This window comes from Haliotis rufescens, unplaced genomic scaffold (assembly GCF_023055435.1).
Source record: "Haliotis rufescens isolate VD_foot unplaced genomic scaffold, xgHalRufe1.0.p SCAF_11, whole genome shotgun sequence".
NCBI lineage: Eukaryota > Metazoa > Mollusca > Gastropoda > Lepetellida > Haliotidae > Haliotis > Haliotis rufescens.
The window spans coordinates 24,864,021-25,008,199 of NW_025963791.1; the positions used below are offsets into that span (position 1 = coordinate 24,864,021).

At 39.6% G+C, this 144,179-nt stretch overlaps 1 protein-coding gene across 1 annotated transcript; it reads right to left on the bottom strand.

The window, feature by feature from the left end:
- Positions 1-34,308: 34,308 nt before the first annotated feature.
- On the bottom strand, positions 34,309-112,175 carry LOC124132778 (neuropeptide SIFamide receptor-like). Its single transcript, XM_046496900.2, has 3 exons — positions 111,524-112,175; positions 38,794-38,893; positions 34,309-35,625 (listed from the first exon to the last, which is right to left on the bottom strand). Exons 1-3 carry the CDS (start codon positions 111,828-111,830, stop codon positions 34,839-34,841), a joined length of 1,194 nt encoding a protein of 397 aa, XP_046352856.1. The 5' UTR covers positions 111,831-112,175; the 3' UTR covers positions 34,309-34,838.
- Positions 112,176-144,179: the final 32,004 nt, after the last annotated feature.

Here is a 144,179-nt window from a genome sequence, read left to right on the forward strand (position 1 = left end):
GGTACGCTCATTAACGAGTATGATCACCGTGAGGCACAATTGCACTCGCCGTCTCATTGATGTTGTCAGCCGCCTGATGACGTAATCGGGAATCCGATTTCGTTTCATTCAATTCTTAAAGCGTCGGCAAGCTTTTGCTGGGTAGCTTGTGGGTGTTGGCGTCTTTGGATCTGACGCTTAAGATGATCACTTACGTGTTCACTTGGGTTCAAGTCAGATGAGAGTGATGGTTGGTTCCCATCTGCTCCATACCTATGGCTCTCTCGTTTTGTTTCGCAGTTAACCGTGGCATATCTTTGGTGTTTTTTATTATTATTACATGTGATGTCTTAGCAACGGTTCATCGCCTTTTTGTACAAATTCTGCATGTTCAATTTTACGAATACCTGGAAAAGATGTTTGGTGACCTTTGGGGACTGCACGTGCATCTTTTCGGCCAAAACGTTGCGTCTTGATTGACGAGATTGATTTTGCAGTTCTTGGGCAGCCTCAGTGATACTTTCCAATAACATTAAAACCTACTGAACTGACAATGCTCACCTTCTATTTTTTAAAACACTTTTTTTGTCAATCTCAGAAATATTACACTGTTTTACGAATACTAAATGTTCAATTTCTGCATGGCGATCAGAATAGGTCTACAATAGGTCTGACTAAAACAGAAATCAGGTGATCATGCGCTGTGAGTTGGCTGATTGCATGTCATCGCCCTCCACTGACATGGCTTGTTTCTCAATCACTGGTTTGTTCGCTCCAGGCTCGATTGTTTACAGGGCGCCGTGATACAGATGGAAGATCGCACACCGTGGCGTAAATCATAAACCGTGGCCTGTTGAACCTGCCTCTTGTCAAGGGCATTCGGGGATCTTTAATTATCAACAATTGCTTCTTAATCATTTGTTATTATTGACAAAGTGACTTCGTAATTATATATCTGCCAGCTCGACATTGTAATGAGAAATCTCGTGTTCCACTTGCGTAATTGGTTAAATTTCGGTTCAGCACGTTCAAATCAGGGCGATATCGTTGACATTGAGGTTGTTTTAAAGAACGTCACACAACTCTTGTCAAATTTGTTTGATCACGGTTACAACAATCAAGGCCTCAGTAAAGTTTTCAAAAATGTTTTATGGTGGACATGTGAGGCACATTCCTAAATTTGAAGCATAAGTGACCAAGCTGATGTCCGATGCAGATCCCATTTTAGACTTGTACCATATGTTCCTGTGGGTTTTTTTCAGGTGAGCAATTGACTTTGCATGTAGTGACGGGTGCCACCAATGGGGCAGGTTGCGCCTACCTTTTCGCGTACACCTGGTATCATCACTATTTGATTGTGATTCAAGCGCTTGAATCTGCGTGTTATACTTTACAAAATTACCATCGTTTATTTTAATTTGCCCAACCTTAATCCACTTAATGCTCACATAAAAACACACATCGTGTGTGTGTGTGTGTGTGTGTGTGTGTGTGTGTGTGTGTGTGTGTGTGTGTGTGTGTGTGTGTGTGTGTGTGTGTGTGTGTGTGTGTGTGTGTGTGTGTGTGTGTTTTATCTAAAAAGGGACCCACCATTTGATTTTCTGTGGGGGCGCCTATGATTTTGTCGACAAAATAAATATGCTTCATAATTGTGGAAAAACTAACAAATTGCCTGCCACGAAAATGACATTGATGCAAGGTGTTGTTGTTGTTTTTAAAAATTCAGGCTCATAAAAAAATATCTGATTTTGCAGCTGTAGCTTTGAAAAAATATCTAATTTCGATACAAAATCCCAGCATATCAAATCGTAAGCACATAAGGAGAACAGTGAGTGCGTGTACTTCAAATGTTAATGCCAAATGAGTATGAAGTTATGACTTCTTTGAGAATCTGACACATAATCCATTACCCCAAACATGCCATCCTATGCTCTGTCACAAGTGACTTATGCAAGTGTCTCTCGTGATTGGCAATGTAAATCAAAGTTAGATCATGACTAAATCAGTCGGAAAAATGCAGTTTAGGTTAAGAAAATGCGACGAAAATTTACTCTGAATGTGTCTTTTCATACTATGTACTTGCAGAAGCTTTTTACTTTGTTAGCGAGAGTCCCCCTGTAGTTTGTGGCGCAGCCGCTCGATGTGCCGATTTGCGTCCCTTTGGCACGCATTGCTTTAACGTTCCAATAGTCAAGTGTCCCTTTATGTCGATCAATAATCCAGCCGCTCCAGCCTTTGGTGTCTATATTTCACAATTTTTCAGGAACAGTCGAACTTTGCTTCATAATTACTAAGGCCTTGTATAATGTAACTCAACAACTTTTGATAAATAATCATATTACGCTCTTTTAATCACCGTGCACACGCGATAATCATAATCAGTAGAAAACCTCTGCTAAAACCAGAGTCCGTTGTTCGATTCCGACTATATCATCAACATGTGTTAAAAGACCATTTCAATTTTGTGTTGACACTATATGTTCGCAAAAGAAGTCGAGCGTATCCTGCCACATCGGACGGTTCAACGCACTGACACGTTATTTCACAGATTCATTCATGGATAGATTTCACATCAAATAAAATTCGTTTAAAATGTGATACATTACATTTTGCTGAAGTGAAAGGACAATTGCAACTCTTAGCTAAAATTGAAATTGTAGAAATCGTTGATTATCATACTCTCCTAAACATCTAGGACATCTTTGTGACTAAAACAAAACATATAGGTTCGTAAAGCTTTTGTAAGGACCATACTTTTTTATTAAAAGACCAAAGTGCTATACGGATTTGCAAAGTTCACACTTACCTTAAGGGGATTAACCTATGCATAAGGGGCAACTGAATGAAGCGGGTGGTAAGCCTCGGTGATGATGACTTGGTTTATAGCATGTCTGACGGCGTAAGACGTTGCTCATAATAACATTTACCAGTTTGTATGTCAAGACTCGATTGTATGATACAGCTGGCATATTGCTCAGTGCGGTGTTACACAGCACACAAACAAATAGCTGAACACATGTTAGCAGCAAGCCCTGTCTTTATATCGATGTGGATGACATTATCTCAATGACTCATTATACCTATAACATGGCCTTTGATCTTTAAGATGCGGTGGACACTTGGTTAATCAAAAGGAAAATAACTCCTTTAGTTTTTTTGAAGATCGATACGTCGGGGCCATCATTTCAGGCAAGGCATGCAATATCATATTTAATCTAAAATAATCCTTTACATATCGCCGGGTTTCAGTCAGAATATTCTCAGTCGCTGTAATCAGTTCCAAAGTTCAAACAGACGGTATCATATCTATCAGTAGACAGCGTTGAAAGATGTCTGAAGGTTTCTTCAGTAGGAGGTGGTGGTTTGCGATTACCTTGACTTGACATGGCGGAGAGATCCGTATGAATGCAGCTGCAGACACAGACAGTCGGAATCCTATTGATGTTTGGTATCAGCCATGTCTGTTTCTCAGGTAGATCTTACGCTTGTAGACTTCTAAGGTTCACCATTGTCAGCTTTGTGTGACCTTATCATAAGTTTATGAGATTATGAATTACAAAAAGAACGTGTTGAATACTTGGTCATAAAAAAGTTATGTTCATATACATATATTATATTTTGTCCCAGATGAAAAAAGTTGTTGTCCGTGAAGATCCGGGTAAAAATAGATATTGAGCAATCCATGCTTGTCCTAAGAGACGACTAACGGGATCGGGTGGTTGATGCATGTCATCTTATCCCAATTGCGTAGATCGATGCTCATAATGTCAATTACCGGAGTGTCTGGTCCAGACTCGATTATTCACAGACGGCCGTCATAGCTGAGTGTGGCGTAAAACAACAGACAAACAAAACGAAAATTATATTTTTCAGTTTTCTGATTCAAACAGAAGATGCTTAGTACCCTGTATATCTCACACTCTGTGATGCACCGTTCCAGACTATGTAACTTTACAGTCCAGGACCCATTGCCACAAAGCAATCTTAGCGCTACGACTCTCGTAAGTCTTTGTTAAACTTTGAGAGTTACGATAGTGAGTGAGTGAGTGAGTTAATGCTTTACGTCACATCGGCAATATTTCAGCCATATCGTGACGAAGTTACGATAGTGATAGCGGTAATATTCCTCTGTGGAACGGAGCCCAGGGCCTTCTTTCACAAAACAAAGTAACGTTATAATTAGCGAAGTTAAGAATTTGTTACCTGGTTCATATTATGACGACAAAACCATTTCAGTAATCATAACCATGTAATTATAATCCCTAGTAGTGATGATACCAGGTGTTTACGAAATGGTGAGTGTATCCTGCCACACACGCAAAGACAATTGTTCACCTGAAAACATACAGAAACATATTGTACAACGTTTCTACCATTAACCTTTTTGAAAGATTCACTGAGGCATGGTTTGTTCTAAGCCTGGTCAACTTTTGAGCAAGAGCTATGAAATCTGCGTGGAAGAGCATGACGGATTGCACCTCAAAAGTTATGAAATGTAGACACCAAAGCCGAGAGCTGATAGAATATTGTTTGATATAAAGGGAAAGTTGAAGTCATTCCTCGTGTCATTAATATTGTCTAGTGGAGAGTTCATTGTCACTCTGAACCTCTACGCACAGACCTACACAGACTACTCGAAGTAAATAATGATTGAAATATCCCAGTACATATAAAGTGCTTAACCCCTATATGACCTCAGTTTCATCGTAAATAGACAGAGGCATGCTATCGTTGCAGAATCACTGTACATCACTATCAGAGAGCACAAAAGCAGATGCATAGGCATGCTTGAAACTGGGTCAATACAACGTCACGTTACAAACGTGTATGATGTCAGTAAAAGTGTGATCTGAAGCCCATGGAATCGATGCAAGACGTTTGAATCAGCTACCAGGGGACATGTATGTGGTCGACAGCGTTCCACCACACAGCGGGAAGACAGGTTTCCTATGATTGAAGCAAGACGATTATCAAACGCCACAAGATAGCAAATCGGTATGCATAACGCAGGAATGTCTTGTAATGCCACTGGTCAGAATTTGGGTTATCATCACACTGTCATAAGCCGTTTAGTCAAGAAACATGCCCAGACCGCGGATGTACAGTGCCGTCCCGGATCCGGAAGACCTTCTGTGACGGCACATCACGACGACAGGGACCTTCTTCGTCTCATACGCCGAGAACCCTTTTTAACATGTACTCTTTGAAACAGCTGTGGTTGCCCAATCGTTGTTTCAGCACCAGAACCGTCAGGAACCAGCTGAAAGCAGCAGGACGCTAGCATGGTGTATTGCACGATAGAACAGGAATCTGAGAACTTGGAGACGGATCCATTGGTCAGACGAAAGTCGGTTTCTGCTCCACATCACTGATGGAAGAACGAGAGTTTGGAGGCACATGAACATGGCCCAAACCCCCAGGAACATTAAACCGACTGCGGCATACGGCGGGGGCTCAGTGATGGTTTGGGGTTGTATCTCACATGATAGCAGGTTGGATTTGGTAACCATAAGGGGCAACTTAACAGGGGCTCAGTACATCTGGGACGTCCAGTCATTATTCCTCATTTTGACAACCACCCTCTTGCCACTCGACCTCAGTACATGGATGACAATGCAAGGCTTCATCGTTCGCATTCAGTCGTGGATTACTTGAAGGCCAATGCAATAACGACTCTACCCTTGCCAGCAATGAGCCCAGTTTGAACCCCTTTGAACATGTTTGGGATATTCTGGGGCGGCGCATGCAGGCACGTGACCCTCCTGTACAAGGTTTACGGCAATTGGAAGCAACATTGCATCAGGAGCGGTGTTGTTGACTCATCAACAGATCCAACGTCTGACTGGAGGCATGAGACGTAGGGTGGAATGCGTCATCCGGGCACGTGGCGCTTATACCCACTACTGATCTGTTTCACGAGACTTAAAGGAATATTTTCACATGAAACATCAAACGTAACTCGTTTACTTAATCCTGCAGCTCTATTTTTTTAGGTATTGTCTCAGGTCAAAAACGGTACCTGTGTTACCATGATATTTTTGACAGTAACTTTCAATCACAACTCACCAATATCTTCCTTATTTGTTGTCAAATGTTTGTTCTATCCGATGACATTCGTATCGCTCAGCTCCTGTGGTCAGTCATCCCATGCCATTTGTCATGGTTCAGAAATAGGGTTGTGCTTAACTTTTTTCTTTGTGTATTTTGTTTAGTTTTTATTAACATTGTGTGGCACATGACAACGGACTTTTGTTTCATTAAACATGTCCTCGCGCAATATTGTTTTTGGATATTTTAACAGACGCACACGATTTGACGCATTATCTTTAAAGAGGTGATGCTTGGCAACCTTTATGTAGTATATGATCTATGTATTATGAAACAGTTGATGCAGTTTCATTGGTCTCTTTTACATCTAGTTCTGGTGGTAAATCAGTGGAAGGGAATTGGCTCTTTGACCATTTTTGAACGATATCAGATCATTGATATACCTGAAACTGAAGTTAAACTTCTTGGCCAAATTAACCAATACAGAGAATGCATAAAAACAGATTAGAAAGAAGAGGAGGACAAATTGTGCTCATAAAAAGAATGCCTTCTTCTTGTCTTATGTCTTAACCCCGAATTTCAGATAGATGTTATCAGAGAGGAAGTCCAGCACTTCACATGGTTTTCTCAGTAAACTTCAGAAGGCTTTTCTTTGATGTTTGACAGATTGACCTTAACATCTGAAGGTAGAGATGTAACTATATCTATTGCTACCAAGTTTAGTAAATATATATCGTCAATGCAAGCGAATAACCAGCCTGGATTAAACAAATGCCCTATTTATCAAAAGAATGAAGTTTGTCGTAAAGTGTGTCGTGTGGGATAGTAGTGTACAAGGTTGAAAAATCAAATGTTTTGCCAGAATTGAACTTGGTTCTTTTTTGAGATTGCAAAATATTTAAGCAAATCCTTTGAGTTTTTAGAGAATCCACATGGTATTAATTTACTTGTCTTAAATACTTTATGTGAATATAATGGCAGCTCTCCCTTCATGGCATTAAGGATTATGATTAATCTTTGAGATATGGATTTGTTTGTATATTTTCTGAAACCAGCAAAAGATCTCTCTCTTTGTACGGACGCTTTGTCAAGTCAAACGTTGATAGTACCGATGCGTGGTTTTGGCAGATTTCTTCTTCAGTTAACACTGGTTTCACAAAGCAACCTTAGCTCGATCTTAACTAATATGTGTCAGCCTTAGAATTAAGATTGCGATCGTCTGGCTACATTAAATCTACTGAAACAATTACTGTGTAATGTCATAACACAACAGTTTGTAATCCAGTACCTATTTTTAGCACAATTTGCGTGTTCTGATTTTTAGTCATTGTTGTATGGCAGAGTAGTGTAGTTGTATTATGTGGCAAACTTGTAACATTTACTGTATTATGTGGCAAAACAGTAACAGTTACTGTGGCAGAACTGTAACATGACCAGCAAATTGAATTAATTAACTTGGATTGAGATCTCAATGTGCGTAGGCATAGTAACGACCACTCCAATTATCCTAACGTCTGTTTAATCACTTCCAAACTCATTATTATATAAACCAATTACCAATGAAGCGAACGGAACTATTTATTTCTGAATTCAATGACATTAACAAGCAAAACAAGTCCCTTCCCAAACCAACGTCATGTCCTGATGCAATTAGAAGTAACCTTAAACGAGGTTGGTCCGGATATATCCATATCATAATGTTAAAGCGGTGACATGGCAATGACATTTGCACAATTGGTCACTTTGACGATCCCTACTGATAGTTGTCAATAGAAATCGGTTGCAGTTCGGGACTGTTCAACAGCAAATTCTCTTCTGTTTCACTAAAGTTCAAAGGGAACATGTGGAAGTGACAAGCACGATGAGCAACATGATATGCGGTTTCTGTGTCTACAAAATGTAACATGTATGTCGTTGCGGCTGTACATTATATATTTTCTTAAACATATTTAAACGAAACATAAGGCATCCATGCTTAACTCTTCTCAAATATCATTTATACGTATTTAGTTATATTGTAACCATGTTACTGACTTAGAATATACCTGGCACTGTTCATTGTGTAAACAATAAATAACTAAATAACATGTAATCTTATGAATGTACCACGTTACAAAACAATATGTGAAAAGCTGGATCCCTGATCATTGATAATATTCAAGTGTATTACTTAATATTAAGCTTCAGGTATATCGATGATCTGATTGGTATATGACCGGCTATCCTTCCATACTAGTTTAATATCAAATTCCCGTACACTGATCTACCCACGTGGGCTAGAAATTAAAGAGATCACTGAAATGGCATCATCTGTTTCATAATTCACAGTGTGACACTTAAGTTGGGTTTTTTTCAAATAGTCCCAACGTTGGGGTTTGTATCACTATCATTTACTGTTATTTAGGTTGGTATCAACTGTAAGTTCTGTCCCTCCCGGCGTAGAGAATCGTTTCCTCGTGTATTGACTAAAAAGGCTTACATTAGAGCATTTAACAGATACTAGTTATGTAATACATGCACGTAATGTTCTGTGATCATGGATCAATATATCGGTTAGATGCAGACGGAACCAAAACAAGGTGATCACATCCAATAATAGAAACCATTATGAAGTATTTCCGGCATGTGGGTGGGATTCGGAGTGGAGCTTTAAACAACGTACATGTACCAATCAATAAACATATGGCTTCTCACTCATTGAATGGAATACGCAAATGGAGTTACACATCCGTCGTGATTATAGACCATCTCATTTAGTTTATGAAATAAATAGTAGTTTCTGTAGTTGTGTGTTTTAAACGTAGTCGGAAAACAAATAAAGAGGGTGAGTAGATATTGCTTGAAGCCGCATCCGCACTTCTTCATGCCATGAATCAAACGGTGGACTTGACGTTGAGGTATTCCAGTCCATTCCGCATGCAAAACAGCAGCAAGTTGTACATTGTGTACAGGTGGGTATCTGTCAAACTTGACGGCCTAAAATATCCCATAGATGTTCTCTTGGATAAAGATCGGGAATTCATGCTGGCCAAGGAAGTGTCTCGATGACATTCTGACGTAAGCATTCCAGAACAGCAAATGAAGCCAAGTCTAGTGGCCAAAGCATGATTTTCAAAAGGGGTTATCATCCGGGATATCATCCTGATATCGAGGTACGATCACATTATCCTGCACAATGATCAAGTCATGATCAAGTTTACAATTGCATCAAACACTTCCTAAAACCATTACCGATCCCCCAACAAATGGATGGGTCTCTAGAATGTTGTTTGCGGCCATGTCTTATTTAACTGTCTCCAGTGTACCACCATGTGCAACAGAAACCCACTTTCATCAGAAAAATGGACACTCTGCCATGATGGAATACTCCTGCGTAGACGTTGATTAGACGCTACCAGACGAGCCGCATTATGGGCCTGTTTTGAACAAGGGACGTTTGATTGGACTTCTGGCTCGTAGCCAGACCATTTTCCCTTGGTTCTGGTTGAAATCGCTCTTCCTGGTAGCCACTGTGCCTTTAAAACATTATTGTTGTCAAATGGAGGTCGTCTCACGAGCCTTCATAATGCTACAGCTTCTCTCTTCGATGTCTGGCGAGGTTGACCTAGGCGTGTCTGTCCTTGTCTTCTTTTGTTGTTCGGTAATGCTTCAGACAACCTACGACGTGCCATGATAATGCTTTGTCATTAGCATGCAGCCTGTGTTGCAGCAATGTTCACGACCAAAATGTGTTTTCAGACATTTCATGGGTATTGTGCTTCACGTGCAGTGTTCGTAACACCAAGCTCGTGGACAATGGTATTGGCAATGGTATTGCGTGGAAAAGGGCCATAATATCTAATATACGGATACATGTTTAATTAATTTCAAGGTGTATATTTGCGACAGAACGAACCAATTCGGCATCTCTTCGCGAACGGCATATCTAAATGTGACAGTTTGAAAAACGAACCCTTACATGTCAAGGCTGTCAGCTAAGTACATGGATCTTTGCATGCGAATTAAGCACATGGTGTGATTTGTGTTTTACGCCGCTTTAAACAGTATTGGAGTTTCATGGCATGTCGGACATTTCTTTAATTGAGCATAGGAATCGGGATTTCTGCTCGGATTGGCACAATCAAAATAAGGGAATTTGGCCATACAGTTAAACTTAAGATCCATGTACTAAGATATTGATGATCTATGTCACGAGTGGTGCAATGATGTTGCCCCGATAGCATGTTCGGGATCGGGTGGTCAGGCTCGCTGACTTGGTTGATGCATGTCATCGATCCCAATTGCGTTGATCGATGTTCATGATGTAAATCACTGGATTGCCTGGTCCAGACTCGATCATTTACAGACCGCCGTCATATAGCTGGAATATTGCTGAGTGCGGCGTAAAACAACAAACAAAGAAAGAAACAAAACGATAGCATTTTTTACTCTGTCATGGACAATATACGGTTATGGTCGACTTTTCAAAATAGCATTGACCAAACCTTTGGATGTTTTTGTGACGGGTGCCACCGGTGGGAGAGGAAACGGTCGCCATTTCCAGAACATCTGTTATCATCACTATTTTATAGTGGTTCATGAACACATGCTAAATACCATGACAGTGAGCAATGCTTGATTCTGATTGGCTACAAAGAGGTTTCCAGTTTGCAACGGAAACCTCTTTTAAACATATTTAGCCTTTTAACACAAACACATTCGTATGAATATATCTGTTTTAAACAAAATTACATGCAAAACATGCAATACATGCAACATTGCTTTCATTGAATTGTCATAAATTGTTATTGTTTAAAACTGACCAATGAAATATTATAATAACATTACGCAGAGAAAGTGGGTTTTATCTCAACATTTTATGTACTCTTTCTTCCCAAACCTTTTATTTTATCCTGAAACAAAGACAATTTATATTACACACCACCCGCTTGTCCCCTATTTACATACATATTTGCATTAGCATGTATTTTGTATTATTGTGTACTTAGAATATATTATCTTTTCGTTTTTATGGCTATAATTTATGTACATTATTTCATAAATAGTGTCCCATAACTCAGTAGCTCATTACAATTCTAAACAAACTGTAATTTTCAGCATGATTCTTAATAGTTTTAATAAGGTAAGACATTAATGAAAATACATGTCTTTCTGTAACGCCTGACAACACATATCCAATCTCATACATTATCTTATCTTTTACACCCAATCATTTCACTGACTACCACGTCCGCACCGACAACGTGTATTATTTGTGAGACGCAATTCCTCACGTCGGCCTGGACAACACGGACACATATTATGTATCGTTATGTCAGACAACGCCGATCTATTACACCTTCCGACCAGAAATAGCATGTCCCCTCTTCTTCATCGGCCAGCCCGACAACAGCTCCCCACTTACTGCCTTACACCGTTCTATGTTATTGTTGACCGTGACCCATGGCATGACTCAACCGTATCCAATATCCACATTCACCTCGATAACGCAGATCCACGACGTTAGTCTACCCATATACATCGTCCGTCCCGACAACGCAAATCCAATCTTCAACACCGTTCGTCCCCATATGGAGTTACGAGAATTCATTTCCCATGCCACACTTCAAGAGCATATCTAAATATAATTCTGTAAATATGAAATGACGATAAAATGTGCAGTTTTTAGTGGCACCTGGTCTTACAAATAGTTTTAATCTCACTACGGTTTCAACATTTACACCTTATGATATTAAAAGGTAATAAATTCGAAGACAACATGTAATTTCGCAAGTTCAGACTAAATGTTACACGAAGAAGTTGAACTTAAAACGTTTAAAGCGGAAGACATAAATGTTTACCCCTCAAGACTGATTTCGAAAATGTTCACTTTAGCAGTTGTATTGGGATATTTGTTTTATCTCAAATATATGCGCTTGATACGAGTATGCCTACCTGTACATTCAGTGTATGTTCTGACAACTTGCTTCTAAAATGTACACTCAGTGGTAATATGTGGTCTAGACAAAATCAAACATGGCAACTTACCAATCATTGTAAATTGCAGTACCATTATTGTTGACGGGTGAGAGAAAAGGTTGTGTTCTCTTGAGTAATTTAGCAAAGACGGCATTAAATCTCTTCAAGGCCACATTAACTGAAAGGTTTATATACAATGTTGGACCGAAATTGCTGGTACCACTGAAGAGTTGGCAACACTGATTAATGTCTTAATTGAAGTGTTTATTCTAGAATGTGTTCTTGATGTAACGTAAATAAACGTTTCTGTTAACTGTTACTTGTCTGTTGTTACGCCCGACTGTGTAAAAAAGGCGACTTACGGATCGGGTGATCAGGCTCGCTGACTTGGTTGATGCATGTCATCGATCCCAATTGCGTGGATCGATGCTCATGATATCCATCACTTGATTGTCTGGTCCAGACTCGAATATTTACAGACCGTCGTCATATAGCTGGAATATTCCCGAGTGCGGCGTTAAACCACGAAACAAACAAACCTACACATGTACACAACATATACCATATATTCACTACCTACACATACACACAGAATAAACCTTACACACACTACCCACACATACACACAGAATTGTCTAAAACAAATACCTTCACGACCCACACATACACCCAACATAAATCATACCCACGCATACATACATCATTGCCGTACATTCACTACCCACATATACACATGCACAGATCATACATTCACTAGCATAGGTCATCCACACAGCGTTGATCAAATATAAACTACCCAAACATACCGGTCTACCGGTATACAGCCACAACCACCAATAACCACAGTCTCTTCTCCACACATCACCAACAGACCTATCATAACCACACGTACATTTCCTCTATAAACTTTCACTGCACACATATTAACCTAAGAACCTATTGCCATAACCTACCATACAATGTCATGCCATTTACAGCACAGACTGTTCATACACACTATCATAATTCATAAACACACACACACACACACACACACACACACACACACAAACACACACAAAGATAATATACACGCACATATAAAGCACAGACTGTTCATACACACTATCATAATTCATAAACACACACACACACACACACACACACACACAGACAAAAAAAAAGATAATATACCCGCACATATACAACACAGGCTGTTCATATACACTATCATAATTCATAAGAGCACACACACACACACACACACACACACACACACACACACACACACACACAGATAATATACACGCACAAACAAATATGTATAAATAGTGCACAAATAGAACAAATACTAAGACATATCGTGCAGCGGGGCGCCCTAGCTGGCGCAAGGCATTAAGGGACTCGGAGTCAGTATACTGTGTCAGAGTGGGCTATTTTAATTAAACTTGTATCTCAGTGTGCTAGCACTATAAAACCGGCATTAGTTAGGGCTAGAAGAAGCAGCCACGCACTGCCACACACACACACACACACACACACACACACACACACACACACACGTCGCACGTCGCTATATAAGTACAACAGTCTTGAAGGCGAACATTTCACCTCACCTTATCTCATGGCCCAACGAAAGGAAACGTCACAACCCTCTTTACGCTACAGTTACATCTAACACGTTGCAATACGATCATTTACAGTGATCAGACGCGAGTACACATAGAACTAGTGCATTACAGTCCATTAGTGCATTGTTTGATCTTAATCACACGTTTAGAGAGGCTTATTGCAGCTGCTGGTAACATTTAGAATGGATCAACCCTTCCTCAGGGTTATTATGTTGCGCATTTATTTTCAATTACTCAGCCATCATATCAAACTGTGTGGGTTTCGAAAAACGTTTAGGTGTGTTGTAATACCTCAGCTCAGGTCACGGGATCAAACACAATCTTTGCAGAATGTTAATGAATTCGATAATCTTTGTGGATGTTCTTTAGACATATTGATAGTTTTGTCTACAGTGTGCTGTAGGTGGTAATGAATTTAAATCTCGAGTAATATTAAAGTCGGTAGACTTATACGAAATGCAAAATGAACAGCTCTTGAGAGAGTGGGTGAGATAGTTGGGTAAAACGCCGCTTTAAAAACCGCATTTCAGTTAAATCAGGTGCATTAGCGCAATATGTGATGACAACCCATACACGTCGCAGACCATTGTGAAACAATTTATTTTACTGGACGTCCATTTCGTCTCCATATACTACTAAAAATTGTTAAGGGCTCCCCGATTCTTTCATATCACTGTAGTTAATCTCTCATGCCAAGATCCTTCACGCTTTTTTTGGAATACATGTCAATTTACCCATGTCTCTCTCTCTCTCTCTCTCCCTCTCTCTGCTTGTGTGTGAGATAGAGAGTGCATGAGTGTGTGTGTGTGTGTGTTTGTGTTAGGTAACTGCCGTATCAGTACCACATGTTTGTCAACAATGTTATAAATATTTATTGAGATAATTCGTCCTTTATTAATGATATCAACTTGCATTATCTTCACTTATGAAGGACTCCGTCAAAACTCGGTAACAGACGGCAAGAAGAGAGGCATTATAAGGCAGCTTCCGTGGCATCAGTGTACTTTCAATAACATCAAAGAGACGACAATCCGGTTTGGTTACGTAAATAGCGTCGCATGGCAAACCAACGGAATATCTATAAACAGAAACATACTTTACACGTTCAAATTAGCCATGTCCCTAATATAACTGTGGGCGTTCTGGCTAAGTGCAACTTTTCAGATGCAAGTTATGGCATAATTGGTCAATTACTACAGTAATTTCAGGCATCGCCTTGACATGAGGAACACAGGCCTCATTTGGGGAACTCTGGTTGAACCAGAGCTCGTGTGGATGATGTTACTAAGCCATAATGAAATCACGTTAAGAATGTACATGTTCACCTGTTCTTGAGCATTAGCGGAATAATCATTTGTGACATATCTTGTTTAGGAAACCTGTGATACTTAGTCCATTGAGTTGGTTTGTCGCATTTTCAAAGCAGTCCGTTCCGGTTTGTGCCTCCTCTATTAACAGGTTTCGTTCTCACGATTGACTATATGGAATAGACATGAAAGTAATATATACCGCCATCAGACAAAATACTGTTATATACATCTATTTCACTTGCGGGATGTGCATACACGACGGATTCCTTTACTAAATATCCGTGCAAGTGAAATTTTCATTTCAAGTTATGTTATTTAAAGTGCAAGAGTGAGTGACACTTTGAACACTATTCCAGTTATATGACGGTCCGTCAGATTAATGTTGGAAAGCACGGAGTGATGTGGGCTTTAGACGTTTCGGCTCATGAACCGTAAATCCTTGGCTCTGAAAACACGTAACGACCTCTCCGATGTCTTCACCAGTTGGTCATATGGAGATTCCCTGTCGCTGTTCATTTTACACATGAACCTCCCAGACAATGCTCAGACATGGGCAGGCATGACAAACTGCTAATATACCTTCTGTCTACACCTGACCCGCTTTTGGGTAATTACATTTTCCTATCTCTCCACATGACGGTCGTTGATATGCCTCGATCAGTGGAACTAAGGCCTTGTGAAATAGATCAAAACCAAGATATAACAAGTAACTGGTCATTGTATCCGCAGACAGGAACCGAATGGAGGAACGGCTATACGGCTATTTCGCCAGAGGTCATTAATCCATAATCCATTGACATTAATACAAGAATTACCACATCTCAGATGATGTATTGTTTGGGTTTCCTTTTGGTTTGGGTATTTGGTTACTTGTTTGGGAAGTATGAGGTGTTTGTTCCAGGTTTCAATTACAAAAAAAATGCTTTCTATAAACTCCTGCCCATGAAAACGGGTAACATGTGAGAAAGGTGGTAGCAACTATATTGAAATATTTCTGTTGTTCCGAAATTAAATCAAAATATTTTAATGCGCTTAAATAAAATATTTGGATTGCTGAATGATGCTTGTTAAATACCATTTCAATCAGCGATAGAGGTTTGAAGTATGCCAAATTTTGTGCAAGTTCACTAAAACGTTAACACCCCACCTTTGAAATTAGCTTAAAGTAACGCGTTATCATACCGTTATAAGGCCAGTGACGTTACTGACACTATCAAAGTCCAACAATACATACATACATACATGCATACATACATACATACATACATACATACATACATACATACATACATACATACATACATACATACATACATACATACATACATACATACATACATACGAGGGGCGTTCAATAAGTTCCAGACACAACAATAAGTTAGATGTGATGCTTCATTCACCTAAGGGCGGTCTCAATCATGTCTCAAACATGAACACCGCGCTGTAATAAAGTTCCTTACCAAGGAGAGATGCAAAGCAAATCCATGATCGCATGTGTAAAGTGATGGGTAAGAATACTCCTGACTACTTCACAGTTTGCCGTTGGTCTTTACATGTCCAAGGTCAGGCAGGCCTTCAGGTGCCAAACAGCCGGAAACCATATTGCTGCTATAGAAAGAAGAATTTTGTCTGACCGACGAGTGAAAGTATCTGAACTTTCCAGGCAATTCCAAATATCAGTTGGAACTGTTGGAACCATTATTCATGAGCATCTTGATATGTCCAAGGTATCTGCAAGATGGGTACCGAGAAACCTCAGAGCTCAAGATCGCCATCAGAGAACTGAAAGTTGTCGAGACCTCTTACATCTATACATCGACCTCCTTCATCTATACTGCTGATGAAACCGGATTTCTTTCTTGTCTAGTGACAAGTGGTAAACATGGATCCACCACAGGGACCCAGAAACTAAATTTGAATCTATGCAATGGAAGCACCCCAACTCTCCGCCTCTGAGGAAGTTTCGCACTTAACCATCGGCTGGCAAGGTAATGGCCACCATATGTTGGGATGCAAGAGGCATATTACTGATTGATTACATGCCACCAAAAACTACAATCAATGGACAGAATTATGCTAATGTAATGAAAGAATTGCGTAAATCTATTCGCCGGGAACGCCGTGGGATGTTAACACGTAGTATTCTACTTTTGCATGACAACGCTCCGGTTCACAAGTCGAGAATTGCACAGGCCGCCATATGTGAATTTGGATTCGAACAGTTAAATCACACACCCTACAGCCCAGACTTAGCTCCCATGGACTATTTCCTGTTCCGGCAAATGAAATCTGCCCTTCGTGGAAGAGACTTCCAGGATGACGAGGATATAAAGGCTGCCTCGGAGGCGTGGTTAGAGGGCCAATCTACGGATTTCTATAAAAGTGGTATTAAAAGCATGAAGGAAAAATGGAATAAGTGTTTTGAGGTGAATGGAGATTATATTGAAAAATAAAAGTGCAAAAGATATTTTGAAGTTGCAAAACTTATTGAACGCCCCTCGTTCATACATACATACATACATACATACATACATACATACATACATACATACATACATTGCTGTAGCATAGTGTTCGTTGGGGGGAACTTAACATGCCAGATGTCAATGTGAATTAATCCACATATTACAACAGCGATAACAGTCCTACTAAAAAACGTCCAAATCATCGACTTGGATGTGACAAGGAACTGTTTTTACAACAGAAGAAATGTCCACACTGTCCACTGAGAACATGTATATGTCAGACCACTATATGGTTGTCACTGAGCTATCCCTTAACGTTACCAATCTAGACAAAGTCAATGTTATTTATCGGAACACAAAGAATAGAGACGCCTTTATTTTTCTCCGCAGCCTGCAGTTATTTGGAGGAACTATGACAGTTGTACAACTATACTCTTACCCATCTGCTTGATTAGCATGAGGTGGGTGTACAAAAACAAATACAAAACAGAACAGACTAAAATTTGTATCATGCTAAGTTTGCCTGAGCAATGATTCATGGACATAGGGTTGCGACAGACAGCATCCGAAGAGGAAATCAGAACATCCACGCATTTGCCTGCAGAAAAATCAAGGATCCCAAATGTGATCTAAATTAATCATTTGTTTCCTTGATTGGAAAAATTACCGAAAGATACTGCCAAATTCTGCAAATGATTTCTACACTTATTATTTCCTTAAGTTGCATTCAACAAAGCCTTGATGAAATACCTTCCTTCTTTAGCCCCAGATTGTTTCAGTGGCATGCGTTTGAACGCCAATCCTATGTCATTCCTTTTCGGATGAACTGGTGTTATAATACCAACCATGTCACGTCATCATTTCTGAAAATGAAAATGAATTCCGAATGTAGTCGTTTTGACATTGATAATTCCAGTACTGTGGATCTTCACCGAGGAACCACCACCAGAATATATATACCTTTCCTTTTATCATTCAAATCTGAACAGAAGACTCATCTCTTCAAAGTGTTCAATCACTTATAACAATATACTCTACTCTCCCAAAACATAAGTGCATGTTCGAAAATAACAGATGATTACAGAAATACTAAGGGATATCGAGTGATGCTAATTGATGGATAAGAAAAGGGAAGAAATATATGAAACATGACAATCAATAGATCAATGTAAGGGTGTAAACAAACAAGGAAAACGACAGGGGGTGTAGTAAAAAATTGAACGTTCAATGTGACTTGATCAATAATAGGTCATGTCCCTACGACTGGTCAAACATTTGTTTATATGGCTTGGCATCTCCAATTGATAATTTGAGAGAACCTTGTTGACTCCCCTGCTGCGCATTGCCCAGTCAAGGGTTCCGTAGAATAGACCTTCGACGTCTCAAGATCAAGGCGCGGGGGGGGTAGGTATTAGTCTAAGGTAGTCAGTACTTGCCATTGCATTCTGATGATGTTTGGCTGCTTGAGGTAGTCAGTGGGAACGGTGCGTACGAGCGTTTTTCGTTTTGAAAACAAAAAAAGTGACCAGCATGGCGCGCAAAACGAATAGCTATTGGCGTCAGTATGTTGTCTCTGTAGTACTCTCCAGTGACCTTTCAATTAACAACATGCAGTGGCGATCTGGCCATAGTTGTCCGGACCTATATCTTAACAGGGGTGTCTGACATGATTCTTCGTGTGAGGGTGTCAAGACCTTGAATTTCTTGTTTCGTCCAATCAACAACACCAAAAGAACATGAAAAGAAGGGTACATCATAAGAATGTGAGGCTTTGACTTTCTTAAGTCCACATTTGTTGTCTGCCCGAAGTTTTTTTCTTTATATGCTCATTCTGGAGTTTGTCCCTAACCTACATCACTAAGTACGTATAGGCTTAACCTTCCACGAGATGCTCAATAATTCCTCCCCCAAGTAAACTGACTGATACCTTGCCACGTTGCAGATGAAGAATGTTGCATTTGTCGAGTCCAAAAGACATACCAATATCATTAGAAAAGGATTCGAAAATGGCAATCTGTTTTTAGAGTAGATTCGAATTTGGTAAGAAGATGAAGGTCATCCATGTAAGGGATAATCATTATTACAATTAAAAAAACGCCAAAGGCAGAGACCAACTAGTTTCGAACACCCGCCGAAAGAGATTCCATTAGGCGTACAAGGCAAAATAGTGGTTAAAAACATACGAATCCATGTATGAAATCATGGCCAATGCTTTCGTCGAACAACATTGGACACACATGGTTTTTAATTTAAGGCATGTGGACTAGGAAAGCCTTGGTCATATTCCTATGATTAAGAAGGATGTGATGTCAACATATCGTCCTATTCTACTTCGCAGTTTGTTATTTTCAAAGAATAATCGATATCATGTAATCAGTCATTATCATTATCCTCATACTCTTTCTTCCTAAAATACAATGCAGGGTATGCTTTAGTATAAAGAGTTACAAGGTTATTAACTCCCAAGCCTAAGTGGGGCAGGTTAAATTCTTGAATCATGATATTGAGATGAAAACAGTGCCAAGACACAATGTCATTCTGTTTACCGACAGTGCACATTGTACTTCATACTATGTACAATGCACAATATGACCAACGTTTCACGGAAGCTGTTTAGGTTACACGTGTGTTGTCATTGTGCATGGCACCTTTGCAGTTTACAACCTTGATTGATAATTATAGAGCACTGATGTTGAAACAAGTATAAACACCAGGCGAATTAGTTTAAGTGGTTTATGTAGGAGTTTGGTCTGATTGCATAATTCCGAATTGTATTGACAATACACTGGGTCAGTGTCAAAACTTTAGAACATGAAGAACATTTATATTTATACAAGAACCTCATGATTACCAAAATTAATACTGAAAGTAATTGCACGGCTGCAACATAATTTATATTTAGCACATTCAGCTTACGATGATATGTCGGATTTATATTAACTGTAACAGTTACCTCTCTTGACAATGGCTGTTTCACTACATGGTTCAAATTCACTTACGGTTTAATTATAAATAGCAATCAAAGTTTATCTTAAGAACTTCATACATCATTGTACTGTTTTAATTGTTATTGTGTGTTATTAACAACATGCCTGCAATGGACAGAGGACACATACACTATTTTACAAAGCCCATGCAGAGCAGTACTGTCTGTTACTGATAAAGTGCATCCCTACACATGTTCATCAAAGTAATAAAAAAATCAACAAGATAAGTGTATTGAGCATAAAGACTTCAGTATGTTTAGAGATGATAAATTAATAATAATTGGAGTAAAACATATGTTAATGAGGTAAACAGTGATAAGAAAGAGATATGAAAGAATATAGGCGATATGACAGATCGTGTTCGAAGTTGTACCAAAGGATAATGACTATTTACTATTAATAGTCATTACTAGACAGAGTTTAAAGAAGAGCTGGACCATCTAAAGTGAACCTGTTTCATCATGGACTGTGTGGGTGAAAGAGAGCATGTTACGCGCTAGAGCAATAATCTTGCAAATTCACCACGGGGTATAGCAGGAGTGGTCTTCAAATATTATGCCCTTGTGATGAGTCGAACCCGGAGCTTAGCATTTAAATCATGATCAGTAGACTACCTAAGTCAAGACATTAAGGACAGCGAGGCGGGAAAACGATCATTGTTCTTTAAATATGTGTCACAGATTGACACCAGTGTGCACTCAAATACACTTAGTCCATAGCATCAAACAATTTTCTCGGCATCGGCTTGCTCAGGATAGATTTTATCATGCCATAGATGCAAACACTTAGATGAACATATTTCTTCTTCTTTGAAGTGCGTGTTATTGTATAAGACAAGGATCAAAACTCCCAGGAGAAAGATGAAATGTTCTTATTCGAACTTTTGTATTAACACAAAGCTGTTATTACGTTATATTTGAAGAAATTGATACTTTTGTTTTCTGACATGCTTGAAAATACCATGATTATATGAGATGCAAGAACAGGTGACAGGTGATACTCTTCAATGTCTACGTACATTACATGTACTGCTCAAAATATCACGCAACCTCGTGTCATTAAGCTATCTACGTAATAATATCCATGTTGCAAATGGTAACATGAACCTGCGCATTAGCGCAATCATACATCAGAGAACTTTAATGTGGTCTGTACATTCCAGAATTTGATGTTCATAAGTCACTACAGAGACCTGTGTGTATATCAATGTTCTGATAACATGGCGATTAACACAGCTTTAGAACAAGGGGATCACAGTGTCTTATCATTATAAATAATATTATTGACATCCAGGTTGGACTGGTTATAATAATGCCACGAACAGATCAATTTAACTGCAGGTGAAACAAACAGCATATCCATTGACACAAGACTGTTTTTACAAGTTTAACCTTATGTGCAAGAATTATCGACTAGCAGCACATATATTAGGAAATAAACCACATGATGTGAGATAAAATTTTAAAAAGATAAATGCAAAGTGTTCAGTGTTTACATAGAGATAAATCGAAAAGGAAATTTGATTATGTGGAAATATGTGACAGTTTCGCGTTCACTCAGGAAACTGTGGCACTCAACGGAAAATGGAAACGGACCCATCATCGAAAGGCTTTAATGCACGTTATAAACCATGACATGATTGTAGCCAGGATGGTCAAATGTGTGATAAGGTACTAGCAGCAACAGCAACAGAAGGTAAGGTCACTTAACAAAAGTTGTCTCAGGAAGACCACTTGTGAGGAATGTATGCATAATCTTACGTTCACGAAGCAACATTAATGATACTAATATTAATTGGTATATGGAACATACACCTTTACAATGACTTAATATATTAATGTTTTATCTCTGTAAATTGCTAAAAACCTAGGATTTGTCCTAAGATTGTTTTGCACGTCTTTCAGGCTGGTTTCCTTAGTACGCCAGACCACATTGGTGCATTTTAGACTTTGAGTCTTTTTCTTACAAAATCATTGCATATAAGCACATATACATGAAATGTTGACATGGGCTGGCACTAAATACACATTCTTTCTGACACTGACTAACATTCCTTAATTAAAGCTTTTTTTCTTAGCAAGCTTAAGTTCGATACACCCTTTCTTTGCCGGTCGCTCTGCCATTGCGATAGATAATGACAAGCTGGGTTTACCGTTATTTATTGACACGCTCGTGACACGTACAATGTAGTTATTCTAATTAACCTGAGTTCCTCATGAACAGGTGAGTGAATTCTAATTAACTAACCAGACAACAAAGTGTTAAGATCAATGGAATTTTCATGCAGGATTACCATTGTTGTTTTAGCTGACAATGACTGAGCTTACTTCAAAGTGTGAGAACATCCGGTCTGGTCCAGTCCGAGAGAGAGGGAGAGACATATTACTACGGGCCTTGTGGCCCAAATTCCAATTTGTTGTATCAATCTTTGAACGAGACATTCTTGTCCACCGAAAGTCTTACTTTCCTGCAGCAGAAGATCAATGTGCCTATTTAAAGTATCTTGTAATTGATATCATTCGACCACACACTCTTAGTGAGCTATAAGGACGTTAGTTGCAAGCAAAATCAGTGGCAGCACAGAGAGGTTCTAAATTAATAGTTTCAATGAATGTTTGTAATCTACCATCTGGGATCTTGTTACTGATCAGACACCTGGTCCCAACAATACCTATAGCTTCATTATGCGGTTAATCTGTAGGTATCAAAGAAGGTGAATCCTTGTTAACTCGAAGCCATGGGTAACAGAAAATATAGCAATAATCCACAGTTCGATACAAGCAAATTGAACTCAAGCGGAAGAAATTGTGTAATAGTAAAATCGTTTCTTTGACATTACGTGATTTCAAAGACGTATATCCACAAAATCATGAGTCAATTGAGCAAATTGTTTTGCTGTGTCAAGTCTGTAAAATAAGACTTTGGATAATATACTTTAAGATAATGGGTTAATTCCAAAGCCATCCATGAGTACAATAGTAGGGAAGCATTCACCTTCCCAGCAATCGAAAAGAGGTAAGAAGTAGCGGGCCTTGAAACAACAATGTCTTGAACCTTCTGTGACGTCATCAACTCTAGAAATTATCAAGAGAACAGGATATGGCGATGACAGACAGGCGAATGATTAAGCGTCATATTGCTAGATTAAGTTGGCATTTCCCAGGAGACAGTAACTCTATTTTCAGAGAAACTTGAGAAACTATGAGGAGAGTATCAGCTTAAATGTATCAAAAGCGTCTGACATCTGACATGATGCACAAGGCAAAATATGTCTCGAGATAATCTATGCCTGTTTGAAATGTATTCAGAAAAAAATCCTCCAACGATTTGTATCACATGTTTCATCACTTCCAAACAACACATCACCACCAATAAAGGCAAGAGTGTCCAATCAGCTGGACATGTTATGGCCTCCGTTGTCTGGGATGCCGAGGGTATCATGGTTGACAATCTTTCAAATGACCTGACAATACACGGATCATATTATGCTGCACCTTTGAGGCAATTGCGTGATGAAGATAAGACTACGACTCCAGGGAAGCTGATAAAAGTGTGCTGTTCCACCAGAACAATGCGCCAGTGCACAAATCAGTCATTGTCATGTCCACAAGCCACAATTTTTAGACAGCCAAGAGAAACACTTTTACTAACCTGAGATAACATCCCTCCAACATCGTTGGCAAAAATGTATCAGTGTGGAAGGGGATTATGTTGAAAAATATTGTCTTTAGATCAAAGTTTTCTATGTTAGGCTCAGAACGTATCAATTTCCCCTGATTTGTTTCAAGTGAATAAGTACAGTGCTCACAGTGCATTACAAACACTCATCCTTTGATGACAGATCTCCTGCGTTTAGAAGATAACATATCTTCAATGGTATGTTAAAATGCTTGTTAAAATTAATGGAGAAGCCATCGACGAAGATTAAAAAGAAGGGCGTCATACGACTCTTGCTGACGTGATGTTCCTGCGGTAACGTGCACAGTATGTGTGAACCAAGCTGGCACTTGCTGATATCTACTCCATTGGTAGTTTGTGATAATAAAAGCGACAAAAAAGAACGCAGAATGCGTTGTATTAATCGAACCACATCATAAGCATCTGTCCAATAATTATCATCAATTAGTGATGATACCAGGTGTGCACGAAAATGTGAGCGTATCTTGCCACACCAGTGACACATCATAAATACATGCAAAGGCAAGTCAAGGATTCACCTAAACAATCATGGGGAGATATGGTAGAAGTAAAAAAAAAGGTAAAAAAGTATCATTTTGCTAGGCGATGCGTCAGGTTAGGAAAAGAACTCCAGATGTCTACCATAAAAAGTTTTGAAAACCTTTACGAAGACATTGAATGGTGTAACCCTGATGAAACAACTTTTTTAGCAAGAGTTGCATGACGCTCTTGAAATCTTCGAAGAAAGAGCATGCTCGATTGTAAACACCAAAGGCTGGAGCTGCTAGCATATTGCTCGACATGAGTGAAAGTTGACTAATTGAAAGTGAAAGTCATCCCTTCTGTCATACTGTTAAGGGGAGAATTTTAATTTGCTTTGACATCTTTGAAGACAGAGCATGTGCGGTTGCATGTTGTGACGTGTAATAGCTGCTGGAATATTACTCGATATAAAGGGAAAGTTGACTTTTCGAAATTTGAGTGGCGATCAATTTCATACCATTTAGTTAACATTCAGTGTAATACTGATGGGATAATGATTCATAACCCTGGTATACGAATGTAATAATGTTACTGTGCATCATATAAAGTGGTGTAAATGTTTTGTCTTTGAAAGTAGCGACGTTCCATCTCATCCCAGACATGTTCAGTGGCGGAGAGATCCGGAGAAACAACCGGCCTTGGCAGTACAGCAATGATATGCTGCCTAAAAAAGTCTGATATAACACGTGCAACATGTCGGCGGGCAGCATGATGTAACCTTATGCAGGTCTCAGACGTTTACCACTTTGGTGAAACCCTAGAGCACGGGTATGGTGCTGACAAACCTAGAAACATATCGGGGCGAACCGGGATTCACACCCACAATCATAGGTTTCTGGCGTGCCCAAGGGACGCAACTCTGCACAGCGAATCGCAGCGCCTAAGACGCCTTGGCCACCCGTGCCCCCTTGTTCACACTGAGCTAAGCGTACTAAAACTTGGAAGCAAAAGGGGCGTATTGTTAGACGTCGAGGCCGGACGAAGTGCTCCCCCAACCCGTTGCGTACGTTTTTCTCTTACTTCGTGTCTACCAAGGAATTATTCGATCTGTTGTAGCAGTTTGGTATCCATTCCGTAAACGCACCATCAGAATATGGTTGCCTTGTTGACGTGACGTCACACGTGGACGACCAGTTTGTGGCTTGTCGTGAGTGTTGCCCTGCTGTAGATAACGTTTCCAAAGAGAATAAAATGTCTGGCAACTTCGTTTTGCTCCATTCCTGTTTGCAGCATTCCCTAGGCACGTGGTCGTTAGTTTTCATTGTGTGCTGTTCGCACTACAAAAACACGAGTGTAAGTACCATGCTCCCAACAAACACGCAAACATCAAAATAGAGCGTCGTGAATGAACATGACCTTAAAGTCAGAATGTCTTCATGAATATGTGTTAAAACATGCATTATTTTATTTCAGAATAAATTTATTCTTATTGAACTTTTACTACTTTCTCTTACTATACATTTTTTTAATTAATTGTTCGATTTATTATGGGAGCCCTGACTTATACTAATCAGCGTTTAGTTATATACTTATCAACATGAATTTTCCGTGTACTCTTCACATCACCATAATGAGAGTTGAAAGAAATGCGTGCCTAGGCTGAGTTAAATAGAGCTTTTTTCAGATTGATTGTGAAGTTTAAAATGTTTCATTGTCAGTGCTGGTTGTTATTTAGAAGGTAATGGACGAGTAACTCTACATTCCTTAAGACAATGGCGCCGATCGCGAGGAACATAATTTGTAAGGAATTGAGAGTTACGAGGATATTCCCCAACTTGAAACACATCCCTACTTGTAGACTTTCACAAAACACTCTCATTTGAAAAGATTTGAAAAACAAACCAGAACTGTTAGTAGCCTGTTTTTATACAGTGGAAGTCGCCATTGCGTGATGCCACTTGAATACGTTCTCTGCCACAGTGGCACGTGTGCCAAGCTCCCGCTGACCATTACCATGCATGTGCATACATGTCTCTTTACAATTTCATGAGGTCCTAAACGAATATTTATCAATCGCCTGTGCTTTTTAACAAAGCGGATGGAGATTACAGGGAATATAGAGCCCTCAACAGGGATGTTCACCTGATTTTTTGGTTGCCAAAGGTTTATCTAATTGCTTTGAAGATGACATCGTTATATATGTAGGTAACATGCTGTTACACAACATTAAATATATTATTCTTTTTAGCATTTTCGGATTTTACAGATAATTGAACATACTTAATAGTTAATTTCACACGGTACTGCCATGTGTCATACTTCATACTTCACTTAATTTCAGCACTTGTTGGCCACGGGCCTTTTTGTACAGACGAAATACAATTAATGTGCCATGTGTCGTCGTAGCAGAGTGTCCTCAAGTCATATAATGCGGAATCGAACAGCTCTGGCGGAATTTGAAATCATTCACTTATCAAAATTGAACAAATAGTTTCCAAATACTCCAAATCTAAATTAATTGACAGTTAATGTTGGTTTAAAATAATGAATATCGTAAACAACACAATGACGTCACGAATGTGTTTTTAAGCAAAAATAGTCGTGTAAGATGCGGAGTAATGGGTCTCCCTTGTCGACAGTGAGGTCTGCCCAATTTCCTGCATAATATCTCAAGGATGTTCTAAGCACGTTCCGCTGTGCCGACGTCTGAAGCTTGGCTGAGTAATGATAACCAAAGACGCCTCGTCAATGGAAATTGTTTCAGAAGAATCGCTGCGATGGCATTGCTGTAGTGGTAGTGGCGCCTGTCCTACAGGGTAACTTTTTATGAATGATCTTATTAATGATCACTGGTTTCACACTGGATGACGTAATCATTTTTAACAGCAACCGCAACGCACCTGATCTTGAACGTCCATCGATCACATGAATTGAAATTATGGGATAATCGTCTGGGAAGACATTCGGACAGTTCAAGGTGGCCCAGTCGTGCAGAGTTGCGTCCCTTAGACTTAACAGAATCCAAAGATCCGGAGTCCGAATAACAGTTTTTCTGTGATTGTGAGTGTTGCTTCTTGACCCCAAAACTCGAGCCCCTTGGTTCAATCTGACAATGGTGATGTGATATAACTACAAAAATGTTCGACGTGACTCACTCACCCAGGTGCCTTCAAATATACACCGATATTGACACCGTGTGGTGTTTCAAATGTGTACATTATAACGTAGTAAATAGTGCCGAACAACTAAAGCAAAATTTGGTGTTCTCGTATTAACTCGTAATAACACGATACCAATACACGTAACTTCGTTTGTGTCAACAAAGACAGTGGCCGACGAGGCTCTTGTTTATAGATTTGTCTTCAGTCCTCTACGTTGCATTTAGATGAGCAAATTGAAAATGCTCGTCTGTAAACATACCGTAAATATATAAACAGACGCCTGCCTTGAATACACGCAGGGTCAGGAAGACTCGCCAAATGAAAGAAACCCCTCCAAGTACAGAGATATTTCCTTCTCGTTCTCAGCTAAGTGTTTTTGGAACGAAAGCCGTTATCATTCAAAATGCAAACCACACACGTTTTATTCAATGAAATTAAAGTAGTTATCGTAATTAATAGACGTGTGCCTTGAATAGACATCTCTGAAATAGATTCCTGCGTGTCTGTTGAAGAATTTACGTATGTCACTGAATATACTCAAACAATGGATGGCAATTAGCATACTTTAATCGCATAGATTGAGGCACTCACAATTATAATAATATCATTTCATATCATGTGGTTACAGTCACACGTAAATCAACACCAAAAGAGTCAGAACCAAGCCATGCAAGGCGTCGTTCTGAATAAACATCCCAACTAAATATGGGCGTCATATGATTGTGAGACGATAAACGTATTTGACATTGGAGCGCAGCATATATCAAGCTGGCTTCCTTCAAATAAACTCGCGTGTCGTCATGTTTTCTGTCCCTGTTAAATGGTCAATTGCTTAAGATATCCCACGTCGGAATATTGCAGACTGTGGCGTTAAACATCACGAAATAACATATTTTCGTCGCCTAGAGTGCTAACTTACATTAAAACATTAAACTGCCTTCCGCTCAGCATTGAGAAATAAATAAATGACGCGGTTGCCCGCAGGACAGGCTGGGCCAGAACTAAATACTTCTCGGCACATGTGCTTTGATGATGTCGGATAGAGGCTTATAACAATTACTGATACAGGACTTAAATACAAAAATATTTTTATTTTGATTAAATCTTTATCTTGTACTTACCAAGCAAATTGTAGCATTATCCGTCACGATGGAAGATATGAAAATAGATCTGTATTCACATTATGGACCGTCGAACCTATTTGATTACAATTCATGTAATGATCAGTAATTCTCTAGCCACCCGATACGAGATGGGATTATAGTGTCTGCAAAATGTATTAGATCTGAGTGATTCTTGTTAAAAAGAATTTTTGGTTTGGTGATTTATTTCGTTAACCTATTCCCTTATATCCTAGCTCGTGGTTTGAACAAAAGTGGTAAACGTCTATAACGTCATCGCTTCAGGCTTTTCCCAAATATAAAGCTGACGCGCAGTCATAAAGACTTCATGGAGTTTGATCAATGTGTTTTCATCATCCGGTGGATGCCAAGACAGGCAGTCATTATATTAATTAAAAAGAAATCCTTCAAATGTGGCTATAGAACTTATACACCCCGAGGCAAACCTTTGAAACTTTTAACAGAGCAATCCTTTGGACATGTAATATGAGATGAAGATATTTTAAATCAACTGACAAAAACGTTTGGATAATAGATGACATAAATCAGATAAACATAATACATTTTACAAAGATAGATCGTCTTTCAGTTTAAATACTGGCTCGATTTATGACTAACAATCGTTATATGTTATAGTTTCAAGAACAATTAACAAAACGTAATTCACAGATTCACGACACGTAGCTGATAGTTGTCTGACTCTCTTTGCGTCAATCTTTGTGCAAAGGAAGCGCTCAGCATCATCAAAGAGGACTGCATTTTGAATCTGGAGTGTATATGTTTGATGATGGCTGTTCACGAGCATGTTACACTGAAACCACGAAAGCCAAGTGAAACATCCATACATGTATTTACCCATGACCACTCACTTCACATCTTAAGGCCATTAAAGCAGCAAATACAATGCAGGATGATCTGTCCGTATAAACATTCTTGGCTCCAGAAAGGTCGGGGTGATGGGGATGGAGCTAGGAAATTGAGCATATATAGGGAAAGATTTTGTCTCGAGCATATATATTTGTGTCAACTCATTCGACCTCTTGACAGTGTGAAACCTCTACCGGTGTGTTAGTATATGTGCATGAAGTGCATTTGAACATAGGAGAGGATGCTTAGTCTGAACGTCCATATATACTGAACAACAAAAGTTACTGTGACATTGAATAAGATTCAATACAAAGTTATGTTTTTTACCAAATCTGAAACAATTTCGGTTTGCAACAGTGGTCAAATGGTTTAATTTGCCATACTGACATCAGAAAATGTCTGATTCCATTAAAAAAACATGAACATGCCAAAATGTCAATTTACAAATTAATAGCGTGTGTGTCCTCTGGTTGCGTTGCAAGCAACACATCTTCGTCTCATGGAATGGACCAGGCGTCGCACAAAGTCCTGTGGATATCTGTCCATATCTGCTGCAACATGTTTCTAAGTTCAAGAAGTGTCTGTGGAACACATGTGCTCTATTGGTGAGAGATCTGGGGAGCGAGCCGGCCAGGGGATGACATTCACGTTGTTTTGTTGAAGAGAATCCTGAACAAGTCGAGCAATATGAGGCCGGGTGTTGTCATGTTGAAAGGTAATGCCATGGCCATGACGACGCAAAAACGGTAGAACAACAGGGTCGATAATCTCGTCGCGGTGGCACTGTCCATTGAGATTTCACTCTACCACTATCAAACGGGTCCTCTGTATTGCTGTAATCCCACCCCATACCATAACGCTGCCGCCCCCGAACCGATCTTCTTCCATGACACAATGATTGACGTAACGTTCACCTCGACGTCGGTACACTCGAATCCGTCCATCGCTGTGGCTGAGGTGAAACGAGACTCGTCAGTGAATAGAACTTGTCCCCACTGCATGGCCGTCCAGCGTAGACGCTGTCTGCACCACTGTAGACTTGCTTGACAGTGGTTTCCTGTCAAAATGGGACGTCTGGCGGGGCCTCTGGCGACAATCCCTGCACATCTGAGGCGACGACGTACGGTGGGTGAAGCTATTCGTCGAAGGACAGAGATGCTTCTTGCAGTCACTGTTGCTGGCTGGAATCGATTTCGTAAGTGTGTTGTTCGAATCCAGTTGTCTTGTCGATTATTGGTTACGCGTGGCCTGCCACTCCGAGGATGGTTTCTGACTGCATTCGTCTGTTGCCAACGTTGCCATAAACACCAAATGGTGTTTCTGTGGACGTTAAATTGCCTTGCAACATCACGTTTACTCGATCCAGCTTCAAGCCTATCAATGGCTCGCAGACGCTCATTTTCAGACAGGCGTGGCATTTCGTAATGTTGAATAATTGCGTAATTTTGTTGTTTTTCTGAGTGGTTGTTGTCAGCACGATGCTAAACGATGCATATGGAATCCCGTTAACGCACATGTTTTTATACCCATTCTTGGGTAGTGAAATGCATAGGGCTTGCATAAAAGTCAACATGGAATGCATGCTTTTCTGTAGCATTTGCGTTTTTGGTGACTTGATTCCATACATGCACTACAATATTGAAAACCAGTTGAAGGAACTTTTGTTGCTGAGTATATGTTAATCAAAACGACATACATGATGTCTTTTTGGGCTTATATATAAATTAAGAAGGAAGATGAGGATTTTTTTTACACACTGGAAAATGTCAAATTAAAAACTAGCAGAAGCTCTCAAATGAAAATATTGCCATGAAATATATTGGACCTGTCCATATACCTGAGCAATAGAACCGTTTTCCTTCGTACGTTTGCAACTTGATTGACATGCTATTATGAAGAATGAATAAAATGAAAGAAAAAATCATTTTACAAATAGTTAAAAAAAGCAAGTCCTATTGGGGCATTTTTACCATATGTTTTTTTCTGTTTAATCAACATCACCTTACTAAGTCAACTTGGATGAAAGAAATAAAACGCACCTCGAAAACTTCCAACTCAGCCTTTGTGACCACAATGTGGCCTTACTGCTACACTTTGTGTTCTGATGTGCTGTAAGTTGAAAGCATGCACGTGTTGAAAAGTCTCATTGTCAATATCCTATGTATCCTAGTTCAGGGCTCGCATATTGGTAAACCTGTACTAACTTCTGTCTTAATTCACTTAAATTACCAGCCTTTGATTTCCTTTAGCCGATTCGATTGGCTACGCTCCTAGGTCTAACGTACCAATGCGAGTTTCAAACCAGCGTTGGCGGTATCAACAACAAAGCGGCCAGTCCTATTGATTAAGATAGAGTTTGACAGAAATTTAACGTTGAAAAACTGACTGACACGCAAAAGAAAGACCTCAAACAAAGATTTGATAAAAAGGATGTCTTCATGTCAATAAATACTGGCGATGGTTTTGATTTCTAGGCATTACGAGTTACCTCCCTTTCCCATTTTCTTTTTCCTTATCTCGACGTTCAATTGGTCGATAAAATCAAGTGCCGGTAATTTGAAATCACGGAAACCTTGTGGATCGTTTCACGTGTCTGTGAAGGTTTACCGAAATGCGAGCAGTGGAGATATAGAAAATGAATTCTCATTCATATGTAAGCGGCCGATTACGTTTTTCTCGATTCTCAAACTTTGCAGATCTTGTGGCCCCAAATGAGCCCTTATCAGATCATTATTGTCGTAACATTTGGAAAAACAATCTGTAAAGAGAGTCCACCTTACAATGTAGAGTCCTGTAAACTTTTTCTCATGATATACCTGGAATATATACACCAGGAAAATAATTCAGCACAAATTTCTATTACTATAGATTATCAAAAAAAACATGTTTTAGAAGCATACCACAGCACTAGTCATTTGACTACTGACGTTTCGGTGGGTATCAGTGGTATACATCGCATTTTATAATAATGAGCGAGTATGGTTTTACAACGCCTTTAGCAATATTCCAGCAATATCACGGCGGGAGACACCAGAAATGGGCTTCACACATTGTACCCATGTCAGGAATCGAACCCAGGTCTTCGACGCGACGAGCAACGCTTTAATCACTAGGCTACCCGACTGGCCCACTGGTATAATAAATACAGAATGGGTGGTAAATGTAGATTAGCAAATTGATTGCTTAAACGTACAGTACGTTTAGTCCTTCAGACGAACTCGTCTGGTTGCCTGGCTAATTTGTCACCGATTTTGTCCAGGTACCTGACTACGTTGACTCATTTGTGCTCTTTTATTAATGGCATATGTTTTTTCACTCCAGATGTTTTCCCTTGATGTTGCGAGATACCAACATTTGAAATTGTCAGTAGTGACTGTAGTTTGATAAGACCGTAGCGTGTACATTGTATGGAAGTGTACACAATTACAGTTTTCTTTCCCACATGTGACACCGTGTAAAGACAAATTTTCTTTCGCACAGATAATGGCGCCAAACCTTTGGCAGCTGGAACTGTTTTGTAAGCTCCGAAATCCCATCTTGTTTATTTATCATTTAAGGCCTGAAGTGTACGGAATCGTAGTGGAGCCACGGTGAAATTTGTTTGTCCAAGTATCTCCTACGTAGGACTTACTATGTCCTACGTAGAACTTAGTATGGTCTAGAATCACTATCTCCTACGTAGGACTTAATATCTCCTACGTAGGACTTATTATCTCCTATTTAGGACTTAATATCTCCTACGTAGGACTTACTATGTCCCACGTAGGACTTATTATCTCCTACTTAGGACTTACTATCTCCTTCGTAGGACTTATTATCTCCTACTTAGGACTTACTATCTCCTACGTAGGACTTAATATCTCCTACGTAGGACTTAGTATGGACTAGAATAACTATCTCCTACGTAGGATTTACTATCTAGGAAGTCCTACGTAGGAGATAATAAGTCCTACATAGGAGATAGTAAGTCCTACGTATGAGATAGTAAGTCCTACGTTGGAGATACTAAGTCCTACGTAGGAGATAATAAGTCCTACATAGGAGATATTAAGTCCTACGTATGAGATACTAAGTCGTACATAGGAGATAGTGATTCCAGGCCATACTAAGTACTACGTAAGAGATAGTAAGTCCTACGTAGGAGATAGTAAGTTAGTAAGTCCTACGTTGGAGATACTAAGTCCTACGTAGGAGATACTAAGTCCTACGTAAGAGATAATAAGTTCTACGTAGGAGATACTTAGACAAAAGAAAATTCACCGTGGCCCTACTACGCTTCCGTAGAAGTGTGTAATACGAAGCCAGTGAAACAAAATAATTGCAGATACATTCATTTGTATGTTATGAGAGTTTGGTATGTCAGTAGGTAGATCTCATTTTTAAATGACATGTAGAAGCTATAATAGTGTAAATAAAGACTAAGATTTCAAGTTTTATGCATTCAATGCTACATTTCGGTACCTGAACACATAACCTTTATCGAACAAATGATTCTTTTGAATATAACATTTCCACTTCTCTGAAGTCCTGTTGTCACATTTGTCAAGCATTCCGATCCAAACAAACACAGAAGAGGTCGTTTAGGACGTGATCTAACATTACTCCTTTACAGATGTAACGGGAGACGTTTTTGGAGTAAGGTTTAATAGAGTAACTTGTGCACCAATTTGACAGACGCAATGACATTACTTCATATTCATAAGCGAGATATTGTTGTAACACAAATTGAATCAGCATAATACTACCGACCAATATATTATTTTTCACTTGTCAATGTAAAATCCCTTTATGAGGTAAAACAATTCTGCACGTACTCAAATTTGTTTCCTTTATTAAAATTCAGTACAAGGCCAAATGTGTATATATAGGAGTTATCATTTTGAAATTACTTAAACCGTTTTCCGACGGAAGAAATGTCACAAACACTATGAAAGTAACATACAAGTTCAGTACCAATGGCAATTCAGCGTATATCCATAACAGAATAACAATATGATATATACCACTTAAAAGGGAAACATTATACAAAAACATGTTAAAATATCTTACCAGCGGCATATTCTTCATGCTACATATATAAGACGACAATAACGGACACGGTATGAAAAGTATGGACGATACTTAAATGATTACCACCTTCAAGCAGTTTACATCACATAAGATCTCACTTCCTACAAATTGTACATACAATGTCTTTCAACAACTTTTGGAGTATCACTACTGAGCTTACTGAATCGATCATCTGAACCATTTAACTGCGTTCTTTTGAAAGCCAGTTTGATCTGTCCATTTGAGTAATCCACTGTCATGTGCTTTGTGCTTGAATAGTATCTTTTAAGAAGCTTCCGACGAGTCCTGATCAAGGACGAGCAGGTCAACATTATTCTGATCCTTGCTCTCATCCGCTTGCTGAAGAGGCAATATACAAGTGGGTTCATGCAACAGTTTGACGTCCCCAGCCACTGAGCCATGGGGATTATGAGATCTTGTATGATTCTCATTTCTTCGCTGTGCATATCTGGACTGTTAAAGGACAGCTTTATATTTATGGCGTACAAGGGCATCCAGGACAGAGCAAACAACAGCACAACAATACCCAACATTTTGGCAACTCGAACTTTAGATCTATGTATCACGACGTTTTCAGAAAATATTCCTCCAAGATCTCTGTTCCATACTTTGAGTCCAATCAAAGAGTAGCATATGACGATGAGTAGGAGGGGGAAAATGTAGCAAAACAGAAAGATGGCAAGGAAGAACTCTTGAGCTTGTTCAGGTCTAGGCCAATCCAGAAAGCAGATGTAGAGAACCTGTAGCGCTGTCTTGAACTCTATTTGCTGGTAATAGATAATCCATGGAATCATAATGGAAGCAGCCAATGTCCACACGACACCCACTGTAAACCGGACAGACCTCATCGTCAGCTTAAACTCAAGGACGTGGCAGATTGCAATGTATCTGAAATGAAATTAGAACATTATTTTACGTATGCAAAGATTTCTCCACATCGTACATTATAGAAATAGTGTTTACTTGAACAAACCCGACCTGGATAACTCTCTCTTTGAAATAACAAATGTAAGTCTTCTTCACGACTATGCCATACAACAGCAAATGTATATTTTCAAAATGAAATGATATATTTATCTTTTCAGTTACATTGTAGAAGTGTTTGTTTTGATAGTAGTCCTTATCATGTTTCAGATAGTTCGTATACTCACAGACTAATTATGATTCCCATGTTGACGTTGTGAATAATAATAACGTCAACGCCATAGCATACCCAGTCTCGATTATCCGTCGAAACAGATGACATTGCGCGTCAAAGGTAAACTAGAGGTGAAAATTGCATGAATCGATCACTTAAAATCAGTGACGACACCAGGTGTTAACGAAAAGGTTAAGCATGTCATGTCTTACCGGTAAGACATTTTCAATTATTCCAGTCTATTTACAGATATATGTGGGTGGGCGTTTTCATGTGTGAACTTGATTAACATAGGGTCTTCATCATTCTAGATAAGGACAACAATACTCTATCTATATGTTCAATGTAATATTTGCTATATTAAGGCAACACCAATTTAATAATTCAAGTCAACTGCAATGTAGCACTTCTTCATATTGAAATGGAGTTGGCTGCCATAGAAATTATTCCTGGAAAAGTATGCGGATAAAATAAACACAAATTGAGCCATGATATTTTGATAGAAGGATAGAAGATATCGACAGAAGGAAATGCTTACTTTTAAGTCGTAAAATCATTAAACAAAGTGGAGTTTGCACCTATGTGACAGCTAGTTGGCAACTTCCCAGCAAATATCGACTTTATTGCAAAAGTTATTCCACCTATGTTGTCATATATATATATATCATAACATTCTGAGCCGACCTGCTTCCACTTCGAATTAAATACAAATTTGCCTATACTAAGCTAAACCTTTTAAGGAAAACACCTCACATAAACATACTTTCTTTAAGTCGGTGAATTATAATAATTGATGGTTGGGGTTTAAAAGTAAATTATGTATAACACCTGAATCGTATTTCTCCTTATACCTGAAACACCCGTCAGTTAAAGAAACACTGGGCGACGCACAAATGGCGGTCTCGCCAAATTTGCTTCAAACTATTCAGAAACCCTTAGTTTGTCTACAAAACTAGAATACTGTATTTCAAATGAGTATATCAAGACTTCACTACTTATATAGAGATAATGACTCAGCTACAACCATGGAACTAATAACGATGTCTGGACGAAAACTTTTAATGAACATCCGCTCACAAACCATAGTGGCCCATCTTAATGAATATTCCCGACATGTCGTGACTTGACTTCATAGACGACGATAGGAGACGATGTATCTAGACTGGCAATCCGCTTTGCAATGGCATCGAAAATTTCTTTGATGTCGGAGGTAACTCTTGTAACAAACTGATACAGTATACATAGATTTCCGCTGTATTTCTGTCTAAAGAAGACATTGATGTTTCCCTAACACTAAATACTCATTTCTTTGTTCGTTCGTTCGTGCGATCGGTCGGTCGGTTCGGTCGGACGTTCATTGATTCACATGAAGTTGACATCGCCTCGAAATATTGTCGCACACTTGTCGATCGATTCTTTTCAACCAATATCGCACACTAATACTGATGAAGGCATATAAGTTCGTCCCTGAGTTCCAATTAGGCCGATCACGTACGAAGTCAGCAAAAGGTTTCATACTAACACCATCCTTATTAGATTCGGGTATTCTCCAATTTATTAAGAGCAGATCAAAGGTTTTAGGTCAAGTAACAAACTGTGAGACCCACAGAAAGAAAAACAAACAAATCATAGAACCGTTGCATGGACACTTATGAAGTTGTGGGCCAACATACTATTTTTAGCAAACATAACGTGCATAACCCTCTCACACTCCAATGGAACGCTTGATGCAACTGCTCACTTATGGTGGCATATCAAAAATGAAACTCTCACAAGAATTAGACATGTGAGATTCGTATAAATTTCAATATGGTGATGCACCCTTATTTGAAAAGGATATAACAGCGTAAGTGTGATTGAAGTGTTTACGCAAGACAATTAAATTGGCACCAATTACGTCATGATCTAAGGGGGTTAACTCTGACCTGTTAAGATCGGAAAACGAGGGCCTCATAACGGCATAACATTTTCACACTTATTTTGAGCTTCCTACTTTCAAAGTGAGGCAACATATCTGTGAAAGATATAAATGGATCCCTAATGGCACCAGGTGTTAGTTTAATAGGTAAGCATTTCACCAGCCACTCACACAATCTTCAAAAAGCAAGTGTCTGTCTGTTACCCGAAGCCGCAAAAGAAGGTGATGTTCGGAATTAAATGTTTGTCATTTTTTAGTTAGATGATTTAAAATAGATTATACCGTAAACCAATGTCATATTTCAGCATATTCTATAAGTGCTTTTGCTTTTGATAGTCAAATTATGATGTTCGTGGTCGTGAGTGAACGTCATATCCACATCAAATATTTCCCTCAACCAATTGGGTCATGTTTGTGTCTGTGCTTATGAGAGGACACTTTTCATCTCAGTGCATCGGTTTTCTCCTCATATAACGGCCCTTGATCAAAATGTTGTACAATAAACTATTTTCTCGAGGATAAGTGAGTATTATTATTGCCCCGCCGAGGGCGTCAGAACGAGGTCACATTTACGCATATTCAATCAGCGTGAAGATAAATGGATGTAAATAAATCATGAAACCATTTTTTACTTAACACGAGTTTATAATGGACTTTTATCATGTTCGGGCCTTGTCTGTTCTCCGAAAAGTAATAATCTGGCATTTCTCAGCTGAATACGAAGAGTGATCCTCACACCGTAAACCCATAAGGTCAAAGCCAGACATGATAATTGATTTACATACATAACACTGACAGTAACGTCTGCAACATGATCGCAGTTCATTTCAAGACTAGGTCATGCATTATGGCCTAGAGGTCTGATGTCTTATTAGTGACAAGTAGCGTGTTCAATACGTCTCATCGGGACCGTTCCCTGGTAGAATAATAGCCAACTTTCACTTTCGAAATACCAGTGCTTACAGCTGGTTCAGCAGGTAAGTAAGGTAGATGCATTTACCTGTCTATTGCTATAGCTGCCAGTGTGTTGACTGAAGCACACACAGACACTCCTTGAAGGTACGGAACAAGTTTGCAGAGCAGTGCCCCAAACCGCCAATCTGAAACAAAAACGATAATGTCATAACTTTTTTTTCTGTTGAAGGTGGAAACCTCATGATTATTTTCTTGAATTAGATGAAACGAACTGAGAGGCAGATCGATATATTGATGAAAGTGACACACACACATAGACATATGTTGAAATTACATTTTTCTTTGAAAGATGGAATGTCGAGAATGTCAAATAAATACACACACACACACACACGCACACACAGAGCTCTCTTTAGAATACCGCATGGTCGGCTCTTAATGGGTAATCTAAGATTAAGGCACTTGATTATGTTCATGTGACAATGATCGATTGATTCAAATTATATCCGGATACAAAATATGACACATTTCTACAGACTACCATTGTTTTCTTTGAGATTTTGCTCCTTGTATAACGCCGCACTCAGCAATATTACAGCTTTATGACGGCGGTCTATAAATAATCGAGTCAAGTCAAAGTCAAAGAAGTTTATTGTACAAAAGGCCACCGGCCCATATACAAGAAAGAGTTACGCATGTAGATACAATTACATTTGTTACACATTGGGATATACACGTTGTTTGATTAATTCATCTCTTTTGGCTAATGTATGCTTAATATAAAGAGAAAGATTTAATATATTTGATTCGTTCTTTGTCGTCAGCGTAACTATAAAGGCGTTTATCGGTGACATTGCTATTAAATAATCTTTTATATATTTCTTTCGGAGATCACTGTAAAATGGACAGACAAACACAAAATGAATTTCATTTTCTATCTCTAGCTTACACAATGGACAAATTCTTTTCATTTTTTCAATGGACAGTTTTCTTCCTTCATTTACAAATAGGTCTAGCAAACCAAGTCGATATTTAATGACTGGTTTCTTAAGTTTTCCGTAGTGAGTACTGATAAATATATTTCTGGTTGAAGTAAAGTCTTGAAAGTTTTGTAATATTCATAACGCGAACTATCCTCTAAAGTGGAGTGCCATTCTTGGTAGAACATATTTATAGACCGATTCCGAAATTCATTAAGAAACATATTTACATTTCCAACTGACTGACATAGCCATATAAAACCAAAACCATGCGAAAATAAAAGATTTCTTATATGCGATGTCCAAGTATTCTTTCCCATGTTATCTAAATGTAGAAGCATGTTATAGGCTAATTTGGGGAGACGTTGTTCATGCATATGAAGAATTTTAAACCAGTATTTTAAACATCTGATCTGAAAATTAATATATAATGGGTATCTACCACATTCACCATAAACCATGCAATTTGGTATAGAAGATCCGACACAAAGAAACTTTTTACATGCTAATAAATGAACCTTCTCTAAACAGTCATAACGTTGAAATCCCCATACTTCAGAACCATACAATAAAATTGGTTGTATCTGGGTATCGAAAAGCTTAAAGAAGATATTAGGTGACATCGATCCCACTTTATGAGAAATAGACATTACACTTATTAAAGCTTTCTTTGCACGCAAGGACAAGTCAAGGGCACATTTTTTCCAATTCATTGAGTGTGAGAACCAGATTCCTAAATATGAGTAGTGATCTACTATATTGACTAACTGACCATCGAATGACCATCTCTCTTTCGACGCTATTGGACCACCTTTTCTGAAGATCACAATTTTAGTTTTTTCCAAGTTTACGGATAATTTCCATTCTTTGGTGTACGTACTTAAAATATTTAATTGCCTTTGAAGACCGACAACAGTATCTGACACTAAAATGACATGATCTGCGAAAAGTAGCATTAGTATTTCTATCCAATCTGGGAACATTTGTATACCATGTTTACCACTGGCAGCTGTTTCGTAATATAATTCATTAATGAAAAATGAACTATCCCCACAACGAACACATTAGAATACATTGATTTTAGAATAGTAAAGATTTTCCCACGTAAACCAGCTTTTCGTAGACATGTCCATAGCTTAAAGCGATTGACAGAATCAAAAGCCTTTTTAAAATCTACAAATGCTACATACAGTTTATGCTTACGCCGTGACAAGGTTTTTTGAATAAGTGCATATAGTGTAAATACATGATCTACGGTGGAATAACTTTTTCTGAAGCCAGCTTGAAATTCAGGAATCTTATCACGCATGGTCGCCCATTTTGAAATTCTATTGTTTAATATTGTAGTAAATACTTTTCCTAAAATGCTCATTAATGAAATACCTCTATAGTTATCTGGGTCACTCCTGTCTCCTTTTTTATGCAGGGGGATTATTATAGAACATGACCAATTGCTTGGGAAAACACCATTTTCAAATAGCTTATTAAAACATTTGCAAAGAAAAGGCATAACTTCAAACTTAGAACACTTCAACATTTCGATAACTACATCATCAGGACCAGCTGCTTTTCGCTTCTTGAGGTGATTTATCGCATCTAATATTTCGTTTTCAACAATGGGTGAATCTAGCAGAACTTCATCAACATCCGTGTAGCTTTCACTAAAATCATTTTGCATATCATCAGTTGCCATAGTGAATATTGCATCATTTGAAAAAACCTTCTTAAAATGACTAAGCCACTGCGACTTTGTTATGTCATCTGTAGCAGAAGATCTATTCTTAAGAGATCGTACTTGTTTCCAGAACGCTGAAGGGTCGTTAATAGACTTTTTCAGTGTGTCTTGTCTATTGTCTACGCATATCGAATTTGTATTTCCGACAACAACCTTTATATTTATTCCTGCTTTCGCAATATTTTTTTCTGTCAAGACTAGTACGGGTTGTTCTAAATCTTCGCAGCGCTTTGCGGGCGTTACGCCTTGCGATTCTACATCCAGTATTAAAAGTTTTAGTTTTATCCATGTTCAGTTTTAACTCTTTTCTCATACAAGCTGCTGAAGTTAGCATAATTTCAACAAAGTCATCAATTGCCCCCTCAATATTGTTATCAAGTTTATCTAGAAGTAACTGTTTAGAATATGTTATACTTTCTTGTAGTTTGCGTAGAAAGTTGTTCGAAAGTTCTTCATTCCATATTAGTTTAAAATTTCTTCTTAGTGACACCCACATATTTTAATTTGGTATGTATTTGATTCATATGAGGGAACTTACAGGTCAATTCCAAAGGTAAATGATCAGATTCTAGACGATCGCCAATATTCAACATCTTAATATAATCGAAAAAATCGGGGGAACATATAAAATAATCATTAACGCTCGCACCTTGGTTTCCACAATAGGTAAATTCTCCAAGGGTATCCCCATACACTCTCCCATTGACAATGAACAACTGAAATGTATACAACATATCTAGCAGTATCTGACCAAATTTATTTATAACGGTGTCATGGGATTTCTGATCTCCAACACATACGTTTTCATCTTCTGGGTATGAACAGTTACTATGAACAAAATCGTTTTGTATATCGACTAGAGGATTGTTTTGTTGACCAGTACGAGCATTCATATCTCCACAGACTACACTGATAGAATCTTTAAGCTGCGACTGATTATCTAACATAAATTCTTCAAGATGATCAATACAACAATTTGAGACCGCATGGTTATAATACGGCGAACCAGCTGGTGGTATGTATGTACATAGCAAGTTTACGTTCTTGTCAATTGTAAGTTACACTTTTGATATGTTCAAGCACAGGAGATTATCTTCATCTGATTTAATTAACTTAAAAAATTTACTGACGGATTGATGGACACATACACAAATACCACCTGACAGCCTTCCGTAGTCAGATAATTTTATTGCTGGACTATAATAGATATCATAACCAACTAACCAGCTATTATCAAAACTACAGTCGACAAAAGTTTCCACAAGACATGCTATTTTAATTGTTGTAAGTATGATATAAAATCAGCAGCATCAATTTTGTTTCGAAGTCCATTAATATTCCAACTTAGAAAGGTGAATGTTTCGCTTGGACAATCAGCGTTTAACGTAACACCGGTGTTGATAGTGTTAGGATCTCGTGAAAAACTATCCGGGCCTCGGCCGATATCCTAGCTGATAGAAGCATGTGACACTGTTGTTCCATCCGTTCTTCTATGAAAAGATCGGCTTCCTCGTGTCGTGTTTAAAGTGCTAAACGTTGTTGATGTTGTTTCCATGGTGCGGGGTTTTGTTACCAAACGACCATCTTTGAAATACCCGAAAGTGTTCGTTCCCTTAAGTGCCTGAAGCTGTTGACTTTGACGTGACGTTAGGTCACTAGAAATTCCGAGTCCCCCTTCCTTGAATGTGGGTCTCGCTTTCAATGTACGAACTTTGTCGTCAGACGAATGTAGCTTAGCAATCATTGGGCGAGGGCGATTTACATTTACACGTTTAACGCCAAGTCTGTGCGCACGTATTATGTCCAATGGTTGCCACGTTTTGAATTTAGCATGTTCATTGAGGACGGATAACACAGTATCTTTACATGACATTGATTTTTCATCGCCTGCAGCTTCCGGTATTCCGTGGATGAGGATATTATCACGTCTGCCATAGGACTCAAGTCTATCTAGTTCGTTATCAATTTTTGACATCTGATCAAACACAGTATCCACCTTGCCTGAAAGTGCATCAATGTCATCATACATTATATCATGGTTCTGTTTCATAGTGTTTAGATTACGATGTAATTCTGTAACAGATTCCTCCAGTTTTTCACATTTAGAACTGATAGTGTGGATGTGATTCTTTAGTTCTAAAATTTGTGTGCTTAAATCTGCTTTGACGTTTCGTATCTCCGATTTCATGCTCCCTATTTCTACTAGTATTTTCTCCTGTACTTCTTGGAGAGTTATTGGGCCTGGATTTGTCTCTATATCGTTAGAGCACAGTAGGAGCTGTGTTATGACTCCCACAGGAATCGCGTCACCCCCAAGGAAACACTTTTCACGTGCAGGTGAGGCAAGATTCGGTGACAAAACTAGGTCACAACTCGGGTTTGTGACGTCACATGAGACACAAAAGAATGTAGTTTCTGTCGCCGTGAAGTGATCAAATATCAGATTCAAAAATACATATTAATTACTGATCAGTAATGCGGACAACGAAAGGTGCGCAGTCAGCAGCAAAGTGCATATAATAATGCGATACGGCATATCTGAGTTATCATGACATGTGTATGGCGTGTACCTGTCAACGTGGCTGACTTGGCGGGTCCCGGGTGGATGACACAAGGTTCCGATTCTAGCTCTGTATGTTGCTAGATCCTCCATGTTTTGTTCATAACGTATCCACAGAGTGTTCACACATTACCAAATGTCCTTTTGAGGTTGCCAGGTTGCCTTGATTTTGATATTTAAAGCAAATTCTCGGAGACTACAGGAATGTTGGTGTGTTCTCCAAAGGGACGTAACTCAGTGCCTCAGAGTCTTGACCATACAATCCAGTGATTGATATTATGAGCATCTATCTGCGCAATTAAGACACGATGAAATGCATCAACCATGTCAACGAGCCCAACGAGCCCAACCACCCGATCCCGTTAGTCGCCTTTTGCGACCAGGTTAATCGCCTTTTACGGCAAGCATGGGTTGCTGAAGATCTATTCTTGTTAATCAGTCGAGAAAGTTACGTCCCCAATAATTCCTGGTACGTTTTCCAGGCTGAACGTTAGCTCCTAAACCAGTTACACACTATTGTTAAATTTGTTTAAACTTCGTGTACATATATATTCTTATTGTACTATGTCTCACCAACGCGAACAATTCTATCTAAAAAGTCATTAGCCGTAACAGTGTTGTGAATCATATATCGTAATATACACCTTACGATAACAAATCCAATCATAATGAAAATGTTCCTTCACTTGGCTCAATTTCCCCTGAAGTAATTAGTTTCTTGGAAAATATCGTTGACCTTGGTACTTTATTGAGTATGCTATAAAACAACATATCGTAATTCTCCACAACTACCCTACTTTGGTTACTAATTGATAAGTCGTGTATAAATATGATAAGAACAAGTCTCGTTTTTGTCTTAAATGTGCAGACTTTATAGCAATCGGATGTCTTTTAGTGTAAAGTAGCTAAGATCTATTCCGTTAAAAGACAAAGGTAATTTAAACAGTTAACGTTTTCGTTGTTATTTGAGATCACAGACAGCAAAAATACTAGCTGTGTGTGTGACGGCGAACTGAATGATCGAATCAAAACCAGGCCAGTGAGTGATGTTATCGGAAACATCCTGCATACACCGTCGGGGTATGATGACGCGAACAACTAATCGATCCTGACCACACCAACCGATCAACTTAACCGCCTCGTTCGACAAGCAGAGGTTTCTGTGGACCTACGATTCCCACGGGTTCCTTTCACAAAAGGAAACACACGTCCATGCAACAACATATCGTGAATTCAACGATACGTTCCAAAATCAACGTTAATTACCAACTGTTTATTTATTACTATACACTGTTTTAATTCTCTTGTGGATACAGGGGACGTCACGCCTTGGTTGTGCAAGGGTCGAACAATACTCCTCCCAAAGATAGGTGATTTGACTGATCCCCAAAACTTCCGCCCTATGACTTGTCTGAATACATAATACAAAATATTTAAAGGATGCCTTACAGATATTGTGTCATCATACTGCGCATCCAATGACATTATTTACATGGAGCAGAAAGGACCCAGAAAGGGATGTCGGGGTTTTAAGGATCAACTTCTAGTTAAGAAAATGATCCTTGAAGGGGCTAAAACGTACCACCGTAATCGCTCAATGTTTTGGATAGACTACAGAAAAGCTGATGATTCTGTATTTCACGAATGGATTTTGAGGTCACTGGAATGTATTGACTTCACCGAGCGACTACTTGTTTTACTCAAGTCTTTAATGAATTGCTGGTCAACTCAACTTGAGATGTATTCGCAGGGGCAGGTGGTGACTTCGGAACCCATTTCTATCAGAACAGGAATATTTCAGGGCGATTCTTTCAGCCCTTTGCTTTTCCGTCTGTCACTAAATCCTTTAAGCTTTTTGCTCAGCAAAGAGGAAGGTTATCACCCGGGACCTCCGAAGCAAAGATCCCCAACACCCCTAACTCACCTCCTTTACATGGATGACCTTGAACCTATTGCCAATGGAGGATCCACACACAAAAAACAGATTCTCCTTGTCGAGTCATTTTCTAATGATATCGGCATATCCTTTGGACTCGACAAATGCAACATTCTTCATTTGAAACGTGGCAAGGTAGAAGAGAGGGAGGATCAGTCAGTTTACTTTGAGGAGGAATTATTGACCATATTGTGGGGAGTCAGGCCTATACGTACTTAGGGATGCAGATTAGGGACAAACTCCAGAATGCCCATATCAAGGGCAAACTTCGGGCAGAGTACAAACATAGACTAAAGAAAATCTGGAGTTCAGAGCTGAACGCTCGCAATGAAGTCAAAGCCACAAATACTTATGCTGTGCCCGTCCTTTCGTATTCTTTTGGTGTTGTTGATTGAACGAAACAAGAAATCCAAGGTATTGACACCCTCACATGTCAGACAATAGATCCCACCACCCGCGCTCTTCCCCAAATCGCTTATATTTACCAATTATGATGGGAGGGCGTGGTTTGATTAATGTGGAGGCTATTCATGATAGAATTGTTTTGTGCTCTTTTGCACAAATTTATTTGTCTGATGATCCTCTTGTGAAGCATGTCAAGACTCATGATGAAAACAAGGCATTACACAGTTTTCTAAACCGAGCCAAGGAAGTGGGACATAATCTCAATGTCGGTGTTGATTTTTTTTATGATTCTGTACTGCTGGACGGTACAGAAATCAACGTCAACCAATCGAAGTGGTGTAGCTCGATCATTTTATTACCACATGTATTGCTTGTGGTTTTGACACAGAGGTCCACCCATGGTACGACCCGGAATATGAAGAGGGCGTCATCGAAAATGATAAATACAAAATTCTTTGGAATAGGCCCATTTACAGCCTTAGACGTAATCTGTTGACTGACATTGGGAGAGTACCCGGGTTTGCTACCAGGAATACAGCTCTTCTGACAATCTGGGTAATGCAGAAAGCTGCAGTGTTGGGGAGTCTTCACATTCTCCGAAAAGTTCTGGGTGGGTTCGACTAGGCAGCGCTTCCTGGGAGAAGACCCATTCGCTGTTCGTGCTGCGTGTAGAGGGGGCAAGGGCCCTGATCTGAAGATGAGCCTAACCAGCCTGACTGTGCCAGGATCACCCAAACACTCTTTGCTGCATTTTTGTATTTTAATCTGTAAATAATAATAATAATGCCATTGATATTAGCTGATTTTTCACACACTGGCATGCTCAAATCGGTACACTATCAAAACCCGGTCAATGATTCAGTGTGCACTCGATTTTTATTCTCACCTCCCTGGGGAAAATACAACCCAATCTGCCTGTTAACAGTCACATTAGCATCGCATCCCACCGGGAGTGGAGTGCACGTGATCGACTCGCTGGTCCGAATCCACATTTCGCTTCCATAGATATATATCAAGACTTCATAAACATACTAGTCCATAAATGCCACATCCGTGCTCGCTGATTTCACTGAAGTTATTAACGTGGCTTATTTTCCGACATTAAGTTGACCCGCCGTGGTGTAACTAAAACCAGTGAGTCTATGTAGTTCTTTGTACAGTGGCAGGGCTTAACACTGGCCTAGCAGCGTTAAGCCAACAGGCTTATCCTTGTTGTTATTCGCAGTGAAATCTCGATCGTTAGTCCAGGCGATCTTGTTTGGAATATGCATGTATTCGTAGCCAAATAGGAATACATGTACTTCATCTGTATTTTGGCTGGTGACCTATGCTTAGCTTTGTCCTGAACCAGTTATTGCAAACCTTGTGTCACGTGAAAGTAGAGTGGTGTACGGAAGGTTACGAATTGGCTCGTAAACCACGAGGGTTATCGATGTTTGTAACGAATTTACCATAAATTATGATTACAAGTTACATTGAATCATTTTTGTGAAACATTTGTGAGTGGCAATTAGATCTTTCTTGTGCCTCCTATCGACCTCTCAGTATAGTGACTCGTATAAGCAAGAGACGTCACCTTAAAAAAATAGGCCATGATCGATATCTGTACACTACGGCCACCCGGCTTGTCTGTGAGTTTACAAGACGGCGACTGGGCATTCAAATAGTTAGATGTTTTAACGAGCAAAGATACAAAGCTTCACGTTGGTGAGGACACTTGAAATATCGACTCACTCAAGCAGTACGTTAGTAAACGGTTCACGGCGGCCTGTAAATGATGAAGTCTGCGACAGGTAAACCAGTGTGACAAACGATCAAGACGTAGAGAGTAATACCACACATATTTTAACCACCTGACCCTCATCAATTGGTTCCAGTTTGGACAGGGGATTAGAATGCCCCGGAATCCACAGGGGATTAAATGGACAAAACACATAGTTGTTCAGAAAATGTTGCGGGCGATCACAATTGCAATTTCTATTGCCTCAGAGAGATATGCTGCCGTTGCAATATCGCAAAAGTTGGTTTGTGATACATATAACAACTATAAGATAAGTGTAAGGACAATGTATCGGACACGATTCAAGTCCTAGGACAAAAATAATAAAATTATTTCACAAAATCTATCTTAATGATTGTAAAAGTTGAGGACGTCTGTAGGTACATGTAATACAAAATTTCAATGTTAAACATGAACAAAATGCACCTCATGACTGAATGAACTTATTTATAAAAACTATAAGAAAAAACATGTGAAGCCATCTTAATGACAAATGTCATATTTGCGTGTTTCCAATATCGCAAGGAGCGGAGACATCTCTACTCTGCTCAATAACACTTTTGAGATCAGTTTTGCTGGAACATGGTACCCTTGGTGAATAACATTCGCGAATCTTAAGTTTGATAAACAAAATAAGATACATAATATTTATCATACCTTACTAAGACTGCATTCTTTATTCAAAGACTTCGTAAAAATGAAATGTTATTCTCCTTCTGTGGTCAAATTCAATCATTCATATTTCATAACACTTTATCTAGATTTGGCCGATTAGATTATAGCTGTTCGGATTTGCCGATTAGATTATAGCTGTCTGGCTCTGACAAGCCAGTGATTGATTATATGAGCAACGATATCCATCAACGGCATTGAGAACATATCCCAATTTGAATTGACACGTATTCTTGCGGACAAAAGACGAGTAACCCAACGTTTTCCAAATAATTGTCAGTTCATTATATTCGATTCAAAAATATGTACATGTATCGTCGGATCACATGTTTTCGAACATCATACGTTTTCGATTACTCGCGCTATAACAAGGGGTGTGGCATCACACAGACATTGTAAATAATCGGACGATGACTGGTTTTTAAGATAAAGTCGTCTTTTATAAGTGAGTGAAATGCTTAATAGTTGTTCTCATGATTAGCGAGAAAACTACGAATGTTTCTAAAGCGTCCGTGAACCAATAACACGTGGATACATTTATACATCTTTGGTGAATGAAATTAAATGAATTTAAATCTGTAGAATGAAATGACATATATATCATGAAAATCTATGCAGTGAAATTACTGAACAACTATGCTGCTGAAGTAACATTGATCAGACAATACAGTGCACAATAACTAAAGACTGTGTCAGGTTTGACGCTGGTTTGAGCAGTTATAGGGTCATGTCACAGTGGTTGCAATGGGCGATCTTTTTCAATTTATCTTCCCTTCATTAACCCGCTAGGTGCGCTGACCCGGACGGTCCAACCTTAAACTGACGGCGCATGTGGTATGCGCGATACGAGCACTACATGTTACTATGACGCCTATAGTCAGTTAACTAGTATAACCTTCACCTTTCTCGGCAACGGTCACGCTTGTGTGTGGACAGCATATCTTTTCGCCTAAACAATGATTTATCTATTGCCATGTCCGGAAATAAATGTTCCTTGATTTAATGATACATCAGGGATGACCACGACTGATTATATTGTATAGTTATCCCCTAGATAGGCGTTCGAGGCGATGCGGTGAGATCAGCTGATCGTTCATCCCAGGTCGCTTTGTTGACGTTTTGCAATCGGTACTGAAAGTGTTGCCCTTGATGTATGAAAATTAAGTAGATTTTGTATACGTTCCTATATCTATGTTGTAGCATCGCCGAGCAGGCTACATCATATGCATGCATTTCAGTATGTACAACGGTGAGGCGATACGGTACGCGAAATGTGAAGGTCTCATGCAACGTTGCCCGTAGCCTCAATGTTGTGAATATTGACAGCAACACATGTAAGTATTTGTCAGATATATAACAGAGAGCAATGAGGAATGTTCTCAAGAAATTGTAAGAGTAACAGGCACTGTAAAATTACGTCATAAACTAGATATCATGTTACAATGTTCAAAATAAAAGAAATGGAAATCACTGAAATCTGTTTTGATATTTAAGGGTTAATTGGTGCATGTTGTAAGCAAGGATTTTATGTATATGAATGGTATCTGTTTGTTGCCAAATACTACCATGATAATATTTCAATATGATCAATGAAAGATATATATTATTTTGGCCTTAAAAAAATTCAGACACAGAGGACCCTACATGTTAGTTAAAATACATATTCAAGAGTATTTGTACAAACTACATTTTTTTAAATAAAACAATATATTCATACTAATTGCCAATCTCTAAAATGTTGATTGTATTAACAATGCAGTGTCTGCATTGACAATAATCATGTGATTGTGACACAGAGAAAGCTGATTCTTAACTTCATTAGGACTTGCTTTTTATGTTTCCTTGTTCTAAACTGATGTTTTAAATTCCAACATAAACAAATTATTTATGTTTTTCTTTTTTCTCTTCACACCAAAAGATATCTTCATTGCACAATGACTCTAATTTTTTTATTTAACATCTTGGCACACTTGTGCATGTCTACTAGTATTTGATTACACATGCATGACTTTTTAGCTGTCATCTGTTTCTCAACTGAATTTTATGCTCATAAAGATAAGTAACATAAAAAAGGGACTCTGGTATTCTTTCAGGTTTGGAGAATCAATCAATTCATTGTCAAAACATTCTTAATTTCTTACATAAGTTACTTTGATCTTGATAAGATCAAAATAGATACAAATTAAATTGAGGAGATTAAATTATGCAGTCTTATTCATTTCAGCCAGTCTGTCTAAAATCCGGTCCTATTTTTCAGGCAATAATAAATGAATGAAAATTTAAGAAAAAACATACCTTACCTGAGTGAATCAGTCAATATGCATATTGACTGAAATGTTGAGTCAAAATACATATTGGGCCTGATTATAGACACTGACTGTAACATATGTAAGTATAATCTGTTATATGCAAAAACAAATAACATAAATAAATCCATTTATCTACATGGAATGACTGTGGGGTTCAATTTGCATTTATTTAACCAGAATCAGAAGATTTGATGATTAACTTTCATATTCATATTTGCATATAAAATTCATATTTGCTATATGATAATAAAATCTACAAAATATACTTTATACTACAGGTGTCTTGAAGTACTGTTGAATGAAAATCAGGATACTTAGATACAGCAGGATAGTGTGTTGGTTTGTATGGGAAATAATTTGTCAACATTAAAATAAATATAATGTTACTAAAACAAGGAGATAAAACTATGATTTAGTTCTATGAATGCATCATACACATTTTGTGGGGTAGTCAGTATGATTTGTTGTTTGTCGGGACACATCTCTGTAATTAACTACTATTTTAAGAGCATGAGTATCAGAATTCTGTAAGAAATGATGGATCAATGAATTAACACCTGTGATGACTCAGAGCACTTAATGGTGGGACACATGTTATAAGGGGCAGAATAATATGGGTAAATCTCTTATTTCAATGTATGATGACTGGTATGTATATTGCAACTGACTAACTGAGTGCTTAGATCTAATAGATCCATGGTAGATGTTCATTTGGCCTATTTCTAAAAAAATAATATAAATTCAAATATTCAGATGCAACTTTAATTTTGATATAAAAAGTAACATTTAAAATCAGTTGTTTTATTATTTTGAACATTATTTCTTCTTAAAATATTTGTAAAGGCGCGGATGAATACTTACTATATAGATCATTGGTTAAGGCCTGTCAAAGTTGTCTGTGTGCTGCAAATGTTTGCGTATCACTAATTTTATTAAATTGAAGTCCATGGTAATATTTGTTGAGATTTGAATGCTTGAATTGTTGTGGGAAATAACACAAAGGCTGATAAATAAAATGAGTTTGCATTATTTCATCGATGCAATATGTTAGCCCAGACTGACAGAATGCCTCGCTGTTTTCTGACGTAGAAAATACCGTGGCAATATACCATTTTTCATGACGTTTTTCCCGCTATATTCCAAAGTGACAATTCGTCTTGTAGATGAAGACTCAACAAATGTTGATATTATAAACTAATAATCACTACAAAATATGTGCTAGTTAAAAATATTCAGTTGTAAACGACCGTTTTTGAACGAAGGTGCAACAGGATAACTCTTTAGCTTGGCTCCGTCTCTACATGTCAGTAGTTGTCGCAGCGCGCATTGATCCGGGAACCAGACCGGAAGCGACAGTTTGGACCGTCGCGTATATCATTTCAAAAGGAGAGTTATTGCCCTTTGGAACAAAAAGATCGCCCATTGTGAGTTCACCTTATTGTGATCCTTGGTTGTCAGTAATAGCGTAGTATTGGTTCGCCGTCATACACGTTGCATGAGTGAGTGAGTGAGTTGGGTTTTACGCCGCTTTTAACACTATTCCAGGTATATCGCGGCGTGTCAGCTTAATGTGGGAGGAAAGCCCGAAGTGATGCAGGTCTCAGACGTTTACCATTTCGGTGAAACCCACGAGCACGGGTATGGTGCTGACAAACCTAGAAACATAATGGGGGCGAACCGGGATTCGAACCCACAATCATAGGTTTCTGGCGTGCCTAAGGGACGCAACTCTGCACAGCGAATCGCGGCGCCTTAGACGACTGGGCCACCCGTGCCCCCACGTTGCATGACATACACGTAAATATAAAACTTACGCCAGAGAACAAGTGTTGCTTATCCGACGAAACTGGGCGTAAAAGGCAAAATATCGAAAAGTATCTGAATGGATCACAGAAAATCAGCGATGACACAAAGTGCATGTCCTGGATGTAGCTACAGCACTGTTATGAGTTCACTCACTCACTCCAAATTATGTACTTCACGACCCTGGTAAGCATAGTTCGGATCTGGACAACGAGTCCAGCATGATCATGACGGTGATTGTATTATCGTTGGCGCAGACACTCTCTGCTCAAGCGAAATCCTAGAATAACCATCCACGAATATTGGTTTATAATGTAATTATTAGAATTTGACTGTCGCCGTGAGTAACAGATCCTCCAACCATGATAACATGGACATCTCATTAAGACTCCCGGCAATAACAAGGTGCGAATTCTTATCGAAAGTCCCAAAAGGCTTCTTAATTCGCCATATTTAGAGGTATGAGATCTCGTATGCAAATCAATATTGCCGGCGAACACGTCCCATTTTAATTCTGGAAACCCAAAAGTCCAGAAACTCTACGGTCTTTGCCCAGTCTCGGTTAAAGGTATTTACAAAATTAAACATGCCGTTTTCATGGGAACATACCAAGGAAGAAAAAATGAAAAAAAAATTGTTTAAAAACTCAATATTTAGACTATGTCGCCCATGGGCCTGCCCATGGGCGAAGTCTGGCCCATGGGTAGGCCCATGGGCAGGCCCATGGGCGAGAATATGTTCCTTTACTTAAAACTCATGTTTTTGTTTCGCAAATATATTTAATGTATTCATTCAAGTATCATGACACAAAATTTAATTCATTTTAACTTAATTCAACGATTTTATAGCGATATTGAAATATTTCGCCCATGGGCGAGAAAAAGGTTTGGCCCATGGGCGAGAATATGTTCCTTTACTTAAAACTCATGATTTTGTTTCGCAAATACATTAAATGTATTTATTGAAGTATCATGACACAAAATTTAACTCATTTTAACTTAATTCAACTATTTTATAGCGATATTGAAATATTTCGCCCATGGGCGAGAAAAAGGTTTGGCCCATGGGCGAGAATATGTTCCTTTGCTAAAAACTCATGATTTTGTTTCGCAAATACATTAAATGTATTTATTGAAGTATCATGACACAAAATTTAACTCATTTTAACTTAATTCAACTATTTTATAGCGATATTGAAAGATTTCGCCCATGGGCGAGAAAAAGGTTTGGCCCATGGGTAGGCCCATGGGCAGGCCCATGGGCGAGGATATGCTCCTTTACTTAAAACTCATGTTTTTGTTTCGCAAATACATTTAATGTATTCATTCAAGTATCATGACACAAAATTTAATTCATTTTAACTTAATTCAACTATTTTATAGCAATATTGAAATATTTCGCCCATGGGCGAGAAAAAGGTTTGGCCCATGGGCGAGAATATGTTCCTTTACTAAAAACTCATGACTTTGTTTCGCAAATACATTAAATGTATTTATTGAAGTATCATGACACAAAATTTAACTCATTTTAACTTAATTCAACTATTTTATAGCGATATTGAAAGATTTCGCCCGTGGGCGAGAAAAAGGTTTGGCCCATGGGCAGGCCCATGGGCGAGAATATGTTCCTTTACTTAAAACTCATGTTTTTGTTTCGCAAATACATTTAATGTATTCATTTAAGTATCATGACACAAAATTTAACTAATTTTTACTTAATTCAACTATTTTACGGCGTTATTAAAATATTTCTCCCATGTTTTCGTCAGTCCCTTTCAAGCATCAACTAACTGTTTGCAAAGTATAATGTATCATGTGAAATCTACTTTATATTTTATCATTACATTACTATTTAAAAAGGGCATTTGGTTGGATGTTTCCTACAAATTTCACCTGTTTTACATATTGTAGCGATCTTTAATGAACCCGGCCTTACCTCTCAAAACGTTTTGACAGTTTATCATACGAATTCATGTGCGTGTACTCCAATTCATTGGAGTTATTTTCCACAACATTAAATTTTAGTTAGTTTCTATTTCATTTCCCATTTAATGTCCCGTTGATACATCACACTGAGCAATTACGTGACACTAGGTATGCAATATACAGGTACGCGTGTGCGTATTTTAATGAAAAAAACTATTCGTCTTTTATTGCATAACGTTTGGCTGAATATCTTACATTCTAACGAAATCTCGAAATAATTATTTAATTACATGCGGTTTCGAACTGACCAGTGGGAAGGAATTATGTTTCAATGCGATTGAGGAAAACGTGAGTGAATATTGTGACACTAAAGCAACTTTTAACTGCATTGTCGCTTTTGGTATGAAAATGGTAACAGTTCAGAAAAAACAACAGCCTTCTTATGATAATTCTCATTAGTACGTTGTATCTAATTACAGTGTCGGCCTTATTTACAGGTGATTCTACAATACCTGCTCTCGGTCAATTACGATCTACCACACCACGCGTGAATAAACAGTTATGCAGGTGTTGCTGTGGGCAAATACCTAGCCTGAAAATGTTTATTTTTTTTAGGATACATGTTTTACAAATGTTCGTTGATATGTGGATATATTAAGCACAAAGACAAAAAAATGTTTATGAAAGATGAATTAGTGCCTTGATATATTCATCGAGATGTGTATCATCGTTTAATGGGGTCATTTAATAAACGTATGTTTGGAGGAGATATCAAAGGAGCCGCCCAATATACACAGTGTCGTCCGGTGAACTACCACCCCACCCTGTCCCTCAGAGTTAAGTAATCGGTACACAAATATATTTGATGCGGTGTCAGTGCGGAAGGAGTTTGAATTACGTCCGTCAAAGTATAGAAACAAAAAACAAGGTCAATCCGTACTAATTACCTAGTGACGCACGTAACAACGACTGTCAATAGGGAAAATGGTGAAAACAAATTGAAATAGATTTTAATAAAACATTATTGTACTACATAACTCGCAAAAGCGGTGCCTAAAATTGTTTGACCGTGTTATGTGTGTTGTAAACTGACGAATAGCAAGTAATTGTCATGCTGTACGCATGGTTCCATATACAAATTCAGTTATACAACCGGTATGAAACTGAGAACTGAGATACCAAGTACAACCTGCATTCACACACGGAAGCAATATACTTGTGTGTATGCCCTCTCCTCTAAAAAATGTATCACTAAAGTATTTGCATTGTAATAAATATAGTAATGATAAAACTTGGTAATTTGGTAGGTCTCCGACAGATATGATTTTCAGTTTTTTTACACCTTTGATTGATACGGATTACGTACCTGTAGTCTAGTCACTGTCTCTAATGTATCTGCTTGTTAGAAATTTCAAATGTCTTGTTATAGCATTGTTCCTAAAATACGGCAGTTTCTTTTATCGGGTATAAATAGTTGATTCGTCTTGTCACGCAGTCATTTTTACTTGATCGAATGATTTCCACAAAAAATTACGGCAGAGAGTTTTGTATTTTATTATATTTTTAGAAGATTTTAGAAGATGCTTACATCACTGTATCTCAGAACGTAACACTGATAACATTCAAACATGTAATTAGTACACAGTTAATTGTTACATATAATTTCCTGCATATTCCTTTTTGAACAAAAAGCCTACATGTATACTGATATCGGTGTCCACTGTTAAAAGGGTATTAGTGCAGTCAGCCATGGTAAATGGAGAGACAATAATAATGTGATTAATTATAGTCTGTTGCAGAATATGCGGTATAAGTGTAGTCATTGATACATATACACATTACACATATACAGATGAAATACACGATATGATGCAGTGCAAGAACAAATTAAGATACGGTTTCTGTTAAAAATAATTATACGATTTGGGATTTAATTAGCATGTTTAAATTTTCAGGCCAACACGGCTGAGATACAGCATCGGCATACTCAACTGGAGTTGTTTTCTGCCGGTCGTAAGTTCATTGTTTGACTGAGCACACTCGTGTCGGGGTTGCGATATTTTCTTCTCTTTGTTGGCAGCCTGCCACCGGTCTGAATTTTGAGAAAGGTCTCAGCATGGGACTGTTAATTACTTCTTAATGATGTCTACAAGCTTACAAACTTGTAGATGTTGGGTGCGGTTAGGACCAAACTTTTTCAGCTCAGAGTGTTAGTGGTCCTGGAACCCATAGTGTCAAACAGGTTCTGCACAAAACGTCCATCAGATTCTACTGTTCAGCAACATTGTCACTGAATTTCAGAACTCTGGCATGATATAATAATCAAGGATTTCGAAGGTGAACGAGGGGAAAGGCAGACGCACGTGGATTTACCCTCAGGTTATTATTGTCTGGAGTTCACATTTTGGGGCATTTCATATACTAATTGAACAGTTCACCTGCACATGTCCACTTTAGTGATACAGACTGTAACCAAAAATGCAATGAGCCGTAGCTCTTAATCCCTTATAACAACGGTAACAACAACCAGGGTGAGGACACAGTAAGGTTAAACCGTGTCCAACAGACAATCTGAGGTGGCTATCTCCCATCAAGTCAGCTCTGTTTTTAAGCGCATAGCTATGTTTTTACATATTGAAATAAAAGGAATTAAAAAAATTATATTTAACAAACCTACACATTACCAAATACAAAACTTTATGACCCTCTCTAGACTTCGTTCCAATTAACCTGGATCATTCAATTCGCTCGCGAAGGTCGTATGCGACTTACGACTGAATACGTCTACAGTGTACAAGTAACTTTTAACTGTATCATATATACTCATGATAAGCAATTATTTTCGTTCCTAATTCGAATGAGCACATTCTGAGGCTAAATCTGCAAAAGGACAGATAAAATATTTCTTTGTACAATGCAAACGATACAAACGTAGCGGCTGATAATAGAGACAATGATTTAATAATCTGCAATATATCAAGTGTTCTCGTTCAATCTATTGTACATATTGAAGTGATTGTAAAGTTTCAAGGAGTACTAAAATGTTGTGGTATTATGAATGTATTTAGAATATGAATAGCGAAAAACAGTCACCATATCGGATGTACATGTATAACTTGTCTTCCAACACCACGCTTGTGCCGAGGCCCATGGTCATAAAACTAATCGGTCCCATAAAAGGAGCAAATAGTTTCGCAGATACTTCTTGCTATGGTTCACTCACAGTTGTCAGACGACCTAATCATCAGTCAGACCAGTCAAGTGTGACCAGCGTACCTGCCTGGTTTTGGCTCCTAATTACTGAACTGCCCAATACTTTCATACTGTGGGCAGAGTAAGCGGCCTCGTTGAGTGATACAGACTAACCAGATTATGATTGTGTTTGTAAGTTGCGTTTAATCTGTGTCGGGTTGCAGTTGTTTTATTAGTCAAGACTAGGGGTAGTTTTTTCAATGAAACCTTTTAGCCGTTGAGTTTGTTTTGCATTCATTTCATTAAATACATTGTTAGGTAGAATAACGTTATATGGATAAAACATCTCCCTAATCTGAGTATAATCTCACATGTACTCTAAGTACCGTACTATATTACTTTGCAGAGACACTGAGTATATTTTTTTAGTTGGCATTGTATGCTGTCTGAATGACTTTACACAAATCCCTGCATTCAATAGACCCGTGAAGATCTTCAACAAACCATTCTTGGCGTAAAAGGGCGACAGCGCTTGTCGTAAGAAGCGACTACCGGGATCGGGTGGTCAGGCTCGCTGACTTGGTTGATGCATGTCATCGTATCCCAATTGCGTGGATCGATGCACATGATGTCAATCACTGGATTGTCTGGTCCAGACTCGATTATTTACAGACCGCCGCCATACAGCTGAAATATTGCTAAGTGTGGCGTTATACAACTAACAAACAAACAAAACACAAAAAGAGAAAGTGTATGAGTACTAAAACTTGCAATAGATATGCGTACCCTACGTACACACATGAGTCCCATTCGACAGTCTACAACACACGAATAACTGTCAAACAAGTTTGGGTACCCCTTCTGCTCAGGCAAGTTATTTAGTTCGATAATTCTGTATTTAAATCCTTTTCAATTTGTTTTCATCCTTTTTCCCTATTCCATGCATGTTTATGTTGCTACATCTTATTGCTCATGTTTCCAAGTATTGTAAAACACTTTAATGTTTCTCCTTCTTAATCTAACGTTATAACATTTCCGGTCATTGCCATCATCTAATACACAAGAGATGATACCAAGACATATTTTATTCGGTTTTATGGTCTATGCGGTCTTAGAATTGATGTTATTAGTCTTCAAATCTTATGTCTAGTACATATTTTCACAAACAGGGCTGTTAACTGATATAAGGAATGTAACATCCAGTTGAGGACTGAATACGACGTACGTTAGTCTGGTAACGACATTTCTACAATTAATATTTTGAATAAGCCGTTAATACGCCAGTTGTGACAGGGATGATGGTATGGTAGATGTAGCAGACATATTGACAGCCGTTGTTACGCGAGTCACTAGGTTATTAGTACGGCATTGGCCTTGTTGATTGGTACTATACTTTCTGTGGCCACTGGCGGACGTAATTCAAACTCCTTCCACACTGACATCGCACCAAATATATTTGTGTACCGATTACATAACTCTTACTGACAGGGTAGGGTGGTAGTTCACGCGAAACGGACGACACTGTGTATATTGAGCGGCTCCTTTGATATCGCCTCACAACATACTTTTAATGAATGACCAATTGAACGATGATACACATCAGGATCGCGGAGAAAATACAAGCTTCGTTCGCGTTGAATATATATATCAAAGCACAAATTCATCTTTCATAAACTTTTTTGTGTCTTGGTGCTTAATATATCCACATATCAACGAAAATATGTAATACATGTATCCACAAAAATATACATGTACAGACTAGGTATTTGCCCACAGCAACACCTGCATAACTGTTTATTCACGCGTGGTGTGGCAGATTGTAATTGACCGACAACAAGTATTGTAGAATCACCTGTAAATAAGGCCGACACTGTAATTAGATACAACGTACTAATGAGAATATGAGAATTATCATAAGAAGGCTGTTTTTTCTTAACTATTACCATTTTCATACCAAAAGTGACAATGCAGTTAAAAGTTGCTTTAGTGTCACAATATTCACTCACGTTTTCCTCAATCGCATTGAAACATAATTCCTACTGGTCAGTTCGACACTGCTTGTAATTAAATAATTATTTCGAGATTTCGTTAGAATGTAAGATATTCAGCCAAACGTTATGCAATAAAAGACGAATATTTTTTTCATTAAAATACGCGCACGCGTACCTGTATATTGCATACCTAGTGTCACGTAATTGCTCAGTGTGATGTATCAACGGGACATTAAATGGGAAATGAAATAGAAACTAACTAAAATTTAATGTTGTGGAAAATAACTCCAATGAATTGGAGTACACGCACATGAATTCGTATGATAAACTGTCAAAACGTTTTGAGAGGTAAGGCCGGGTTCATTAAAGATCGCTACAATATGTAAAACAGGTGAAATTTGTAGGAAACATCCAACCAAATGCCCTTTTTAAATAGTAATGTAATGATAAAATATAAAGTATATTTCACATGATACAATATACTTTGCAAACAGTTAGTTGATGCTTGAAAGGGACTGACGAAAACATGGGCGCCCACGGGCGAAATCTTTCAATATCGCTATAAAATAGTTGAATTAAGTTAAAATGAGTGAAATTTTGTGTCATGATACTTGAATGAATACATTAAATGTATTTGCGAAACAAAAACATGAGTTTTAAGTAAAGGAACATATTCTCGCCCATGGGCCTACCCATGGGCCTACCCATGGGCCAAACCTTTTTCTCGCCCACGGGCGAAATCTTTCAATATCGCTATAAAATAGTTGAATTAAGTTAAAATGAGTTAAATTTTGTGTCATGATACTTCAATAAATACATTTAATGTATTTGCGAAACAAAATCATGAGTTTTAAGTAAAGGAACATATTCTCGCCCATGGGCCAAACCTTTTTCTCGCCCATTGGCGAAATATTTCAATATTGCTATAAAATCGTTGAATTAAGTTAAAATGAATTAAATTTTGTGTCATGATACTTGAATGAATACATTAAATATATTTGCGAAACAAAAACATGAGTTTTAAGTAAAGGAACATATTCTCGCCCATGGGCAGGCCCATGGGCCACACTTCGCCCATGGGCGACATAGTCTAAATATTGAGTTTTTAAACAATTTTTTTTTCATTTTTTCTTCCTTGGTATGTTCCCATGAAAACGGCATGTTTAATTTTGTAAATACCTTTAACCGAGACTGGGCAAAGACCGTAGAGTTTCTGGACTTTTGGGTTTCCAGAATTAAAATGGGACGTGTAATTTGTCTTTTGCTAGGCATGCTTTATTCTGTTAAAGGGCGAGCTGTTGAAAATTCATACAGATTGTTCTATATGACTTTGACTTCATGCAGATCCAGACAGCTCGTTTGTTTAATGCTCATCATCATAATCATCATCATCATCGTCACCTTAATTTCTTCCTCTCAGATCTTGCGTGAATATAAATAATACAAACTTGGACAGCAGAAAGCAAAGTACAATAAAGCCACCTCTATATCCATAGCTCAAATATGTACTACAATATCGACATTTGGTCTTCTGTCACTCCGAATCGAAATCCCTCATGTCCATGGAACTATTCAACGGGTCACGCGTTGTGATCGAGTAGTTGACCTTGTTTGGGGTCCACCTGTATTCGCCTCGTAACTTGGTACTCGAGTAGTTCATGAATTCAAATTCAGAATGAGCACGGGGATGCAATCATCAAACGACTCTCACCTACCTAAAGACCTTACGGAATTCACTGGACAAAATTTTGAGGCAACAACCGTCTGCCTATATTTATTATTTTATCAACCTTTTCTTTATCATTCAGACCTTACAATCCATTATTTTCAACGCTTTTGACTTTCCCAAATTAACGGATACCACACACAACGGTAACACATTGTGTATTTCCCCCACCTGAAAATAATCTACAATAACCATACTGAAATAAATCAAAGCATTTTCCTGGCACATCTTCCGTCGTTTTGATGAAGTGGAAGAATTTTACCAATGGCCGACCACGTGTTGTGAATTCGGTGCATTTCCAAAACCAATGAAGATCCATCAGATGTGAAGACTAATTTAACATGTTTCATAAATGAACAGTTTCATCATGATCAAGCAGGAGTTTAAAAAACTCTTAATGGTCCTTCAGTTACTTTTACTTAAATAGCGGAATCATTCATTCAATATGTATCTGGCTGATTCAGTCGTTTTCCCATAAAGGCAATAAGTGCATGTGTTCAGATCACTGAAACGTTAGGAGATTCATTCCGTGCCAGAGAACGTGATTGCAGGATTGATTACAATATTGTGAGTGCACTGTGTCGTGTCATACATGCATGCTCGTATTTGTGACCCTTTTCTTTGAAAACATTAATCAGCCCGATTTCACGTTCTTGACACGTAAGATGTCATCGTATCCATGTTTGCAGTACCGTATTCGAATACCTGCGCGATTGTCAGCGCTGTACCTGTGCTAGTGGGTTTCACTAAAGCAACACGTCCAAGACATGCAATACATCAAGTTGACAAGCTGTCATATAACCGAACTAAGGCGTTAAACCTAACTCACTAACGCGTCTTACACATGTGTCTGTCAGGGGAGATGGGAAGGGGAGGGAATCAAACGCCTGAGACAATGACGTCATCTCCTACTCGTGGAGACATTCGCCTGTTATTGATGAATATCTTAGTCGTAAAACATAGTTTTCCAAGGTAAAAACGGTTTCATGCATTGATTTTCTGTCAGCCGAGCAAGGTTTTTTAATTCAGACATTTGTTTATTACCATTTAGAACAGATATAGAGAGTGATGTACGTAGATTTGACTTGATACACATGTATGTGACTTCGAGAAAACACATGTTTATATACAACATATCTACGCAACAATTACTTCCTGGGAAATTTAAATATCCGTTTCACTTCGCTGAAACTTTACCTGTAGATTCTTTTCTTTCTTTTTTGTTTGTTAAACGCCGTACACAGCAATATTCCAGCTATGTGACAGCGGTCTGTAAATAAACGAGTCTGGACCAGACAATCCAGTGACTGACATCATGAGGATCGATCTACGCCATTGGAATTGATGACATGCATCAACCAAGTCAACGAGCTCAACCACCCGATCCCGTTAGTCGCCTTTTGCGACCAAGTTAGTCGCCCCACAGCATGGGTAGCTGAAGACCTATTCTACGCCGGATCTTCAATGGGATTGTCGTATCTCTATTTGGGCCAACGTTGAAATGACCTGGACGTGTATTAACGACGTGTATTATGAGCGAGGAAGTATTGTACTTTGCTTTATCATTTATTTCATTCATTATTTAACTACGTGTATATATTCGGTGGGATTTACAACTAAGAGATTGGTGTACAATCATTTCGTACTAAGGGATGATCATACCAACACGATTATCATTACCTATTATCGGAGGTGTACATCATTCTTATCACATGTTTTTGCACGTGTCGGCTGTGAATCCGAACAATGTTTTTTTTCTGGGTACAATTGTACTTTAGCGTTTAATAATGATCTTTTCATTACTTGTTCTGACACGAAAGTATACGGCGTTACGATATAGGTCTATCCATTGGATATCCTTTTTTCCTTCACTGGCTCGCAAACAAAGAAAAGACGACGCCGAACTGGGAATTCTAGAATGTCATAAATGGAAGCATGATTGAAAAATACTTTTTTCAGTGCCTGGAGGCATTGCAGGGAATATGAATAGATCCTGAATTCTTTACTTCTGATATTGAGTTGAATGTATTTCTAAAGGCTGTTATGAAAGTTTTTTTCTGGGTTTTTTAATGAAAAATAAGTTTTTAGATCCAATGACATCGGAATTTGCTTCTTTGCAGCTATCCTTGGATCCACCCTAACAAAGTGAGCGGCAAAATGTTCTAAATTGCACATATTCCCATTAATAAACGAATTCATTTGTGTCAGATTTGTAAACTGAATAACAGCATGATCTACTTGCGGCCTGATAAACGGCCATGAAGACGTAGGCGAAAACTATTATGGCGAGTTAATATCGAGATCAAGATTGACATCTGTAATATGTGGTTTGATCCGAATCCCTAGTGGTGGAACTAATTTTGGGTTATTCTGAAATAGGTCCTCATTGGGTGGAAAAACTCATTAGCAGGCTTGGACGGAATAGCTGATAATAGATATTATCAGTCCCTGAACATGTAGATGTACCATGTGCTTGTCCTAAAGCAGTGTGCAATTCATAGATGGAGAAAGGTTCATTGTAGTTCTCACCATTGTCAGACTTAAACCTATTTTACTATTTTTTAAATTTCCGAAATGTTAGTATATAACTGTTGAAGAAGAATGTAAAGCTAATTTAAGATTCTCCCACTTTGTTTTCTATATCAGATGTATCGTGTCACCTTCCTTGAGATTAGTAACACTAGATTTTGAACCTTACTGTATTGCACTATATCCCAAACGTTTAACATTGGTGTTCTTGAATAATGTTCAGATGGATAGTCCTGCAAAGATTGGCGTTTAGTTTTATTAGGGGTGCGACGGACTTGAGCATTTACAATCTTACACCAAATTAAATTATGGACTGTGGGGTGTTTCCAGAAATACTTTTCTGCCTTCTTTTTCTAGCTCTTTCTATCTTGTCAGTAATAAACCATGCTTTACGTATATGTGGATTTGTAAAGGATTTAGGAATCCATTGATCGACAATTTTGTTTAATTCGACAGAAGAAACTATCAGTAATATTTAAACCTTTAATTAACTCATACATTATTTTCCAAACAAAGACCATTTTGCCTCGATAAATTACATCTTGATAATGTCGGAACATCAGACGGATGAACTGCTGGAAAATGATCACTTGAACAGAGGCGTCATGGACAGACCCTTTAAATTCGTTCCGTAAACTGGAATCTGTAAAAGACAACTGAAGGCAAGAGTAGGTGCCAGTTGCAGGGCGTAAATCTTTGAATCATTTTAAATACACAATTAACATTGGAGAAGATGAAATCCAAAAGGTTATTTTCCGTATTTTTTGTGTTTGTATCACTCCAAGGTGGGTTGTGACCATTCAAATCGTGATGACACAAGGCTTAGGCAACTGATCATATAATGCCTGAAGATCAGACTGTAAAGAGCTGAAGAAAGTAGAATATATATACTCTCCAGAACGTAGGAGATCATGAAATATAAATGTTATGGTCGGTCGTCAGAAGAAAGATTAGTTTGTGAAATGACAGCTAAGATTTCGGAGCCAAACCCTAACGCCCTAACACACCAGAAACATCGCACATGGATTTTGCAATTCCATCGTGCACGTGGGTCGTGAGGGCAGTCTTGATTTTGACACTTCAGTGAAAGGTCGTGAAATTGGACAGTACCATTAGTGTGTTTAATTTCATAAACAACAGTAACACATAAGCTCTCTCATCTTGCTGTACTTCATTTATGATTAGATTGGGAAGGCGTAGTCTACAACCTGATGAATGCCTTATGGTTACTGACATGTTTCCAACTTGTACAACTCAGGGATAGGTAGCCAATATGTTTAGTGTGTATCAGTCTGTGATTTTCAGACTTTGAAAGAGGTTTCTGCCGACACAATATGTTAATGACTGGTCCGGCCAAAGGCTCCATAGGTCAACAGCACAAGTCTTAGATCGATTAATTAGAAACCAGGCCCAAACAGACAATCAAACCGTGGTTCACTCGCGCCGGGCCAGCGGAGTTCAAGTTATAATTACTGACCAGACCATTAGAAATCGTCTGCTTGCAGCTAATCTGTTCTGGAGCACGTGTTACACCACTGTTATCAAATCGACACATTCTAGCCAGACGGCAATGGTATTTAGAACGTAGAATCTGGGGAATCGCCGGTGGTCTCGGTTCTGGGTAGGCCGGCGTGGACGTGTCTGGATGCGTTATGCCAGATTGCTTTTGATAGGACAGTAATGATAGGGGACAGGATGACTGCCAGAACGCCTCTGCATATTGTCAATTGTAACACCACACAACATTCTGGTCAGCCATGCAGGCCAACGTTTTGATTTTGAAAATGATAACGCTCGTGCCCATTGTGCACGTATCGTAACTGACTACCTACAGCAGCAAAACATCACCAGAATACAATGGTAAGCCATGATTACTGACCTTCCCAACCATAGAGCTCATCTGGGACATGATCAGGTGACGTGCACGCCAACGTCAAAGGCCACCCTCTATGTTAACCGAACTGGGCTAGGCTAGGCTCTGCATGAGGTGTGGACAAGACAAGATTGATCCGCACCATGCCAAGCCGTACAAACGAATGCTTGACCAATCGCCATGACCCATTATTGATAAGGTCGTCTCGAACATGTATTGACTGCACACCACTGTCGCCTCTTTTGGTTGTTTGCACCCTTACAATACACCGCCAACATGTACTGATGATTATTATGTAACATCTAGACCTTTTTTCTTTTCCTTTAATTACCATTGCTGAAGATCAATATTATAACACTGGTCTTCACGGGTTGAAGGTGGTGTCAAACTAGTTGAGAACGATGCAGCAGTCAATGATGCTGAAAACTGTTTGTTGTCTGTGTTGAAAACTCTGGTAGTGATATAGGCTCATGCTTGGTGAACTTAACCCATGTCAAATCTGTTTGGTAATGAACTGGTTCTGTTGAAACAATGTTTTAACTGACGTATATGGTTGATTCCGTTCAGTATTTGTCAAAGGTTTCTTTGCTACGGTGTACGTGATGTTTCTTGTACATTTTATTGTGCTCTGCATTTTTCTTTTCAAAACTGGACAATATAAAGAATGAGGTCCAGGAAAGTTTGTACATTTTTTTAAATTAATGTCACAGTATCTGTGAAATGAGAAGTTTCATTACAAAGTGCACAGATGACATTGTGCGTGTAAAAATGTACTCCATGGCCAAATGTATAGGTGTGGGATGTAGGTTTCAACATCCAGTTTAAAATATCCTGCTTTTACTGATTTAGGCCATTTCGAAAATGGAAAAGGTAAGTATTTGTATAGATCGTTTCAGAATTTTGACGCCTGGGAAATCTTTTCACATGTGTTACTCCTTGCTCTCTCATTTCAGACACTATATCCAGCTCGGACAGATCATCAAAGAGTCGATCACGATCTCTAATGATCCATTTGCTGGTGTTGAGGGATCTGTGAGCAGATACCATAACAGTGATTCCGACAAGTTTAGCTACCGACAACAAGTATGTTGCTTAATTTATTTTGGCACATTCATTTATTATTGATCCTCAATCGACAGACATTAATACATCACCTTCTATTATATATATATATATATATATATATATATATATATATATATATATATATATATCTCAATTGTCTTGTCTTGTCGGGTGTTTCAATCACCAAGAATATTGGTACTAAATCCAATACTGATTCACATCGTCAGTATCATGATCATTGTCAAGTGCACGTTTTGTTCTTAAAGGGGATTTAAAAAGCCAATGTTTGTATGAATGACGTTTCGGCATCTTTACTCTCTACCTGATATCGAGGGCCTACAATGACGGTGTAGTATAAATGCCAATCCAACACACTGGGGATATAAGGATGATATACACTAGAGAAGTATACACCAGTTTGGCCCATACGCCACCTCCTTCTCGTACCAGCATCAATATATTATACGATATTTTCAAAACCAAACAAGTCAATAACATATACAAAGACCAAGCTAACGATGACAGAGCAATGAAAGCAAAGTACTCAGGGCTCCGCATGAGTGGCCGATTGAAGAATCGGGCCCACGCTATCACCCGTCCAGTTGAGAAGTAAGTTTCAAAGAAGTGTACTGGGCACTATTCCTGAAACCAGTGCCCTCAACTGCCAGACTCCCGTTCTCCACCGACACAGGGGCGCAACCCACGGCAAACAGGTTGCTCTATTACATCGTTTCTTACGACTAAGATGGGGTGTTGGGGTCACATTCAACCCAGGATCCCCACGGGGCAAAGTGACGTGTGTGACATTTATTATGTATTCTTTCTTTTGAATATGCATATCTACATGTACATATTCTTATAACATAGCTTAAGCGAGTGATTAAGTTGAACGCCGCTTTGAACAGTATCACGAGATTTGAGATAAACTTAAAATAAAGAGGAAATATTCGAAGTAACCAGGAACATTTCGCAATATCAAGAATATAATTTAAAAAAAAGAGAAAATCGTCGAAGCAACGAGAAAAAAACTCGAGTTTTTAAAAATCGAAGTAAAGAGAAACTCATTTTATTTAAAAACTATTAATCGAAGTAACAAGAACAAACTCGGAAGTTTCGAAAAAACAACAAATGATTAAACATTGAATTAAAAAATATATGCTACAAAAGTGGCACCATTAGGCTTGCGTGGTTTAGCCCTGTGGTACAATCAGCCAGCAATTGTATGCTGGTGACACACCAAAAATCATACTCAGGATTCGGATTCACGATTACAGGATGACACGCATTCTTTTTCTCTGACGTTTACGTTCTATATTCATATTTATTTGATTAAGGAGTGCAGTGCTAAATGTATAAGATACATCATCAATAAACCACTGGCGCCGAAGCAAATACTATTTCTCACTCTGTCTAAATCAAACATTGAAGCTGAGCGTATGAGGTGAATATTCATGGCAGTTCAATTCCTTGGCTAATTCTACACCAAAGTATACACACATTTGATATAGGAACCGATATAGGAAAAAGGAGTAGCTGCTGGAGCTAGTTACACTGAAACGTGTAAGGGGCATATGAAATATTGTGTAATCCGGACATGAATATGACATGTTCGACACAACGATGCATCGTTGAATGACGACCTGAACACGAGCTTCCTAGATACATCAACCAGCCGTCCCTTCACCAAATTCTGACTGCTAGCTGTTATACATTCGCAAGTATCACTTTCCAACTAATTGAATAAGTATAGTATATATGAGAATGGTACAGAAACTGTGTGATTATATATGACTCGGACATTTGTCAGTCCCTGAGTGACTGATCATGTTGCACACAAGGTACATATTATTTATATTTCCATGTTAATGACCATAAGTTTACGATGATTTCAAAGATGAATGCATTGATATTGTCAGCCCCTTTGATTGCGTAGGGTAAGCAATAGGTTGAGGGGATATTCAAATTCAAAACGTCAACGACAGAGAATAAACAATCTCGATTATTTGCAAAGGCAAAATAATTATAAAATTTATATGAATGGATCATTAAATTGTTTGTTTGTTTGTTGTTTAACGCCGCACTCAGCAATATTCCAGCTATATGACGGCGGTCTGTAAAATAATCGAGTCTGGATCAGACAATCCAGTGATTGACAGCATGAACATCGATCCACGCAATTGGGATCGATGAAATGTATCAACCAAGTCAGCGAGCCTTACCACCCGATCCCGTTAGTCGCCTTTTACGACAAGCATAGTCGCCTTTTACGGCAAGTATGGGTTGCTGAAGACCTATTCTACCCCGGAATCTTCACGGGTCATTAAAAATCAGTGATGACGCAATATGTCATAAAAAGGGGTAAGCATGTCCCGCCTTTACCGTTTACCCACGCAGTTTTCAATGACTGTGTTTCTTGCCTAACGCCACATCCCGCAATTCGTCTGTCGTGCGACGACGGTCTGTAAACTATCAGCTGTGGACCAGACAATCTTATGATTGGTATTATGAGCAATGACGCACGTCGTCGCTGTACGACGCCACGTTACCAACCAAGTCACACAATCAACGAGTGACGCATGTGTGCGTTGTTAATGGTTATTTGCAAATTCCTATATGCCAGGGGTTGGCGTATGGTTCTCAGTAGAAAGTGACAACGATGGCTACATCTCTGGACCAAGGCGTATATAGCCAAGGTGGCATGGATTAAGTCCTAAATAGAAACAACAGTAATTAATCATTGACATACATTGTAGTTGCACAGCTCATTCAGGATGGCAGACAGTCAATGTAAAATACAAAGGGGATTAAATATGGGGATTAGCATCTAATAAATAACAGCAAATAAGTGATTCAAAATATTGACATGTCATGACTACAGGGTACGAATATTTAGGCTTTGTTTATTCAGACAAAGGGTGTCGAAAATCAGCTTCTATGACACATTAAAGACGGTGCAAGTGTGTAAGGAGGTGTGGCGGCATATTTCATGTCAATTGATTTCTTTGAGAGACTAAAGTGTTGCTCTTGAAGTTGTAATATTTTTAATACTGTACTCTTTCATGTAGATCGTCAAAATGACACGACTTAGCAAAGGATTCTGAAAAAAATATCATGTTAAAAATATCAAACGAAATTGTTCATCACGTATTTCAACACGAGTTACTGAGAAGAAAAAAAAACAAACTTTTGCAAGATCATTTACAGTGGCTTAATTGGATGAACGGAACACTACAAAGAAACATCAAACATCTTGTTAATGCCATAATATATATAAGAAGAAAAATTTACCTGTCATTAGAATTAAATCCCACTATGATATCATATTAAACAATTTGAAAATACGTTGCTGTTATATTTGAATGTGCTCTCTTTGTGTAAGAGGTCGAGTGGATAGAGCGTTTGCCTGGAGAGCGGAAAGTCGCGGATTCGATATTCGGCCGCGTCATACCAAAATACGTTAAATTGAAATTAGTACTTGTTGTTACCGTACCTGGCGCTCGGTATTATGGGCATGAAACGAGGACTAGAAGTACACTGTGTCTGAGGGGGTATTTATGTTTAACTGCGAAATGAATATCAGTGGGATAGCTCTATAAAACTGGCATTAGTCAAGTACTCGTGAGTGATATATACCAGTTGATTTCACCAAATGTCCATCGTCCACGACGGGCTTGCTCTAGTGACCGCTTTGGCGTAACGGTTACTAAACTCATTACACTCAGCAACACACACACAGCAAAAGAAGTGTAGGTTTCCGTCTTCTGGAAACCTTCCGGATACCTACCCATTTTGGATCCGGCCCGGATACCTTCCGGAAACCTTCCAAAAAAATGTCAAAATTGTGGGTGTGCATTTTGTTCATTTAAGTGTGAAACACACAAAAAGTTATCTTGAAAATACCAAGAAATGTGAAGGTTGCTGAAGGTATCTGGAAGGTTTCCGGATGCAAATTTTCTTCATGTCTTGTTTCTGGTTATTAATGTTAGCCTGTGCATATGAGATAGCTGTTGTAATATTCTGTGTTATTTTAGTTGTAAATATCCTCCTAAAACTGAGATAACGGTATTTCAGCAATCGTGACGTTTGAAAGTATCCTGCTGCCATTTGGGAATTATCGGTATGCGTCATTGTAGAGATTGGCGTCTTGGGCCTGATCCTAGTAACAAGAATTCTTTTGGAATTTCTGCGGTATACATATTAATGGATTGGTTGTTGTTACATTATGAGTTAGTGAGTTGGGTTTAACGAAGCCTTTGACAGTATTCCAGCTACATCAGTTTCGATGTCGAAAGAAAGCCCAAAGTGATGCAGTTCTCAGCTATTTACCAAACTCTGGCACGGTTTTGTAAGGGAAACAATCTTGAACGCGCCATTAAACCCTTTCCGTAAACAATCGAATCACGCCTTAATGTCCTATACCTTTGAACTACATTCCGTTTGTGCTATCGCCGGTTTCTTTGTAGTACCTGACATAATCAACCTGTGATGGGTAGTTCAAAGTGACATCTGAACAATAAAAGTCGAAAACATTTGTAGTACAAACATAACATCCTTCAACTCCGCGTGGGTGAACAAATCACCTACTTACTGTAAATAAGGCAAGATGATCTTGGCTCAACGAGTGTCTGTGTCTACCTTTGTAATCACTATTGTCTCGGATGAGTAAGTTGATATGGTGTTTGCGCTCATGGACAATGCTAGAATCAGCTTCCTCACTAATGGTCAGGAATACATTGTACACGTCAGGTGAGGTGAGGCGAAATGGGGTTTAACGTCGCGTCATATACGTCAAGCCATATACGTATACCACCTTTGTTAAAACAAAGGAGTTCATGTGTTGGACTGATAAACCCTGGTTGCTGCAATGTGCAATTATTAACAACGAATCGCGACGCCTAAGAACAAGCGGTTAGACCTCGTACAGGTTTAGAGACCCACTGGCAGCTTTTAAAACTCTTTCACTTTCCTGAACACAAATATTGCACACAATTCTTTTCGTCAAGACTTGTGATATGTATTGGAAGGGTCTTATAGGTGGTATTTATTTCAACTTGATAACGATGAAGAAGACTACCCTTCAAACGATAATGTTTCTTTTGCTGACGTAAGCATGTGGCCGGTTCCTTCATAGACGTGGGAAGAATGTCCTGAAGCCGGTAAAGACATTTCATTCTATTTATTAACGAAAGCAATAATACCATACCTAAGGACACTCCAGATAATTAACAGGCTCACATTATACTAATCCCTCTTAGCAGTACAATGCCATTAACTATATCACCAACAATCTGAATCCTTTACGCCGATTTTACGCTCCATCAAATTTATCCAAAATAGGTATTTGGTGAAGTTGTCGTTTGATAACTAGTGTAATCTCTGTGCCGCTTCAACCGGAAATTGCCCGTTTTATTATACTTAGAAACTAAACTCAATAAACTCATCTCATACATATCTTATGTCATCAGGTCCAGTTGTAAAGTAAGGAATGTGGTAGGTGATAGGTTATGGGTAGTCGTGCTTTACAAGCATGTCAAAGACATCTTGATACCCGTTGTGCATATAATGGACGCTCACATCGCCGATCAGGCCTGGTAATCTCTCGTATTTGACCTATCAAACATACTTCAGATGAACGCATTCGTTGGCCAGGATAATGTCTGTTAAAGGTCTTTGTTAACCAACACAATAGCATATGTGACACTACTCTGAGATACCATCAGAATAAAGTTTGAGCATCAGCAGTTACATGTATGAATTTGTTTGTTTTTTGTCAGGTGCTTCTCAAGGTAAGACAAGACATAATGCAGACTGACAAAACCATGTTATACAAATTGGTAAAGGGTAAATCTAACTGATTTCCTTTAAGCTTTTAATAAAGGTCACGATTCTGACTTTTGTATTTGCTCTTGTATTATCTCAAGATGACATCAAAAGTTTACAATATTTCTTCAAGTGAATGAGCGAGAAAGTTAGCGTGTCAGCTTGTGGGAAGAAAAGCCCGATGTGATACAAGTCTAAGACGTTTCGTGAAAGCCATGGTCACGAACCAACGATAATTGGAATTTTGCCTAAGGGACGCATCTCGGCACGGGGTATTGTGGAGCCTCAGAAGACTGGCTCACTGTTTTTGTTGTCATTGACGGTGGTTGGGAGAAATATCCTATGTGTGAAAGTCGTGAGTCGTTGTCTGTTGCTTAGCACCCCATTGTCTACATTATCGCGTCTAGATCAGGGTACAAATGTAGGGAATGAACCGCCTCACCGATCCTGAACACCCGATGCTGAAAACCTGTGTGTGTGTGTGTGCGTGCGTGCGTGCATGCGTGCGTGTGTGTGTGATTAAAACACATTCAGTGTCGTTGCATTGGATAAATTGCAATAAATTGGAAGCCAAAACAGACTTTTCTAAAGAAAATGGAATGCAAGAGTACATGCATATGAACGATGCCACGTAATTAACTTCGAATACTTAATAATGTATACGAATGAGGAACAATTAGAAGAGTGCAAATAGATTCAATTAATCACTAGGGAAAAAAAGTTACAGCTTATTGGTGCATAATTATGATTATGACTATGTCTGTCACACTTTTAGATATACCAAGTTGGGGGTATTTGATATTTATCTTTTAGAGTTAACTATGGATATATATGCAACATACTTTATATTTGGGATATACATTTCTTAGTAAAGTACAGATTTAGATAATTTTGGGGGTGGAGTCCTATCCGAGATTCGAAACCACACTTTCAGAATGAGGCACCTATATCATTGGCGTTAAATGTCAGTTACCCTTACAGTCGTTTTTTAGACAACGGTTTTGTTAAGATACTGTATTTTGATTTTGGGATAACCGTTTTTAGATAACCGTATTTGAAATATTTATGATACTAGGGAAAATCATGACATACACATTTTTGCGAGTTCTAACGCAGTCTTATATTCATGATGAGCAGGAACACACTTTAAGATAGATGTGGGCTGTAGCGATTGCAAAAAAACGTATGTTTATGTTCTTATTGTTTAATGTAAATAGTTTTAGTGTAAATATATGTAGATATTTTCACTGGCAGCGAATGAATGAGATACCAGTAAAAATATCAAGTGCTGTCATGGACGGATTTGAACAGCACTCGACAGCAGCGAGTGGAACTTTACAGAAGGGTTTTTGTATTAGAATTAGAGTTATCCGCCCTTGTTGTGCACATAAACATGACAGGCATGATCATCCGGGAAGTTTTGAAAAGGGACAGATTTTAGAGGGCTGGATGTAGCTTCATAACAAGAGGAAGATCCGCGGCCTTTTCGATCTGACTGTCCTTTTCCAAGACATTCAACCGTGATAAAATTCAAAACATTCGTGAGTCAACTAATATCAATTCTAGGGCGTGTTGCTTATTGCTGTTGCCAGATTTTGTTTGTTTGCTGTTTAACGCCCAAATCAGCAATAGTACAAGTCAGCCAGTCTGACCACCCGATCCCGTTAGTCGCCTCTTACCACAAGCATAGTCGCCTTTTACCGCAAGCATGGGTTGCTTGTCGTAAGTGGTGACTAATGGGGTCCATCTGTTTGACCCATTGTAATGCCCTCTTGTAAACATAAAACTATGTGGTTAAGTATACATTCGTGAATATTAATTGAACTTGCAATTTGTGGTCATTTACTGATGACCGCCTCCGAGGTCTAGTGGTAGAGCGTCCGCTCGGAGAGCGGAAGGACCGGGTGCGTCATACCTTAAGACGTGACTTGTACTTGTTACCCTGGTGCTCGGCATTAAGGGACTGATCGGTTCGCAGTCAGCATACGGTGTTCGAGTGGGGTATTCATGTTATCTCAGTGGGCGAGCACTATTCAATCGGCATTGGTCCGGACTAGTTCAAGCAGCCACACACACACGCACACACATGTGCATGCACGTCGCTATACATGTGCAATAACGCTGAACGCGACATTTAACCCCATATTATCTCACCTCATTGACTGAGTTAACCTCTGCGTTTCAATCTGAAAAGCAGCTCGTAACACAATGACGATGATAATAATTGAAACTATTGCCTTCTTTCACTGAAAATATTGCACCATGCAAAATGTTAGATGAGCTCACATGTCTGAAGTTTCCTTTCAAACATTTACATGTTGGTTCCCATTGTAATTACTGCCTAGACTGTAATCAAGAGCTTGTCGCAATATGAGTTAGGGCGTTGCAGTAGAAGCATTACCTCCTAATTATACATGACACTTCTCCTCGGAGAGTTTTACGACACCCTCAGGATGCATTAATGAAACGGTCTTAAACTACACGCGGTCGTTTCGACTCAAACGCCGTGTTGAATATTAGATCACCTGGATCTTTCTCATCATCATTAAATCATTTGCAATGATATATAGATATCCTTTAAATAACTTTAGTAAGAACAGTGTTTCGGACACTGGTGGGTTCATGATACTAACCTTCAATCGTATGGTACGCAAGGACATGTTCAGCGGTTTTGCGAACCCCTGGTGGTAAGCAACACTGTAACGAGTTTTGTGAGTTCAGGTAAATTGTATGCTTTTATTTCGTTTGGATTCCATTGATGTTCGTTACTTGTTAAGAAAGCTAGTATGGATACTCCAACGGCAGTCACGCTTTTAAACTGCGGGGGGGGGGGGGGGGGGGGGGGGGGGGGGGGGCACGGGTGGCCCAGTCGTCTAAGGCGCCGCGATTCGCCCCTGCAGAGTTGCGTCCCTTCGGACACGCCAGAAACCTATGATTGTGGGTTCGTATCCCGATTCGCCCCGAATATGTTTCTAGGTTTGTCAGCACCATACCCGTGCTCGTGGGTTTCACCGAGGTGGTAAACGTCTGAGACCTGCATCACTTCGGGCTTTCCTCCCACATTAAGCTGACACTGTAATACTGTTAAAAGCGGCGTTAAACCCAACCCACTCACTAACTTTTAATTGCGGGAACAAGCTGTACATTGTAGCTTTAAAGATTTACTAGTTGGTAAGTATTAATGATTATCAAGCGCAGGATCAGCGCATTTGACCCTTAATTATGAATGAATAGTGAATACAAGTAGCTGAAATAAGACGAAATGAGTTTATTTCATCGAAAACTAATAGTCGACTTCATTAGTTAAATTAATTTAGCACCTTAAAACGAACATTTTGCCCAAAAGAGGGGAGAGGGGAAGGACAGAAATATAATTTTAGCAACATAGCGACGATACTATCATGAGTACAAAGAGCATGTTTCTTACAACAAATCAATAGTAATGATTATGGTAGTTGGGGTATTGCTTTGCCACTTATGAACGCGATATACGAGATTCTGACAGGGACTGCAATGGCGAAAGAAAGATAAATAATTAACGAACCATGAAGATCCGAGTCAGAAGAGGTCTTCAGCAATCCGTGTCTGGACCAGACAATCCAGTGAATTATATCATGCTTGTCGTAAGAGGCGACTAAGGGGATCGGCTGACTTCGTTAATGCATGTCATCGTATCCCAATTGCGTGGATCGATGCTCATGGTTTCAATCACTGGATTGTCTGGTCCAGATTCGATTACTTACAGACCGCTGTCATCTACCTGGAATATTGCTGAGTGCGGCGTTAACAAGCAAACAATGTCCTCATATCCCAAGGTGAGTGGACAGCTAGTGATAAAAGGTAGTATGGAAATAAGATCACTTTCAGGACCTTAATAATTCCTATTATTTAATCCAGTATGACAGGTTAGCTGTTTAATTTTAGGTCAGCTGTTATTTTAGTTTTAGTGATTGTCCATAAACAGAAGTGGAGTCATGAAATTGCTAGTGCCGGGAAAACTAATGTCACAGTTTAAAGACGGGGTCACTTATATGCTATTTCGTGTGTAATCGCCACAATAAAGACTGTTGCGATAATCAATTTACCAGAACATACCAACTTTAGGTTAGGTGAACAGAAATAAATTGCGTTTGCTCGTTAAACGTTAATTACTTTTTAACAGAAACAACTGTTAACTTGTTTTTGTCTCCCGAGTAGCCTACGTAGGCATTGCGTTTTGAATCCCGCCAAAAATAGAAAAAAAGATTAAAAGATTGCTTAGATCATATAAAAACTGAATCCAACTCATCGCTGTCTTAGATGTACTTCTAAATAGAGACAGGCGTTCTACACAAGGGTAATATATTGCTGTTGATGGTTTACTGGTACGTTGCAAGTAAATCAGTTCTAGTGACAGGCCACATCCTACTTATTTTTTTAAATAGCAAAGTGTGGTACCGTGTGAACATATCCCTGATGCCTAACTATTTCCCTTGCGCTCTACAATAATGCACGTCTACGGGCACCTGCTCGCTTGGAGATTTTTTTTTTAGTTTTGTAATTGTTTTTACATTGTTTCTTTTTCAAGTTGACAGCTCAAGGATACGACTGTCAATCAGTTTTAAACTGTTTCCACGCATTTCAAAGTCGGCGAGAGATTTGCTCTTTGTAAGAGTTTGGTGGGTATTGGCAAACTCGGTTGCCCTAGGTCTATTTATATAACCGAAAAGTGACTTTGACGGACGAAGCTTACGCGTTTTCGGGAACGTCAATACATTTTCAATATATATATATATTTCTGAAATCTATTCTGTAACTTGTTCTGAACTGTACTATAGTCATCTGGCATCTGCTTTTCTAAATCAGCGATAACATGTGATCCAGACTATTGAGTCATGTTTCAGATCTAGTCTCAAACGGAAAGGTAATACCATATATATTACCTGGCACCCTGTGATATAACTCAGATTATGTGAAAAGCGGATTAAACCTAACTCACTCACTCACGCGGAGAGTATCGTATCAGAGTAAAATATATTATTTTAATTATTTTAACTTGCTATTCGATTTTTTCGGCATAAATACTGATTAACTGAAACAAAAATATAATGATTTAAACATAATAGATGTCATTATATGGAGAAACATACATGCCAAAGTTCAGATTCTTAAGTCTGTCATTTCAGAAGAGAAGAAGTTTACAAAGCCAATATGTCTTTAGTCAAAAGAAGGTCTAAAATCAAATAAAAACTGCTTCCCACTTCAAACTAAACCTACACTTAATTTTATTAAAATTTTAGAGAAAAGGGTTGAGTAGTAGCCACAAGAAATATATGACTTTTATATAATCGAAGTACAAAATATCAAATCAAGCTCAAAATTTGAAATATCGCAATAAACGGAATGGGAATGTTGATACCCACAACCAAATTGCTTGACATTCTGTACATAAATCGGATTCTTTCCTCTTGGCCAAACTGGGGTCTCATCAGTGGTTGGAAAATCATGTGAAATTTCAGCTTCAGTGTTTCAGTGGTTTCTGAGAGCAGATGTTTATGATGAAAGGGGGACAAACAGCCAATAATATTACCTTATTTGATTTTGTTTGGTGAGCCCAAAATGACACATTGAATGGTTTTATTAAACCTTGCATAGGACCTGTTCATACTTATTCTCATATTCTCAATATTCAAAGATTTTTTTGACAAAGAAACATATTTTTGAAGGTATCAATTTGCTTTACTTTTTCTATTTATCTTTTTGATCTTTGAAATAGGTCTCATCATATTTTAATCTGTCACAAGAAATAACAGTTATTATGAATATATTTGCGCATTACTGAAAAAACAAGAATCGGTTCTATGTTGCATAATGCAATTTCTTCGGCATGAAAATCAGACTATGAAAATCCGCAATGTCATCACCCAACTTTGCGCGCAAATGATAGCCAGTATGTTAACACGGTAGTACTGCCTGTAATGAATGATGTGTAAGGGCGTTCTGTCAGATATGATGACTATACCCCACAACATCACTGAACTAACACCACCAGGACGTCTTGTTAACGTTTGATCATTGGTCACCTCCAAAAACTACCACACCTATCAACGAAGCCTAAAGAGAATCAGCATTTGTTTGATTAGACGTGGTCATCGCCGATTCTAACAGTGCTTACCTTGTCTGTGCCATTGGCTGTCGAGCACGCAGATAAACTGAAGTCAATTTCAAAGTTTAACAAGCCGAAGACTCTAACACCAGTAACCCGGCGTAGGTGGTTGGTGATTTTATTGGCTGTTTTTCCTCAAAACCCTAGAACCGGACTCTCAACTATGATCAACATTTCTTTGTGAAGCGTAATATACATTCCGATAATCACATACTGTGATACATTAAGAGTACTGGCTACCATATGCTGACGGTACACGTCTAAAGTCTGCCTGTGACCCCAGCCTGTGTTAAGGTGTCGTCATTTTGGACACCAAAAGAGCAGTGTGAGTTTTAAACTATTCAAGTGTTAACAGGCACGTGCACAAGACCGTCACCTTTTTGCGAAAACGTGCAGGGTATATCTGTGTGTTTAGTTATCAAGAAGAGATGATATATTCCTCAGTACTAATTCTAGCTTGCATCTGTGTACATCGTGCACGCTTGTACAATTATATCTCAAGTTTGTATTTGATATACAAATTGTAGACAAAAAGGCATATGCAATATTGACGCGTACATAAAGAATACTACACTCATTCTCGTTAGATACCATTTTTACGAAACGAGTGGATTTTCTATTGAATCTGACCGAGCGAAAGCGAGGTCAGAAAACATAGAAAGTTTACGAGTTTCGTAAAAATGGTATCTAACCAGAATGAGTGTGGTATTTTATTCATTACCCATGTTAAATATGTATGTTAGTGTAAATACATAACAACTTTTGTTCGTTGACAGACCAAACTGAAACCGGTTGCAAAATCTGGTTGCGCATGAATATTGATATATGCCCAAATATGGGCATTGTTGACATTCCTATGCATACGCATTAACAACATGCGCCTGCAATAATTATTGTGTTTGCAAACATAACAGCACCGACGCTCAAGATCCTTTTGGAAGAATTCCGTCAACTTATGAGAATTCAAGCGCCATGTTGTTAGTACGCAGGATACATATAAGAAAATTTGAAAGTTTGAATATCGGACCAACAGTCAGTCACTCGCACTGCCGGGGTCCCCTCTGTGCATTCAAAATGGTTCGGTTTCCTTGATCTATCAGCTGAATTTATATCATGTCCGTACCATTTTGGAAGAGGGAAATAACAGTGTTCGCCAAAGACATTCATGATTACTGTACCACCCTTTACTAAGACGTGAAAATCAACACGCTCAAGTCTGCTTGCATGTCAGTGACAGCTTCGAACGAAGGGCAAGTTCACCACCGGAATAACACACTTCTACGGAGTTTTCGAATGATGTGTATCGGAAATGTTCACTGGTTGTGCAGACGTGAACAAACAACTCCCGAAACAGTGCCACAAAATACGCTTCGAAGAGGACACTGATGGCACAACCGGATCATTCCAAGTAAGTCTAGATATCTGTCCAGATGGTTTAAACTGACTTCATTTCACCACGATTATCCTTTTACGTTAAATCAAATTGGAAGTTGCGAAAGTAGTCGGGTGCGACACGCTTATTTGGGAACCTCTATCTATTGAACGGTACATTGTAAATGGATATAGCTCGATTATATTATGTCTTTGGAAGCTCAATGCATAACTTATATAGGATGCAAACCGAAATTGATGCATGTTGCTATCTTGTTTGGTTTAATAAAGTGTTTGTTAATATCCCTCGCTCACATGAGATTGCTTCAGTTCTGCCTTGTAGTTGAAAAATGAATGACGTCTCGCGATTTCTTTATGAATGAAAAAAGTAGTCCCGGTGTGACAGAGGTCACGGTTATCCAATGAAAACGAATGAAACAAGGTCAACATTGCACGACACACGTGTGACGTACGGATTTAGTATCATACCACCTGTATCTTTACCACGTGGGTAATAAATTCCAGTATGATCAAAACCCAACAGAACCATAATATATTACGAGCGGTTACTGACGACGACGGGTTACTGCGGGAAATGAGGGATAATGGGGATAATGGCGATGGACGGCGGACGACAGCGACGTATAAAGACGGACGATGACGGGCCGGGTAGTGACGACAGACAACGAATGGCATCGATACATAATGATGGATGAGTGAGTGAGTGAGTGAGTGAGTGAGTGAGTGAGTTAAAATTTAACGTCGCATCGGCATTATTTCAGCCATATAGCGACGAGACCAAGTTAATATATTTACAATTTTGTCATTAATGCAAAGTTTTGTTTAAAAACAAGTTGTAAAACATATTTGACCATACTATTTTTAGAAACAATTCATGAAACCTATTTGAGCATAACAATATTATATATACAGTTTTAAAACACGGGCTATAGGCCACCAGTAACCAAAGCTAGGCCACCTCACTGGGGATCATAGGGACTTACAGTACCTCTGCTTCCTGCATGATACCCCAGCAGGATTTACGTCATCACTTTAGCCACTGGTGGTTGTGCACAATGCTAGCCAGTATTAAAAAATACTCATCCATGAGTTGGCTTAAAAACACTGGTTGATGATAGTTACATTGATTATGATAGGATTACGTGTCACGCAGGGGGGCAATATTTTTACAGTACTTTAACCTCCTGAACAGAGCCTTTAATAATGTCTGTTAACAGTAGCATCACACCAAAGTTAAAAAAAAGCATTTAATTATTCGAATACATATTTAAAATGTATACTCACACGCAAAAGAAACGCAAGTCGAGTATGCAGTATACATGTTATTTATTTTCAACAGTAAAGACAAGAAATACTAATAGGGCAAGATTAACAAAAATTTGACTGAAGACAGCTTAATGGATTAAAAGGGAGATGACATTATTGTTTTTTTCAAATGTTAAGGGCTTACACAGTTTCCGGTCAATACCCAAAATGTCAGTCAATACCTGGTGTGACCACCATTAGCATTGATCACTGCCACACATCTCCTGTACATTGAGTGGATCAGTCGATTTGTGAAGGCCCTAGGGGTCCTCCTGCACACATCCAGAGCAGTTGTGCGTTGTTCATCGGCAGTTGTAGGGACTTGGCGCACATTGTGCAAACGCCTTTGAACCTCATCCCACAAGTGTTCGATGGGGTTCATATCAGGGCTGAGGGCTGGCCACGGTAGAACACGGATGTTGTGTTGTTGCAGAAAGGCCATGGTAGCTCTGGCAACAAGGGGACGAGCGTTGTCCTGCTGGAAAATGTGTTGTTGATGTTGTGCAAAAAATGGAACAACGTGGGGTCTGATCACGGTCGATATACCACTGAGCAGTGACGCCGTGTCCCCGACCTTGACCAACATTCAGAAAGCACATGGGTCCAAGTCTCGCATTAAGTCCAATCCCTGCCCATATCATGACGCTAGGTCCACCCCATGGATCCCTTTCCACAACGTTTCTGTCAGCGAAACGATCACCTCGACGCCGCCAAATTCTGACACTTCCGTCTGCATGGGAGACACAATAGCGACTTTCATCAGAGAAGATGAAACGTCTCCGCTCACGATGACGCCAATTGCGATGACCCTGTGCCCACTGAAGGTCGTGCTTGTCGATGCCTTGGTTGGAGAACAGGACGACGTGCTGGTCGGCGACATCTGAGGTTGTTGGAACGGAGACGTCGGATCCCAGTGTCCCGGCTAATGTGTCGATTATGAGTTCCTATGGTCTGTCGAGCACTTTCACTTGCAGTTAGGAACGGATGTCGCTGGTGTTGACGGGTAATCTGATGATCTTGTCGAGGTGTGGTGACCCTTGTACGACCGCTCCAAGAAAGGTCACCTGTGGTCTGCGCAGCATTGTATCGATGCAGGAGACGGTAAAATTGTAGTTATGTTAACGTTGAAATGACGGGCAAGACTCTCCAGCTTCTAAACGTCCGCTAGCCTGGTTTCTCTGAATTTGAGTTAGGCGTGGCATTGTTGACCAAGGAGTGGTAGGTCCAAGAATCGGCCACAGTTTTATACCCGCTACAGTTCGTGACAGTTCGTGCATTTTCGATTTCGCGAGAAATGGGTGCATGATACCCACATATTCATGGAAATGGTGCGTTTTGGCGATTCGTTTTTTATGTTGCATCTTTACTCGGGGCTTCCAAAATGCAACAAAAAATATTGATAACACCATCAGGTTTCACTACATGCTAAAACTCGTATCAATTTATGGTTCCGCGTTTGTTACCTATTTGCTTAAAACCACTTGCGTTTCTTTTGCGTGTGAGTATATTATACAGACCAATTTCTTTCAAGTAATTTATGATGAGATGCCCGCTGACACGGGAAAAGTGATCTTGTAGATTTACACTTTGATAATGTGAATCCCTTCCACACAGTCAAGCAATATATGCTTGACGGTGAACCTTTTATCACAAGGGATGCACTTAGGAGGTTCGTCCTCATCTGTCTTAAGCAGATATTCGTGTGTAAACCGACTTTGGCCAATACGACATTGTCGTAAAACGACCTCGTCATGTCTTGACTGACAACCCAAGTAGGTATGACCGATTGTTGGTTTCAATTCGTGTAGTTTATTGCTTCCTACTTGGGTGTCCCACCTCTTTTGCATAAGATCCCGAGTATAAGATTTGATGGTAGGCTTGAAATCACTGTACGGGATACGCAGTGGAGATAACGGTTTGTCAAGAGCTGCTTTAGCTGCAGCATCAGCATGCCTACATGACTTGGTAACCAGCAAAAGACGATGTCACATTGGCAAGTGGAAAGATCATTATAGAGTTCTTAAATGTCAAGGATAATAGGGTGATATGGTGAGACACTTTTAAGTGCCTGAAGGCAAGAGAACGAATCAGAGAAGATGATGAAATTTTTAGATTGGTTTTGTTGTTTAATATAGGTCAAAGCTGTTAGGATAGCTTTGGCCTCAGCAGTAAAAATTGAACTAAAATCTGGGATTCTTGAGGAGACAGTTCTGGATCCAACGATGGTGGCACTTGCAATTTTACCACCATCCTTGGACCCGTCTGTAAAAATAGACTTGTGAGAATTATATTTGGAACGTAATTGGTTATAGGATTGTTGATATACCAAAGGATTGGTATCCAACTTTTTTAGATTGGTTAGAGTGAGGTCTTCTTCTGGCTTCACCATCTGCCAGGGAGGAGAAGACAGTAGACGGTGGGGTGTAATAATATTTAAATCTATTTTAGCTCCAGTGATGTATGGTTGAATTCTGATCCCAAGTGGTTGAACCAGGTTTGATAGATTTCGAAACAGGTTTTCATATTGAGGGTGGAAAACACAATTGTACGCTGGGTTAGATTTATTGCAGTGAAAGTTTAATGCGGCGCAGTTCGAGTGAAGGTTCATCTGCCTCCACATACAAACTGTCCACGGGAGAGGTCCTAAAAGCTCCAAGACAGAGTCTTAGGCCTTGATGGTGTATAGTGTCCAATTTTTCTAAATTGCTTTTGCAGGCTCCACCATAGACAATGGAACCATAGTCTAGTTTGGAGCGTATTAATGATCTGTACAAGTGAAGGAGGGTGGTCTGATCCCCTCCCCACTCGGAGTTTGAAACGACTTTTAACAAGTCGAGAGCCTTCAGGCACTTTGCCTTGAGATATTGAATGTGTGGTAAGAATGTGAGATCACGGTCAAATATGAGGCCAAGGAATTTGGCCTCCTCTACTACCTTGATAGGAGTACCATCTAAAAATAAATCTGGATCCTTGTGAGGTTTGTATTTACGACAAAAGTGAATACAGTTTTCGTTTTCGTTGGCCCATTTTTGAATTTTGTTAAGACAGAGCTGTAGCTGTCTTTCTATTGTACTCATATTCTTACCACGACAAGAAATGTTGAAATCGTCCACAAAAAGTGAACCATCAACGCTATTGTTTAATACTTTAGTGAGGCTATTTATTTTGATGCTGAAAAGGGTGACTGATAGTATGCTGCCTTGAGGGACGCCCTGATCTTGATCAGACAAGGTAGAGCCCACTCGTACTTGAAATTGTCTGTTGTTTAAAAATTGAGATATGAACTGAGGTAATCTGCCCCTCAATCCAAATTCATGCAAATCTTTTAAAATACCATGTTTTCATGTTGTATCATATGCTTTCTCTAGATCGAAAAAGATTGATACAGTATGTTTTTTGTTGACAATGGAATTTTTGATAAACGATTCTAAACGCACCAAATGGCCAATGGTACTTCTGTTTTTTCAGAAACCACACTGGATGTCACTCAGGAGGTTATTGGTCTCCAGGTACCAGACTAATCCATTGTTGACCATGCGCTCCATGGTTTTACAAACACAGCTAGTTAATGATATTGGACGGTAGTTGGATGGATCTGTATGATCCCGTACTGGCTTTGGAATGGGAATAATAATAGCATTGTGCCACGAAGAAGGGAAATTTCCGGTTGTCCATATTTCATCAAATATACTAAGTAACGTTTCCAAACATGAATCGGGCAAGTGTTTCAGGAGCTGATAGTGGATGTTGTCGGCTCCTGCTGCAGTGTCATGAGATTGCCCTAGGGCAGTATATAATTCATGGAGTGAAAATGTTTCATTATAGTCCTCACCATGATCAGAGTTAAAATCGTCCATTTTCTTTTCCTGCTGTTTTTGAAACCTCTGAAGTGTTTGGAATAAAATCTTCAAGGACTTTTCCCTTATTATTTGTGTCAGTACTCACCATAGGGGATTATGGCCGTTTAAATCGCCCATGATGATACAGGGCTTCGGGAGCTGATCTTACAAAGTCTGAAGATCTGATTGACGGAAGGTGGAAGATACAATGAACATAATGTAAACACTATGTTCAAAGTAACACGGACAGCAACGGCTTGTAGAGTAGTATTGAGTGGAACAGGGCTATGGATAATGCCCTGCTTCACCAGGATAGAAGAACCTCCTGTAGCCTTATCACCAGGAGGGGAAAACGAGTGGTAAGAACTGTACTGACGGATATCAAATAGATCTGTGTTTTTGAGATATGTTTCTTGGAAACAAAAAGCTGACAGTTTAAAATCTTGGATTAAAAGTTGTATTTCATTAAAATTCTTCTTAAGACCTCTGCAATTCCATTGTGTTATATTTTGTGGATTCATGGTGGTGCTTCCACGGGAGAAATGTCACGCGAACGTGAGGAAGACTTTGTGGTACTCCTATCGGTATCATGTGGAGATGGAGTTACCTCCATGTCCACAGGACCAAAGGAGTAATGGACCTCTACTGGGACCTCTAAAGGAGAGGTGGCCTTTGGTGTTTGCAGCTGTTTTTGCTGCTTCTTTTTCAATAATTTCTTTTCCCTGTTTGTAAGTTTAGTTACTTCTGGTTCTGGTTCTGTTTCGGGTTCATGTGTTGGTTTAGGAGTCTGAGACTCAACATTTTTAACAGATTTGTCACAGCTGAATTATGGACTAAAGCAGTAGGAAGTGGCTGAACAGACTTGACCCATGTCAGATCAGTCTGGCAGTCGATAGAGGCAGTACTGACAGGAGGACGAGAGACAGCAGCAGAGTAAGAGAGAGTGGAAGTGGTTGAGGGAAGACCCACAACCCTCTTCTTAGCTTCGTGGTACGAGACATTTTGTTCTGTTTTGCCTTTAATAATTTGGGACTCGCGTTTCAACACAGGACAGGATTTTGCGGAAGCCATATGGTTCCCACCGCAGTTTGCACACTTCACATCCTTCCTGCAGTCAGTGGCCTTGTGTTTGTCACCGCAGCGGTAACAAACAGCGGAGGCATGGCAGGACTTTGATCCATGTCAAAACGCTTGGCAGGTGTAGCACCGGAGTGGATTGGGATATACACTTCCACTCCGATGTTACAATAACCAGCTTTGATAGATTCAGGGATAGTCGTTCGTGCGAAACTAAAGAGGTAGGTGTTGGTCGGTTGGACCACACCATCCCTCTTTACAGTGAATCGTTTGACAGCTGTGACAGACTGTTGGTCAAGTTCCTTGGCTATATCGTCTTCGGACATGTCAGACAGGCAGCGAGCTCTGTCACGGACAATGCCCTTACGCGAGTTCAGTGGTTTGTGCACTGAGACAACAACTTTGATATTTTACTCATTTAGATCGAGAAGATTGATAGAATGTTGTTTCCGTGCACATTCTACAAGGAGAGAGCCAGAACGTAGCTTTGTGACATTTGTAACCTCTCAGCAGATACCTTTGGAGATAGCAAATGGATTCAGTTTGATTGGTTCTTTGTCTAAAGCTTCTATAACCAAGAAACGTGGCCAATAGTCGGATCGAGTGGGCGTAGTATTTTCAACAGTCTCTATGTGTCGTCTTTTTGAACCAGGGTGATGGGAAGCCATGTCGAAAGGACAATAATTCAGCACCCCTTTTCCCCACCCACCATGGAGTGTCTACAAGGACAGTCTTATGCTGCAGCGGATCGCCAAACTGCAATGTCCGGGGATAAAGGGGTGGTATACTGGAGCAAATTTGACACGAAGAGCTATAGCATTCTACCAAATTAAAGGTCAGGCTGGTTCGGCCCTTGACAATCAATTGGAGAAGTACAGAATTCGGAGGTCAGCATCACCAGATTGGCCCATGAGCCACCGCCTTCTGGGCATAGGGCTCTAAGCAAGTTTTATACAGTGAAAGATATGATATAGACATGTAGAATAGATTTATTTTTAAATACCAAAAGTGTGCGTGAAATATTTTATGCACAGGGCATGACATGACCAGCCGATTGATAGAATCGGGCCCATTCTACCGCCCGTCTAGGCAAAGTTAGGGTCGAAGTGGTTTGTAGGACTAAGGAGCACTATTGCCGGCTCCGTCGCCCTCAACCACCAGAATCCCTTCCTCTGCCGACACAGGGTCGCAGTCCACGGCAAACAGGCTGCCCACTTTGGTCGCCTTTTACGACCAGCAATTGGGTGCTGAGGACACATTCTTGTTTATCTTACCCGGGTCCCCACGGGGATAATGATGGATGATGGCGATGGACGTCGGATGACAACAATACGAGACTGGTCAAACAATTCTTAGCCTCACAAACAAAACCAACAAATGTGTTAGTGGAACAAAGCTATGTTTGGGATAACACATTCTTCGTTAAGTACAGATTATAGTACCTTTTTCGAGAACAAGATAAGTACTAGAAACTGTACTTTACTAAGAAAGTGTTATCCCAAATATAACATTTGTTACATTTGACAACTTTCAAAATGGCATTGTGTGTTCATAGCTTTTGGCCATGGGAGCCGTGCCAATTTACACCTGTCAGAGGGGTACACAAAGTAGATGATCTAGACTACCAGTTGTCAGACTTTCATTTTAGTGGAAGCCTCGATGGCTGTGTGGGTTAGATAGCTCACTTTGTGTGCTGGGGATTCGGTGCCTCACTCTGGCAGTGTAGGTTCTAATCCAGGATGGGACTTCACCCCAAAAAGTACTATAATCTGTACTTTACTAAGAAAGCGTTATCCCAAATATACTGAACAACAAAAGTTCCTATGACATTGAATAAGATTTTATGCAAAGTTATGTCTTTTACTAAATCTGAAACAAGTTCGGTTTGCAACAGATAAAAGACTCCTGTAAGTGTTCAAATGGTCTAATTTGCCATACTGACTTCAGAAAATGCGTGATTTCATAAAAAAAACATGAACATGCAAAAATGTCAATTAACAAATCAATAGCGTGTGTGTCCACCTCTGGTTGCGATGCAAGCAACACTTCTTCGTCTCATGGAATGGACCAGGCGTCGCACAAAGTCCTGTGGGATATCTGTCCGTATCTGCTGGAGCATGTTTCGAAGTTCCTGGAGTGTCTGTGGAACACGTGGTGGACCTCAAAGGCGCCGATCCATCTCATCTCACATGTGTTCGATTTGTGAGAGATCAGGGGAGCGAGCCGGCCAGGGGATGACATTCACGTTGTTTTGTTGAAGAGAATCCTGAACAAGTCGAGCAATATGTGGCCGGGCGTTGTCATGTTGAAAGGTAATGCCTGGGCCATGACGACGCAAAAACGGTAGAACAAAAGGGCCGATGATCTCGTCGCGGTAGCACTGTCCATTGAGATTTCACTCTACAACTACCAAACGGTTCTTCTGTCTTGCTGTAATCCCACCCCATACCATAACGCTGCCGCCCTCGATACAATGATTGACGTAATGTTCACCTCGACGTCGGGACACCCGAATCCGTCCATCGCTGTGGCTGAGGTGAAAACGAGACTGAGTGAATAGAACTTGTCCCCACTGAATGGCCGTAAAGCGTAGACGCTGTCTGCACTACTGTAGACGGTGGTTTCCTGTCAAAATTGGACGTCAGGCGGGTCTTCTGGCGACAATCCCTGCACATCTGAGGCGACGACGTACGGTTTGTGAAGATATTCGTCGAAGGCCAGGGATGCTTCTTGCAGTCTCTGTTGGTGGCTGCAATCTATTTCGTAGATGTGTTGTTCGAATCCAGTTGTCTTGTCGATTATTGGTTAGACGTGGCCTGCCACACCGAGGATGGTCTCTGACTGCATTCGTCTGTAGCCAACGTTGCCATAAACACCAAATGGTGTTTCTGTCGAGGTTAAATTGTCTTGCAACATCACGTTGACTCGATATATAACATTTGTTACATTTGACCACGTTCTAAATGGCATTGTGTAAATGTTGTTAATTTTATTTTTCAACATAATCTCTAGGTTTTCAATTCCAGTCAGGAAGAAGTTTTCTGAAGCCACCCTGAAATACCCATTCACGGCAGCTTTTAGGTCAGCGCTTTCCACAAAGGTGTTCTTTCAGTTTAGGAAATCACTTGGTGCCAGGTCTGGCGGAAGCTCTTCGAACCCATATTGTCGCACAGCAGCCTTTGTAAGTCGAGTGTTGTGAGAAGAGGCATTGTCATGAAGTAGTAGAACACCAGCAGTCCTCACCGCCTTTCTTTGATAAAATCTCAAATTTTGACGCAAATCAGCATAATAAGCACCGGTAAACGTCTTTTGACTTTCTAAGTAATCACCAAAGATCACAACCTTCGGATCCCAGAATACAGTGTCCATAACTATCTTCACAAATCTTGGAAGAGAAATGGAATGGAGCCATTCCATGGATTGACGTTTTGATTCGGGATCATAGTGGTAGACCCATGTTACATGGTACTAATCTCTTTTTTTCAAATCCTCCTCAATTAGCCCTAAATTTTCTCTGGCAATGACAGTTCTTTACCCCTTAAGATCAGAATTTAGAAATTTTGGCACCCAACGAGCAGATACCTTATTCATAAGTGAATGTTCATGAATAATAGTTGCAATTGATCTGTGGCTTCGACCTGCGTCATCCTCGAGTTCAGCAATGGCAATATGTCCATCTGACAGTAAAAGTTTTTCTATCACCTTTATTGAATCTTCATTGATGGAAGTTGAGAGACGTCCAGACCTAGGGTCATCACAAGGATTGTTCTACCCCATGCCTTAAACATAGTTGCCCAACGTTTATCAGTGGAATAGCTAGGGCAATTATCCCTGAGCACTGGGAAGTACTTTTCTCTAAAGTCAAAAGATTTATGACTGCTCGGTACTTTTCCATTTCTGTGTCCATTTGGACCCCTATCACGTTCAACTGGCTGTCACTAAAACGCAGACGGCCTCAACAGACCATATACACTTGCAATGAACTACTCAAACAATGTACATGTACTACATTGACTTATTCACTTTGTTATTATCCTTAGTTGAAAGTTCAAGCTTAGAACTTTTTTACCAGCCTTCGTAGATGCAAGATAATGACGTCGAAAGACAAAATCAGTACTCACTTTGCGCCTGACTTCAAATCAAAGAAACTGAAAATCAACAAATGGAATGATGTCCCTGAATGATACAAAGTGTCAAAAACTTTAGCCAGTGCCACTTAACGTTGTCAGTCATATCCTTTCAGGTACATTAAGGAAGCTTAAAGTTCGCAGAAGCACTTTTTGTGGATCAACTACACAGCCAAAACCGTAATGCATTGTATTACTTTACGTCTTCAAGAGTCATTTAGGTTATGCTAACCCGACACCTTCTTGGTAAACGGAAATACCCAAATGGCACAAGCCGTTCACCGCCATTTCTTATCACACTTTAGCAACAAAGCAGATCATTCGTCTTGTCTTGTGATTTTTTAATTCTCTGAAGTGTTTATTAATAAAAAATATTGCGTCAAACGATCAGGCAGTTACACGGAACAATTCTATTTTTTTATCAGAGGACATTGACGTAGATATCATTTCTAAACACATTGAAGGATCCTAATGGGCAATTTTCGAAATGAATATTGGAATAAGACTGTCAGAGTTATATGCTCCGAGTATATGTATTCACTAAATATTCCAGTTACGGTGTTTGTGTGACAAATGTGTTTGAATCTAGACATACTTATCTTTCATTACTTTGCTCGGCTCCTTAGTACTTGTAGTTTTATACTTTTACGTACACAATTCACCCAGTGCCCTTTAGGCTAGCGCTAAGTGTAAAACTAGTAATCGCTAATCTTCCTAATTATGATCTTGAAAACAGTGTTCCGGCACACATCGAATTCTCCAACATCAGTAAATGAGATCAATTCTGAATGTTCCTTCTATTAGATTTTTGTTTGTTTGTTGTTAAACGCCACACTCAGTAATATTCAAGCTCTGTAACGAGTCTGGATCAGTGATTGATATTATGATCCACGCCGTCAGGGAACGGCGACATGCTATCAGCTCAGTCATAGACAATCCGCTCTATTAAGTCGTCTATTAAATATATAGTTCGCTTGGAACAATTCCAACTCGGAATTCTGAAAACCTTGAATTGCCTACGTAGTTTTCGATGCAAACACATGCACACTCTGTTTTTAATGTCTATGTATACCACTTAAAATGAAAGAACACCCGATTCCTTTATATAACTGTAGTCATGGCATTGTGGGGGGCACGGGAAGCCCAGTCGTCTAAGGCGCCGCGATTCGCTGTGCAGAGTTGCGTCCCTTGGGCACGCCAGAAACCTATGATGTGGGTTCGAATCCCGGTTCGCACCGATTATGTTTCTAGGTTTGTCAGCACCATACCCGTGCTCGTGGGTTTAAGCGAAGTGGTAAACGTCTGAGACCTGCATCACTTCGGGCTTTCCTCCCACATTAAGCTGACACGCCGCGATATAACTGGAATACTGTTAAAAGCGGCGTTAAACCCACCTCACTCACTCACTCATGGCATTGTGTTGATATCTCGTCATCAGATCCCCCTGGACCATCAGCGGAATTACAAATGCATCTACTCATATTTCTATTCACTTTCAATAGAAAACGCACAACGTGCAGAAAAAAATCATGACAACCATAATGGCCGTGAAGCTGAACTGATGAAATATGACCGCAAAAGTAAGAAATGCACTTGGTAATAATGTGTCTCCGCTTAGACCGAAAAAAATAAAGAACACCCCAGGATTAGGGCGATAAGCAAGTTAATGCATCAGATTTTGTTTGACAATATGTAAAGAACAAGGGAGGCTAACAAATAGGAAGTTTAGTTACATTTTGACATGCCAAAACCTTCTAATCAAAGTATTTAACTGTCTTTGTGACATAAAGTAATTCATCCTGTTGCAGACAATGTAGTAATCATGGTCATAGCTATTGTTTCAGTAGCACGTGCTACCGATAGGACAAGACATGCTTTCCCTTTTCGCGAACACCTGGTGTCATCACTGATTTTCAGAGATTCATTGATATAATTGTCACCGTTATTTTGCATTTAACGCCCAATTGAATCTGTGTCGTCGAATAATCGGAACTGACTATTATTCTGGCGTTGACCTATTATACTGTAAATGTGTGAGACAGCTTGTAGACAGCTCCTAATAACTCATAATACGCATATGATTGTCACAACTTTATGTGATGGCAGCGACTGGACTGTATATACCATAAGAATATTATATACATGTAACATTTGCGACACACGGTTAATACATGAGTTCTATATTGCAAACAAGCATGAAATACTCACATCCCCCGCAAATATGACATGTCGGGTGTGTGCAATGCATTAGCTCCTGTGAACTATGTTCACTGGGCCTTTTTGTAAAGAAATATAGTACGTTTTTCAAGATCTGTTCCGGAAACGAGGACTACCTCCATTTTCAGTCTAAATCAAAGTCGTTGCCATGGAAACTCAAAGAATATTGTTTTCAAAAATGCCAAACTATCAAAAGGCACCAGTTCACCATTAGACCTATCTATGTGCCAAGTATGACGAAGAAATATGGTACGGTTTTCAAGATCTGCTCCGGAAACGAGGACTACTGCCATTTTCAGTCTAAATCAAAGTTGTTACAATGGAAACTCGAAAAATAACTTTTTTTTAAATCTCTAACTATTAAAAGGCACCAGTTACCCACTAGATCTATCTATGTGCCAAGTTTGGTGAAGAAATATGGTACGGTTTTCAAGATCTGCTCCGGAAACGAGGACTACCGCCATTTTCAGTCTAAATAAAAGTCGTTGCCATGGAAACTCGAAAAATAACTTTTTTTAAAATCCCAAACTATCAAAAGGCACCAGTTCACCACTAGATCTATCTATGTGCCAAGTTTGGTGAAGAAATATGGTATGGTTTTCAAGATCTGCTCCGGAAACGAGGACTACCGCCATTTTCAGTCTAAATCAAAGTCGTTGCCATGGAAACTATAAAAATAACTTTTTTTAAAATCCCAAACTATCAAAAGGCACCAGTTCACCACTAGATCTATCTATGTGCCAAGTTTGGTGAAGAAATATGGTACGGTTTTCAAGATCTGCTCCGAAAGCGAAATGTGACGGAAGGACGGACGGACGGCACCCATTCCTATATCCCCCTTCCACTTCGTGGCGGGGGATAATAATAGAGTCATTATAAGTGTTCACTGTATTCCTCAATAGGAATCAATACGTCGATTTGTTGGACTTGTCGTAACTGTAAACAATCAAAGTCGCACCCAAACATAAACTTTTGAGGTTATGTATGGCGTTTAACTGGTAGTGCCCGTCTGTAAAATCCTAGACAATTGCAAACATCCAGGTAATTGTTTCATTTCAGGTAATTTAATAACGTTTAACACTAAGGTTTACAAACAAGTAATCAACATTCAGATGATTTATCCGAAGCTCGTTAATCCGACAATCGGTTAAATCAGTGCTATTTAGACCCGTTAATCCGACAGTCTCGCACTCCTACTCCGACACACCTAATTTGCGACGAATTACCGAACCAGTCTGGATAATCCGACACCGTGATCAACGTACTCCGTGGTCATCTGCCCGCGAGTACACAGCCCGTGTTTTGATGAGAGACAGGTCGGCTGGTAGCTGCATGTTAATCTACGGCTGCCTGTCTTTGAATGTTTGTGGGCTTAGGAAAAGACTTGAATATGGGGAGTTTTTATCTTTGATTGAGAAATGTGATGTTGTTGGCCTACAAGAAACAAAAACAGATTTCCTTGATAAATTCGATATAAATAATATCACAATGTAATAACGAGTACATTCTATGGATTAAAATTTGCAGGTCATTTCCAAATATTGATCAAGACATGTACTTTGAGTATGTGTACATACCACATGAAGGATCTAAATATGTGCATGGTGATGTATTTACTGAATTAGAAAAATCTATGTTGAATTACCTCTCAGTTAGTGATTATGTTACTGTGTTTGGTGATTTTAATGCACGAACAAGGAACATGTGTGATTTTTGTAATTTGATCAACATATTATTGATGAACTAGATATGGATTTGAGTGAACTTATCAGTGAATTAAAACCTGAATTAGTTTTAGATGAACAAGGCTTACCACATGACAGAAGTACACAAGACATGGGTAGAATGAATAACTTTGGTGTTAAACTCATTGAAACATGCAAGAGCTTAAACATATTTATCTGTAACTGTCGTCTGGGAAAAGACAGACATATTGGTGAAGCAACCTGTAAAAATAAATCAGTAGTTGACTATGTTATTACATCACCTCTGTCCCTGTGACACTTCACAGATTTTGAAATGTTGCATTACTCACCTCTTTACTCTGATGTTCGGTGCCCAGTATACTTCTCTGTCAAAATACTTCATCAGAAACTAGATGTCCAAACTGAGCCTCCTAGTACTCCATCAACTTGTAATTGTGAGAGGAAGAAACCCAAGCGGTATGACTCAAATTTATCAACCATGTTTTGTCAAAATATCAACAGGAGTATTATGAGTGAACTGACAGAGCGAGCACGTGCAGCGCGTGAAACTCAGGTTGACGCTGGAGCGATCAACGGCATGGCCCGCGATCTGGGACACGCACTTGTTGATGCTGCATGCACTACATTTGGTGTCAGGAAGAATGTTAAAACGTATACTGACCATAAAAAGAAACGGGACAAGCCTTGGTTTGACAAAGAATGTAGAATCCAGCGTAAAAAGTTTAAAAAAAGCTAAAAATCAAATTAGAAAATCAAATTCACCTTTAAATAGAGCTCATTACCGCCAAATGTCTAAGAATTATAAAACGTGTATTGATAAACGGATTAAAAGTTACAAAAATACTATACATATCGCCTTCCGGGAAAACAATAAACGTTCGCCGAGAGAATTTTGGAAAATGTTAAATAGAAATGATAGTAATAAAACAGAAATTACACCAGATATAGATATTTTTTATGCCTACTTCACTGAAATTAATGAACGTTCAACATATGATACAACCATCGATGACAACTGGCTAGGCAACCTTGCATTAGATACTACAGTTCTTAACACCGAGATTTCAGCCGAAGACATTACATTTGCAATGAAAGGCCTGAAGAGGATTAAAGCTTCAGGACAGGATTTTATAGAGAATGATTATTTTATAGATGCTAATGACACGCTGGTCCCATTCCTTACAAATTTCTTTAATGGTATATTATCATCTTAACTGTTGCCAGAGACATAGCTTACGGGGATTTTGAAACCAATCTATAAAGGGAAGGCAATCGCCTAGATGCTAATTCATACAGACCCATTACTATATTGAGTTGCTTCGGCAAACTTTTTACCCGAATATTAAATAACAGATTAACTAAATATGTTGATGATAATAACATTTTAAATCCTGCACAAGCAGGTTTTAGAAAAGGGTTTTCTACTTGTGATAACATTTTTGCATTGCAAATGTTGATGCAAATAATGAAAATATCAAAAACGAAATTATATTCGGTTTTTATAGATTTCACTAAAGCATTCGATAAAGTATGGAGAGTTGGTCTATGGCATAAAGTTCAAAAACTTGGAATTGAAGGAAGGTTTTTCACCCTGGTCAAGAATATGTACCACAACATCAAATCTAAAATTAGTATTAATAACCAGTTCTCTGAGGATTTCATTTGTCATCATGGTGTACGACAGGGTGAAAACCTTTCCCCTCTCCTGTTTTCATTATTCCTAAATGATCTCGAACAATATCTACCTAAAAATGAATGTAAAGCTGTTGATATTGCAAATCAGATCGATACTAACTTAACAGTATTTTTCCAGCTCCTAATACTGCTCTATGCTGATGACACAGTTATCATAAGTGATAACCCTAAAGACCTACAAAGATCGTTAAATCAGTTTTCCGACTACTGTGCTCTATGGAAGTTAAATGTTAATCTAACAAAAACAAAAGCGGTGATCTTTGGTGCCGGACCTGCAAACAAATCGAAATTATGTTTCACTATCGGCCCCGACCCTATCGAAACTGTAGATTCATAAAACTACCTTGGGCTTAAATTTTACTACACAGGAATAGACGATGCAGTCAAATCGCTGTCAGAAAATGCAACTAAAGCCATGTTCAGCTTACTCATGAAGTCCCGAAATGTTACTTTGACATTAGATTTCCTCTTATCTGCATTTGATGCAATCGTCGTCCCTATACTATTATATGGTGTCGAGATGAGGGGGGTACGAAAATCTAACTATTATAGAAAGAGTCCATCTAAAATTTCTTAAATTAACTACTGGACTGAAAAACGCAACCCCCAAATTTATGTTATACGGCGAACTGGGTAGGGAACCACTAAGTATTAAGGTTTATAAACGTGTTATCTCCTTTTGGCATAAGCTTGCTACCTCAGAAGTATATCATAAACCGTCCCAGACACTTTACAAATACATGTATGCTATCCATACAGAAGTTGAAAATGTCCCATGGTTAAAATTTATTAAGAATATATTAGATAATTGCGGCCTGTCATATGTATTTCAAAACCCATCGGTATGTTCCACGCCATGGCTGCCCTCAATTGCTGAAAATATATATAAATCTCAATTCCGTCAGAACTCGAAATCCACTGCCGAATCAAGCTCCAAAGGGTCGTATTACCAGTACTTGAAGAATCAACCGTCATTTGAGAAATATCTATTGCTCTCAAAATCAATATTTCTCCCTATATTTAAATTCAGAACTTCTAACCATAGATTACCCGTTGAAACTGGTCGATGGTTGAACATTCCCAGGAAAGACCGCCAGTGTCCACTCTGTGACTCAATCGCTGTGGGAGATGAATTTCACTATTTATTCCGATGTGAAGCTATTCACCAACAGCGATATGAACTCTTAAATAAGCATTATCTTCAGTTTCCAAACATGTCCCAATTTTAGAAAATTATGACCACAAACAGTGTAAGAGATCTAAAAGGCCTATCTAAATTCCTTAACAATGTGTTCAATTCAATTGTTAAATTGTACTAGTATCCACGAATCCTATTCTTGTTAAATGCTGTCATTTTGTACATAATAAAAATTGAATATGATTGTATCTCATGTACCACCGTGGGTGTTTTTTCTGAGAATAAATGAGTTTGAGAGTTTGAGTTTGAGTGATAAACTTTTATAACAATGAACAATTAATACTCCCAATAAACAAAACAGGATTAATCACATGCTTAGATTACCTCAATCTCATTAAAATCAGATACAAGTTCTCGCTACTGCTGAGGACATCCCATTACAGGCGATGTGATATAAGCAAATATGTAACATTTATATCGATGAAGTTCAACATTGATGTTTACTCATATACAACACTTCTATTGATACAGTTTAACATTAATGTTGACTAACTCTGGTCTCAGGGCGGAAAGAAAAAGAGAGACAGACAGACAGAGAGGTGGGGAGAGTGGAAGACATACAGACAGATAGACAGACACAGAAAGAGGGTTATAGGACAGGCAACGACTGATGTTGTTTCTTTCTAGCTGACAGTTTTAAGGGATTTCTTTTTTGCACCTCCTGTTTGAAGACACACATGACATTAAACGAGAAGGTCTAAATGCCAACATGTTTTCAAATGTGACAGATGCCTTTGCAAGTTGTCAATGATAGTCATTTCAAACATTTCCCAGGAGAGTAAATGTGCGTATGCTAAAAAAAAGTTTAGTATTTACAAAAAGGGGTGACATTTAAAAGTTTCCTTTGTTTTTTATTTATATTTTCAAGGAGAAAAGATGAATGTATTTTGTATTTAATATAGCATGAATCCACATCCACCAGTGTAGATTTAAATGTTACATATGGTGAGTATATGGACATAATTACTTACCCAATTACGTGTATAAGTTTTCGAGTAGGTGTAGTTTCAAATGCTAAATTAATGTTTTCATAATAAATGTCATTACTTATATTCTTATTAAAAACAATTGCTCGTGCCTTTTTTTCCTATTGATCTTAGTGTTCATTCATCTTTAGGTTACCAATGTGCATGTGCATTTAAGTATCGAGTGCTGTCCTCGATGCAGAACAAAGTTTAAAACCAAAGTCTTCCTCTGTAACAATTATGATAATAATTTGTCGACAGAGTTCTCTCAAAACATGCACATAGTCAAATAGAAAATAAGATTGGCGATGAAGCTCACAACGCAAGGGAACACAACAAAGGAATTCGTATAGGTAAGGGTTCCACAATTTGTCATCTCGAACAATACTCACTATTCAATTTGTTCCTCCTGAACTTACGTTGTGCACCGAAACCACAACATAGGTTATCCAACCAACAATGTGAGTTTAAAGGAACATTACGACATGCATGTACGTGCATGTACCAGTGAGTTCAGGACGATTCATCTAGATTAACAGTTGATTTATGAAAAAAAGCTTAAGGCCCAGATAGATATGTTCTACTTGTTTCAGCAATGAATAAATATATACAACATTTATTTATATCACTAGGGGCACGGGTTGCTCAGACTCCGTAATAGGCTATGCAGAGTTGCGTTCCTTGTGCGTTCCAGAAACCTATGATCATGGCTCGAACACTCGTTCACTCCTTATATTCTTTCTCGAGTAACAAGCTCCCATGCTGTTATCATCCTCTTTGTTGTACCTACTATTTCATTAGGATGTCTCCGATTTCTGAATAAGTGAGTTGCTGTTGTTTTAGACCGCAATCAGCTATAATGTAGATGTGCTATGGGGCCCTTACAAAATCGCATCTGGAGCAGACAGGCATGATATTGGTTGATAACATGAGGCGCGTGACATACAATCAGCCAGATCTTTCATTGTAAACTCTCATACATCATTCCAGACGACTCTTACGACAAGCATGGGAAACTGGGGACCTATTCTGCACCGGGATACTCTAGTGGCAGACTGCTGAATGCGATTGATCACATAAAGCTGAACATTAAGGTGGCCCAGAAGATACTTATCTAGTTTCATAGCACTTAATGTGACAACTGATTCTAATGCCATTCACTCTCTCAGCCCAGAATTCCAGCCGAATGTGTGTACGTTCAGTATGCAAGGATTTCTCAAAGCCATAAATATCAAGACGTATGCAATCATAACATATCTTGCTTTTCTCATAAGCATGGACACTGTGTACAACTGTCAAAAAAACAATGGACGCTTTCCATAGATAAAGGGTTTACCCAGAATCACTGATAACGTCATTTATCGCTCTTTTTCCTCATTTATCGCTCTTGTGCCTCGTTGCTCGTGACTCCGTGATAATTCGGGGGCAGAATAGGAACCTATTTCATTTGACGTTCCGGTCGATGAAAACGATTTGTTTGATTGTTTGTTGTTTAACGCTGCAATCAGCAACATTCCAGCTATATGACGGGGGTGCGTAAAACAATCGAGTCTGGACCAGACAATCCAGTGACTGACATTATGAACATCGATCCACGCAATTGGGATACGATGACATGCATCAATCAAGTCAGCAAGCCTAACCACCCGATCCCGTTAACCTTTTACGGCAAGCATGAGTTGCTAAAGACCTATTCTACCCCGGATCTTCACGGGTCTCCGATGAAAAAGAGAATGTTATCTGGTTGATAACTATATAGTTTGTCAATGTTTGTTTGTTTGTTTGTTGTTTAACGCCGCACTCAGCAATATTCCAGCTATATGACGGCGGTCTGTTAATAATCGACTCTGGATCAGACAATCCAGTGATTGACATCATGAGCATCGATCCGCGCATTTGGGATCGATGACATGTATCCCGATCCCGTTAGACGCCTTTTACGACAAGCATAGTCGCCTTTTACGGCAAGCATGGGTTGCTTAAGACCTACTCTACCCCGGAATCTTCACGGGTCAGTTTATCAATGAATCCTGAACTGCATGGGTCATGCTGTCTACCACTGATTATGATGCAGATCGATTTAGAGGCCGTCGTGATGAAGCTGGAATATGGCAGACGATAGCGTAAAAACATTCATTCAAAGCAGCATCTTCATGAACTTACGCCTATGGTTTGGCTCCAATCGTCAACACTGACCTTTAGCATGCAAGTAATACATGTACCTGTATGAAAAACAGTTTCGTGGTCTTTAGCATAACTAATAGGTGTTAAACATTTTACATCAGGATTTAGTAGAGATTTCTTAGGAAATTGAAATTTTTGTCACTGTTAGTTAATGATTATGGAAAGGATTTTGTCGCTCATTTATACTTTTGCACAGAGTGGAATATGAATCTACCCTATCGGTTTTGTTCTCATTATATAACAAGCATGGCGCAGGAATTCAATGTGTTAACTTGGACACGTCAGGAACCTATGGTTGTGGGTTCGAATACCGGCTTGCACCGATTATGGTTCTAGGTTTGTCGGCACATTGTCAGTGCTCGTGGGTTTCAACAAAGTGGCAAGCGTGTGAGACCTGCGTGTGAGACCTGCGTCACTTTTGGCTTTCTCCTTTTACGTAACGGTTTGTTTTTCCTTTGAGCAGACACGCCATCACAGAAATAGAATACTGTTACAAACGGCGTTAAAACCCAAATCACTCACTCATTACATAAAAAAACAACCAATAAATTACTTTGTATGCCACATAAATTCCAAAAGTATTCCACTTGTTACTAAGATCTACACAGATATTCCGAAAAATCCCAAGGCGCCAATCCCAACAATGACATGCACAGATAATACCAAAATGGCAGCAGTATACTTTGAAACGCCACGAGTGCTGAAATATCTGTCACATTGACCCTACTCTACGCTAACTCTTTTTTTCAGGACGGTATATATACACTAAGAAAAAAAGCACACTCTAATATATTTCATTATTGGTCGGTTCCAATATTTGTAACAGTCATGAAAGATAATTACGGGAAGATTTCTCGAGATGATGTAATAAGTCATGCGTGACTAAATCTCACGTGCCACGCGTGGTATATGCCCGTGCAGCATGCTACCCTCGTGTATCTCCAAAAGCAGTATATCCACACGTTAAAATTGCCTTCTTAAGCTCGGTTATAAACAGTTATTACATGACATTGTGTGACCATGGCTCGAAGGCGATTATCAAACGGCACAAGATGGCAAATAATCGGTATGCATAACGCAGGAATGTCTTGTAATGCCATTGGTCTGAATCTGGGGTATCATCACACTGTCGTAAGCCGTTTAGTCAAGAAACATGCTTAGACCGGTGATGTGAAGGGCCGTCCCGGATCCGGAAGACATCCTGCGACGACACATTGCGACGACAGGGACCTTCTTCGTCTCATACGCCGAGAACCCTTTTTAACAAGTACTCGTTTGAAACAGCTGTGGTTGACAAATCGTCGTTTCAGCACCAGAACAGTCAGGAACCGGCTTAAAGCACCAGGACTGCTTCCCTTGTTGAGAGATCACCACTCAGATTATTGCACTTATAAAGCGAGCACCTGTGAGAATTATAATGAGCTCGCAATAGGCTGTAAGCTTGTTGATAAACGTAAGGATTTGTTTCGGATTTTTTTATTTAGGTAAGAGAGAGGTCTATCTCTGGCTTCACCATCTGCCAGGGAGCAGAAGACAGATGACGATAAGGTGATATTATATTTAGATCTGTTTTAGCTGCAGTTATGTGTGGTTGAATTCAGATTCTGAGAGGGTGAATCATGTTGGACAGATTTTGAAAGAGGTTTTCATCCGGAGGGCGGAAAACGCAATTGTATGCTGGATTTGATTTATTTCAATACAATTTAGTGATGTTTTGCAGTGAAAGTTTAATGTGGCACTGTTCAAGTGAAGACTCATCAGCCTCCACGTACAAACTGTCCACAGGAGAGGTCCTAAAAGCTTCAAGACAGCGCCGTATTTTTCTAAATTGCTTTTGCAGGCTCCTCCATAGACAATGGAACCATAGTCCAGTTTGGAGCGTATTAGCGATCTGTACAAGTGTTGTCTGATCCTCTCCCCACTTGGAATTTGAAACGACTTTTAACAAGTTGAGAGCCTTCAGGCACTTTTCCTTTAGATATTTAATATGTAGTGAGAATGTGAGATGACGGTCAAATATGAGGCCCAGGAATTTGGCCTCCTCTAGATCTACTACCTTGATAGAAATACCATCTAAAAACAAATCTAGATCCTTGTGAGGTTTATATTTACTACAAAAGTGAATACAGCTTGTTTCGGATTTAGAAAACTTGAAGACGTTTTCGTTCGCCCGTTTTTGAATTTTGTTAAGACAGAGCTGTAGCTGTCTTTCTATGATATTCATATTCTTACCACGACAAGAAATGTTGAAATCGTCCACGAAAACTGAAGCATCAACGCTAATGTTCAATACTTTAGTAACACTATAACTTTGATGCTGAAACGTGTGACTGATAGTATGCTGCCTTTAAGGACGCCCTGATCTGGATCGAAATGATCAGACAAAGTAGAGCTCACTCATACTTGAAATTGTCTGTTGTTGAGATTGAATTGAGGTAATCTGCCCCTCAATCCAAATTTATGCAAATCTTTTAAAATACCATGTTTCCACGTTGTATCACATGCCTTCTCTAGATCGAAACAGATTGATACAGTATGTTGTTTGTTGGCAATGAAATTTTTAATAAAGTGATTCTCAACGCACCAAATAGTCAATTGTACTTCTGTTTTTTTCTGAAACGACACTGAATGTCACTGAGTAAGTAATTGATCTCCAAGTAACAGACTAATCGATTGTTGACCATGCGCGCCATGGTTTTACAAACACAGCTAGTTAATGATATTGGACGGTAATTGGATGGATCTGTATGATCCCGTCCAGGTTTTGGAATAGGAATAATAATCGCATTGTGCCACGAAGGAGGAAAATTCCCATCTTTGAGATGATGACCTTTGAATCATGTTTCACACCTTGGACATGGGTGTGCAGGAATTGATTTTGGAAACACAGTTTATTTTTTAAAGGTATGTCGCACAATTCAAATTGTGGACAGTTGGATGTCGTCGAAAATATTTCTCGGCTTTCTTCCTGTTTTTCCTGGCTTGTTTACAATCATTTTCGGTATATGAGGATTGGTATAGGACTTAGGAATGCTTTCGTCTCCAATAGTATTTCATTTATCTGAAAAAAAATGTATAGGATTGGGAACATTCCTGAAACTGTCAGGTTTTAGTTTTTGGAATAAAGACCAATTGGCTTTTGTAAAGTTCCACCTTGTTGAAGGTTGCTTGTCAGACGGATTAATAGTTGGAAGTATTGTTGGAAAATGTACACTTCCACAATGGTCAACATGGACCGACCTGTCAAATTCATTTAAAATTTTGAATCTGTCAGTGTTCTGGGGCAGAGTATGTGCCAGTGGCGAGATGAAGATAGAACCATCATTGAAGATGCTTAAATCGTTGTCTGTGATAAAATCTTCAAGGACTTTTCCCTCATTATTTCTATCAGTACTCCCCCACAGGGAGTTATGACCGTTTAAATTGCCCATGATGATCGTACAAAGTCTGAAGATCTGATTGACGGATAGTTGAGGAAGGTGGAATATACAGTGAACATATGGTTCGTGCCGCAGTTTGAACACTTCACATCCTTCCTGCTGTCAGTGGTCTCGTTCTTGTCAGCGCAGCGGTAACAAACAGCAGAGGCGTGGAAGGACTTGGATCCATGTCGCAATGCTTGGCAGGTGCAGCAAGGGGGTGGAATATACACCTCCACTCCGATGTTACAGTAAAAGATTCAGGAATAGAAGTTCGTGCAAAAGTGAAGAGGTAGGTGTTGGTCGGTTGGACCACCCCATCCTTCTTGAAGGTAAATCGTTTGACAACTGTGACCGACTGTTGTTCAAGTTCCTTGGCTATATCATCTTTGGACATGCCGAACAGACACCGAGCTCTGTCACGGACAATGCCCTTACACGAGTTCAGTGTCTTTTGCACTGAGACAACAACCTTGATATTGCACCGGGCACGGGTGGCCGAGTCGTCTAAGACTGCGCGATTCGCTGTGCAGAGTTGCGTCCCTTGGGCACTCCAGAAACCTATGATTGTGGGTTTGAATCCCGGTTCGCCCCAATTATGTTTCTAGGTTTGTCAGCATCATACCCATGCTCGTGGGTTTCACCGAAGTGGTAAACGTCTGATACCGGCATCACTTCGGGCTTTCCTCCCACATTAAGCTGACACACCGCGATATAACTGTAATACTGTTAAAAGCACCGTTAAACCCAACTCACTCACTCAATTTTATGGGTTCTTCATGAAAAGCTTCTACAACCAAGAAAAGTGGCCAATAGTCGGATCGAGTGGGCGTAGTATTTTGGTCAGTCTCTATGTCTGGTCTTTTTGAACTAGGGTGTTGGGAAGCCATGTCGAAAGGAAATTGATTCTGCACACCTTTTTCCCACCCACCATTGAGTGTCAACAAGGACAGTCTTTTGCTGCAGCAGTTCTCCAATCAGCAGGGCAGCATAGGGCTCTAAGCTAGTTTTTTTTATAGATTGATACAGATATTATAGACATGATGAGTAAATTTATTTTTAAACACAAAACGTTTATGCGAAAAGGTTTATGCACTGGGCATGACATGACCAGTCAATTGATAGAATCCGGCCAGTTCTACTGCCCGTCCAAGCAAAGTTAGGGTCGAAGTGGTGTGTTGGACTAAGGATCACTATTGCTTACTCCATCGCCCTCAACCACCAGACTCCCTTCCTCTGCCGACACATGGTTGCAGCCCAAGGCAAACAGGCTGTCCAATTTGGTCGCCTTTTACGACCAGCAACGGGGTGCTGAGGACACATTCTTGTTTATCTTCCCCGGGTCCCCACGAGGATGGAATAGTGAGATTCGTGTTGTTTGCTTTATCAACATACATTTCCTTCAAAGGGTTTGGAATAGTGAGAACATGGTTCACTGTATCACATATCAACATTCAACTCGTTCGAATGGTTTGGGATAGTGACATGATTGTCATTTCAACATTCGACTCTACTTGGGGTTTGGGATTGTCCTGTGTCATAAGTGTTTGGGATAGTGAGAAGGTTGTTCTGTGTCAAATGAACAAACGACACTTACTAAGGGTTTGGGTCAGTGTGAAGATTGTCCGGTGTTATAAGGGTTTGGGACAGTGAGAAGATTGTTCTGTTTCTTATGGGTTTGGGATATAAAGTGAGAAAATTGTTGTGTGTCATGTCAACATTCGACTCTTACTAAGGATTTGGAATAGTGAGAAGATCATTTTGTGTCAATCAAAAGCTTTGGGGTTATAACGTTTGCTTATCATGTATACCGACAAAACGTTTGGTGTAGGAATATTGCTAAAACCACACGAAAACCATACTCACACTTCGGATTTGACACGGACATTGACATAAAACATGCAAATATTATCTAATACCCATGATTTAGGAATAGAGGTCGCATGAGGGGCACGTTCCATAAACCTTCCCCATCTTCCCGAATTAACCGAGCAAGAGAGTTAACTGACTGTAAAAGTCCAGTTTCCACTCTTGCCGAACTAGGCTGGAATTATGGAGATATGTTGTGGCTTGACTAACGAGTCTGTGCATAGTCCAATCACAATCGTACAACGAAATTGACATCCGGTTCGTAAAATGTCGTGATTTGATACATTTTGCGAAGTAAAACCCTTTTTATTACAATGTATATATATATATATATATATATATATATATATATATATATATATATATATATTAATCATCGATCGTCTCCACAGGGCGCCGCCATTTATTTGAAGCAAATGCAAATGACACGAGAGGTGGTACCTGATTGGTCAGTAGGAGGGACATAGAAGGGACATAGCTCGTAATAGCCACTGGTTGCGCTACGGTCGAGCCCGGAACTTCCAGCCAAATTCGGCAAGGGTTGGAAACTGGACTTTTACAGTCAGTTAAGTCACTTGCCTCGGAAAAATGAGCTTCCCATTCCAGTATGCTGCTTGATACAGTCACTACATTATGCTCAAGTAAATCTTAACATGCTGTTGTGTTGTAATCGCGGCGTTCTTTATTTCAATGAAGATGTTTTTGGCGTGTTTAAAGGTCGTTGGAAGATCATCACATTCTGTGTCTGAAGACCAACCCGTCAGGAATATCAAAGATTTACAGTACACAAGGTCCAATGACACATTACCTGGTTACCTCTAACGGGAAAGTGATAATTACTGCCCCAGGAAGACAGGGCAGATACTAATAGACGAGGAGACCTTAACGTGATCTTCGTCGATATTGAAGAGTCAGCTATTTTGGTAACTATGATTGTACGTTAGACGTACAGGGATGTTACATTACCAAATTATTAGCTATTTGAGTATGGTATGAGATTAAACAAAACGTGTAATCATTTCTTTTCTCCATCAACGTACTATCCGTAAGATAAAGCGATGTCGTCTATAGCTAGACCTAATATACTGTCAAGTCATCGTATCTTTTGGTCGGGATTTACGTAATTGAGTAGCCCCGTGCTCTGTTGCTTATAGCTGATGTCGACATTTATCCATTTGAGATATAAATCCTTTGCTCAGGGTATTGATTCTATAGATCTTACGCTCGTGTTGTAATGAAACTAAGCTTATCACATTGAGCCTGCCCATAGGACGAGCATTAACATCACAGCTTGATTTAACAACCACAGGCACCGTACATTTGCATCGTTATCGCCAAGTGTGTAGGCAGTAATTGAGAGAACATACACTCCAGCAACAAACAAACAGTCCGATACGGTGATAATAAATTGTGTGCTTGGACCCACTCAAACTACATGATCTCTCTTGGGATCCTTATGGACATACACACTTATGTAATAGAGGTTTGGTATGTCAATATCAATTAAAGTTGGAATGGTTAAAAAAGGAGACGTGAAATGGGGTTTAATGTTGCGTTCAACATTATTGCACTTACGTAGAGATGTGAATGCACGTATGTGTGTGTGCCGATTTTACAGTGCTAGCCCACTGAGACACCATGCCACAGTTTAACATGAATACCCCACTCAGACACAGTATACTGACTCCGAGCACACCAGTCCTTATTTAACCCCCTTAATGCCGAGTCCCAGACAGGGACTTCTTTCACCGTCTTTTGGTTTGATGCGGCCGGGGATCGAACCCCCGACCTTTCCGCTATGCGGACAGACGCTCTGCCAGTAGACAACGGAGGCGGTCTGGTTAAGAATAGGGAGTAATGGGTATTGCGCCATATCATCTCACGTGACATTTAACGTTATTATAAATATCACAAATTCTGAAGTAAACTGCATTAGCTATGGCTTTATCAAACGTAGCAGTTTATTTTTTCTGATATCTTACAGTTTTATTGCAGAGATAGAGCGTAATGTTCATTAAATCAAAAGGCCAAATGTTTTGTTCTGGACTGGCGTTTATATGTTGAAATGACAACAAAGCTCTGACGAAATGCGCTTTAACAACATTACGAGCGAGAAATATGAGCAGGTAGAATAATAAGCATACCGATACATTTTTACTGGTGGATGGTGTACTGTCACTTAGTTTAAAACTCTAATTAGATTCGAAGAAACAGGATTTGTTCAAGACAGTTTCATTGCTTAACACCATAGTCGCCAATATTCCGACTAAGTCACGGCGGTCTGTAAATAATTGATTCTGGGACACAATAAAACAGTGGTTGATAGTTTGATCAACGACCCCACGGGGACCCCTATCCATTTGTTTTTATGTTGTTTAACGCCGCAGTCAACAATTTGCCATCTACGATACGGCGACCTGTACATAATCGAATATGGAGCAGAAAACCAGTGGTTGGTATCATGAGTAACTGTCAAACGGATCACTACTCCATTGTACATATAAAAATTCTTCGCACCAGTTACAAATGTGCAGATTTAAAACATTTATTATGCTACTATATTATGTGCGTGGCCAATTAGGTTTATATTTTGTGAGGCATTAGGATATTATTCATTATGTAATGATTTCGCTACGTGTCCTAAGAGCGGAAGTATTGTGAAAAATAGTAATAGATGTTTCTTATTTAATTATGTAGCCAGTATGATGTACAATACGTACATGTAGGCCGAGAAAAACGTGTCAAAAAGTAAACTTAACGCTGTTGTGCTTGAATAAAAGTACGTATTTTGGGGTCTGTATTTGTGACAACCCAAACGAATCTTAAAAGCGCGAATGAGGGGGCGTGGCTTAATTTGCAGGGCCGGCTGTGCCTTGAAAGCGGATACAGTTAAAACACGACCGTTTCATTAGGTGTGGGGACACCTTCAATGTATACATAATGCTGGTATGGATGCCATGTATGTCAAATGTATGTTGGACCCGTGAAGATACGGGTTAGAATAGGTATTCAGCAACCCATGCTTGCTGTAAAAGGCGACTATGCTTGTCGTAAGAGGCGACTAACGGGATCGGGTGGTCGTGCTTGCTGACTTGGTTGATGCATGTCATCGATCCCAATCACTGGATTGTCTGGTCTAGACTTGAGTATTTACATACCCCCGGTATATAACTGGAATCTAAGTTATAGCAGTAAGCTTTGTTTATACAGTTTGTTGGTTGGTTTTTGTTTTACGCCGCACTCAAGCGATATTCCAGCTATATGAATGCGGTCTCTAAAATAATCGAGTCTGGACCAGACAATCCAGTGACTGATGTCATAAGCATCGATCCACGCAATTGGGATCGATGACCTGCATCAACCAAGTCAGAGAGCCTGACCACCCGATCCCGTTAGTCGCCTCTCACGACAAGCATACTCGCCTTTTACGGGAAGCATGGGTTGCTGAAGACCTATTCTACCCCGGATCTTCTAGGGTCTGTTCATAGACCAGAATGAAATCAGCTCGATGTTTGTTTGTTGTTTAACGCCGCACTCAACAATATTTCCGCTATGTAACGGCGGTCTGTAAATAATCGAGGCCGGACCAGACAATCCAGTGATTGACAACATGAGCATCATCAATCCACGAAATTGGGATGATGACATGCATAAAAGTTAGCGAGCCTGACCAACCGATCCCGTAAGTCGCCTCTTACGACAAGCATGGTAGCCTTTTACGAAGCGAGAGAAGAGTCCCGTTAGTCGCCTTTAACGGAGAGAAAGTGAGATATTGGATGGTTGTTTAACGCTACACTCAGCAATATGACGGCAGTCTGTAAATAATCGAGTCTGGACGAGACAATCCAGTGATTACTATCATGAGCATCGATCCACGCAATTGGGACAGATGACATGCATCAACTAAGTCAGCGGGCCTGACCATCCGATCCCGTTAGTCGCCTCTTACGACAATCAAAAACCGACACACACACACGATGGAGGGTTAAACGACAGGCAACGACTGATGTTCTTTCCAGCCTACGGTTTAAAGGGATTCCTTTTCCCCGATTGAAGACGTACATTAAATTAAACGAGGTCACAATGACAACATGCTTTCAAATTTGACACATGCCTTTGCAAGTTGTCAGTGATGGTCTTTTCATTCATTTCCCAGAAGATGAAATGTGCGTCGAGAGCATGTGGGTGGGTGTGTGGTTATCTGCTTGTACTGGTCCGAATTCGTGTCAGTTTTATAGTGCTAGCCCACTGAGAAACCACGCCGCAGTTTAACATGAATACCCCAATCAGAAGCATTACATGATTGCGATCCAATGAATCCTTGAATGCCGAGTGCCAGGCATGGTAACAAGAAATAATAAATATATGACGCGACCAGGGATCGATCCATTCGCTCTCCCCGGGTAGACGCTCTCCTCACTGGATTCCGGAGGCGGTCCTGTCAATGTGGATTTCAGCATGTTTCTATGATTATTTCTGATGATTTAAATTTACGTTACCTGAATGTATACATAATTTTATTAGGGTTAACTGTTATGATTTAACTCCAGTAGCTAATCCTTAAAATGATACGTTTTTGTTCATATGGTAGAGCATTTCGATGCAAGAACTCGATTAAGAAACTGTATCAAATGGCAATTTCTAAATGCATGTATGTCAGATGATTATTTGAGCCATGTTGTTAAATTTTAATGAAGATGGACGACCAAAATCAATAATAACCACAAATCAATATATATCAGTTTCATATGATGACCGCGTCCGCCCGGAGAGTGAAAGGGTCCGGGGTTCGATCGCCGGCGGCGTCACATCAAAAGACGTTAAAAGATAGTACTTGCTGTAACCCTGTTTGGCACTGGGTATTAAGGGGCTAAAACATGGACTGGTCGGCTCGGAGTCAGTATACCGTATCTGAGTGGGTATCCATGGTATATAATTCGGCATGGTATCTCAGTGGGCTAGCACTATAAATCGGCATCACTCCGGACTAGTACAAACACGTGCATGCACGTCGCTTTATAAGTGAAATAATCTTGGAAGCGACGTTAAACCTCATTTCACCTCACCTCACCCCATTTTTACAAGGTTTTAACTTGCATTACATGCACGTACTTTTGAATTTATCATAGTTATGAAGTGTATCCGAACATAAGATTAATTTAAATACATCCTGCTTATACCGGAACTTCTCAGATGTGACACATTGTGCACGCTGACCCCTCACTGACCTCTTGTTAAGTAAACCTAATTGATACGCTAGACTCTCTACTTAAATAATCACATCCACTTAACAATCAATTTGTGAATTATGTTCCAAGAAGGTAACACACCACGATTAGTGATTCCAGAAATATCAAGGTAAGATAGGGTACTCACCGTTAAAGAGATTGGTCATCAGCGTAATGGGTAGACAGAATACAGCAACCATTACGTCAGCAACAGCAAGATTTGCCAGCAGGACGTATGTTACGGTATGGAAGCGACGATCACGATAGATAACTGCAATGACGCTGGTGTTCCCTAAGACAGCAAGTATGAAGACGGTACCGTATGCCAGTGTTAATATTGTCACCATGTAGGTAGGTTGTTTCACTAAAGGATAAAATAGCCTTTCCGACAAGTCCGTCCAGTTATCCGGAGACGTCGCATTTTCAGTCAACGTTGTCCAGGTTGTTATCTCCATTTTTTAATTCTAAAACAAAGCAGTCTCCCGGCTTTCACACTATCGTCACAATATCTCACTATTAGTTTTATGTCCAATCTGTTCTTGGTAACTATTCCTCGAAGTGAAGGAAAACAAACATCGTGGCGACACTTTTACTCAAGCACTTCACGCTGGTCAATAAACGAGTGGGATCGCAAGAGACACTTGACAGCACCCTCGGCATCCTCGCCTCACACTTGGAGAAGAAGCAGCACGCTGTGAATGAAGTTTGATAATGCTACTCAGTGATGCTATGTGGTGCAACACACAGGTTGAGCTGAAACTGACAGGTGCGGTGCCCGCCTCTTATGGACATGACATGTCAGTAACACAACCAGCTGCGTTTACAGACCTTGATTCTAGCTCACTCTGCCCGGGGACGTTTCCTCCTGATGGCGAGGGAAGCGATTCGCCTTGGTAACGAATACCCACAGTCCTGTCCTAATGAAACCGTCAGTGCCTTCACGTACGATGTCAATCAACGGGATACAAAGTGCTCTAGTTAAATTACTCCCCTGAAGTACAACTGTAGATCATGGGTGTAAACTGTAATATGATGAATCCTTGAAGTGGGCGTACTTCAACTTTACATGATTGTTGGAAGAGAATTTGTACTAAATTGATAATTGAGATAATTGTTTAACAATTGGTCGTGGTAATGGTAAAGATTAACTTCACACAATTTTATGTAAAAGCTTTATACAGTTATAAACGATAACATTTTTCTTCAAGGGGTCTAGTAAAACACATTTTTCTCCATTTCTTGAGATAATTATTCTGGTTTCTTGACAAAAAAAATATATTTGACTTCTCACATGTGATGAAAGGTGTTTCGAATATTTTGGTAGTTTAGTTATTGTTTTGTTTTTTTGGTTAACCATATTAATTACATTGGAAACAGTTAATGATGACGTCAGTCCCTTATTTGAGGTTAGCCTTGATATCAATAGCCTTTACTAACTGGGTGTAACAGTTTCTCTGCATATTTATTCAAATAGCGAATTTAAGAGAGTGAAAATACACTTGGGCTCAACGCCACTTTGAAACTAAAAACATTTGCAGAAGACAAGAAGGAGGGTTTACGTATTCTCATGTTCGTAGTCGGTCTGAGAAGAGATCCTACCCACACAACAACGTCACACGCAAGGAAACATCTTCCAACTTCAGCTGCAATTAACTAAACTGCCAGCAATAATCGTCTACAAGCACAGTTTAGACAGAAAAAAATACGTGTAAGAGAATCAATGCATAACAGGCACACAGGACTCCACTGTTTTAAAAGGAGATGACATTTACAAGTACCCCACAATATCAACATAAGCTTTTTAAATGGTGAAAGGTTTACGGCTGATTTTTATGTCGACGGCGCTTTTTTAATACATGGAGGTAAGATGGAAGCTGTTCAAGCAATATTTAAATTTGGATGATAGCTTGGATAACGATAAACTCCGGCGAGGAACGATGACACACCCAACCATGTCACAAATTGTACAAACAAGTCCTATGTTAGTCACCTGTAAACATAAGTTTGTTTGTTGTTTAACGCCGCAATCAGCAATATTCCAGCTATATGACGGCGGTCTGTGAATAATTTACTTGATCTTCAGATGTCACTGTATCATTAAGTATTTCTGGACAAAACCTTCAAGATTTAGTAAAGGCTTCAGCGAATTATTGAAATGCTTACAGTTACATGCTCTACATGATTTATGAAGTATAAGCAGAACATTCACCTCCAGCAACAGCCACTAATCGTCATCCATGATTGCAAACTGCGTCTCAACTATATTAATAGATTTCGTCATTTCAAAGGGGGCACGAGTGGCACAGTCGTCTAAGGCGCCGCGATTCGCTATACAGAGTTGCGTCCCTTGGGCACGCCAGAAACCTATGATTGTGGGTTCGAATCCCGGTTCGCCCCAATTATGTTTCTAGGTTTGTCAGCACCATATCCGTGCTCGTGGGTTTTACCGAAGTGGTAAACGTCTGAGACCTGCATCGCTTCGGGCTTTCCTCCCACATTAAGCTGACACGCCGCGATATAACTGGAATACTGTGAAAAGCGGCGTTACACCCAACTCACTCATTCACTCGTCATTTCAAATTAGGCATTGGAGGCTCATACGAAGCTCAAGACCAGCATCGACAAGATGACCGCCATGATGCTTCAATTAGATACAGTTTGCTAGTAATTATCTTGATGTCCGGAAGATATCCTATCTGCTTGGCAGTCCCTCAGTGCCATTGGTAGTGTTACATGTTTCCAGTACCGCCTATGAAAGTGCATCTGGAGTCTCGAGTCGAGCCCTGATGAGACTAGCTTACTTTGCTGCCCCACACCATAAATAGACTATTGCTGTTATTTGATGGTTATCTCCAAATGGATCGTCCATATTAATTTGTGGTATCCACATTTACCACGAACGTATTCCCGATATTGTTGACAGCAGCAGTTTTGGTATCAGTGATCTACTTGGTCAACGCAGAATAAGAGCAAAATAAATAACCAGGAGGTTGGCTACTAATACATGTATCTGTTACATGTATCCCAACTTAAGGGCTAATCTTATAATGGTAAACATAAATGGAATGTAGACGGCTAAAACATTAACGATATGGGTCTGAAATTTCACTGTGACTTATCTCAAAACACAAAACCTATGCTTAAATCAAGAATGTATCCATCTATCATAATTACAAAAAAGGATGATGAAAAGTAGTTTGTGCGATATGATTTAACCTTTTGATCATGCAGAGGGAAGACCCATATGCCTTTACAGATTAAGTTCGATTGATCCTCCAGCAGAACCGTGAAGATCCGTGGTAGAATAGGTCTTCAGCAACCCATGCTTGCCGTGAGAGGCGACTAACGGGATCGGGTGGTCAGGACCGCTGACTTGGTTGATGCCTGTCATGATCCCTATGGCGTGGATCGATGCTCATGACGTCATCACTGCATTGTCTGTTGTTTGTTTGTTGTTTAACGCCGCACTCAGCAATATTCCAGCTATATGATGGCGGTCTGTAAATAATCTGGACCAGACAATCCAGTGATTGACATCATGCGCATCAATCCACGCAATTGGGATACGATGACATGCATCAAACAAGTCAACGAGCCTGACCACCCGATCCCGTTAATCGCCTTTTACGATAAGCATAGTCGCCTCTTACGACAAGCATAGTCGCCTTTAACGGCAAGCATGGGTTGCTGAAGACCTATGCTACCCCGGATCTTCACGGGTCTAACAAACCAACCAACCCCAGATCGAGCATTGATGACGTATAGAGCGTCCAGTTTCCATATCATTAGTGTTTCACGCGCATGCAGGTTATGAAGAATATCATTGAGTTTCACAAAAAAAACTCCCCTCTTTGAAATACGGTTCTAAATCCAAACATGTTTACCCGCCAGACATCAGGACATTGTGACATAACAATCCACTTTACAGTGCTGACGGTGACGACGGACATGAAAGAACTGTTAAACCATAAAATGTTTGAACTTTTTACGATCAAAGAATTTGAAAGGAAAAGCCATAACAAGTATGGATGAATTGCAACCAGTAATAGCTTCCGTGGGAATAGATGCCTTGAAGGAACCTCAACAAGTATATTTGTTAATGTAGTTATTTAAGTTTAGTGCTCATGATCCCATAATCAGTTGGTATTCACACTGACATTCTATTTGCAATATAGGGTTAACGCGTTCATTCTTTAAAAGATCCTTACACAATGGACAGGTCATTGAAGCAATGGACAGGTCATTGAAGCTCCGGGCTAGAATAGGTCTTCAACAACAAATGCTTGTCCTAAGAGGCGACTAACGGGATCGGGTGGTCAGGCTCGCTGACTTGGTTGATGCATGTCATCGATCCGAATTGTGTGGGATCCGGGGTAGAATAGGTCTTCAGCAACCCATGCTTGCCGTAAAAGGCGACTAACGGGATCGGGTGGTCAGGCTCGATGTTCATGAGCGTTATAGGAAGGGCATACTTTGAAACTCTCTTGGACAGAATGACTATGATCCCAACAAATCCCAAAGTTGTATTATTTCAAGGTTTTTGGATGTACATAATCGAACTGGTGATGTAAAAATGCGATCATAGTAGATTTAAACAAATAGTGCCACAGCACTTTAGCTCACTTGGATGTAGTCAACATTTTAAAATGTCAAAAACGACAGCCACTTAAAGTAGGTTATTTTTAGCACTGACGTTTAAATATTTTTGCTTTACTACTGAGGACGAAACATAAACCAAATGCGGATAAATTTTGAATACAATGGACGAAGTCTTCTTTCAATACGGCTCCTAAAGATTGGTTGGTTGGTTTGTTGTTTAACGCCGCACTCAGCAATATTCCAGCTATATGACGGCGGTCTGTGTAAATAATCGAGTCTGGACAAGAAAATCCAGTGATTAATATCATGAGCATCGATCCACGCAATTGGGATCGATGACATGCATCAGCCAAGTCAGCGAACCTGACCACCAAATCCCGTTAGTCACCTCTGAAATGAAAATAGGATTAGAACATCACATTTTGGGGTCATTATTGTATGCAATAATTACTTCTACGATCTACATAAGATTCCAGTTTCAAACATTTCGGTGGAGAGATGATGTTTACAGTGCGTAGAAATGTTTTAAACTTAAATCAAAGTTCAGTGAGTGAGTATGGTTTTTATGTCGCTTTTTTGCAATATTCCAGCAATATCACGGCGGGGGGCACCAGAAATGGGCTTCACACTTTGAACCCATGTCGGTAATCGAACCTTGGTCTTCGGCGTGACGGACGAACGCTTTAACCACTAGGCTACCCGACGCAATATTGCAAAACGAATATAAGTGGTTAGCCTTATTACTGACTTGTTAATTTTACATTGCATTACATTTTGAACAGAAATGTCTGAGTTATAGCCATAAATAGGTCTTTTAGTATGACAGCCACGGATTTCCGAAGAGATAATGTCGAAAGAGACAAAAGTTTATTGTGTGCGAATCACCGTAAGAACACGTGCAAATATATGTATCAAAATTAATATTTATAAAATATGACGTCACAAAAAAAGGAGCGTCTATGGTGAACGTTACTACTATTTGATAAGCGTATGAAAAGGCTTCCGTACGGACACTCATCCAGACCATATGTCCAGACAATGTCAGGCAGTTGTCCGGGTCATACCTTTTCACATCCCCTCGTTGCCATAGAGCTGGAATATTGCTGAGTGCGGCATAAAACAACAAACCAACCAAACACTCGTTGCATTTTGTTGCATTTTCTAAGTTCATAAACATACACGTAATGGCCATTTACTTTCCACGCATCTTATTACGTATTTGTTTCCACATGTATGTATTATGTGTAATGTAAAGAATACGACATAGCTCAGTCTATTATCAAAAGTTAAGAAGTACGTCTAACATGTAAGCTATCTCATCTCGACTGTATGCCCCTTTTACTTCGTTTTACGTCTATAACAAGCCTTTAGTTATAATAACATTTTTCAGAACGAATAACAAATAGGAAACACGTGATTTTGTTGGAAAAAGCACAATTTTAGATCTTTCCGAAAAAGTAATTGGGCTGTTTGGACTTCCCTTCTGCTTAGCATGACAACGTGAAGGTCATTGAAGATTTCATGTTACGACATAATTGTCTTCCGCCTGATTGATTAAAAAACGCAACAAAATTAACTCGCTCTCAGATTACACAATCAGGGCTCATAGCTGCACGTCCATACAAAAGAGCTTGGTCTAAAGCATAGAATTTTATGTAGCATTTGTTAACTAATGTCACTTTAATCTTGTAAGATGAAAGTCAGGCTGCTTCAGTACAGCATGTCTAAATGTATTTCGTTTTTTGTATAGAGTTTGTATGACAAAATCTGCCTTTAGTTATAATTAATGATAGTTGAGTCCAAGCGGAAGGATTGACGTTGGCTTGGGGTGATCTGATGCAGCTATCATAGCTGCTTAAATTAGCGGCGTCAAGCAACAAACAAGTACTACCGCAAGGGCAGGACTTGCTGACCCTTTTCGGAAACACCTTGTGTCAGCACTGATTATCAGTGATCAATTCATATCTATTTTACCACTATTTTGCCGACAGTTTTGGCGGATTATCTAGACTGTTTAGGGGTGTAGGAACGGAGTTCGTCCTACTTCTCCTCAAAGGGGACAACTTTTCTGACGAAATTAAATCAGATTTGGTTTGTTGTTTAACGCCAAACTCAGCAACATTCCTGCCAAATATGTCGGCGGTCTGGAAATAAACGAGTCTGGACTAGACAATCCAGTGATTAATATCATTAACATTGATCCACGCAATTAAGATTGATGACATGCATCAACCAAATCAGCGAGCCAGACCACCCGATCTCGTTAGTCGCCTTTTACGGCAAGCATGGCTTGCTGAAGACCTATTCTACCCTGGAATCGTCACGGGTCAAAATAAAAAAAAACCCACTTCAAGTCCTTGGTTAATATATGTACCAGGTTTGAATGAAAAGTCTTTCGCAGCTTTCAAGTTGTGCTCCGGAAATGACACTTCCCGCCCCCCTTTTGCGACTTAGTCGATATATCTGCCAAGTATTGTGGAAAGATATTAAACGGTTATTGAGTTGTGTTTTAGAAACGAAATCCCCCATATGAGACTAAGAACATATTGTTTCCAAGGAAATCGAGAAAAATCCCAAAATCCAAATTTCTCCAAACATCAAAATTCACAACATCAGGATCTGTTTTATATATCTGCCAATTTATGTTGAACAGTTATCGAGTTAAACTCCGGATACGAAATGATTACGGGGGCATAAATTTGGGTTCTTACCTGAACAGCTGAAGAATATTTAGAAGAAAACAATAATTTCGTAATACCAATATTACATAACTTTCTTTCAGCGAAAGTGTAATTGTATCAAAAGAAAATAGACCACTTTACATATATTGATATCAACTGTGGCGGATTTTGTGCCAAAGTATGAAGGACTACTACACCCTTCACAGCTCCCATGTATTAAGTACAATTATACTTTTCATGTTTACAGACCAAAGTTAAACCATTTATACCAGAGACACAACTCTGACAGCCATCCATTTGGACATGGCGTCATAGGAGATTATGCTCCTTTCTTTACTACTGTTAAAAGGTGGACAGAAGAGTTTAAGGGGGGATCCTCGAAGATGATCCAAGATTAGGAAGACCTTCTACTGCCACAAGGTAAAAAGGACGATAAATACTTAATACATCATGATAGACGACTCGCCATAACAAACACAGTTGTCATCTCCTATGAGAGAGAGTTAAGAACATTCCGGTGAATTAACTGGGCATGAGAAAGGGTTCAGCATGCTGGTTCCCAAGGCTTCCGGCCTTTCCTGAATCATTGAGTCGTTTTGAAGCGTCCCAACTGATGATATTATTGAGCAGTGTGTAACCATGGATGGATTTTGGCTGTAATGCATGCCTGTGTGTTGTGAACTCATTGCACACCCACCGTTCTCTCCGTCAGATTTCCAACACAGAACTGTCTGGCAAGTACTAGGCAAGTTGATGACATCGTTTCTGCCGTGGAAGACTTTATACACCACCGGGGGCAAGGGTGGCCCAGTCGTCTAAGGCGCCGCGATTCGCTGTGCAGAGTTGCGTCCCTTGGGCACGCCAGAAACCTATTATTGTGGGTTCGAATCCCGGTTCGCCCCGATTATGTTTCTAGGTTTGTCATCACCAAACCCGTGCTCGTGGGTTTCACCGAAGTGGTAAACGTCTGAGACCTGCATCACTTCGGGCTTTCCTCCCACATTAAGCTGATACGCCGTGATATAACTGGAATACTGTTAAAAGCGCGGTTCAACCCAACTCACTCACTCAATTATACACCACCAGAGGTTAAGTCCGTGGACTTCGGTGGGGGGTTATGTTGAAAACTAATGAGCAACCAACTCCATCAAAGTAGTATATCACAGTAACGCTCAAAACTTGTCAGACATCCCTCGACATTAACCCTGAGAGCTACCCTGTTGCCAATTTAATGTTTCTACACAATTAGTTTGTGTCTGTGCATCAGCTGGTGCAGTAGCAGCGCAATCTACGTTTTTAAGCCACAGGACGTCTGTACATAATACAGAGCATGATATAGACTATCCTTTTTTTCACTTTGGAATACACATTTTTTCGAGTATTTTACAAAAATAAAAATAACATTCTGTTCAATGTAATTCATGCAACCTGATTGGCTGAAAAGACTTCTTTCTTTTGCATTCACTTCCCATGCACAACCCACCGAAACTGACTACTTTTACCACGAGTGAGTATGGTTTTACGCCGCTTTTAGCAATATCACGGCGAGACACCAGAAATGGGCATCGTACCCATGTCGGGAATCGAACCCGTGTCTTCGGAGTGACGAGCAAATGCTTTAACCACTAGGCTACCCGCCCCGATGAATTGATGAGGATCCCAATTCAAGTTGAAGAAATTCCCTTCCAGCCCTTTGGTGTCCTCGTGAAGTCTTCGTAAACTCTCAGCATTATTTGGAGTCAAATATACTGATAAAATATACAGCTGCATCTGTAAGCCTTAATAAGTTAATGGAGAGTTTACTAATGATATAGATAGTTTGACAGTATTTGTTAGGTATTTTAACGGTAAATCGTGCTTCATATCAGGTTCAATTTAAATAAATGTATTCTGAAATTAAATAATGCTAATTCAATACACATTCATGAAGACATCGCCTCGACGTGATTCAGATGCACGGCGCACACATTGGATGTATCTTGTTATTTACGCGCAACACTCATGACTTGCCGCGGACCGGTCGTCCACGTGTGACGTCACGTCAAAAAGATAACAATATTCGGTTGATGCATCTATGGAATCGATACCACACTGCCACATTAAGAACTTGGAATATTCCTGCATGAGTTGAGACCAATTCGTGGTAGAACCTACACAACTGGTTGAGGGAGCACTACGTCTGTCCTCGACATCCTGCGATAGGCCCAATTTAGCTTCAACGTCACCGTCCGTCACGCCTTGTGTGGTGTAGACAGCATCTGAAGTTCAGAAGACAAGACTGGGACAGAAAACTGTTCACAGATGATGAGTCCAGGTTTCATCTGGACAGCTCTAACGACCGTGCTTTTATTGGTATGGGGTGGCATCAGAACACAAGTAATCATAGTTAATGGCAATCTGAATGACGTATGCTTCCGAGACATCTTTCGACATCGTGTCCTACCCTTTGAGGCACCACATAATATTGCTGTACTGCCACGGCTGGCTGTTTTATCAGACCTCTCGCTCATAGAACATGCCAGGTATGAGTTTGGCCAATGCCGATGACAGAATCAGAACCAGCTGGTGACTCAGGCTTAGTTGGGCCAATCTTTCGTTGACATATGGAACATCCAAAGGCTGTTTTAAACCATCTGTTGTCACATATGATGCAAGTCAAAATCGGAAGTAGCATCGGACATTATTCTTGTCAAAGATGCGTCAAATTTGGAAATGTCCTCCGTATGTCTGCCATAAGACGTCTTGAAAACCTTATTGAAGCTAACTTTGATGAAACAACTTCTGCGCAAGAGTCGTATGACACTCATTAACATCAGAGCATGCCCGATTAGACCCCAAAAGTGAAATGTAGACATCAAAGGCTGGAGCTGAAGGAATTACTGCTAGACTCAAAGGGAATGTTGGCTATTGGAAAACTGAAGTCATCTCTCTTGTCCTACAGACTTGTGGATAGGTTTTCGTCACCATCAATTCTTATCCGCAGATCGATATATGCAACAGATGAACGTCGCGTTCAAAATTATATAGCGACATGCATGTACATGTATGTGTTAGTTAAAGTTGGATTGGTGATATGGGGTTTAACATTCAAGATTATTGCACATATTAAGAGACGTGTGTGTGCGCGCGCGTGTGGCTGCTTCAACGTCCGAACTAATGCCGATTTCATAGTGCTAGCCCACTGAGATATGAATACCCCATTCAGACACACTATGCAGTGCCGATCAATCCTTGTTTGCCCCTTAATACCGAGCGCAAGTACTATCTTTTAACGTCATTAGGTATTAGGCGACATCGAACATTCTGCTGTCCGTTCGCTCTACCCTGGACCACGGAGGCGGAAATCAGTAAATGACCAAACAACTGCAAGTTCAATTAAATTCATGAATGTATTTTTTACAAAAAAGGCAGGCCTTAGAATTGATCTTAGTCCACTCATGGATGTTCGGAATCTTATCACGGTTGAATGTCTTGAAAAAGGCCCGTCAGATCAAAAAGGCCACGGATCGTTCTCTTGTTATGTAGCTACAGCCAGCTTCTATAATCTGTCCTATTCAAAAACTGCTTGTACTAAAAAGGACTAGCCCACTGAGATACCATGCCGAAGTTTAACATATTTGTTTATTTGATGTTTAACGCCTCACTCGGCAAAAATCCAGCTCAATACGGCGGTCTGTAAATATTGATTTCTGTCATCGATCCCAATTGCGTGGATCGATGCTCATGTCACTGGAATTGCCTGGTCCAGACACGATTATTTACAGACCGCCGTCACATAGCTGGAATATTGCTGAGTGCGGCGTTAAACAACAAACCAACCAAGTGTAAATAATGTTAACGTTGTTTACCCCGGCGGTCTGTAAATAATCCAGTCTGGACCAGACAATCTAGTGATTGACATCATGAGCATCGATCCAAGCAATTGGGAAACGATGACATGCATGACCACGTCAGCGAGCCCAACCACCCGATCCCGTTAGTCGCCTCTCACGACAAGCATAGTCGCCTTTTACGGCAAGAATGGGTTGTTGAAGACCTATTCTACCTGGGATCTTTACGGTTTAACATGAATACCCCACTCGACAGTATGACAACACGTCCTATGTAAACGTCATCTCAGGCTGAAAGTTGCGTGAGGTTAAACTGTCAGTACCGTGAATGTCCATCATTAGCAGTGACACAAGCTTGGCAGCGGCGCCTCACTGACGACACAAGATGTTTGCGAATGGATTGTGGGATGTCATTTCAGATCTGGATCAAGGCCTGTCACATCTGGACCAACGTCACCAGATGGTTTGGAAGTCCGCTCAAACGACGTTTCATTTCAGCCCACACATGGGCGACAAATCTGGTGAAATAGCAGGCCAAAGGAGTACGGGAATGTTATGAAGTTCGAGCGTTGTCCTGCTGTAAGGTGATGTGACGTCCATGGGTCTTAAGAAACGTGAGGACAGACCTCTCAAATTGCACCAGTGTCCACTAGAGGGGTCATGTGATGTCTTGACAATGCCAAGCGTGCAATTCGTTGACGTGGCCGCAAAACTGGACGTACCGCAGGACGCCATGGTCAGATGTTATGGTCTCATTATCGATTCCACACAGTCCTTGCACTACTAATCGGACAGTTGCCAGAGGTGCTGCGGGCGGTCAATAGTGCCGATTAAAAACCTTTATCCGTAAGACGGATATGATTATCTTGCCGACGTGACGTTACTCGCGGACGTCGAGAACGTGGGGCAAACGTTTGCGAACAAACGTTGGTCCATACTTGTTTTTTCCTCATTATCCATTAAGATATTACGTGGTAACCAATATACGCTGCAACTTAAATTGTATCGTTGAAACAGCAGGTCGGTGACATGCATTTCTCTCTTTGAAAGGTATTCTGGATAGTTTGATGTAGGGCTAATCAAAACAATCAAAATGTTTTTAGTTACAAAGTGGTATTTATTTTTAAAACAATTTTCAAGTTTATATGCAAATTGTTCACAAAAGTTATTTCATTTTCTTAGCACTTTGGACACGCCAGAAACCTATGCTTGTTGGTTCGAATCCTGGTTTGTCCGCAGCAAACCCGACCTCGTGTGTTTCACATTGAATATAACACCAACCTTGTGACAGGAGACAATTCTAATTCCGGTTGTGGTGACCTTTTAATGGTTAAATGAGAATTCAGAATATATTGATCTGTGGATAAGTGGCTGCAGCTGAGGAGACGTTATAAATAATCCTCACATGAAACGTCAAAAAAACTAATCATCGCATGATCGTCAACTGTGTCCATAGTGTCTCCTTGTGCTTTGGCTTCTTGAAAAACACAATCTAATGACACGAAAATATTCGTCATAATATCAACAAAAATTGGTGGCCTCCCCCTTTGAGAAAAACAATTCTCCTACATCTTAATTCTTGAAGATGTTTACTGTAAACATCACCTGCAAATAAAACGAATCACCAACTATCATATTCCCAAATAAATCAATACGATCAATCCCATTTACAGTGTTATATTACTTGGTTGGTTGGTTTGTTGTTTAACGCCGCACTCAGCAATATTCGAGTTATATGACGGCGGTCTGTAAATAATCGAGTATGGACCAGACAATCCAGTGATTAATATCATGAGCATCGATCCACAAAATTGGGATCGTGACATGCATCAACTAAGTCAGCGAGCCTGACCACTCGATCCCGTTAGTCGCCTTTACGTCAAGCATGTGTTATATTACTGGTGTCAGTATTGATAAATCATTTTATCCGAAAGATCTCTTTTCCCGTGTCAGCGGGCATCTTATGATCAGCTATTAGAAAGAAATCGGTCTGTATAATAATTTTAAATATGTATGTGAATACTTAAATGCTTGTTCTTAAATTTGGTGTGATGCTATTATCAACTGACATTATTGAAGGCTCTGTCCAGGAGGTTAACGTTGCGTAAAAACATTTCCCCCTGTGTGACACGTAATCCTTTCATAATCGATGTAACTATCATCAACCAGTGTTTTTAAGCCAACTCATTGCTGACATTTTTTTTAATATTGGCTAGTATTGTTCACAACCACCAGTGGCTAAAGTGATGACGTAAATCCTGCTTGGGTATCATGCAGGAAGCAGAGGTACTGAAGTCCCCATGATCCCCAGCGAGGTGGCCTAGCTTTGGTTGCTGATGGCCTATAGCCCGTGTTTTAAAACTGTATTATATTATCATGCTCAAATATGTTTCTAAAACTGTTTTTAAATATGGTATGCATGAATATTCCTTTGCTTAAATGACTCAATTGTTACCATATTAAACTTGATCTCGTCGCTATATGGCTGAAATAATGCCGATGCGACGTTAAATTTTAACTCACTCACTCACCCCCGTCAGGGAAATCAACTGTAAATATTCTAAAGGAGTAACTTTACGTTTCTACTGTACCTCAATAACCTCGTGATTCAAGTATTAAAGGAAAATGTGATCTGTAAAATATATATTGACAACAGAATGAATGCATTCTCACGTTGAAAGCATGAATATTGAATATGAATTGACCAACCAATAAGTTAATTGACTATGTGGTTGGTCAAATCATATTCAATAAGTTTATTAAATATTATTTGACCCGTGAAGCTTCAGGGGTAGAATAGGTCTTCAGCAACACTATCGGGTGGTTAGGCTCGATGACTTGGTTGATGCATGTCATTGATCCTAATTGCGTGGATCGATGCTCATGATGAAGATCAGGGGTAGAATAGGTATTCAGCAACCCATGCTTGCCGTTAAAGGCGACTAACGGGATCGGGTGGTCAGGCTCGCTGACTTTGTTGATGCCTGTCATCAATCCCAATTGCGTGGATCGATGTTCATGACATTAATCACTGGATTGTCTTGTCCAGACTCGATTATTTACAACAGACCGCCGTCATATAGCTGGAATATTGCTGAGCGCGGCGTTAAACAACAAACCAATTGGGGTGTCAGCACAGAGTTGTCGATGCAATACTCTTATGTTGATCACTTCCGGCAAGAGGAACATATTACCTGACACTCAGAAACCCCAGTTTAAATTCAGACTCTACTAACTACAGTCTGTTTGTAAATCACAAGATGAATTTCAGAGAAGTGTATGCCCACTTTCCTGGCAGCTGTCATGACGATGGAGTACTTCGAATTCGGATTTGTGAAAAGGCGGTTCGCAGTTTGGAGCAATAATGACAACAACCTCCTAGCGGATGCGGCTTACCCTCTGTGCAGATGGCTCCTTTTCGTGATAATGGTCATTTATCTCAGCAAGAGAGAAAGTTTAATCATCACATGTCAGAATATCGGGTTGTGAATGAGCGGGCATTTGGGTTACTTTTCAGGCTCCACTTCTCGGACACGCAGACGATTGAAACAGCAGTGGATATTATGGTTCCTACATAACATTTGTGTCATGCATCACGAGGTTAACGACTTTATGGATATGGACAATGTTGTTAAACAATGCAGTTACTTTTTAACTTGATAGTGAGTGAGATTATGAGATTATGCTTTACGTCACATCGGCAATATTTCAGCCATATCGTGACGAGAAGTTATACTGTATTTATACATATATTTAAACCAAATAAAAACCTGTCAGCGATGGACAGTAAAATTGCTAGAATATCACAGAGTTAATGTTAAAAACTAGCATACAACAATAAAAAGATATCACTAAATAGTCATGAAACATTACAATGTAAATAAGGGCTGTAGATCGCCAGCATACGAAGGTAGATCACCATGCTAGGGTCCATGGGGACTTACAGTATTTTTGCTACCTCCATGGACCCCAGCCGGATTTACATCATCCCCCTCAGCTGTTGGCGATTATTGACAAATTTAGCCAAAATTTAAAGGAACATATATACTGCGATTAAAAAACGTGGCAGAAATAAACATACTTTGTCTCAGGGGGACAATAATTTTTACACTACTTTAACCCCCTTCGAGGATATAGCCACTAACAATCTCAGTTATGGATTCATACTACCAATTATAAAAGTTACTTATTTATGTACAACATATATGAATTAATTAAATTTCCTTTAAAAAAACAAGTTGGTTTGTTGTTTTACGCCGCACTCGGCAATATTCCAGCTATATGACGGCTGTCAAAATAATCAAGTCTGGACCAGACAATCCATTGATTAATATCATGATCGATCCACGCAATTTGGTTGGTTGGTTGTTTAACGCCGCACTCAGCTTTATGACGGCGGTCTAAATAATCGAGTCTGGACCAGACAATCCATTGATTAATATCATGAGCATCGACCAACGCAACTGGGATCGATGACATGCATCAACCACGACAGCGAGCCTGACCACCCGATCCCGTTAGTCGCCTTTTATAAAAAACAAACAAAAATTAAATGAGTACTTACCGGTGTAAAAAGATCCTTCATAGCTGAAACTTTGAAATATTGATCCCTTGTGATGGAAAAATCAATACAGTCAAGCAGGACATGCTTGAGTCCTGCTTGACCGTGAGTCTTTCATCACAAGGGATGCAGAATTGTTGGTTGGTTGAGTTGTTGTTTAACGCCGCACTCAGCAATATTGCAGCTTTATGACGGCGGTCTGTAAATAATCGAGTCTGCACCAGACAATCCAGTGATTAATATCATGAGCATCGATCAACCAAGTCAGCGAGCCTGACCACCCGATCCCGTCATTCGCCGTTTACGACAAGCATATTTGGATCGATGACATGCATCAACCAAGTCAGCGAGCCTGACCACCCGATCCTGTTAGTCGCCTTTTACGACAAGCATATTTGGATCGATGACATGCATCAACCAAGTCAGCGAGCCTGACCACCCGATCCCGTCAGTCGCCGTTTACGACAAGCATATTTGGATCGATGACATGCATCAACCAAGTCAGCGAGCCTGACAACCCGATTCTGTTAGTCGCCTTTTACGACAAGCATAGTCACCTTTTACGGCAAGGATTGGTTGCTGAAGACCTATTCTATCCCGGAATCTTCACGGGTCTTTTTTTAATACATATTCATGAGTATGAAAGCGCTTTGAAAGAGACATATGCTATTGCTAAAATGCTTGTGTTTGTTTATTTGGTTGTATAACGCCACACTCGGGTATAGGACAGCGGTCTGTAAATAATCGAGTCTGGACCAGACAATCCAGTGATTGACAACATGATCATCGATCCACGCAATTGGGATCGATGACATGCATTAACCAAGTCAGCTTAGAATAGGTCTTCAGCAACCAATGCTTGTCGTAAGAGGCGACTAACGGGATCGGGTGGTCAGGCTCGCTGACTTGGTTGATACATGTCATCGATCCAAATTGCGTGGATCGATGCTCATGATGTCGATCACTGGATTGTCTGGCCCAGACTCGATTATTTTACAGACCGCCGTCATATTGCTAAGTGCGGCGTTAAACAACAAATAAATAACCAAGTCAGCGAGCCTGAGTGACCACCCGATCCTGTTAGTCGCCTCTTATATTGCTGAGTGCGGCGTTAAACAATAAACCAACCAATCTTACGACAAGAATACAAGAATACTCACCCGGGGTAGAATAGGTCTTCAGCAACCCATGCTTGTCGTAAAAGGCGACTAACGGGATCGGGTGGTCAGGCTCGCTGACTTGGTTGATACATGTCATCGATCCAAATTGCGTGGATCGATGCTCATGATATTAATCACTGGATTGTCCGGTCCAGACTTGATTATTTGCCGACCGCCGTCATATAGCTGCAATATTGCTGAGTGCGGCGTAAAACAACAAATCAACCAACAAGAATACTCGCCTTTTACGGCAAGCATGAGTTGACGTCGTCAGGATAGTTTCTGTTCCATCGCAACCCAGTTTTAAAGAGATTTTGTTAACACTGATTTAAAAGAAAACTGTAACAAATAATAAAAGTCAATTGAAATCGTTACTGATTATTTATGGCAGTTACAATTTCAATACAAACATGAACTAATGGAAGTCATACTCTATTTAGACGCTTTTCAGTTTTGACAGTTAGATAGGTCATTTCTTCCAACTCTAGCTCTCGTTTATTTAATCAACTTGAAAAAAAAAAATTACTATGCGCAAAGGCAGAGCCGATAATGCTGCACAGTAATTATAATAAAAACTGTAAAATACGTCTATGTCATAAACTCCCTTAAACCGCTTTGGGCCGAAATACTACAAACTTCCGTTGAGTCTTGTTATTTCCGCCCTATAACATGTCCAAGAAGGTGTTTACGTAAGTATTTTGGAATAAATACTTTTACTTTAGTGGATTTAAAGCCTGAAACAATCTCATGCATAAAATACACAACTACTGATAAGGTGAGCGCAAGTAGATCGCGGGACAATTTGAGCCGATCACTGGAACTACATGTGACTATGACTGTAACATATTAGGATGAAACACTTAATTAATCTTATCCCTACAAAATATATAGTCCTTACACAAAAGACGCGTATGTAACATTATATATAAAAAACTTCAAAACGATTTCGGGAACGTTGGCGAAAACCAAAGATCTCGATCGTTTACGACCGAGACTGACGATTACAATAGCCCCATTTATAAAATAAGACTCGCCCCGAGTTATCATATTTACATTAACAATCCATTATTTCATGGATAGATATTCATGTTGTTGGTTTTTTCTTTTGCAGAAAGCCCTTACACAGTTTCAGGCAGTTGAAGAATGGGGTTTGTTGTAAAAAAATTGTTCAACCTAGAACATGTTATATATTACATCTTATACAATAATGATCTCTTACCTTGTTAATTATCCATTATTTCATGGATAGATATTCATGTTGTTGGTTTTGGTTTTTTCTTTTGCAGAAAACCCTTACACAGTTTCAGGCACTTGAAGAATGGGGTTTGTTGTAAAAACATTATTCAACCTAGAACATGTTATATATTACATCTTATACAATAATGATCTCTTACCTTGTTGATTAGTCATGGAAACATTTATAATACCTACATGTATCCCAAAAATGTAAGTTCAAGAATTAAGATCCTTAGATAATGAAATCATATTCTTATAATCACAAGGTAGTCATTTACAGGGAAATATGTCCTCAGTCTTTGAAACACACATTCTTCGGTTCTTCAAAATACAGTTCAGTTCCTTGAAACACAGTCAGGCTTGCTGACTTGGTTGATGCATGTCACCGATCCCAATCGCGTGGATCGATGCTCATAATAACAATCACTGGATGGTCTGGTCCAGACTCGGATTATTTACAGACTGCCGTCATATAGCTGGAATATTGCTGAGTGCGGCGTTAAACAACAAACAAACAGCACAATACCCGTGCTCGTGGGTTTCACATACAAATATGGCTTTGTGTAAAGCCATTGTCATTAAAATTCCAGAAAATCTTCACGAGAACTCATTGGCTTTCACACGGACATTCATGACGTTATGTGTGAAGGGGTTGACTGGTCTGGATGCGATGTACCGTTCCTGGGACCCATGCACAGTCTGACTCCTGCCTACTTCCAGTTCGTTACGGGGCGTTGGAATGGCCTAGTGGTTAAAGCGTTCGCTCGTCGCCGGATTCGATTTCCAACGTGGGAACAATGTTTGAAGCCCATTTCTGGTGACTCCCGCCGTGATATTGCTGAAAGCGCCGTAAAACCATACTCACTCCTGTTCATTACTGGCCCTTTCAAGCATGTATAGTCGAACAGCCCCTCCTGTGGGCAATGAGTGGTTCGTTCAAGCCACTCTGAAACATGTATTAACGTTTGTCTTCATAAACATAGGCCACGGCCCATTTCGGTGGGATCTTAAAATCGTTAAATCCCCTCTAGTTACATTTGCCGTATATTTCAAGTATTTCTCAGCTTCAGTTTCACCCCGCTCGAACTGTTCGATAAGTAGTTTCCTGTGTTCGTCTCCATTTCTTAATGCAAAGTTCAGCCCATGTATCAAACCATTGTATCAAGCAACACCCGGAGCGATGATAATCCCAGTGAGCTCTTCTCCAACAGTAAACTCTCTGCACAATGAGTAATTACCTTGGCTTGACGCTGCGATATTTCTTGGCCCTTGCTGGCTCCATCTTTTATAAGTCTAAGTGTGTTATGCAGTTCTAAATATACTGGATCGGACAGCAGAGCCACTTTTCTCCTACAGTTATTGAGATTCATTTGAATCATTAGGATAAGATTATGTAACGAGGTAACGTGGATAAAAAAAACTCCTATCTTCTTTGCAGAAGTCTACACATAGCTCAATTCGTTGCCCTTCAAATTGTCTAATTTGTTGGTTATTAACTAGAATTAAATTTCATGATACTGTAATTTCTTGCATTTTGTCAGTTTCCGGAAAAGCATTCTTAGTCCACTGCAGTGACTTTCTTGATTTTCTGGAATATATTTCTCTCCCATAATGACAAATTCATAGTCAGCTTACGGATCGGCGAAACGCTTACTGTAAGAACACTCGCTGGCCTTTACAGAACAAGAATCTTTTAGGTACCCGTACATAATTACAATGTCCTCGCTTGTCCTTATTCAACATATATTCAACTTGAAGCGACTTAGTCTATTTCATTCCTTGTGTCATCAATACAAAACGTCCATCATACAACATGTACTGTACGCCAAGTGGCGATAAACATGTGCATTGTAGGCTGATTGCCCTGCAGCATTAGAATGGCTGATGGTAGCCCTGTACAAGATTGGGTATTCTCAGGAAACACAAAGAAGTTCGAAAGGCACGTACATTTTATGCCAGGCATACACGCCAACGTTAGACGCCTGCCATTTATGTTGGTATGACGGTAGCATGAATTGAGGAAAGCCTTTTTACAATCATGTGTGGTGAGGGGAAATGGAATTTAACGTTGCGTCCAAGATGATTGCACTTATATAGCGACGTGCATGCAAATGTGTGTATGCGTGGCTGCTTGTACTAGTCTGGACTGACGCCGATTTATAGTGCTAGCCCACTGAGATACCATGCCGCAGTTTAACATGAATACCCCACTCAGACACAGTTTACTGACTCCGAGCTGACCAGTCCTTGTTTTAGCCTCTTTATGCCGAGCGCCAGACAGGGTAACAACAAGTACCATCTTTTAACGTCTTTGGTATGACGCGGCCGGGGATCGAACCCCGGAGCTTCCACTCTCCGGGCAGACGCTCTAAGACTAGACCACGGAAGCGGTCATTTACAACCATGATATTATGCATACATACGCGTAAGATAATAATCCGTTTTTGCAACTTTCACTGACAGTTCAGATTATAACGAAATTCGTAACATCCTCACAAGAGTCAAGAAATATAGATCACCCAGATAAGTCTGTGAAGACGTGAGACATCACTGAAAACAATACGGCAAAACAGATTTGGAAAGTCCAGTCTTACGTCTTTGTTGACAGTTGTAATCCCAGTACAGATAACTTTTTCCCAACGGATTATCTGGAGTGGCACATCGTTTACTGAGCATGAAGCATCTTTGGTTTTTTAACACTACTGTATTTTGGCCTACATGTCCAGGTGTTTACGCAATACTGCCAATCTAAATAATAATAATGATAATAATAATCCATTTATACTGCGCAAGATTCCATTCTCCAAGTTAATTAATGCTCATGGAGCTACATTATATTAGCAAATAATGCTAATGAAGGGGGAGTAGAGTTGATAGTGTTGTCTGAAAAGGTGTGTTTTCAGATGAGCCTTAAAGGATGAAAGCAATGGCGACCCGCTTAAGATCAGATGGTTGTCTGGTCAATAGCGATGAAGCGCAGGACTTGAAAGATCTCTGACCAAAGGTTTTGAGACGGGTTTATGGGACTTGTAAAAGGTGGTTATTCTGAGAACGGAGAGATCTGGAAGGCTTGTATTTAGGGCAGTAGTTCAGTGAGATATAATGGGGCTGTTTCCATGTAGCGTTTGTGGGTCAGGGTTAGAATTTTGAACTAAATTTTGACTTTGAGTGGTAACCAGTGCAGCGACATAAGAGCAGGTGTTACTGGAGTCCATTTTGATGTCTTCGAGACGAATATATGAATATAACTTTGAGGTCATTCTAGAAGGTAAGACGGCTACATAAGTTCTTGTCAGTGCAAAGTGTATATAAAAGAAGATACTGCAGCGGAAAAGGTGTGTAGCTCCGACCTTGAACTGAATTGAATTGAGTGGTAAGTTGTTTGTTATAAAGGATTCAAGACAATAAAGCCAATATGTTTCTGTTTTGAAAAAAAGGTACAGCCCTGGGCAGTGTCCTGCTCATAATTTTCTCCAAATAATTGTGCTGATTAAAGGCATTTTGTATTTGGACACTTATAATTATGTACTGAACCGCAAAAGAAACGTCATCCCAAGTAACATTGCATGAAAAGTTGTCATTCAAATATCTGAGTAATTTTTGTCAAAGTCTCTTAAATTTAACATTGCCTTGTCCGGAAAAACGAAATTTGATGATAACAAAAAACAAAGCAGATGACAATAAAAACGCATCACGGCAAGGATCCCGGCAACGGCCATGATAACCCGATGTACGTGAGATTCGTGCAAATTGAAATGCACATTCGTTCCCCCATTTCTTGCCCTATAAAAATCCACACAGATCGGATAACATTCATTCGTTATTGAATTGCTACCACATGCCAAGATTGAAAAGAAATCAGCGACACCAAGCCCTTGGACGATTGCAAGCTGGACGAACCGCCCGGCAAGTAGCCAATGCATTTTAAGTCCACGTAGGGACCATATACAGGCTCCAGCAACGGTACCAGACCAACAACATTACAGATGACCGACCACGTAGTGGAAGACCAAAGGTCACCACCCGACGTCAGAATCGTCAGATTGTGCGACAGCATCTTCAAGATCGCTTTGTTACTGCTGCGGAAACTGCTCAACAGACCATGGGGACACACCAGCGACACCTTAGTGAGGACACCGTGCGTCGACGATTGACGAGCAGACATCTCCACTGTCACAGGCCACACCGAGGACCCATTCTGACACCACGTCATCGCCGGGACCGTCTTCAGTGTTCAACACAGCCCCAGCATTGCCACTACCAGCAGCGGAGAAGAGTCCTCTTCTCAGGGCTGTTACTGTATCTCAACAGCAGATGGCAGAGTGTGAGTCTGGCGACGCCATGGGGGACGTTATTCGTATGCTTGTGTTGTTGAGAGAGACTCGTGGGATGGTCCGAGCATCATGTTGTGGGGTGGAATTGGTCTTGCACAGAGGGTCGGCCCTGTGGTCTTCCAGGGAGAGGCAATGGTGTCACAGCAGCTCGGTACAATGATCAAGTCTTGAGACCACACGTCATACCTCATTTGGTACGTCGCCGCAACCACAAGTTTCAGCATGATAACGCCCGTGCCCGCACTGCGAGAGCAACAAGAGACTTATATTATCGACGTTGCACGGCAGTCATCAATGCACATGGCGGACACACGAGATACTGACTTCCGATGCCATTTTCTCAGAGACTAGTGGTGTGTTTCACAATAAGAACATTTGACACTTTCATTTCAACTTTGATGATCAGTTTTGCCAAGTTTCATCTTTTTAATATACATAGTAAAAAAAGTGTTGCACCCCCTATACTTTTTCATGGAGGGGTGTTTTGAAAGGGTGTAAAGATAACCGAATTAATATTATAACCAGGATTTCGTGTATACCAACAAACCAGTGTATTGTCTATACAATGAACTTAAATGGGGTATTCCATGACCTTATGGCATGTAATAATCTCATGCTGAACTTTTACGAAAAATGAACGAACAACGAAGACGCATTAAGTATGGTGACATCTCAATAATTTTTAGTGACCAAATTCATCCAATAGGGTAAGAATGTCATATGGAGATTTGACGAACACAGTAAGTCAATATCGAGAACTTCCACCAAGCACTTGGCTCACAGCTTGAAGTCTTCGTCTCATACTCCTCACCAGACGTTGGAATCGCTCCATGGGCAGCTGCTGCCACTCCTAGTGTAATGCTGCTTCCAATTCACGCAAGTTCTGTGGAGGAGGGTCCCGACGATAAATCAGGCGTCCCAAAATGTCCCATACATGTTCGAGAGGATTCAGATCTGGACTCATTGCTGGCCATGGAATCTGCGTCAGAGCATTGTTGTGGATAACCTGGGTCACAGCTCGTGAACGATGTGGTCTGGCATTGTCATCCATGAATATCGGTTTGGTGGCCAGTGGATGATTGTCAAAATGGGGCACCACAACTGGATTTAGCACCTCTTGGATGTAGCGCTCCCCTGTCAAGTTGCCTCGTATGGTCACTAAATCAAGCTTACAATCAAATGAGAAGCATCCCCAGACCATAACAGATCCACCTCCATATGGTACAGTTGGCATGATGTTTCTTGCAGTATAAGCTGTTCCAGGACGCCTCCATACTCTCACTCTGCCATCCACAAAATGCAGAAGGAACCTGCTTTCGTCCGACCAGTGGACTCTTCTCCAGGACCTCAAGTTCCAGTTCTGTCTCAGTCTACACCAGGCTAGACGTAGTCGTTTGTGGTTGTCAGTGAGTTTAGGTCGCTTGATAACCCTTCTGGACTTCAACCCTGCAGCTTTAAGACGATTTCTCACGGTCTGGGTACTGAACTGTTGACGAGGAAGCCAAAGACGTTTCAAGGTTGTGCTTGTAGCAAATGGATGACGCCTTACCACCCTCAACAACGCTCTGTCATCTCTAACTGTGGTCTTACGTGGTCTGCCAGAGGGTCTGCGATTCCTTACATCATTAGTTTGTGCGTGTTTTCTGACCAAACGGCTTATTGTTGAGTAGTGATGTCCGGTTCTTCTGCCAATCTCCTTGAACGAAAGACCTGCTCCATGAAGGCCAATAATCTGCCACTTGACTGCTTCTGACAATCGTCTACCCGGCATTGTGGGTTACAATAAACTGGGCTGTCAGAGAACATCTTTTATAGGCGATGTTGAGCTTAAGAAGATACTGCAATCTGCAAATGTCATGCACCATGCAATTCACGTGCTGATTGCTACGTTTTGGTGATCATCTTCCCTCCGAAAACATTACACATTTAACATCAGATCCCCAAGGAATACCTACCATTAAAACCAGAGTAGGGCGTTTTAAATGTTGTGATGTATCAAACGTATTAATGTGGGGGTGCAACACTTTTTTTACTGTGTATATGTCTCAAAGTATGTTTACAGTGTTTGAACAAATAAGGTTTCTCATATATCCATCCATGGTGACGTTTCTTTTGCGGTTCAGTATATATTATTAATTAGTTGCCTTGTGATAATTTGATTTTGGAAAGGGCATGGCCAATGTCATTAGTACAGTGATAACTGATTAATAGTAAACTGTTATGATAAATATGTCATCATCTGAAGTGGAAAGACCATACTTGGGCAGGTCATTTTATATTTTTGTCTGCATATTTCTATGGAATAGAGATTTAAACTATGAAGTAATGCACTTTCCTGTTTCGGTACCTCGCCAAGTAAACATTGTTCAAATGTTTACAACATAATTGTCTTCATATATATTTGGGGGCAGTCTTCTAAGGCGCCGCGATTCGCAGTGCAGAGTTGCGTTCCTTGGGCACGCCAGAAACCTATGATTGTGGGTTCGAATCCCGGTTCGCCCCGATTATGTTTCTAGGTTTGTCAGCACCATACCCGTGCTCGTGGCTTTCACCGAAGTGATAAACGTCTGAGACCTGCATCACTTCGGACTTTCCTCTCGCATTAAGCTGACACGCCGTGATATAACCGGAATAATGCTTAAAGCGGCGTTAAACCCAACTCACTCACTCATTATTTCCAGAACAATGTTCTTTGATTAAATAAATATTTCCAGGAAGTCGTTTCAAGAAGCATCTTGTAAAATACACATTAGAATAAAAGTTACATATAAGAGAAAATCACGGGTCTGTCACTGGAGTTTACAAATGTGCTTATGTAGCATCCAAATGAGCTTATATTTCTTGGTCGAAGGGAGGTTGCTGTTATAATATCCAGATAACCATGACGATCCGGGTTAGAATTGGTCTTCAGGAACCCTTCTTGTCATAGAGGTGTCTAACGATATCGGGTGGTCAGACTCGTTGATCGACGTCACATAGCTGAAATACTGCTGAGTGCGGCGTTAAAAAATAAACAAACAAAATCTAATATCCATGGTCCATTTAACCTACGACGGTGTTCATATTGCGTTGAGATAACAAATGTAGTTACTCACTGTAGTTTCGTATATACCCTCGTGACATTTGTATGTGAGATGCAGATATATCACACGACGTTTTGACATGATGACATGATATATCACCTCATTTCATGTTTTGTATGTGAACTAGAGCCATCTATATAATCACGTCTTCTTCAACGCAGTACATAAAGTACTTCACACATCTTGCCCATTTTCATCACTCAGGATCAAGCATTCTGTAGTGTCTAGGTAGAATGAAATAGTGTTTTAGAGTCGGAGATAACACGTTGCCACAACTGTACTTGGGAGATAATTATTTGTTTTATTAACCAATACAACTGTGGATCAGGAACATTGCACCTGTAACCGTACATATAGTGTACATGCATGTGATTAACATTTTGATTTGTCCAAGATGCAAACAGGAATCTACTGTAATTATTGTAAAGGTGATACGGATATTTGTGATTTCTACTCTGAAATTATCAAATACATGTATCATTTTCTAAAAAGATTAACAGTGAAGGAAAATGAAAATAGAAAGGCCTATGGAAATGTCTGTCTCCATTAAGACTGTACAAATCAATGCAGCAAACAATCCGCCATAGGAGTGCTTTACGTTTACAATGTACATTTTGTGTGCAATAAATCATGTACATGTATACAATTCATATAATAAAAGTATTTGTCATGACACCATTAATTCCTGGCATGGTCATACAAGATATATACTTGATTTGCCTTTGCCTGTGTTTTTGACGGGTGCCTTCGGCGGGGGCAACATACGCTCCCCTTTTCGCGGACACCTGGTATGACCACTAATTAATGGCAATTCATTCAACACCTGCTCACGACCTGGTGATTATGGAAAGTGTTTTGTCGCTTTCATTAGAGTGAGTGAGTGAGTTGGGTTTAATGCCGCTTTTTACATTATTCCAGTTATATCGCGGCGTGTCAGCTTAATGTGGGAGAAAAGCCCGAAGTGATGCAGGTCTCAGACGTTTACCACTTCTGTGAAACCCACGAGCACGGGTATGGTGCTGACAAACCTAGAAACATAATCGGGGCGAACCGGGATTCAAACCCACAATCATAGGTTTCTGGCCTGCCCAAGGGACGCAACTCTGCACAGCGAATCGCGGCGCCTTAGACGACAATACCCCCGCTTTCATTAGACATTTATAATTAGTAGTCTATTATACTACATGCTTCTTAGTTTTCTGTTCTCGTGCCATAGAGAAGGATGACTCTCGTGTTCTGTTCATGACATGTACAACGAATTGTACGTTGTCAACATAATTATAATAAATTTGTAGAGAGAGTGAATGAGGTAATATTTCAGCTGTATTGCGGCAAACTAATGAGCACTTATCCAAGCCATCGCCGCAGAATGACACAATCAGCCCAGTCATCCGTTTAAAACTACCCGATTATACGGCGCTTACGATATGCATAAGGCACGAGTATTTGATGGCTACGGCGTAGTTGTATGTGCATGTCATTGTTTAATGTGGCTTTTGTCTATTTGGACTATTTAACTAATATAAAAGATGATCGTATCAAATTTCCGGATGTGTTTTATGACAGGTGGCTATGTTATCGTGGGCGGTGGCCATGGGGTGTATCACAAATCTGACAAGATTATAAAAGAGTTACTAACACAATTAAAATATAATAAGATTTATTCGGGGTTTTTTCTTTTAATTCTTCGTGATCGTAGTTATTTTAAGATTCGTAATGTCGTGAGAGGCCTGTGAACCACGGTGAACAAGGCTTCCACAGGGAAGTTGTCGGATCTACTTTTGGTATCCGCACTGTGATTACATGTCAGGTGGTCGTGACTGCCCCTGATGTTTGGGGTTTCTATTATTTTGCTGAACTTTTCTGGGTTATCATGTTATTCCGTCCGTTCGCGTCAACACAGACTGTATATCTAATTCCATGCGTGTATAAACGTAAACGAAATGTTCAGCATGGCGTTGACGTTTTGAATTTACTATATATTTTTCTTCAAAATCACCTGGACTGAAGGTCGCAGAACATCCGTCGTCGTTGACGGCGTCGGCCTCGATAAAACTTTTAATATTTTCGACTTCTTCTCTGAAAAGGCCCTATGGACTAGGATGAAATTGTGTGTGGATATCGGTTACTAGAAAGGGATTCTAGTTTGTTCAAGGCATCAAAATTGGAATTTTAATATGGGCGCCATGTCGCGATCTTTGATTAAAATACTGCTTAAACATGTCAGCTCAAAATGTACTGATGCTCTTAAATTCTCTCATACTGCAGATATGGCAATGTAAACATCTCAGAAATTGCTAGACGGAAAACGGCGAACTTTGGTACGTATGGTACTTTTTATGTGTGATTACGTCGTATTGTTTTTTCAAATTATTAGGATTGTACCGAGTTAATTTATGCAACAATATTGGAACAATTGTACGTCATTTGAAAAATGTTTATCTATGTTTTTTATATTTTCATTTGTTTGTTGTAATCATTAGATGCTGTGAGCATAGTTTCTCAAATATGTTCTGCATCAATACTGGAAGAAGACACTATCCACAATGTTTCTGAATCTGCAAGAATGAATGCACTTTTTTACAGCAGCACAGTTACATTTTACTTACATAAAGGTTCAACTTTGGACCTAATAAACCTTAAAGGAGAACAGACCCGGGACGATCCGGGGTAGAATAGGTCTTCAGCAACCCTTACTTGTCGTAAGAGGCGACTGACGGGATCGGGTGGTAAGGCTCGCTGACTAGGTTGATGCATGTTATCGTATCCCAGTTGCAAGGATCGATGCTCATAATGTCAATCACTGGATTGTATGGTTCAGATTCGATTATTTACAGACCGCCGTCATATAGCTGTAGTATTGCTGAGTGCGGCGTTAATCAACAAACAAACAAACAAACAAACTCGAGACTACATAAAACAATACCACCATACAGTTTGTTTGTGTGTCTGTTGCTCAGTGCTGCTGTCGGTAATATTTAGGTGTGATTAATGAACAAGTTATTGATACAATGATCAACTTCCCACTTTACCAGGGCATGAATCCTCCCTCAACCATGTCACCGAACATGACCAACCGATCCATTTAGTCGCCTTTGCGACACATATAGGTTGTGTGGACCTATTTTGACTTGATCAGCATACAAGAATCCCCAATCATCCTCATATTTGACCGATAACAGGATAATGGTTCTGCCAGGACCATTAAGTTACATTTTCTCAAGGGATAGGGGCGGTCGGGTAGCCTAGTGGTATAAGCGTTCGCTCGTCACGCCGTAGACCCAGGTTCGATAATAAGAGGTAAAAAAATGTATTTGTTTAGGGACTAATTAGTCATACATTCCAGGCATTATACATCTAACATTAACATACATTATCATGTAATGGATAGTATTGTCGATGTAATGCACTAATACGATATACTTGGTATCACGATCCGATAAATATGCAAAGGATTGTATCTAGGAGGATCAACATTTAATAACTGTTTAATAACTGTCTCTTAGAGTTAATAAACAGTTGCAAATTGATTGAGCAAGCAAAGATGTAATTGACGTATGGGAATTAAATGTTGATCCTCGAAGATACCCTCTTTTGCATATTTATCGGATCGTGATTCCACGTTTATCGGAGAGAGAGGGGGGGGGGGGGGGGGGAGGGGTTTATGGCGATCCTATTTTTCCAAGTTGTTCGCTTACATGCTCGTATATGCATGTAAATGGTCGAATGAAACCTGTACGCGGAACAGTAATACCTGCTGCGTCCCTAGGTTTACTTACATAATTATAAATTCAGATACGCGAGACATTTAGGTGATGATACGTCCTGGAATACATTGTGTCCTCTTTGTGCACGAGTCGACTGATACACTTTTCTGGAACGCAGAAGGTCTCAGGAAATGATGCCTACTGGATCAGTATTGTATTTATTTGCAAATACCTGACGTGTGTGATCGTTAATAGTCTGGTTAACTGTGAATGTTTGATTGGTGGAGAGAAGGCATGCTCAGATGATTATGTCTAATACTGTTTCTGTATGTGATACATGAAACATGACGTGACTGCAATAGCTGAGATTGACAGATAATCACAGTGATCAAACATCGTTGATCTGGTTATATTTTAGAAAATGAGATTACGAACGTCGATATGTTGTTTTGAACAGCTTTTATTGATTGTGGAATAACTTTTCATATTCATCTTCCGTATTAATAAGGAGATGAAAAACATGCACAGGTCCCCATCGGAAAGCTAAGAGTAATAATATAATTCCTAAATACATTCGATAATTTATTAATCCATACAGCAATTCTCAATATCCTCTTTCTAATGGATGCTAGGCGAGGCACGAGGGGTCGACGTTTTGTCTATCATTATGACAACGATTCTGCACGAATCGTCAATGCTCAGCTCAGCAAAACATCCATAGCATCTCATGGCCATTGATGAGCCGAGACCTTAATTACCCACATTGAACACGTCCGTGACATGAGAGGGAGACTCGCCTAATTCGCCATTTGGAGACTGATCATGATACGCAGTATGCGTCGTGGAGAAAATAAATGTTTGACAAATCGTGGCGGTATGACGCATTACTGATCCCAAAACATCAACTTTGAAATTTCCCAGCTTACCCCCCATCGTCCTTCAAGATTGTTCGCGGTCATACTTCACTACCAGTTGTAATGTGTTCTCAATTCGTTCATTATTATCATACAACTATTACTGGAAACTTATATATCTTACAATTATGGTACTTTAGTGTTATTTCCGAGTTTCCCCAATTTCTAAGAGTATACAGAGTTTCGGTTTCAATAAAATGAGTTCGGGGACTCTTTTGAAGTCCGTATTCTATTCATAATTACAGTTATGTTGTTTGTTTGTTGTTTAACGCCGCACCAATAATATTCTAGCTATATGGCTGCGGTCTGTAAATAATCGAGTCTGGACCAGGCAATGCAGTGATTGATATCATGAGCATCGATCAGTGAGTGAGTGAGTTAAAATTTAACGTCGCATCGGCATTATTTCAGCCATATAGCGACTGAGAATCGATCAGTTTGGATACGATGACATGCATCATTTGGATACGATGACATGCATCAAACAAGTCAGCGAGCCTGACCACCCGATCCCGTTAGTCGCCTCTCACGACAAGCATAGTTGCATTTTACGGTAATACAGTAATGCGGTTTTATTAAGACTTAGTTATGTCATCGAACCAGACAAGTATTTACTTGGAGCAGAACTAAAAAAATATTTACTTTATCATCCTCAGACGTTGCACATATATCAATCAAAATAGTGAATTAGTGGTGTGGTTTGTTTCAACTTTCAGTATAACAACAGCTTGGTGCCGGATAGCAGATTGCTGAACCGTCACCATGCGCATACATGTACATTATGTATTCCTAATATCAGGAGAAGCAACACTGTTTAAAGTAGTTTTCAAAATAGTGCTCATAACGTATCCTCAATCTCATTAAAATCAGATCTTAGTTCTCGCTATCGCTGAACAAAGATCTGAGGACATCGATATCCCATTACGGGTCACGTCAGAACGACCTTTCATCCAACCAATCAGAGCGTCGCTTACCAGATCATGAAAGTAACAATCGGAATGTGTTTTCTGATCATGCAACCACGAAATATTTAACACGGGGTATTCCGAACGACAGTTACGGGTTTTATGATTATATCCATTACCATCTAGGCCATCTTTTAGCCATTCTAGAATGTTCTTCTTATCAGCTTTAACTTTTGTTAATCGAGAATACCTCAAAATATGTTTCGAGGCGTAGTCGCCAGTTTGAAACTATTGTCGTAAAGCTCGAGAAAGCTGCCTTCTGATTGGCTAATGTCGATTTCTTGTCAGTCATTTCATTGGTCGGTCAAAATTCGCGAAAGGTCGTTCTGACGTGACCCGTAATGGGATGTCCTCAGATCTTTGTTTAGCGATAGCGAAAACTAAGATCTGATTTTAATGAGATTGAATGTATCCTAAGTATATGTGGGGCGTCATCAGAACACAATTCCATATAATTATCCTTGTGAAATATATGTCCGATATGGCACTTTATATCACGGTGTCATTCCTACTGCAGAGTGCATAAAATCTCCTAACGCCGTTGTCTGATTGCTTTGAAAGATTTGCCAGCACAAGCTGTTGCTTGGAGGAATGTAACGCTGATTGTAGTTATATTTTCTTCTCGCGAGAAAAATGAGTACGTTTGAAATTTGAACGTTTTTTCATAGGGCCTGTCCATCCCGCGAAGCGCTACTTACGCCTTGTGGTGGCAAGCAATACTCATTAACTAGTTCTGCTTCGGAAATGTGCGACCGCAAAAATTAACTTTGCTGCATGGGACCAAGTATACTTCCACACTTGATTGTCACAGCTGTTGACAACCGTAATAATTGGCTTATCTGGGAATGATAAAAACGGTTATTCTGTCATCCCCTTCAAAGATGTAACATTTTTGTTTATGAAGATGGAATTACTTTTAGTCTCGGGCATTTGACTAGACAAGATTTAGCGGATGAAATAAGGAAATTGTGTGCCATGCATCAAATTTTATGTTCATAAAGTGTATTTATTTATTTATGTTATATATTAATGATTTTAGTGATATTTACTGTCACTAGCTTACTTCACTTATATATATATGAAGTCAGTTATTTTCAAACTTAAGTTTATGTTTTTTATTTGTTAGATATACGTGGAAAGTTTTTATTTAAATATATTTTTTATGTTTGTTTGTTTGTTGTTTTACGCCGCACTCAGCAGTATTCCAGCTATATGACGGCGGTCTGTTAATAATCGAGTCTGGACCAGACATTCCAGTGATTAATATCAATAGCATCGATCAATCATAAAAAATAAAACCCGTGAAGATTCCGGGGTAGAATAGGTCTTCAGCAACCCATGCTTGCCGGGTGGTCAGGCTCGCTGACTTGGTTGATGAAAGTCATCAATCCAAATTGCGTGTATCGATGCTCATGATATTAATCACTGGATTGTCTGGTCCTGACTCGATTATTTACAGACCGCTGTCATATAGCTGGAATATAAAGGTCCGAATGGAGTATGACTGATGTCCGGATATATTTCTCCCTCAAACATTGAAATCTTGTATAACTACGAAAGATAGATAAAACTTTTGAGAACACATAAGGTATACTTCTAAAACACCACCAATGCGTTTCATTGCTTACATCAAGATATGATTGATAAAATTTGAACATGTAAATTTTATTTTAACAACCATGTTAACTGAAAATGGTGAAATGGGTTGTAATGATCATGTTCATGCTGTACAGA

Coding starts and splice junctions, on each gene's coding strand:
- LOC124132778 (XM_046496900.2), bottom strand. CDS start 111,830: ATGGAGATAACAACCTGGACAACGTTGACTGAAAATGCGACGTCTCCG. Junction 38,894..111,523: donor GATGACCAATCTCTTTAACG/GTGAGTACCCTA, acceptor TTTTTGTTTCAG/ATTGGCGGTTTGGGGCACTG. Junction 35,626..38,793: donor GCAGCTATAGCAATAGACAG/GTAAATGCATCT, acceptor ATTTCATTTCAG/ATACATTGCAATCTGCCACG.